The 144,179-nt window shown below is 44.0% G+C and overlaps 1 protein-coding gene and 1 long non-coding RNA gene across 2 annotated transcripts; both read left to right on the top strand.

The window, feature by feature from the left end:
* The first annotated feature begins 10,691 nt into the window (after positions 1–10,691).
* LOC309560981 lies at positions 10,692–29,779 on the top strand. Its single transcript, XR_014225542.1, has 3 exons — positions 10,692–10,886; positions 21,056–21,187; positions 29,080–29,779. It is a non-coding gene; the product is annotated as an uncharacterized lncRNA (long non-coding RNA).
* A 14,225-nt stretch (positions 29,780–44,004) lies between these two features.
* ABHD16A (abhydrolase domain containing 16A, phospholipase) lies at positions 44,005–98,784 on the top strand. The gene is made up of 20 exons (XM_082264003.1): positions 44,005–44,247; positions 54,309–54,365; positions 57,508–57,574; positions 57,761–57,847; positions 58,913–58,998; positions 61,639–61,709; positions 62,704–62,826; positions 62,949–63,063; positions 63,191–63,292; positions 68,339–68,402; positions 69,514–69,563; positions 71,805–71,928; positions 82,291–82,395; positions 82,501–82,564; positions 83,996–84,052; positions 84,126–84,188; positions 84,471–84,547; positions 90,408–90,506; positions 92,253–92,299; positions 98,477–98,784. The coding sequence occupies exons 1-20, from the start codon at positions 44,095–44,097 to the stop codon at positions 98,558–98,560; spliced, it is 1,695 nt and encodes a 564-aa protein (XP_082120129.1). The 5' UTR covers positions 44,005–44,094; the 3' UTR covers positions 98,561–98,784.
* Positions 98,785–144,179: the final 45,395 nt, after the last annotated feature.

Here is a 144,179-nt window from a genome sequence, read left to right as displayed (position 1 = left end):
AAATATGGGTAACTTTCCTTGTGTTAAAAGGAATGTATAAAAACATACTTTATTATTTGTTAAAAACAAATGTATAAAAACATCGATCTATGGCACATCCTGGTGACACCGGAAGTAAACACTTTCCTTCCTGTCCTACAACACACTGCTTTAGGAGCGTAGTGGGAAAGGAGTGACACCGGAAATATGTGTATAATAAAATGTATTGAACTATATTAAACCATATGCTCCAATACAAATTTAAAATAAATGTTAAAAGATAACTAAAATATAAAACCTGCCAAAATATATGTGGGGATCAACAGTTATTAATGTGTGCGTTTATGTCCCACTCTATGTTGAGTCCCCGGGGTCTGGAGCAGCCGAGCTCATATATCCAGAAGGTTTCCCTCCTGGATATAGACCTCCTCAGATTGCTCCCCCTCCAGTGTGGTGTATATTTCTCAATAACGATGATTTTTAACCTCTTGGGATTTTTTCTGTGACATTGGGCGAAGTGTTGGGATACACTATGCCCAGGAAAAGCTTTGTGTATGTTGGTCAGATGTTCTCCAATACGTATGGCGGCAGTACGTATGGTTCTTCCAACATACTGGTAATTGCACTCACACTGTAAAAGGTATACAACCCCTTTCGTATGGCAGGAAATAAAATTTCTAATGGGGTACTCTTTACCTGTCACAGTTGAATGAAATTTATTAGTCCTGATAGTTTGAGCTTCTTTACACACTCTGCAACTCCTGCAGGGAAAGAAGCCCTTCATATCAGGAAAAAATTTTGGGATGGTAGGAGGATCAATGGGATTGGGGGCTACCAGATCTCGTAAGTTCTGTGCCTTCCTGTAAATGATAGGTGGAACTTCTGGTAGCATGGGTCCTAAAATTTTATCTTTCTGTAGGACTCCCCAGTGTTTCCGGAATACATGATTTAGCCACTTGTAGTTTTGTGAGAATCTCGTAATGAAAGCAAATTCAAACTTGGAACTGGTTTTTCCTGGGTTCTGAACTTTCTTAGGTTGTATCAAACTTCTTTGCTCAACTAACTCCAGGGTCTGAATTTCTTTCTCTAGCACTTCTGGTTTGTAGCCTTTTTCCAGAAATTTTTCTTTCAGGACCATAGCTTGTTTCCGGAATACTTGGCTGTCGGTACAATTCCTTCTGACTCTTCTGAATTGTGATTTGGGTACAGATCTGAGCCAGGCTGGATGGTGACAGCTGTCCAGGGCTATAAAGCCGTTCCTATCAGTCGGCTTATAATAGGTATGGGTGGAAAAACTGGAACCTACCCTGGATATGACTAGGTCCAAGAAGTTCACTGAGGTCTTGCTAAATTCATAAGAAAACCTGATCCCCCAATTATTACAATTCAGATCTCTCATGAACCTTCTCAGTGAATCTTCTTCTCCCTGCCATATTAACAGCGTGTCATCTATGTACCTTCTCCACATAACCAGTTGCCTGGGTCTGTTGGAATAAATGTTTCTATCTTCCCACAGTGCCATAAATAAATTGGCTAAGCTGGGGGCAAACTTGGCCCCCATAGCTACGCCCATTTTCTGTAGGTAGAACTTTTCGCCATAATCGAAATAGTTGTGCTCCATGCCGAAAATGAGTAGATCCAGGATGAACTTCTTCTGGTCCATCGGTATTTCATAATCAGTGTCCAAGAAAGTGCATACCGCTTCATATCCTATCTGGTGGGGTATCACGGTATATAAAGACGTCACATCTGCCGTGACCAGCAGTACGTCTCCCTCCACCTCTAATTGTGTCACTTCCTGGATACATTGAGCCGTATCTTTAAGATATGAAGGGGTTTCTTGGACCAGGGGTTGCAGAAAGTGGTCCACATACCTTCCAATCCTGGAGGTAACGGAATCGATTCCGCTCACTATGGGCCTCCCAGGTGGTCTAGTGAGGCTTTTATGTACTTTGGGAAGATAATATATGGTCGGAATCCTGGGAGCCAAAGGTACCAAGAATTCCTTCTCTTTTTTGTTTATAATACCTTCCTCGTAACCTTTAGTCACTATTTTCTCCAACTGTTTCTTATATTTGAAGGTGGGGTCTTTTTTCAAAACTTCATAGGTGCCATTATCAGATAACAACCTCTCCATTTCTTCAGTGTATTGTTCCTTATTGAGAAGAACGATACCCCCACCTTTATCCGCCGGTCTTATCACAAGGTTTTTATTCTCGCAAAGGGATTTCACACCTTTTTTCAGATCTCTCTGCGGTTGTGATTTAAATTCCTTCTCTTCCAATTCCTTTAAAACTAGGTCCTTAAAAATGGTCACATGGTGACTCTGTACTCCTTGGGGGTTAAATAAGGAAGCATTCCTAAGACCTGTTGGAATGGAAGTGGTGGATGTATAAGAAACATGGTTTCTTTCATAAGCATTGGACAAAAAGTGCCGCTTGACATTCAATTTTCTCACATACTTGTGGATGTCAATAAAGGTTTCGAATTTATTCAATTGTTTTTTTGGAGCGTACTTGAGCCCTTTATTGAGGGTATGCTTTTCGGAGTTCGTCAATGTGATCCCACTGAGATTAAAAATTCCATTGGTTTCTACATTGAGCTTCCGATTGGATCCCCCTCTACAGCCCCTTTTCACTTTTTTCGGTTCCCTTTTTTGGGACCCTGGCCTAAAAAATTCTTCTTTTTGGCACTGATTGGAGTCTTCTGTGGAAGTGTTTCTCTCCGATCGTTTCTCTCCTCGTATCTCTCATGTCTAAGAGGCTCATACCTGTTATGAGAACCAGTAGGATAAGGTCTAGGTGTATGTGGAGTGTCCAAGTAGTTTCCCATGTAATCTACTTGCACTCTTCTTGGAGATCTCGATCTGGAACGTCTCCAAGTCCTTTCAAATGAAGGATGACGATTTCTTTGATCCCTTGATCTTGAACGTCTCCGCGTCCTATCAGATGAGGGATGACGATATTCGTATTCCCTCCTATAATCTTGTACTTTAGGACGTCCTTTTTCATTATCACCTTTCCCTTTATTTTTACTTTTTTTCTGGTTATTAGATACATTTTCTTTCAAAGGCTTGAGCTTTATATTCTCTTTCGGCTTTTCTTGAGAATTCTCACTTCTTTTAACTGGCCTACTAGGTTCTCTAGAAGTAGAGGCTATAGCTTCTGCTTCACTGGCTCCTTCCTCCATAGGGGCCAGTTCACCATTAAGGATCTCTCCTCCTTCTAGAGCATTTTGCCATTTAAATACTCTAGAGGTTTTATAGTCCTCAAGATCTCTAAAGAACTTTTTCCTCTTCTTGATCTTTTGTTCTTCTTCCTCCATCGCCATAATTTCTCTCAACTCGTGATTGTAAATTTTATACGCCTCCTCCTGCATGGAGGGCAATAATTTTTCTTTTATTTCCAAAATCTCCTTATTTAATTTCAGTACTTTTTTTCTCTTCTTGTCTATTAAAAAATTTAGGAGGCTCATGCCGGCCCCGTTGAAAAATTGTGACCACTCTAATAGGTCCGGGTCTCCTTGGTCTGGATAGACATTCCATCTCAGACTCCTTGGGACCATTTTTTCTTCCACGTATTTTTCTAAAAAGGCAATATCCCATGAGGCATGTAATTCCGCCACCATCACATTTTTTAACCTCATAAATACACCTCTTAGATCGGAAACTTCCGATGGTTTTTTATCAAAAACCTCTTCTATTGCAAGTTTGCGCTTGCTATGATACTCAAAGATATCCATCTTATACTATCTGCTGCAACTCAATAAGATATTAAAGAATGTTTTAAGGGGGGATGGGTGCGCTGATAGTGTGTTGAAGCTGCTCCCGGTATTCAGTGCTTTTGAATATAGATAAATGTATATGTGGTGTGGGGTGCGCTAAACAACAAATAAATAATGAATATATAACATATATCTATGTGTGAACCAAATCAACAAAAGTAAATATATATAACATATATCAATCTGTGAAGCCAATTAATAATGCAAATCAATTGGTGCATAAACATAAAAGTTCATAAGTGTCCATAAATATTTTGCAGGTGAGTAGAATTGTATTCTATCCGAATAATACGTGTATCCACCACCGAGTGAAATTCATCCTTACCAAACGGAAATAAATAAGGTGCAACTATATTTTCTTGTGCTGAAAAAATATCCAATCTCCTTGTGAACAAACACCACGTGTAAATCACCAAGAATTAGCCTCTTACCAGATGGTAATAGGTATGCACTTGTTCAGTGAAACCACCGCCTTGCTTCCTCTTTAAAATCCTGAAGTGGGATGTAGAACCGCTCTACCTTTCTTTCTCCACTAGATGGCAACGAGTACCAGCAAGAAACACAGCCTCATCCTTCTTTACAAGCTCACAAAACCACCGTGTATTAAAGGAAAAAAGAGGGCTAATAGTGTATTACCCTTGAGATTTATTCAAAAAACAGTTGATAATGCACTTACAATTAGATGTCTTGTATCCAGCATAAACATAGGCATACGAATTCCTGCAAAGGCTTGCGGTCGGGTGCAGCACGGACCGCAAGTTGTGTGTGACGTGTGCGCCTCCTAATCTGACCGGTTTCTTCCCATAGGACTTCTACTGAGACAGGAGTACTGGCGCATCGTCACTTCCGCTTTATTTATACAGGCGGAAGCAGATTGTCTAACTTCCGGTGTCTGCAGAGCAGGTAGTATAAAACATCGATCCATAGCACATCCTGGGGACACAGGAAGTAAACACTTCACTTCCTGTCTGCACAGGAAGCAAACACTTTACTTCCTGTCTGCAGAGCAAGTGTCTGCAGAGCAGGTATGCTCTGGAACTTCTGGCTGATAGCAATTTAAGGCAAATTACTTAAATATGGGTAACTTTCCTTGTGTTAAAAGGAATGTATAAAAACATACTTTATTATTTGTTAAAAACAAATGTATAAAAACATCGATCTATGGCACATCCTGGTGACACCGGAAGTAAACACTTTCCTTCCTGTCCGCCAACACACTGCTTTAGGAGCGTAGTGGGAAAGTGGTGACACTGGAAATATGTGTATAATAAAATGTATTGAACTATATTAAACCATATGCTCCAATACAAATTTAAAATAAATGTTAAAAGATAACTAAAATATAAAACCTGCCAAAATATATGTGGGGATCAACAGTTATTAATGTGTGCGTTTATGTCCCACTCTATGTTGAGTCCCCGGGGTCTGGAGCAGCCGAGCTCATATATCCAGAAGGTTTCCCTCCTGGATATAGACCTCCTCAGATTGCTCCCCCTCCAGTGTGGTGTATATTTCTCAATAACGATGATTTTTAACCTCTTGGGATTTTTTCTGTGACATTGGGCGAAGTGTTGGGATACACTATGCCCAGGAAAAGCTTTGTGTATGTTGGTCAGATGTTCTCCAATACGTATGGCGGCAGTAAGTATGGTTCTTCCAACATACTGGTAATTGCACTCACACTGTAAAAGGTATACAACCCCTTTCGTATGGCAGGAAATAAAATTTCTAATGGGGTACTCTTTACCTGTCACAGTTGAATGAAATTTATTAGTCCTGATAGTTTGAGCTTCTTTACACACTCTGCAACTCCTGCAGGGAAAGAAGCCCTTCATATCAGGAAAAAATTTTGGGATGGTAGGAGGATCAATGGGATTGGGGGCTACCAGATCTCGTAAGTTCTGTGCCTTCCTGTAAATGATAGGTGGAACTTCTGGTAGCATGGGTCCTAAAATTTTATCTTTCTGTAGGACTCCCCAGTGTTTCCGGAATACATGATTTAGCCACTTGTAGTTTTGTGAGAATCTCGTAATGAAAGCAAATTCAAACTTGGAACTGGTTTTTCCTGGGTTCTGAACTTTATTAGGTTGTATCAAACTTCTTTGGTCAACTAACTCCAGGGTCTGAATTTCTTTCTCTAGCACTTCTGGTTTGTAGCCTTTTTCCAGAAATTTTTCTTTCAGGACCATAGCTTGTTTCCGGAATACTTGGCTGTCGGTACAATTCCTTCTGACTCTTCTGAATTGTGATTTGGGTACAGATCTGAGCCAGGCTGGATGGTGACAGCTGTCCAGGGCTATAAAGCCGTTCCTATCAGTCGGCTTATAATAGGTATGGGTGGAAAAACTGGAACCTACCCTGGCTAGGTCCAAGAAGTTCACTGAGGTCTTGCTAAATTCATAAGAAAACCTGATCCCCCAATTATTACAATTCAGATCTCTCATGAACCTTCTCAGTGAATCTTCTTTTCCCTGCCATATTAACAGCGTGTCATCTATGTACCTTCTCCACATAACCAGTTGCCTGGGTCTGTTGGAATAAATGTTTCTATCTTCCCACAGTGCCATAAATAAATTGGCTAAGCTGGGGGCAAACTTGGCCCCCATAGCTACGCCCATTTTCTGTAGGTAGAACTTTTCGCCATAATAGAAATAGTTGTGCTCCATGCCGAAAATGAGTAGATCCAGGATGAACTTCTTCTGGTCCATCGGTATTTCATAATCAGTGTCCAAGAAAGTGCATACCGCTTCATATCCTATCTGGTGGGGTATCACGGTATATAAAGACGTCACGTCTGCCGTGACCAGCAGTACGTCTCCCTCCACCTCTAATTGTGTCACTTCCTGGATACATTGAGCCGTATCTTTAAGATATGAAGGGGTTTCTTGGACCAGGGGTTGCAGAAAGTGGTCCACATACCTTCCAATCCTGGAGGTAACGGAATCGATTCCGCTCACTATGGGCCTCCCAGGTGGTCTAGTGAGGCTTTTATGTACTTTGGGAAGATAATATATGGTCGGAATCCTGGGAGCCAAAGGTACCAAGAATTCCTTCTCTTTTTTGTTTATAATACCTTCCTCGTAACCTTTAGTCACTATTTTCTCCAACTGTTTCTTATATTTGAAGGTGGGGTCTTTTTTCAAAACTTCATAGGTGCCATTATCAGATAACAACCTCTCCATTTCTTCAGTGTATTGTTCCTTATTGAGAAGAACGATACCCCCACCTTTATCCGCCGGTCTTATCACGAGGTTTTTATTCTCGCAAAGGGATTTCACACCTTTTTTCAGATCTCTCTGCGGTTGTGATTTAAATTCCTTCTCTTCCAATTCCTTTAAAGCAAAGAAGTTTGATACAACCTAAGAAAGTTCAGAACCCAGGAAAAACCAGTTCCAAGTTTGAATTTGCTTTCATTACGAGATTCTCACAAAACACTGGGGAGTCCTACAGAAAGATAAAATTTTAGGACCCATGCTACCAGAAGTTCCACCTATCATTTACAGGAAGGCACAGAACTTACGAGATCTGGTAGCCCCCAATCCCATTGATCCTCCTACCATCCCAAAATTTTTTCCTGATATGAAGGGCTTCTTTCCCTGCAGGAGTTGCAGAGTGTGTAAAGAAGCTCAAACTATCAGGACTAATAAATTTCATTCAACTGTGACAGGTAAAGAGTACCCCATTAGAAATTTTATTTCCTGCCATACGAAAGGGGTTGTATACCTTTTACAGTGTGAGTGCAATTACCAGTATGTTGGAAGAACCATACTTACTGCCGCCATACGTATTGGAGAACATCTGACCAACATACACAAAGCTTTTCCTGGGCATAGTGTATCCCAACACTTCGCCCAATGTCACAGAAAAAATCCCAAGAGGTTAAAAATCATCGTTATTGAGAAATATACACCACACTGGAGGGGGAGCAATCTGAGGAGGTCTATATCCAGGAGGGAAACCTTCTGGATATATGAGCTCGGCTGCTCCAGACCCCGGGGACTCAACATAGAGTGGGACATAAACGCACACATTAATAACTGTTGATCCCCACATATATTTTGGCAGGTTTTATATTTTAGTTATCTTTTAACATTTATTTTAAATTTGTATTGGAGCATATGGTTTAATATAGTTCAATACATTTTATTATACACATATTTCCGGTGTCACCACTTTCCCACTACGCTCCTAAAGCAGTGTGTTGTAGGACAGGAAGGAAAGTGTTTACTTCCGGTGTCACCAGGATGTGCCATAGATCGATGTTTTTATACATTTGTTTTTAACAAATAATAAAGTATGTTTTTATACATTCCTTTTAACACAAGGAAAGTTACCCATATTTAAGTAATTTGCCTTAAATTGCTATCAGCCAGAAGTTCCAGAGCATACCTGCTCTGCAGACACTTGCTCTGCAGACAGGAAGTAAAGTGTTTGCTTCCTGTGCAGACAGGAAGGGAAGTGTTTACTTCCTGTGTCACCAGGATGTGCTATGGATCAATGTTTTATACTACCTGCTCTGCAGACACCGGAAGTTAGACAATCTGCTTCCACCTGTATAAATAAAGCGGAAGTGACGATGCGCCAGTACTCCTGTCTCAGTAGAAGTCCTATGGGAAGAAACCGGTCAGATTAGGAGGCGCACACGTCACACACAACTTGCGGTCCGTGCTGCAGCCAACCGCAAGCCTTTGCAGGAATTCGTATGCCTATGTTTATGCTGAATACAAGACATCTAATTGTAAGTGCATTATCAACTGTTTTTTGAATAAATCTCAAGGGTAATACACTATTAGCCCTCTTTTTTCCTTTAATACACGGTGGTTTTGTGAGCTTGTAAAGAAGGATGAGGCTGTGTTTCTTGCTGGTACTCGTTGCCATCTAGTGGAGAAAGAAAGGTAGAGCGGTTCTACATCCCACTTCAGGATTTTAAAGAGGAAGCAAGGCGGTGGTTTCACTGAACAAGTGCATACCTATTACCATCTGGTAAGAGGCTAATTCTTGGTGATTTACACGTGGTGTTTGTTCACAAGGAGATTGGATATTTTTTCAGCACAAGAAAATATAGTTGCACCTTATTTATTTCCGTTTGGTAAGGATGAATTTCACTCGGTGGTGGATACACGTATTATTCGGATAGAATACAATTCTACTCACCTGCAAAATATTTATGGACACTTATGAACTTTTATGTTTATGCACCAATTGATTTGCATTATTAATTGGCTTCACAGATTGATATATGTTATATATATTTACTTTTGTTGATTTGGTTCACACATAGATATATGTTATATATTCATTATTTATTTGTTGTTTAGCGCACCCCACACCACATATACATTTATCTATATTCAAAAGCACTGAATACCGGGAGCAGCTTCAACACACTATCAGCGCACCCATCCCCCCTTAAAACATGCATAATACAAATACCATTGGTAATTAAATTAACCTCTTGCCAACCCATCACAGTACATATACTGTGACAGGGTGGCAGCGACAGGTGTACGTCGCTACCGGTTTTTGGTGTATGCCCCTGTTCTATCTATTTTAAAAAATTTTGGGGGAAAAAGTCATTTTCGGTTTTCGGCCAAGGGCATCCTGCATTTTCGGTTTCGGTTTCGGCCCAGAATTTTCATTTCGGTGCATCCCTAGTGCATACTATGCTTTACATGCACATGCTTACATACCTTTAATTTAAAAAAATAAGCTTTACAATCACTTTAAATGTAAAGCTAAGTGTTAGGGGCAAGTTAAAATGGAAAGCTAATTTTGGGAATCAGGTTAAGTTCAGGTAGATTTTTTTTTTTTTTTGTTATACACTTGGAGCGATTTGTCATATTCCTGTTGTTTACATGAGTTTTCGTTACTCGGATATTGGCTTATATTTACAGATATTGATTTTAAATAGCTCCTGATGAGTGGACTACGAGCCACGAAACGCGTAGAGCCTATGAATAGAGGATAGAACATTTGGAGACGGACTACACGTTTATGATATACTATATTTATGATATAGTTATTTATCATTATGAAATGTATTTATATGTACTTATTTACCCTATGTCTCGTCCTCCATCTGTTTATGTCAATATTTATTACCCTTATCTGTATTTTATGCTCTTGCTGTCAATTATGATACATTTAATAAATTATTGATTATTCCATGATTTTTTTTTTTGTTTTTATACTTTTTCTATACCTAGTACAGTGACTGCCCTCACTCAAAAGTCCCACGACCATTACCTTCATTGCCTCTGCAAGTTCAGGTAGATGTTTTTGGGTGTGCTTGGCAGCCTATAGATTATAGTAAGGGAAACATAGGCAACACTCTTTTTTTTTTTTTTTTTTTTATCTATATTTTTATTGCAAATGTAGACAAAATACAGAAGTAAGAAATTCTGCATTATCTGGTTACAAACCAGGCAACACTCTTTGATTGTTATTTGTTTTTGCTACTGAAAGCCTGAGAACTACTGTGCCAGAAATCATAAACCAAAGAACTGCATTATATGTTCGGACTAGACAGAAGAATGTGATGGTTCCCAGGGGGTAATGATTCTAGCAATCTCTAGATACCTATTTTTACTGTTAAATGTCTTTAGGCCTACTGCCACTCTTGCTTTTTGCTATACCCCAGATTTGATACTATGTGATTTCTCTGTTATAGGGTTAGCAAGATAAAGAGAAATGTAAACACTTTATGATGAGGACAACCATCTAATCAACCATATAATGCAATAATATTCCACACCTCAACCCTCTGACCACAAATATCTCTCTCTCTCTAATTGCCAGTTATGTATATCATCAGTTATTTATATCATACAATCCACTCCTTTCATGTACCACTGAAACCATTGCCCCACCTTGAAACTCCCAGGAATGGTGAGGCCCCCACAGTACTCACCCTACATAACCCATTGTTCTAGCAGAAAAAAAACACACAGACTGGTCACCACCTTGGGGCTGGTAGCTGCCTTTAAGGACACAACAAATAGGCGTTTGCAGGCTAATACTTGGTTCTATCCACAGACCTGAGCTAAGAACCATTCATCTACCTGCAACAAAAATGTTCCACTACTTACTGCTGTGTCTCCTGGCTGCTTCTGTAATCCCACCTGGTAAGTACTTCTATAAATGGTATTTATAAAAATTTAAAGGCTCAGTCAACCCAAAACTGATATTTTGTTTCTTGGTTAGATGCTAGTGGGCAAATTCCCTTCTTGCTAATCTCAATTGAAGTAAAACCCGCAGTAATTATGATAGTTGTGTCCAATTAGAGAACATGGGAACTGCCAAAAAGAATTCTCACTATCACTGTCCTTAAGTGGTGTAAGAAGGCAATAGCTAAGACAGCCTACCAGAATCTTCTCAAAAGTTTATTTTAAAACTGGTAGTATTTAACTACTTATATATACAATATATATTTCTTTAAAATTACAAAATTTGTGGACCAATGACAAGAATAATGCACTTACAATTTTTAACTCATTTATAAAAATGCCTAATTTCCTATAACATATTACAAAGTAGATACATAATTCATACCCATACCTATCATGAAGGGTATACATTCTAATTCCCTTACCATACAGGTGCACGGTAGGGATAATTAACATGTTGGACTCATTTTGGATTAGGAAAGGAATCCAGAGCACCATTGGGAACCCTCACAATACAGGGAAAACATTCAGATGGGAATTAGTAGTGTTGGTTGGAGTTGAGTAAGGTAATGCAAGTGTGCTAATGACACAAAGTAGATGTAAACCCTAACTGGATGACATCTAGTTTGGTATAGTGCTGTGTATCATAAATAATTGCCATTATTGTTTTTTGGAAAACACCATCTACAATTTTTAAATCTTTTTTTGGCATCTGAGTGTTGCTGATCTCCTCCACCTTTCTTGCAACCACTTCATGTCTACTAGTGATGTGCTTAACAGAAAAATGTGTTTTGTTTTGATTCAGATGCATTCATTAAGGTAATCAATTTGTTTAGTCATATTTGTTATGTTAAAATGATTTATTTTTGGAACTCCTTTGGTATATTCGGATTGTTTCATATTTGTTGCTCCGAATCTATTTATGTTTCAGAAGCTTTTTCGGAAGATTAGCTAAATTCGTTTTAACGTGTTATTTTCTTATTTTGGGAGATTACTTATGCACTTTGGGATGGATGAAGGTGGCTTTATCGGGAATCTCTGAATCATAACATATCGAATGGAACAAAATTTGTTTCAGAGTAATTTGTTATGTTATGATTCAGAGATTCTGACCTTCATCCAACCCAAATGCAATGGGAGAGATTTACTAAACCTGGAGCACACAGAATCTGGTCCAGCTGTGCATAGTAACCAATCCGCTTCCAAGTTTTATTATCAAAGCTTAAGGCCCCTTTCCCACTAGCGGACTGTTCAGATCCGCCTGTCAGTTTTTCAGGCGGATCTGATTGGATGCTCCATGCATCTCTATGGGGCATCGGATGTAAGCGGAGACATGTCCGCTGACATCCAATCCGGTCCGTCAAATCTGGACAGATGGAAACCCTATTTTCCATCCGTCCAGCGGATCGGATCGGATCGGGTGAGAATGGACAGGCGGTCCGTTCTTATCCGATTCCCCCATAGGGAACAGCGGGGACCTGACAGCTCTGTCTCTGCACACAGAGCGAAGACAGAGCTGCCATCTGCCTGCTCAGCAGGGGATCGGCGGATCGATCCCCGCTGAGAAAAACGGAGTCCGCCGACGGACTCCTATGTGTGAAAGGGGCCTAACTGAGCAAGCTGAAGTTAGAAGCTGATTGATTGCTATACACAGTTGCACCGGATTCGGTGTGCATCAGTTTTAGTAAATCTACCCCAATAAGTTGGAGTCATCATCATTGTTCTCTTTTATACCTTACTGTATTTATTGCAAATTTTTCCTTTTCATATGTAGTGCATTTTTTATAATAATGAAAAATGTTAATGCAACATAAAAATGAAACGAATGTGAATCAATTCAGATCATTCGCTATGTTGTTACGCTATTTCAGATTTGAATGAAACAAATACATTTTTTTGTTTCATTATCATTTTTTTTGGATTCGTTGAAGTTCGTTACTATTGTGATTCGAAATTTCTATACATCCGAATCGCAAAAACATTGTGTCTGAATTTCGATTCGTAACTAAACAAATGTCTAGTATCTACATGCACTCTATATAGAGTAACATTTCTAAGTGTGTGTTTACTGGTAATGTCAATGCTTGTGTGATGGGTAAAGGCACAACTTCTCATTCTCTGCCAGAAAACAGAGCACCAGAGTGACAATGCAAGAGAGCAATTGTAAGGGCAGGGAAACAGCATTGTCACCCCATAGAAGAAAGTTTCTGAATAAGATCTTTATAGCAGAATTACCAGCTTTATTTTAATGAATGATACTGATCTAAATCATTAAAAATGACTTTGAAAATATCATCAACATGTAAAAATTTATGAGATTTTAGAAACTTTTACATCTAATTTAAAGCTCAATTCCTCTAAAATGTTATGTATCGTCTTAAAATAGAGCATATAAGGGTTAGAAATTCTTTCAGGTTTGTAGTGCCATCTGTGTCCTCATTGGGGAGATTTTGCCTCACTTCCTGGATGTGACAAGAGATTTGTCTAACAGTAAAAAAAACATTTTAGTAGAGTGGGAAACAGTTATAACAGGAAATTTGTCTATATTGCTGTTAGCACTGTCGGCAGTGCTTTAAGTGGGCCGGTATGCACTGGTACTCAGTACCGCCACTTCCAAATATGGCTCTTCAGCATACCGCCACCTCTCCGTGCGCCTTAGCGTACCAGTACGCTCATTTTGGACATCTGCGCCCTCAATTGCCCCCCCCCAAGAATATTTCCCACTCCAGAGCCAGACCAATCACCACCAGTGAGTCCCCCTGCTCCGGAGTCCCAGCCCAGGACAGGGGGGGTGCTCTGTGGGGACCCTGATGTGGGGTGGGGGGGGGGCGACAAAATGTATAGGCTATAATAGAGTACCGGCACCTCTTTTGGGCCACTTAAAGCACTGACTGTCATGTACTGGCGACAACTGTACCTTCACTTCTTGTTTCACAGGGACAGAAATTGAGAGCAGATCACCCCAGTGGTACTACAGACAGATCAAACCTTATAAAGACATTTAAATCTATCCAACACTAAAAAGCAGTTTAGCTAAAAAAAAATGGCTTTAGCCACTTTACACATATGAGGACCTATTGGGTTCATTTTAATAAATGAAGCCAACATTTGTCCTGGTCCCATAAAACAAAAAAAGTCAGCTGTCAGTAGTGCTAGAGATAACATGCTCAAGAAGATGCTTCAACCTGGTGCAATAAACAGGTCCTAACGAGCAGGTCCCGATCCTTCACTTTGGAGTAAAATAAAGTATCTGAATTACTGCATGTGCACAGTTGTCAGCACCGGACAAGAACTGTGTTAAGTCCAGGCTCTACCTTAACTTGTTCACGTATGGGGCAGATGTCACCCCATTCCCTTGTATTCTCAAAGGGATATCTAATTGTCCATGATCATCTTAACCCTCCTTCACAAATGTGATCATCAATACCCATCTGTTTCAAAATGACTCTAACAACAGTTAAGGCTTAACTCCAGGCACAACAATAAAATACCCGTGTAGTGAGTTAGTGTAAATCCAAAATTTTGATTTACCACCAGAACAAGTATAGAGGGGAATTCTTCCAATGGTGATGCTTGTTCCCCTGACAACTGTCTAAAGCCTCGTACACACGATCAGATTATCGGACCAATACTCATCCATTTTTTTGTTGCATTCTAGTCTCATATCGAAAGTGTAGAGGTTACTCAACTTACGAAAAATTTTCTACGACAGAATAAAACTTCAGAAGTGATGTAATGTGTTGAAATGTTTTGTATGCATTCTTTAGTTTCCGAACATGCGTAGTCTTGCTCTTACGGTTTTTTTCTGAAGAAAATTGTACTAATCAAACGAAAATCGGACTTGTGTTCATTTACGATAAAAATTTTATAGCCTGCGCCTTCAGTTTTTGATGTCCGAAAAGTCAGAATCGGCTGTCAAAAGCATTATACTAACGATCAGAAAATTGGCAGATCGTTCATCATACAAAATTTTACTTCCAATTCTCTTATCGTGTGTACGGGCCTTTAGAGGGGATTTTCCTCAAATTGGAATGAAATCCCTGTTGAATCTACAAGGTGCAAAATAAAGGCTATTCACCCAAATTACTGTAGATACAGGTGTCCAAAAAAGACTACTACTCTTACCTATCCATAATAGAAGAAAATAAAAAATGTCTTTCGATCTACTCTAAAATGTTATTTTCCTCCTTCTAAAAGCATATTTATACCAATCAACAGCAGAGATCTACACTCTTTATGCCTGTGGGCCTAAGTTATGGATTGTCCAGATCTCTAGATGTAACTCATCAGCACTGCATGTGGTTCTCACACTGTGACGTCTCTGTGGTCAGGGACAGTACACTATTCTCCAATTGTTGGAGAAGGTCCAGCATTGTGGTTTGACTTGTCATTGTCACACACAGTGTCCCATTCATCCATCTGATGTTCAGTATGTTCTAAATACTGGCACACCCAGGGCAAGGTATTCTCTGTGGTTGAAAAATTCCATAAATGAGAGTATTGGGTTTTGGGTGTCTGTGTTTATTGAGGTTACAAATGTTTGGTCCAGTAAGTTAGATGACTACTCCTAATTTACTACCCTAGTAAGGTAACCAAATCCAAGGACAATAAACAAAAGTGGCAACCTGGTTTATGTAAGAGAGCTTTTAATACGTTTTATCTGTATGTTATGCAAAAAAACAAGAACATGTATGACATGAATACATATTTAAAGTGGCCTGTACTTAAATAGGCCCCTGACATTTTCACCCCTACTCTACAGTATGCATATAGAAAACTATTGTGCTTTGGTAGCTCTCTGGTGCCCAGACACTGGTCACATGATCTTTCATGGTCAATGATCTCATTTGACTATGAAGAGTGCTCAGTCCTATGCAGACATTCATATCTACATGCTCATTGATTCAAAATATTGAAGCCATAGCATGACAATCATGAAACTGGCATTTTCGAAAGGATAGGTCGACAATGGCAGCCTACATTTATCACTCAGTATAGAAGTCCCTTTAAAGAATCTTTAAAGCCAGAAATATTTTTAAACCTTCACCTCCTGTCTGGTTGTGGGAACAGTTACAGATTTGATTTTCCATCACTTTTTGTCCCAGTGGCAATGGTCAGCAGAACAAACAGAGAGCGTAAATCAATCCAATGAGAGCACAGACATGACAGAAGATATATGACAGAAGATATAGCCCTTCAGCATCCTATGCAAAACTAAAAGTACATGTTAGATATAGTAACTTCACTTTGTTTTTTTTTTAACTTCCCCGGGGTGTAAAAAAAAATCTGTGGCTGCGATACTCACCTACAATCTGAAGCTTTGCTCTGCAGTACCTTTTCTTCACCACAAGGTGGACTAAGTCTTCTAGGTTTATTGATGCCAAACATCACTCTTCCTGAAAGCCTGTGCGTTCAGAGTGTCATGTCCCTGCCCCCTCCGGTGGTGTCACTATTGTGCCCTGTAGTCTTGGGCCTCATTCGCATTGGCACTGTCAGCCCTATGTTTAATTGCATTTAGGGGTATTTTGGGAATGAATGTGTGTAATGTGTTTAAGTGCGGTCTGTTTAGCTGTGTTTAAACATAATTTTGTGCATCCAGGGTCTGATTAGACACTCTAATTGTGACTAAACTCATGTAAAGGTGCCTAAACATGGCTAAGGCCTTACTGGCATTGGCACTGTCAAACCTGTATTTATATGCAGGGCCATCTTAAGATCATTAAAGGGCCCGGGTAATGCAGTGCACTGGGGCCCCGCCTACACAATCACCCATGAGAATAAAAATGCAAATTATCAATAAGGCGATATTTATTGGTACAGCAGTGCCAGGCTAATGACAGCTTCCAAGTTTGGCGGCTGGGTTCAGTGAACACACACGTGGACGGGAGTCAGATTCAACTGTCCTCTGTGTGTCTGTTCCCGTGGAAGCAGACAGGCATTCCTGCAGTTGTGGGTTCCCCCTCCATGGCCCAAGTGGCCTGAAAGCGCAGGGCCGACAGGCACTTGCCACCTGCTAAGTTCGGCGGCGGGATGCACACGGGAATTGGGACTAATGCTTGGCTGTGTCGCTGGGCAGGTGGGACCCCCTGGGCATGTGGGGCCCCTGGGCAACTGCACAGCATGCCCATTCCGTAAGATGGCCCTGCTTATATGCATTCAGAGGACATTTCTCAATGTGTATGAAGCATGTAATGAGTTTTTTAATAGTGCCTTTGACAATGTGCGTTTACCTATATTGAAGTGTGATCAGTTTAGAGAAAACAGCATTCTGTGCATCCAGGATTTGATTAGACTTTCTTAAAACAGCTAAAATAAATGTGCCTGAACATGGGCAAACCTGCTTTAAAGCTGGAACATCTAGACACAGGAAAAAGTGATCTGGGAAGCATTAAAGTTGTTTGTACTTTTCTTCTGCTACATTCTTAAAAGACAGTCAGAAGTGCCAGTGTGAATGAGGCTCTAATGTATCAATGCAGAGATTAGTACAGATGGCACCACACCAGCACCGCTCTCTGCATCATTGAGGACCACCCACCATGGGGGAGGACCAAAGAGGCAAAGGACCCAGTGAATCACATGAAAGGCCAGAAGACATCTCAAAAAGCTAAGCACAAACACAAGATGAAGCTGGGGGGATGCTTAACCACTTGCCTTCTGTGCACTTAAAGCGGAGTTCCGGCCTCAAATACCTTTTTTAACTAAAAATACCCCTATAATACTAATCCATCACCCTTTACAGAACCGCTATTCTCATACTTACAAGGTGTATAGTATTGGATTTTAGTCAAAATCCTACTTTTAAAAACGCTGTCTGGGCACGGCCATCTTAGACGTGGGCATCTGAAGCCGCAGTGTAATCTGCTGTCCTTCTTCCTGATTCCAGGGAGAGTTCTGGGAGTTCTTCCTGATTCCAGCCTCCAGGGAGTGATGACAAACAGCTCCCAGGATGCAATGCAAAGGCGGAAGTGATGTCGGTGGCCGTGGCCACAGAGGGGGGAGAAGGAGGAAGTACAATCAAAAATGCCCTGAAAATAATGTAAGGGACCCCCGAAAAAAATTGAAAATGCCCAATTGTTGATCAGCATAGCGAGCACTCCAGGAATCACTAAATTTGCAAAATAGGCCGGAACTCCACTTTAAACCCCCTTCCCATCCAGGCCAATTTTCAGCTTTCAGCGCTCTCACACTTTGAATGACAATTGCGCGGTCATGCTACACTGTACCCATATGAAATTTTTATCATTTTTTTCACACAAACAGAGCTTTCTTTTGGTGGTATGTAATCATCTCTGGGTTTTTTATTTTTTACAAAAAAAAAAAAAATAAGTTTTTCTTATTTTCTGCGAGTAAATTTTGAAAATAAATTTTTCTCCCTCACTGATGTGCGCTGATGAGGCGGCACTGATGGGCACTGATAGGCTGCACTTATGGGCACTGATAGGCTGCACTTATGGGCACTGATGAGGTGGCACTTATGGGCACTGATGAGGTGGCACTTATGGGCACTGATGAGGAGGTACTAATATGCCGCACTGATGAGCACTGATAGGCGGCATTGATAGGCGGCACTGATAGGCGGCACTGATAGGCGGCACTGCTGGGCACTGAGAGGTGGCACTGCTGGGTACTGAGAGGTGGCACTGCTGGGCACTGAGAGGTGGCACTGACGGGCGGCACTGATGGGCACTGATAGGCGGCACTGATGGACACTAACGGGTGGCACTGATGAGCACTGATGGGCGGCACTGATGAGCACTGATGGGCAGCACCATCAGTGCCCACACTCAGTGCCCATAGTGCTGCCAGTCAGTGCTCATCAGTGCCTAGATGAGCAGGCACTGATGGGCACTGACTGGCAGCACTATGGGCACTGATTGTGGGCATTGATGGGGGCACTGATGGCGGGCACTGTGGGCACTGATGGGGGGGCAATGTGTGTGGTTTTTTTACCTTCAGTAATCAGGGCACTGGTGATCAGTGCCCTGATTACATGTCTCTGTGTCCCCAGCGGCTGTCGGCTCTCCTCCTTCCTCACACTGCAGTGTCTGTGTGAGGAAGGAGCGCCGGCGATGAGAGAAGATCTCATATGTTTACATATGAGATCATCTCTCATTGGACGGCTTGATCACGTGGTGAATGGCCGCTGTGATTGGCCATTCACCACGATCTGTGATCGGCCGTGTCCAAGGGACACGGCCGACACAGATTCTCCCCGATGCGCGCTCGCAGGAGCGCACGGGGGGGGGGGCGTGTCACTGGAGGCCTCCCGAACATTCGAGTCCGCGTTGCAGCCGTATATAGGCTGTAGCGCGGATGGGAGGGGGTTAAAGTGTTACTAAACCCACAACAGTAAAATCAGTCTGTACATATATGCAGTAAAGCATGCTTGTTATACTCACTGGGAAACTTAAGGAGTTAATCCTGCACATTGTGTAAAAAGGCTGTTTAATTTAACTTTCTTCTCTAATCCTCCCCTTCTTTCACAGTCCCCAATCTATCTGTTGATAGAACAAAGCCCTTGGAGGCACTCTGCACATGCTCAGTTTGGTGTGTATTGCTAGAGAGTTTTTTTTTTTTCTGGGAGAGTGCATATGATCAGCACAGGGCCAATCAGCACTGTCCAGACAGAAAGTCAGGGGTCATGCAGCCTCATATGATAGTTGGAAGAGAATGAAATCTCCTCCTACAAGCTCCAATCAGTGCTCAGCAAGACACTGATAGAAGTCACAAGACTGCTATATACTGCTGATGAGAAAAGGTATTTAGCAGTTTATATTTACTAAAATAATTCCTTTTCCACGTTCTGTGGGGGATCAGATATATTGAATGCAGGGTCCTGGATTTATTAACACTTTAAGTGAGTGGTCTTCAGGAGGGGAGAGGGAGCATGTAGGCAAGAGGTATTAAACCCAAAACCAAAAATGTAATACCCTGTCTGGCCAAAAAAAAAAAAGTCACCACCTGGAATTAAAGCGGAGTTCCGGCCTCGGGGGTGAAATTTAGATAAAAATACCCCCGGGACAGTCAGGGTTAGTACATTCAATAATGGATAGCCTCTGAACTGTCCCGGGTCGCACTTACTTTTTAGAAGGTATACTTACCTTGAAAATATCTTCTCCAGCGCTGCCATCTCAGGTGTGGGCAGCTGAAGCCAGCGCATCCTCTTCTGCGTCCTCTTCCATGTCCTCTTTGTCCCAGAATGCCCTGCACCGGCCCCGCTTGTCACTTCCGGGGCAGGCGCGTCATCCCTGCACAGCTTCTGGGCATGCCCGGAAGCTATTTGGCAGGAAATGATGCGCCTGCACTGGAACTGACGAGCGGGGCCGGGGCAGGCGCATTGACTTCTGGGAGCGATGACTCCCAGGAGCCATCACAAAAAAGAAGAGACGGCGCGGGCGCGGGCCGAGGAAGTAGAAGGAAGGTAAGTATACTTTCTTCTATAACAAGGTAAGTAAAGAAAAAAAAATTTGGGAGCATCCATTTGTTTTTTAGGGCAATCTCAGCAAGCGGATGGGCCAAAGTTGTTTTTGAGCCCGGAACTCCGCTTTAACTAAGCAACTAACTAAACTAAGCATGCAGTAACAATCCTATTGGATAGTTACTGCATGTGCCCAAAGAATGAGGTCAGCTGACTACCTGAATATACTGAATGCCCAGGTTATTCCATCAATGGATTTTTTCTTCCCTGATGGCACGGGCATATTCCAAGATGACAATGCCAGGATTCATTGGGGTCAAATTGTTAGAGTGGTTCATGGAGCATGAGACATCATTTTCACACATGGATTGGCCACCACAGAGTCCAAAACTTAACCCCATCGAGAATCTTTGGGATGTGCTGGAAAAGGCTTTGCGCAGTGGTCTGACTTTCCCGTCGCCAATACTCCTAAAACAGGAGAGTGCAAAATCTGGTGCAGTTCTGTATAGTAACCAATCAGCTTCCAGATTTTTTTTCTTTTTTGTCAATGTTTAATTGAACAAGCTGAAGTTAGAAGCTGATTGGCTGCCATGCACAGCTGCACTAGATTTTGCTCTCTCCACTTTTGGTATCTCACCCCCTGTATAATATTTATGTATACCTATAGTTGTTGAAGATGCAATCATTTTCTGATCTGTTTGTTTTTCAGGCCAGACTCAGACGGCTGTCAAAACCTGTAATAACTGCAGACTTAAGATCTACTCCATGTGCTTCCTCACAACCGCCTACACTACGCAGTGCGAAACGGACAGCTCATGTGGGAGTGTCAAATATTCAATAGGTAAAATGACTTCTGGCCTCAGATTGCAATGACAATATTTTCAAGAGCATTTTGAAGTTCATTTCAGATTACTATCTATTTTTTTATAAATATATTCTGCACAGGCCATGCCAATGTAGACGCCAAATGTTTTCAAATGAGTACCTGGTGAGAGGTTCTGTAATCAGGGGGAACCTTTTTAAAGCCATGCATGACTGGTTCAACAAGCCTTTGACTGGTTGGCCATGCAGTTATAAAGCAATTTTGCCATTGATAAATCAAGTCCTATTTACTTCCCATCTGGAGTTTCCATTTCCAGGTCTCAGTAAAGTTATTATACAATTAATATGTTACAGATTATACCCTTGGTGGGTGACATAGGCTCACCAAGGTGCGGAGTTCAAGTAGCGCCTTCATCAGAGCCCCCTGTTCTGTTGAGTAGTGTATCCCATCTGATAATGCCACTGATGAGATCTGCGCATGCGCAGTACGTAACGTGGCGTGACGTCAACACTGCACATGCGCAGATCATCGGAAGCATTATCCGATGATCTGCAAAGCGCGGAGGGAGAATTTAAATGTCAGATTCTGCCTCCCTCTCTCTGCGTATGCACGAGACTTGAGTGACATTATAGGCGGAGTCAAAGGCAGAATACTATTGTTGTTGTGTGGATTTGGGTGTGTTGCAGGGTGGATTCCGTCGCTCAAATCTTGTGCATGCGCAGAGAGAGTGAGGCAGATTCTGACAATTAGATTCTCCCTCCTCGCTTTGGATCCCATTGGATAATTCCTCCGACGATCTGCATATGTGCAGTGTTGACATCAGGACAGCTGATCTACTGAGTGACGTTATGTACTGCGCATGCACAGATCTTTTGAGGCATTATCTGACGGGATGCCCAATTCGACAGAACACCCCCCACAAGGAGTATTGGGCCAGTGACAGCAGGAAAATGTAGTTAAAGCAGAACGTAATTCTAAAGGGAATGTTACGCTTTATGTCCTCCTTCCCCGTTTTTTGCCACAATTGGCACAATAAAAGGTTTTTTGGAGAGTGGGTACCTAGTTTTGATAGATACTAGTTTGGCCCCACCCGTTGTTTGCCCACAGCCTTTTGGGACATGTCACAGGTCCCAGAAGGCTGTGGGACCATTCACAAAACGCAGCAGCGTGGCTCACGCATGCACAGTGTGAAGCACAAGCAGTCACAGACAGCTTCCCATAGTAAACATGCCAGTGATGGGGACCAGAAGACGAGTGAAGGACTGAACATGGTGCTTAATCCCTGGACGGCTAAGTGTCCATTTATTAAAAGTCAGCAACTACAGTATTTGTAGCTACTGACTTTTAGCTTTTTCTTTCTAGGGTGAAGATTATTTTTAAAGTCCGGGCAGAGGTTGAGGCTGGCAGGAGGCAAGAGTAAACAGGAAGGAATGGATTTGGCAACAAAGGCAGAAGATAAGGGCAGAATCAAGTAATCCGGGTCAAGAGCGAGTAAGGCAGACCAACTGCAATCCCACAAACAAGTCAGTTGGCAAGAAGTCTCAACTATACACACAAAAGGCAATGGAGTTTAATTAGGACCAGACTTTTCTGGCACTTTTTGTACACATTTTTTTTTGCTAGAAAATTACTTAGAACCCCCAAACATTATATTTTTTTAAAGCAGAGGCCCTAGAGAATAAATTGGGTTTCATGTCACACGGTATTTGTGTAGTGGTTTTTCAAAAGCAATTTTTTTGGAAAGAATACACTTTTTTTATTTTAATGCAAAAAAACACAATACATAACCCAGTTTTTTATTTTTTGTAAAACATAAAATATGATGTTACACTGAGTAAATAGAAACCAAACATGTCATGTTTTAAAATTGTGCAATCCCTTGCAATGGCGACAAATGACATAATTTTACTATTTATAGGCGACGCTTCAAAAGCCTTTACAGGTTACCACTGTAGATTTACTGAGGAGGTCTGGCGCTAGAATTACTGCTCAGGATCTGACATTCGCGGTGATACCTCCCATGCGTGGGACAATGACTGTTTACACGTGTGTGGGACCGAAGCGCACTTTCGCCTTTGCGCAAAAAAAAAAAAAAAAACATTATAATTTTATTAAATTTCTTAATTTTCCAAAAAAAGTTGAAATGTTAAAAAACTCACCATACCTCTTATTTAGTGCCGGTTCACACTATTGAGATGCGGGAACACTGCGAATATTCTGCGTGTTCCCGCATCGCATCCGCAGCACAGGCAGTTCACACTGCCATATGCGATACGCTGCGGATGTCAATTCAAAGTTAACGATACCCCCAGATCAGATGGCATATCGCAGTGCGATCTGACAGCTCGCACAGAAATCGGATCGCACTGGTGTGAACCACCATGCGATCCGATTCTGCTGCAGACCAAAAAAAGGGTCCTGTGCGTGTTCACTGCAATTGCGGTGCGAATTCAGCCATACAAACTGTATGGCTGAACTCGCACCGCACAGATATCGCATGTGATTTTAAGAGCAGTGCGCTCCAAATCATATGCGATGTCTGACTCTGTGATCGCATTAAACACCTTGGGCTGTCTGCTTTCTAAATAGGGGTCATTTGGGGGGTATTTGTACTTTGCTGGCATTTTAGGGTCTCAAGAAATGAGATAGGCTGTCAATACATCAGAACTGACCAATTTTCAAATATATACTGTATATACCATAGTTTGTAGACTATAACATTCACACAGACTATATAATATACACCAGTTTGGGTTATTTTTTACCAAAGAAATGAAGCAGAACACATTCTGGCCTAAATTTATAAAGATTGTTTATTTGCAAACTTTTATAGCAGAAACCAAGAAAAACACGTTTTTTTTTCCAAACTTTTTGGCATTTTTTGATTTATATACAAAATTGGTGATTAAATACATCCAAAAGAAAGCTGTATTTGTGTCAAAAAAAGTATAAAAATGTAATTTGGGTAATGCTGCATGACCAAGCAAAATGCTAGTTAAGGTAGCACAGTGCTGAATAGCAAAAAATAAATAAAAAATGGTCTGTTCATGAAGGAGGTAAAACCTTCCGGAGGTCAAGTTGTTAAGTAATACTTATTTGTTTTGCATTCCTTTGTTATTCTGGTATAATAAAGAACCTTTTCACATGCTTTGATGCCATCTAGTGGCTTGGTTTTATTATTTCCCGATTTTCTCTTTTGACTTTTCTTGTTTTCAATATCTCTATTCTTTTTGTATTTATAACTTTATATTATGATATTTTTTTGTTTGTTACTATTTTATTCATTTTGTTGTTTACAAATTTTTCATGCAACTTTTTGCATAGGCTCTAGTATAACAGACTATGTGATAGACAGACAGACAGACAGATACCCCAACATCTTCTTTTTATAGCAAATGTAACCTTTTAACACAGTTTACAGTTCTTCTATGAATGATTTTAAGGCTTTGCTTACACCTGTGTTGCAAGAATACTCACAAAATCACGCACAAAACGCGTTGCCCGTTTGCAGACTCATGGGGGCGCTATTAACTCTTACCACAGTGCCTTTTACCATTGCGATTTTTAAAATGTGTCAACCCCTTTTTTATTTTTTATTTTTTTTTTTTTTAGGTTTCTTGCACATAGGGTAACCTATTGAAATTAACAGGCTGCCCCAAACACAATTGGGGGGATTTACTAGAACTGGAACAATCAGAATCTGGTTCAGCTATGCATGGTAACCAATCATATTCTAACTTCAACTTGTTCAGTTAGGCCCCTTTTACACGGCTCCGTTCCGTCGACGGAGCCGTGCTGCTCAGCGGGGAATCGATTCGCCGATCCCCCGCTGAGCAGGGGGATGACAGCTGTCCGTTCTCATCCGATCCCATCTGGTCCAATCCGCTAGACGAATAGAAAATAGGTCTGACATCCGCCGCCACTTAGAGATGCATGGGGCATCCGTTCACACCGCAAGTGTGAAAGGGGCCTTAAGCCCCGTACACACGCACCGATTGTTGGCCGTAAATGTTCGGCCAACGTCCGATCGGCCGATTATCGGCTTGTTAGTATGATGCTTCCGACAACCGACTGCGACTTTTCGGCTGAACAAAATCTGGTGTGCATGCTATAAAATTTTTGTTGGCCATCACCAGAACGGCCGATTGTTCGTCAGTCAGTACAGATTTCGGCCGACAAAAGTCAGATGAGCAAGACTGGGCATGCTCAGAGAAGAAAAAACACACGAAAAATAGACCAGCACATGACATCACTTCTGCAGTTGGTTTTTGTTGGCCGACAAAATTTGTGTGCAGTCTAGAGCACATTTCAACCAACACAACAACACTGGACAAAAGACAGCCGATCGTTCGGCCGATAATCGTTGCGTGTGAACGAGGCATTAGGCTTTGACAATAAAACCTGGAAGCTGATTGGTGTAAATGCACAGCTGTACCAGATTTTGCACTCTCCAGGTTAAGGAAATCTTCCCTAATGTATGGGATTGCACAGAAAATTGTGCACATTCAGTCACACTTCCGAAGTGTGAACAGAGTCTTACCTGTGGAAAGTAAAGGCCCTTTCACACTAATCCACGTTTGATGCGCCATTGACTTACAATGATGAAAGATGTCTTTTTGGTGCACTTTTGAAAAACGACATCAAAGATTGCAACATGCAGAACTTTGCAAATCGCAACTCACCTTGCTAGTACCGGGTTGGACCCCCGTTTTCCTTCAAAACTGCCTTAATTCTTCATAGCATAAATTCAACAAGGTGTTGGAATCATTCCTCTCAGATTTTGGTCCATATTGACATGATTGCATCACGCAGTTGCTGCAGATTTGTTGCCTGCTCATCCATGATGCGAATGTCCCATTCCACCACATCCCAAAGGTGCTCTATTGGATTGAGATCTGGAGAGTGTGGAGGCCATTGGAGTACAGTGACCTCATTGTCATGGTGAAGAAACCAGTGGTGAGATGATTTGAGCTTTGTGACCTGGTGCATTATCCTGCTGGAAGGAGCCATCAGAAGATGGGGACACTGTAGTCATAAAGGGATGGACATGGTTAGCAACAATACTCAGGTAGGCCGTGGCGTTTTAAAGATGCTCAATTAGTACTAAGGGGCCCAAAGTGTGCCATGGAAATATCCCCCACACCATTACACCACCACCACCAGCCTGAACAGTTGATACAAGGCAGGATGGATCCATGCTTTCCTCTGGTTTACCCCAAATTCTGACCCTACCATCTGAATGTCCCAGCTGAAATTGTGACTCATCAGACTAGACAACGTTTTCCAATCTTCTATTCATATTTTTGTGAGTCTGTGCAAATTGTAGCCTCAGTTTCCTGTTCTTAGTTGACAGAAGTGGCACCAGGTGTGGTCTTCTGCTGCTGTAGCCCATCTGTTTCAATGGTTCGATGTGTTGTGCATTCAGAGATGGTTTTCTGCATACCTTGGTTATAACAAGTGGTTATTTGAGTTACTGTTGCCTTTCTATCATCTCAAAGCAGTCTGCCCATTCTCCTCTGACATCAACAAGGCATTTTCATTAACACAACTGCCGCTCACTGGATATTTTCTCTTTTTCAGACCATTCTCTGTAAACCCTAGAGATGGTTGTGTGTGAAAATCCCAAAGCATCCTCTAATTGACTGAGTAAAAGAGGCAGGCTGATAAGATCATAACCTTTGACTCAGCCAATCAGAGAAGGCTTTGTATTCATTGCTAGAATACTTTGCTTGCTTGGAGCAGCGGTAGACTCTTCTGTGTTCCAAGTATGAGACAGGAAGTCTCGGCTTGCTCCTAGAAAACAGTGCGGTATGATGTATGTAACCGCAGCTACATATAGTTTATACCGCACATCCAGGGGCCTCACAGATTAGTGAGGGACACAGTTCATTTGGGCCAGCTTGGCCCAAACAAACTATGTAAAGTGTGTGGGAAGATGGAGTTTTTCTTTTAAGAAGAACTGTCAGACAAAAATAAGCATTTAAATGCTGCATACACAGAGTTAAGTGCAGGGAGGTATATGTCATCAACTGGAACTGAGAACATGGAACTACAGTCCTTATCTGCCAGTAGATTTAAAAAAAAATGCTTTTTAAATTTTAATTTTTTAAACTTTTTTTAATTTAAAAAATCTAAAGTTTTTTTATTATTAAAAAATCTGTTTCCTGGGGTTCTTCTTTAAAAATATAAAATATTTTATATCCCATTTTAATTTAAATGCTCTTCCCAAAACCTCCTGCTCTCTAGCTGTTTGTCTCCTCATCCTATTCTTATGTCCAGGACTTTTACAGAGCCTCTCCCATCCTCTGGAACCCCCTACTTCCACCTGTATGGCTATGTCTTACTCTGTCTAACTTTAGGTGACCCCAAACTCATTTCTTCAAGAAAGTCGGTCACACTTCTACCTAAAAACTGAAATTTTAATTTTCAAACAAATTATCTCTCACAGTTTGTAACGGAACTGCAACCCACACTGTACTTGTGGACTTCCGTCAGTATACGACTTCCTCCCAGTCGTGAACATAGACATCAGATTTTCCCAGCCGCCCCCATACAAAGCTAGACGACAACTTAGCTCTTACTCGAATCTCCTTTATTGAACAGTTTCACACTCAATTTATACACACATGAGCACATCCCCCTCCAGATTAGATTACCCCATCAAGTCAGGGGTTGCCTGATTACATTATCATATGCAGATGAAATTGTATACAGAAATATAATTAACATATCTAAAGAACAACAAACACAAACAGTATACTATTTCCACTCAGCAACTAACAGATGACAATTATTCAATCAACCTGAGCCAATTGACTAGCAGACGGCTGTTCTTGAGCTCCTGGAATACAATACACATTATCTCAATACACATCAAGGCATTGCTTTGATTATTTAGGTGTCACAGACTTCATGGTAACAGGCTATAGGTCTCACAGTGTAAAGTGGGATTAAATCTTCATATTTCTTGAGAGATATTGTTGATAAATATTACTCTCCCATTCAGGGATGCTGTTAGAAATCGCGGGGCCCTGTACAGATTACCTGGCAGGGCCCCCCCAAGAAAATATTAAAGATATATTTAGCTAAAATTACAACAAAATCACTATTAGCAGACACAAATATAACATAACTCACATAATTCCTAATTGAGATGAGAAAAATATCTGGGCTGGGCAGTTGGAGATCAGTGATCAGAGAGACAGAGGAAGAGAAAAAGTTACAAATAAACTCCTGAGCAGAGATAACATTAGAGCCAGTGCTGGGAAGGGGGCCCACACAGGGAGGGGGATTAGTGAGAGACGACTATCTCTTTCTCAGCAGATAAAAGCTGATAGCAGAGAGAGGGACAGAGATCAGATTCAGGTGCTGGAGGAAGATTTCTGTATTTGTTGTCCATCACTAATCCCCCTCCCTGTGTGGGCCCTCCTGTGTGCTCGGGCCCCCTACAAGAGGGCTGGTGGTCCCCCCCCCTATCAGCGGCCCTTTTCAATTGAGGTTATCCAATTTATAAAGTATCTGTCTTTCACTCCCAGTGACGGTGAGTACCGTCACACAGTTATTGTCTTTTGTATCACTTAGCCTTCCCTCTTAGATTGTAAGCTCTCACGAGCAGGACCTTCCTAACCGTATTGTCTTGAATTGTATTGCAACTCTTACTGTCTCCCTTTATTTTGTAAAGCACTGTCCAGACTGTTGCCTCTATATAAATCCTGTATAATAATAATGATAATAATAATAATATTAATTAATATAATCATAATCATAACCCATAAAAACCCATTTCACGGAATTGCATGCTATTGCTCGATTCCCTATTTCTCATATGTAAAAGTGCCTCTTGCAGACAATAACCTCCTACAGTTTCAGGAATGTTGGTATTAACACAGCTATTCATTTTTCCCAAACAGGATCTGACAGTATTTTTACTACAACTGGATGTGTAACAACATCAGAGTGCAACAGGACCGCCCAACTATCAGGAGTCATGAAATTGTTCACCTACAATGCTACATGCTGCATCTCCGACAACTGTAATGGGGGCTTTGCGGTTCAAGCTCCTCACATCACCATCCTGACATTACTTGGCATCTCTGTATTCTATATTATTACATTATGAGGACCGCAATAATGTTATATAAGATTGCTATAATCATTATAATGTTACACAAGATTCTTAGAAACACAGATTGTGATGTATATCCCATGTTACCATTTTCATTAATATCACAGAGCATTTACATTTACTGTTTTTAACTCATGATAATCAGCGTTTCATTCATTTGTCAATAAAAGATGACCAATACACAAATTATAACATGAAGCTATGTGAACAGTCTTGCTGAGATGGATAAATAAATCTCAGCTGCATTCGAGGATCCCAGTTTAGATTGGCTGATGTATTCCGCTGAGATCACATGACCAATTGCCAAGGCTTTCAGACATGTGACCAGCATTGAACTGAACACCTGTTTCTCCAGTAAATGTTGGCCCTTCATCCCTTCTTCTATTCTTTGTTTACCCATCCCAGCAAAACTGTTAGTGTTACGTAAACTATTGAGCATGGATCCACGTTAAAGGACAATTTTACCCAAAATCAATACTTTAGTTGTAGAGCAGGGGTCTCCAAACTTTGGTATGATTTAAAAAAAAAAAAAAATTCCCATACTTCTCTTTTAACATACATCTATCATTATGGATATAGTAAAGAAGCATTCAAACTGCTGTCAGTTTCCTCTTTTTTTTTTGATAGCCCATTTCCATCTCTTTTTTGAACTTGTAAGGCTGTCAACAACAGCAGCTGATGATAGGTATCACAAGCAAGAGCATTTTAAATGTATTCCACATACACTGTAAATGCACATCAGATGCCTTGCACTGTTTTTTTGCGTGCATGTGTGTATATGTGAATATATTTAAAGCATGCATTCTCATAGTTTTGCTTGCTTCAAAGGTCCTTATCCAAAATGTATGTCTATGTACACAAGGCCTTGAAGTGGTTTGAGTAATTAAAAACTCAAGAGCAGAAATCTTTCCTCCAGGGAGATACACTATAAGGCCCCTTTCACACATACGGTCCGTTTGTCCGTTTTTCATCCATCCGTTGACGGATGAAAAATGGACATCAATGCATCTCTATGAAAAAATGGATGACAACGGATTATCATCCGTTAACATCCGTTTTCATCCGCTTCCGTCAATGTCCATTTTTTTTGAACGGATAAATGTCCTATTTTTCATCCGTCAAAAAAATGGATCGGACTAAAAATGGATGTAAACGAATAGACGGTCCGTTTTTGGATGAAAATTGGATGAATTTCAAATGGATGAAATTATGGACGAAAAACGAACGACAAATGGATGAAAAACGGATGAAAAATGGATGAAAGAATGGTTGAAAAACGGATGAAAAACTGATACATTTTGACGTGACTGATGAACTGAACTGGTCGTATGTGTAAAAGGGGCCTTAGAAGCTGGGGTTGATTTTACCCATCCAAGTATTGACATAACAAAAAAATTTAAAATATGTTTTAGGTGTATTGAACGAAAATATCTTATTGGATCTTGTACATTGAGTTACCCTGCCTCTTTTAGGCAAATAACTATATAAATATATCTATAGTCTCTACCCTGTCTATTTCCCCCCTTCGTGGTTAATAACCACACCCATTAGCAATGAACGTCATTAACTTGGAAGAGTATGGGGATGGTGGGGGGTAAATACATATTTATTCTCTTGTTCCCAAAAAACTGTACAATGGCTCTTTTCTGTCTATCAATTATATAGTCTTGTTGGAGGGTACTGGAGATTATTTACTTGGGTTCTATATCAGTGTGGTAATCCAAGCTTTAAAGGGAGCCTTTTCCACATTTCCACAAATTTTATAATATTTTACAACCTATCAACACATGGATAAACAGGAGCCTCTGATTCACCAGCCAAATGTTTTTTTTTTAAATGGAGACACAATTATGTCCTTTATCAAGAATGTCAAAAATGCATGTTGTCTTGGAAATAATAAATCATAATTGCTCTAAATAGGCTTAACTTTTTTGCAACTTTTTCTATCACTTTTAGTGGTTTTCTTACCAGTGGAATTCACATGTCTTCACGTAGGTGTCAAATATATCCTAGCACTAAACCCTGAACATCCCTAAGAATGTGTATCTAAACTAAAACATGGGCCTTTCCTTTATAGCCTTTTTCTTCTAGCTTTGACCTTGTTGCAATAAAATGTCAAACCAAACCAAAGGTTTTGCGTTGTATATTCACAATCTAGAGCTAGATAACGTAGAGCCCATCTGTAGCGGAGAAGTAGTTTAATCTACAGGGTCTCCGCTGATAGACAGGAAAACAAGTAATAATCGAAATAGGCAGGTACAGCATGCAACAATCCAGGTAGCGTTATACCATCCTTCCCTCCCAAGAACTAGACGACACATAGGCTGGGAGTCAAAACTAGAATGCCTTGTTTATTGAAAACACAAGAGATCTACACTCTCCCAAAACCCCTCTCTCTTCGAGCCATTCCACACAAACACACATCCCATAATATGCTTACAAGGCAGACAGGAACAATAGGACAATGGAATGCAGGTATTCACAATAACAAACCCCACCTCACTGGCATGGGTCTATGAAACACTTCTACCATTTTCTAGCCATCTGCAATACATCCCCACACATCTCCTGAGGGACACTGCTCAGAAATATGATAGTCCCAAATGAAAGAGTTCTCACTCTCTCAACACAAACCACACTACAAACACTTGGTTCTTAACGGTATACACATGCAATAAACATAATGCATACCCGAAGGACAATATACAGTGGCTGTGTTTGCCACACCATCTCCAGCTAAAACAAATCTCCTGCCTCTGTCCTGAAAGGGTTGAATGGCTGTTTACATCTAGGGGATGCACTTTTACTTACCTGATGCTCACTTCCAGGCTACTGGTGCTCCCCTGCACTCCTGCAGTTACTGTGCCTTGGTATCCTCACGTTCAGAGCAGGGCCATGGGTGATGACTTCAGAAGACCTGCAACCAGTGGAAAATAGTGAGACATTAGAGAGTATTTACCACAGGCAGTGTGCATAAATCCCAACTATCCCTGATTTTGAGGGACTGTCCCTGATTTGGAACAATGTTCATCTGTCCCTCTTTCCTCCTAATTGTGCTAAACCTTTCATCCAATTTCTAAATTGCTGCATTTGTAAATTTCAAAACCCAATACAAAAGAATATTAGTGGTCACAGGTCCCAGAAGACTGCAGGACCACTCACAAAGTGCCGCACAGCTTGCATATACGCAGTGAGAAGCTACAAGGCTTTACAGTCAGTTTCCCTTAGTTTAGATGCCGGTGCCTGGACCCAAAGCCCATTGAAGAATCTGCTCTGGTGAGGCCAGCGCTGGATCAGGTAAGTGTCCTTGTATTAAAAGACAACAGCTACAGTGTTTGTAGCTGCTGACTTTTATTTTTTTGGGATGTAGACTGAAGCTCCTCTTTAAAGTGTATGCAAATCCAAAACTTTTATGTAGATAGAGAAGGAAAGGGTTATATTTAACTGTCTGTGTCCCCCTGGAGAGAGTTCCCTTCACTTCCTTCCATGGACACATAAAATGGGGGGAACCTCTCTCAAGTGCACATAATTCCCATATTCCAGCTGTCTCCCATTGGACAATTGTCCCCATTGGAGGATTTTCCCTGACCTTTTGCTCTGGGGACAACTCAAATATTTTGGATTTCCCCTCACTTTCTGTCTTGGTGATAATAGTCCCCAGTACAATCGTATACTGTAGTAAAACTCTCTAGTGGGGATACAGACATTAATAAAAACATATGTAGCACCCTCCTAGGTAGGTACTGGGCAGAGAAACTATAGTTGCTCTGTCTGCTTATCAGGAGAGCCTGATTAATAGTTAGGCCTGTTGCATGTGTCCAGGGTGTGATTCATCTAGGCTGAGGGAGTGTCCCCACTGCATCAAATAGGGGATCATGTTGGACAGTGGAGGAAACCCAGCCAGTGACAAACAGGTTTTTATAACTATCTCAGTGGGTTGGCACAAGCAGTGGTGCATTCTGGGATACGTTTTAAAAGCCAAGGGCACATGTGACAGGGGGTCTGTAACGGAACAGGGCACCCCTGACTGGGTACCTCCGTTGACAGATGCTCCTAGTGCTTCCCGAGGGGCTCCAAGCACTCCACCAGACACCGTAAGCACTTCAGACCCCACGAACCGCCGCAGCTTGGTTAGGGTCTTGCAATCTCCTACCCACCCTGGACCTACGACAAGGCTCCAGGTTCCCGTGGGTGAACCTCTCTTTCCCCAGAGAGTGCAGAAGAACAAGCTCTTACAAAAGCTCTTACAAGAGCTTAGTGATTATCCAAGGGAGTATGGAAGACCATAGCAATCCCTTGCAGCAGATTCCCCCAATAAGAGACAGAACTCTAGATTGAGGGTGAAGGAACTCTAGAACAACTTTATTGAACAAGACTTATATACAGTTTTCACCCACAAGGTTACCACCCAGATGGACCTTGTTGAAAACTGGACGTGATATTCACCATCCAATAGGAACAGAGTTTTACACTCTCATACAGTGTACAAAATATACAATGTGGGACAATCCCCCCTCCCCCTTAGCATCCACTCCACATATCGTTATACATCCCATCATACGTTTCTCTTAAGGCAGACAGACAGAACAATGGGAGGTCATTAGCACTTAACAATGAGACAGGGCAATCCACATTCCCTCCCAATACACAAACACAAGGAAAACCTTTCTGACATTGAAAGATATGTAATATACACAGCATTTAGGAATTACAGATTTCATGGCAAATGGGAATAAATCTTAATATTTCTATATGGAGATATTGCTGGCAAATATGAAGCAATCCAAACCATTACTTATCTGTCTTTAAATTCCAGTGACGGTGAATACTGTCACAGGGTCCTTGGGCAGGAAGCCAAGTCCCAGAAGGAGGATGACGGCTGTCTCCTCTTCTGAAGGTGAGGAAGGTGGTCACAGGCAGTCGGCCTAGTGGACCAGCGAAGTGTGGCTGAACCCAGGGGTCCAGTGAAGCTGACTGAGGAGGTGAAGGCAGAGCAACTCTGGAAAAACAGTGTCCCTGAGTACAGGGGAGCCTGCCAACGGGTCTGCCCAGGTAGGGGACCACACCAGTGGATAAAATCAGCGGACGGGTGTCAGCACACAGGCAGTGAGAGTAAAGGGGGTGCCAAGTAGTTAACCCTGAAGAGAATATTCAAACAAGAACAGTCAATTTATCTTCACTTTAGTGGCAGGGTGAAGCAGCAGCCTTGCCGCATTCTACAGTCAGTTGTCCTCAGAATTGTGCATAGTTACTAGTTGGAGTATCCCACTGATCCCTTCTCCCATCCCAGTTTTAAATAAAACACAAAAACAAAATTCCCTGGACTGATTATTGTCTGAGCCATGAACTTTTAATGCCGTGTATCTGCTGTCAGTTGCTAATGGTAACCCAGGGGAACCCAAGAAGTGTAATTCTCAGCAGCTCTCTAGGGGGCAGTGCTACACATATAAATCCAAAAATACTGCACCGCAGATAAATCTATAATAAAACCACCCCTGCAGCTCTTCCCACTATCTTGTGCAAAACGCACAAAGACGATGTATCTATTAAACCTAAATTGATGAGCGCTAGCTGTTGATATTATCCTCAAAAATCACATGAAAAATTGGTGAAACCTTCAATAAATGAAATCTCAATATAGTGTCACCACTAATAAAGTGTATTAGCATAAAAGTCCATCAAATTTCAATGAAAAGTAATCATGTAATCAATGAGCCAAAGTCAGTGTGTTTAAATACTCATTAAACATGCATGACCCCCTTTCAAGCTGTAACTCCCCAGACCCTTAGACCCAGGTTTTAAAAACGCTTTATTGGATTCCCAAACAAGATAGCGGTGTGGCCACCTCCCTTGCATCCCCTTTTACTGGCAACCCATTTATTCCACAAAACACCAGTAAAAAGATTAAAAATATTCCAATCCCATGTATGAGTGCCCGAGCCGGCACTAGCAGATTCCAGCAGTGTACTTTCTTCATTGGAATCACTAGTCAACTCTCCAGCAAGATGGAGGGCCGGCGTGATCTCCACTGTCCCAGAAACTCTGTCACCGGGCGTCACGTGCTGTGTCCCCACCTCAATGAGTTTCACTGTCCACAACGTCATCAGGAAGTAGACACCGCGGCCAATCTGAGCTTATTTATTAGCTCCTCCCCTAAGGATCTAATTGGATTTAACAATCATGATCAATGTTAGAAAGTCTAATGCCCTACACTGCTGGAGCCTGTTCCCAGATATAAACAGAAAAGAATCCATAGTTTCAGTATTTCATTAAACCCATCCGTTTCCCCAATACAATTTATGCAAGTTTAATACATAATAAATAAATGCTTAACATCCTATTCAAAAATGAAATAAAAAAATATACAGTATATATATATATATATATATATATATACAGTATATCTATATAATAAAAATAGAAAACGTGTATTATAAAAAAAATCATTTATGTGCAAGCACCTAAATGCACCCCAATCACTGCTATTTTTAAATCCAGCTCTTATGGTTACTAATCAAAAATGCACCTCAATAGAAATTTTTCCTTAGGATCAGTAACTGGTGGCACTGAAGGGCACTAATAGGTGGCACTGATAGGTGGCACTCATGGGCACTGGTAGGTGACACTGATGGGCAGAACTGATGATGGGGCACTAGGTGGCACTGATAGTTTCAGCGTGAGAAAAAAAAAAGCAGATTACCGGGAGCACCTGAGTCTCATGGAGCGCGCAGGCAGCTCATGCACGGGAGGACATAAATGGATGCCCTCCTGGAAATTTAGGCCCGCGCTGTAGCCGTCTTTCAGCTAAATAGCGTGGGCAGGAACATTAAATTAAGTTAAATACTATGGCTCCTCATGGATTCAATGAAGAATTTGAATTAAACACCATCATCTAAATCAGGCATGTCCAACCTGCGGCCCCGAACCGCAGGCAATGCGGCCCACCCAGGGCCAGCGCTACCGCTAGGCAGTGCACCTCGTCCTCTACCCGGCTGTCTAGGTGTCTGTGGGGGTGCAGCAGCAATCAGCACCGTGCGGGCAGCCTGAGAGCCTGGGACTCTCAGAAGTGGAGAGGAGAAGAGCTCCACTATGGCCTCCTTCTTGACCCCACCCCCTGAAGAGGTGAGAAGGAGCGGGCGCAGCGTACCCTGTGCTTGCAAGGCATGGACTGCTCCAACTTCCTCTTTGGGCTAACGTGAGGCCTGGAGCCGGAGGACAGGCCGACTGGGGGCACAAAGGTGTGACACAAGACGGGCAGGAGGGGCAGGCTACTGCGGGAGCCGCTGGAAGTGGAAGAAGATCAAGGAGACAGACTGGCATCATGGCATGGAAGGTACTGTCTGTAATCATACACAGACTTGGCCTGCAGATTGGCAAACAGACACTCTGGGACAATGGGGAGGGACTGTAGCTAGGGACAGGGCTAGGGGTCTCTCTCATCTCCCCCCTCACTCCCCTCTCTCAGCCCTCCCTCTCTCCCTAAGGACATGACATTTTCTGGCTGCCTATGTCATATGTGCTAGGGGTGCAACTAGCCCCCAGCACATAACTGTAAATATCCCAGCATGTGCAGTGTATCTGACTCCTACCACCATCACCACTTAAAATCACTATAGTGGTCATGGTGGTTAGAGTGTTCCTTTAATATCTCTCAGAAGAATTAAACCTCTGTATACTGATTCCATTTCATTTGATCATCCTCTAGTTGTGTTAAATTAGTGCTGGGGGGGTTATTACTTATATAACCCGTAACTATGGTATATATTTTATATGCGGCCCGAGAAATTTTCTCTACACTCAATGTGGCCCAGAGAAGCCAAAAGGTTGGACACTCATGATCTAAATGATTCTCTTTTTACCACATACTGGTTCCTTACATATACCCATGGTCATTCCTTTAAATCAACCCACAAAATGCAGGATCCAATTGGCCTACATGCACTTACACACAAGCCATATTGGACTTCATCTCCTTATCATAATACATCCCACCAATTTTTTTAACCATCATTTATATGTACTTGTACAGGCACATGTGTGGTGTTTTTTAACTATTTTAACTTATTTAATTTTTTTTTTCAATTTTTCATTTTCATTTTCTCTTTTATTATATTTTTTATTTTAGTTTTCAATTTTTATTTTTCCTTTTTTATTTTTTAATTGTTATTTTTTATTTTTCCTTTTTTATTATTTATTTTTATCCTTTATATTTTTTCTACTCGTTGTCCAATTTTCATTTCTTATTTTTATTCTTATTCCCACTTTTTTTCATTAATAAAGATTTTTTTCATTTATAAAGATCTCATTCTTTACCCCTCCCATTAAAGATTTTTATATTGATGTTACTCCATTAAAAACAATTCCACCACCAAACAGCCCAAGTCCCAATAAGCTGACTGAGCGGCTTTCACAATTCATAGAATGCCTCTTTTGACGCCTCTGGGAGTCACCACCCACATTAACTTCACCCAAGTCACCTATAAATCACGTCCATCCACACCTGCCCCTCTTCCTATTGGTTAAAAAAGGGACGGAGCCCTGAAACGCGTAACCACACCCCCCTCTACGTCCCTGCGTCATTCTTGTGGAGACCAAAATCTAGCTGGCCATCCCAGAGCAGCTGACAAGTCATGGATGCTGATAAACTGCAGGGCAGATGGCGCCCCTGCCTGACCTAGTAAGCAATCTGGCATGCTGCTGCATCTGACTACCTGACACGTTCCTAGATACAGCTCCAGCACCAGAGTGCACCACCAATCTTTCCCACCCTCCAACCTCTGAGCAGTCTGGCACTTACCACTGGAGCCATGGCTACCCTCCCCTCTGCCTGACACATAGCCGCTGTCATACTTCATCCCCCGATACATCTACACAGCCATCTGTAGCCGCTGACATCCATCTGAGCAGCCGGACCCCTAATCTGCATTCTTCATCTCATTGCATTAGCTGCCCTCCACAGACCTCAATCGAGATCCTCAGTCCCTTGGATGCCCGGTACCTTTTCCTTTCCAATAGTGATTTCACTTTTATTTCCCATTTGTATTCATTTTTTTAATGTGTCTTTATTTATATTTCTTTTTTTACCCCCAGCATGTTGGTGCCCATTCCCTCCATTTGTACTTTTCCCATATAGGTTTTCAGAACCTATTTTTTAGAGGTGCTGCCTTCACTTGTGCTTCATCTCCCGTCCACCCCTCCCTCCCCCCCACACAGTAACGCCATTGTGTCTTAATCTTTATCAGTAAATAGGAACACCATAAGGCTACATGTACACGGGACGTTTTAAAAAGTCCTTTGAATGCTGTAATTTTACAGCTATGTAAAGGACGTTTAAAACATCCGTTGTGTCTCGTTTGCAGCCGCGTTTAGCAGCATTTAGCGGGCGTTTGCGCTCAGATTCGTTTTTAGAGGTCAAAAATAATTCCCCTTTAAACAGGAAAAACGCAAGCGCTAAACGCGGGTGATCGCGTTTGGTCACATTTTGCGTTTGAAACGCCGGTAAACACACGTTCTAAACACCCTGAAAGCAAATAATTGCTTTCCAAAAAACGACACTGAACTCAACTGCCTGTAAATGACTGTAAACGACTCAGTGTACATGGACAAATAAGATAACATAGAGGAGGGTTCAGGGGCTTCTGAAAAAATGCCCAACTGCTCCTAAATGTCCGTTTACAAGTAGCAGTGTACATGAGGCCTTACAGTATAGTTAAGGCAGAGCAATAAACAATTTTAAACAACATTGTCAGAGTATCTTGCAGGGAGCTGCCTGCGGTTAAACCACAAAGGACGCCGGTTCTCTTGACTCCGGGTCATTTGGTAAAGGTTCAGCAGCAGGTAATGATTCAGGGGCCTAAAGGTGGCAAGGGACCAGATGTGTCTTCATTTTCTCTTCTCTTGAGAATTTGATTAACTCTTCAGACAGGTCGGTACAGTCTATGGTACTGGATGGGGTAGACGGGCCCTCCGGGCTGTCGCCAGTAAAGTCATTAAATTCTAAGTTCTGGTGAAGCCTGAGACTCGACTATGATTGTGGTAGGAACCACAGTTGGGGCTTCATGCATCTGGGGCAGTTCTGCAGCATTAAACGCCTCCTGGTCATCGGCAGGTCCCTCTGGGCAGTCACCCCCTAACACACAAGGTCTCAGCATATTCTAATGAAGTCTCTTTTTCATGGGGTCAGGCCCCTCCGAGACCAAGTCATAGACTGGGGTAGGTGGGAAAGGCTACACCACCCAGTATGGGGTGCGTTTCCACTTGGGCTCCAGCTTGCTTCCTTTGGTGTGTTTGGTGTTCTTTATCAAGCATATGTTTCATGTGTTCCTCAAATGTCTTGGAGAAGATGATAATATCATTGAGATAAACAAGCACAGTCTTGAAATTAAAATCCCCAAGACAAGTGGAGTGAGGAAGGGTTGGAAACATCTGTCCAGTTATTATTGCTGACAGTGGCAAACTGTCACAGTATACTCTTCTTCCTGCACTGGTACAGAAAGTGAAAAACATTTCCCAGCTGGGTCACAGATAAAAAAATTGAGTGGTCCCCAGTCTCTTAACAATAAATAGACACAGTTTGGGCAACATCAGACCTAAAGTGGAACGTTACACATAACAACTTGATAAAAAATAATGTTCTTTAGCAAGGAACATACATTTCACATTAATAATGATGCTACCAAAATGAGTGTGTGTTGTACATTAACTCCAGCATTGCTCCTATTTCTTCTTGCTGGAGGCTGCAATTTTTGCTGAAGCCCAGGACCCCATGAACAGCCATAAATCATAAAACAGAACTAAACCCATCAATTTAATGGTTTCTAAAAACAGTTACATTCCTGGAACGCCGGTGTTCTGCCGAAAACTCTAACTTGCAGATTTTGACGAGTTGGCTGTTTTGACAGAACACCTGCAGCGTATACACTACGGTACAGGACGAGTTGCCCGTTTTGATAGAACTCCGGTGTAACGTTAAAAAACCCTACCTCGTGAAAATTCCCTACCCTCGTCACTTCCTGTGCACCTACATCATGGAACAGCTGAGTAGATTTCCTCTGCGCATGCTCAGAGCTGCAGGGGGTAGGGCATTTTTACGGGGTAGTGTTTTGTAACGTTACACCGCATCAGCTGTTGCCGCAGTTACATTAAATCATCTCCGCTCTAACCCCTCTGACTTCCCTGATCTCGGCTCCAAAATGTAAAAGCGACGGCGGGTCTATGAAAATATAATTCACGGAGATCGCGGCTCCGTGATTTATATTTTCATAGACCCACCCGCTGCTTTTATATTTTGGAGCCGAGATCAGGGAAGTCAGAGGGGTTGGAGCGGAGATGATTTAATGTAACCGCGGCAACAGCTGATGCGGTGTAACATTAAAAAACACTAACCCGTGAAAGTTCCCTACCCTCCGGAGCTGTGAGCATGCGCAGTGGTAAGCTGCTCAGCTGTCCAATGACGTAGGTGCACAGGAAGTGACGAGGGTAGGGAATTTTCACGGGTAGGGTTTTTTCACGGAGCACCGGGTAAGGAGTAAAAAGGTTGTCGTCACCTTGGAGGCAGCCATTTTGTTGGTTATTAGCGGGCAGACTAACAATGTCCACTTATTATATCATGTACTGTAGTATATTTGCTGTTGGTGTTCTGTGAAAACAGCCAAGTTGTCAAAATCTGCAATCATTTCTGCTGTAGAGTCACCGTAAGTGACGTGGTTGGAGATTTTGGCGAGTTGGAGTTCTAGGCAGAACACTGGGATTGCTAAATGTCACATTTGCTTGTGTCCTCAACCAAACTGTCAACCCATCAAATGGATGGGGTCATAACTGGTCACATGTGCTGCACCATGGCAGCTACAGATCAAACAGAAGCAGCTTCCTTGGCTGTAAAGGATAGGAGGGTTAAAATTATGCTTTAAAGCGGTTGTATACTCAGTAAAAAAAAACAAAAAAACCTGAAGGACAAAGGCATAATGAGCTAGCATGCATCGCATAGTAGCTCATTATGAAATACTTTCCTTAAAACGAAGCCCCCGACACGGTCGTCTGGACAACGCTAAGGGCGCTGTCATGTTGCCTCGGCGTCTCTTCCTGGTTCGGCGGCTCCGGCGCTGTGGGTGGCCGGAGCCGCAATCATACCTCCCAACAATTGAACTTCGGGAATGAGGGGCACTGAAAGAGGAACAAAACCTGCGGCTAACAGTGGGTGTGGCTAATCGCTTAGCAGTGGGAGGGGCTTAAGGGATAGGGTAAACAAATCCCAGACTTCCTAGTACTCATAAAATATGCTTTGATTGCTCAGCCTACCTTAAAGAAGAACTTCATTAAAATAGTCAGAGACTGCATAGCAACCAGCAACTGTTGAGACAATGAAGACTTTGGTGAGAAGTATATAATGTACAGTATTGTGTATTTAGTGCAGGAGAGTGTAATGTACAAAATGCAGGAGACAGGAGCATGTAATGTACAGAATGCAGGAGACAGGGGCATGTAATGTACAGAATGCAGGAGACAGGAGTATGTAATGTACAGAATGCAGGGGTCGAACTCTGCACCATCCACCCCCCCCCCAGCTCTATACACCTCAAATGCCCACCCAGCTCCATCCACCCCAAATGCCCCCAGCAGCTCTATCCACCTCAAATGCCCACCCTAGCTCCATCCACCCCAAATGCCCACCCTAGCACTATCTATCCCAAAACCCCATCCAACCTCCAAACACTCCAAATGCCCACCCCAGCTCCATCCACCCCCCCCCATCCAGCTCCATTCACCCCATATGCCCACCCCAGCTCCATCCACCCCAAATGCCCCCCAGCTCCATCCAACCCAAATGCCCCCCCAGCTCCATTCACCCCAAAATGTCCACCCCAAATGCCCACCCCAGCTTCTTCCACCCCCCATCGACCCCAAATGCCCCCTGCAGCTCTATCCACCCCAAATGCTCCCCCAAGCTCCATCCAGCCCCTATGCTCCCCCCCAGCTCCATCTACCCCAAATGCCCCCCAGCTCCATCCACCCCCCAGCTCCATCCACCCCCAAATGCCCCTCCCCCAGATCCATCCAGCCCCCATGCCCCCCAGCTCCATCCACCCCCAAGCTCAATCCACCCCCCATGCTTCCCCCCAGCTCCATCCACCCCCAAATGTCCCCCCAGCTCCATCCACCCCCAAATGCCCCCCCCAGCTCTATCTGACCCTCATGCGCCCCCAGCTCCATTCACCCCAAATGCCCCCAAAGCTCAATTCACCCCAAAAGCCCCCCAGCTCCATCCACTGCCCATGCCCCCCCAGCTCCATCTACCCCCCTCAGCTCCATCTACCCCCCCCCCATGCCCCTCTCAGCTCCATCTACCCTCCCATGCCCCCCTCAGCTCCATCTAACCCCCTATGCCCCCTCTCAGCTCCATCTAACCCCCCATGCCCCCTCTCAGCTCCATCTACCTCTCCAGCTCCATCTACCCCCATGCCCCCCCTCAGCTCCATCTACCCCCCATGCCCCCCTCAGCTCCATCTACCCCCATGCCCCCCCCCCAGCCCTATCTAACCCCCCATGCCCCCTCTCAGCTCCATCTACTTCTCCAGCTCCATCTACCCCCCCCCCCCCCAGCAAGTAAGTATAGTAGTTAAAATCAGACCTCAGATCAGCCGCGTCTTGCAGAGTGGTGTGCTGCTCCCCGCCTCCTCCTCTGTGTACATGAAAACACAGGAAGGAGGAGGGGCGGGTTCAGTGCACTCCACTCTGCACTGTGTCAGAGGCAGCCAGGGACTGAGACCAGCTGACGTGTTGCTCGCGGCGTGCGGGAACCAAGCCACCCGTGCTGCCATGAGCATGCCGGGACTCTGCCCTGATTCGCCGGGATCGCGGGACACGGACCATTTTCCGGGACGATCCCGGCGAATCTGGGATGGTTGGGAGGTATGGCCGCGATGACGTTTTTTCTTTCCGGCAAGGAGCTCTGAAGGTCCTTCAGAGCGCATGCGTCGCTGACGTCAGCGGCTGCATGCAGGGCGAATATCTCCTAAACCGTGCTGATTTAGGAGATATTAATTGTACCTACAGGTAAGCCTTATTATAGGTTTACCTGTAGGTAAAAGTCAAATAGCAAAGTATACTACCGCTTTAAGGCTGTCAGCAGACTCAGCAGTGCCTAAAAATGGGAGAGCAACTGAGCATGTGCAGAACATGGCTAGACAGTGTATTACTGTATATTAAACAGTATAGACACTTATTTGTAATGTTTTAAATTGCTACGCCTGCAAAATTTTCTGACTAAAGTTCCACTTTAAGACACCGCAGGGAATATAAATACTGCATAGCGGTTCTTTATAACCACGCCCAGAGATCCTTCTCCAATCACCCCCTGTGTTTGCTGTCTGATCGACCAATGGGGAGACAAAACTGAGACCTGACTGCAACCAGAGGATGGCTTGTCAGTGACGCGCCGACTGATTGGCTACAGCACACGCCGATCATTGCTGAGCGCGGCTTCCAGTAAGGAAGTGAAAATGAACTTTAGCGATGATTGCCATGCCCTATACCCAATCACATGTGCTGGCTCGGCTCCACCGCGCCGTCCCTTAGCAAGGGGGCGTGCCACTACGCCGAACCTATTTTATCTCAACTCCGCCTATCCCGCCAGCCGCCCAATCACTATGTTGTGTAGGAAAAACGTGGCCGCCCTCTGTCACTAGGTACCCCGCCCACCTTGTGTTACCGGGCTGTGATTGGCCAGGTTGTGTGTTGGAAACGTCAGGGCCTCGCTGTTTCCCTCCGCTCTGCTCCGGTGCCGGGCGGCAGTAGCAGCAGCATGGCGGCCGGGAGAGAGAGCCTGTCACACCGCTGGATCCGGGGAGTGGGGCTGCTCTACCTGTGTATCCGTGGGCCGCGCCTCTATAGAGTCTACCGGCTCAACCATAGCCGAGGCCGGGCCCGGGAGGAGAGCGAGTCCGAGCCTTCCTGGGTGAGAGGACGGGGACATTGTCCTGGGGAGAGGGGGGGCTGGGCACTGCTATGATCTCTATGTATGTCAGTGTAAATATTCTTCATCATAGTACATGACAGCTGGGATGTTACCAATAGTAACCAGTGAGGCTCCACCTCTCAGGAGACAAGGATTCTGATTGGTTTCTATGAGCAACAGCTCTAGTACTTTTTCTTTATTATTAATCAGCCCACAACATGTGCTCCAGTCTCCATTATTTATATATTAACCCAGGATAGCGGACACCTATAGGATAAGCTGTGTGATCTACTCTGCCTTACAATACACAATCCAATAATGATCTATGCTAGAGCCCCGCAGCCACCCCTATGGCCCTTCACACCTGTGCTCTGCACATGCTCAGTTGCTCTCTATTTTTAGGCACTGCTGAGTTGGTAGAGGCCGATCTGCTGACCGCCTTAAAGCAGAATTAAACCCTCCTATCCCTTACAGCCAAGGAAGCTGCTTCTGTTTGATCTGCAACTGCCATGATGCTGCCCATGTGATCAGTCATGACAAAAGCCATTTAATGGTTCAGCAGTTTGGTTCAGGACACAAGCAAATGTGACCGTTAGCAATCCCGGCATTCCAGGAATGTGACTTTTTTGAAACCGTTATAACTATGAGTTTAGTTCCACCTTATGATTGCTGATCAGGAGCTCTGGGCTTGAGCAAAAATGTCCCAACAAGTAGAAACAGGAGCAATTCTGGAGGCAATTTACAGCACACACACATTTTGGTAGCATTATGACTGGAATGTATGTTCCTTGCTAAAGAACATTATTTCTTATCAAGTTGTTGTGGAGAAAGTTCCACCTTAAATTGTGGATGTAAACCTTCACATCTACCCATTGAAGTCAACAGTCTCATTTTGTTGTATTTCTATTAGAGCTGCACGCGATTAATTGTTAAATTTCGTTTCCCCCCCCCCAATCATAAAACTGCATTTCCTCAATTCATAGACATACAGAGCTGTTCTCTGCCCACTCACAGCTAGCCAAAAAAAAAAAAAGCCTCAACGTTTATCAACATTGTTAAAGAGGTTGTAAACCTCAGAATTTATTTTTTTAAAGTCCACCTGAAAGAGAAACACATAATGAGCTAGTATGCATCGCATACTAGCTCATTATCAAATACTTACCTTAGAACAAAGCGCCGACCGCTCACCTCTCTCATGGGTGACATGTTGTGTCACCCTTCTTCCGGGTTTTGCGGCATCTGGCCATCTGATTGGCTGGACCCGCGATTACGTCACTGCGCGCGGGAGCCGACGGTCACGGCACGGAGCTCTGAAGGAACGGCACCCTGTGGGTTCCCGCATCGCTTTCAACTCGCAGGCAGTTCACACTGTCATATGTGGATAGCCGGGGGTGTCAATACAAAGTTAGACACCCCCAGATCAGTTCGCATATCGCAGTGCAAACTGTCAGTGTAGACATGAATTAGATTGCATAGGCTTGAACACCCATGCGATCAGATTCTGGTGCGGACCCAAAAAAGGGTCCTGTGCGAATTGTGTCCAAATGCAGTGCGAATTCCGCCATACAATCTTTATGGCTGAATTCGCACCGCAGACATCGCATGTGATTTGCAGAGTAGTGCACTCCGAATCACATGCAGTGTCTGTCATTGCATATCTGTGAACCGGCTCTAAAGGAGGGCAGTTTGACCTCTTAAAGACTAAGCCTTCTTCTATGACTTGTTGCTTACAAGTTAAAATCTGCATTTTTTTGCTAGAAAATTACTTAGAACCCCCAAACATTTTTTATATATATTAGAGATCGACCGATTATCGGCAACACCGATATATCGGGGACCAATATGCACTTACCCTGATATATCGGAATCAGCCTTTTGATTTACCGATATTTCGGGAAAGTGCATGTACCGGAGAGATGCCAGCAGCTAGAGGCATCATCCCAGTACCGGTGTCCATAGCCGACGTTCGGCTGACTTGTAACGACAACCGATGCGGCTGTATATGTGTGTGTAATATATAATAAAAAAAAAAATATTTTTTTTTTTTGTCATCTAAATTCCTTTCACCTTCTGTTCAATAGCCAATCAGGAATTGAGAGGAAATCACTGCAAAGTGAGGGATCCCTGTGTAACGTTAGAATTACCTACCCCATGAGAAAAACCTACCCTCGTCCCTTCCGGCCAGGAACAGCTGAGCAGCGCAGCAGTGCGCATGCTCACAGCCCCGGATACCTAATGGGACAACTGAGGAGCTGACTAGTGCGCATGCTCACACCCCCGGATAAGTAATGTATCAGCTGAGGAGCTGACTAGTGCGCATGCGCACAAGGATGAAATTATTACTGTGTTCCGTGAAAAAAACCTACCCACGTGGCGGTTACATAAAACATCTCGGCTGCAATACGAGTCATCTCCGCTCCTGTCCCTGTGACTTCCCTCAACTCGGCTAGTAAATATAAAAGCGGCTGGCGGCTCCGTGATTTATCTTTTCATACACCCGCCGCCGCTTTTATATTTACTATCCGAGATCAGGGAAGTGACAGGAGTGGAGATCACTCATGTTGCAGCACAGCTGTTTTACTGTAAACGCCGCATTACACACACTGCCGTGCAACCGGAAGTGACGAGGGGTAGGTTTTTCTCACGGAACACCCTGGTTGTCATCAGAGCTAGTGTCCCTGATGGAAGATTTTTCTTCCTGCTCTGGTGACAACCCAAAATTTGTGATATTATTATATTTTTTTTTTTTATTATTTTTTTTAGTAAAAACGGCAGGACAAATAAGAGGGTAACTCTAACAGGGGCACAGAGTGCAATAAAAGCTGAGGTGTTCTAATCCCTCGCCACTCTATCCAAAAAAAAAAGTTTTGCTTTGAGTTATACTTTAACTACTTTGACCTTTATACTTTAACCCATATTGATATATATATATATGTGTGTGTGTGTGTGTGTGTGTATATATATATATATATATATATATATATATATATATATTAGTAAATGTCCTGAACTTCAAGGGGAGAAGGGTCAGTTCACACCAGAATGTGGTGTGCGGGAAACCCATGTCCCCTGCATGTTTCCCATACCATGTTGAAAATGCACTGCACTTGCGACCACGTGGTAAAACCACTGTCACTACAGGGACACAGGAAACAATGAAGTGTATGTTTTGTACACTTCAAATAAAGATAGTACAAAAAAAGGGAGCTGTATGATGTACTGAATCATGCACCACACTCCCCATTACTATGTGAATACAGCCAAAGGATAGGTTGACCTTTCAGAGCATGTAACATGTTTACACTCATAATTTGGGTATAGCATGTAACATACACCAGACCTGCTGCACCCCTCTGTGACATCAGGTGGGGGTTCTTCTCCCCACACCCACTGTCACATTTTGAAAATAGTGCAGCTGTGCGGGGCTCCACCCACAGGGCCGCATCATTTATTCACATTGATCTGTGAATGAGAGAACTACAAGTACCATCACTACTGCAGCTAACAGCTTGTAGTTTTTTTCAATGGACTGCAAGGTTACTGATGAGGGATCTCATAGTTAATTTACAAGGCCTGCTGCTTGTAAACAGTTAGCCTGTATTGAAAGTAAAGGCTGAAAGCTGCAGGGCTTGACTGCAGGATCTTGGCATTGCACCCCTGATCCACTGATACTTTGTAGGCTCTTCCTGCAAATATATGTTAGTTTATTATTTTTTTCCCAAGAGGTGATCTTATACTTTAAGGGGTAACTCCAGTTTTGTGGGGGGAAAAAAAAATAGAAAATAAAGAAAAAAACAATGTAGCGTATACAATTACGACACAAGTCCAGGGGTAGGGGAACCCTGGTCTAAGGGGTACAGAACAGGAGGAGTCCTTTAAAGAAGGACAGAAAAAATTAATAGTCATTTTTAGTAACAGAAAAGCCGTCCTAGTGAATAGGTTTCAGCATGGTCAAAGTTCAGATTTGAGTGGTCAAGGGAGGAGGCTGTTACAGTATACTGTATATATGTACGCCCAGGATAAAGACAGGTCAGGTAATTACTTAAAGGGTGACTCCAGTTTTGTGGGGGGAAAAAAAAAATCAAATAAAGAAAAAACATTATAGCATATACAATTGTGAAACAAATCATATTGTAATTGAATGTTATTAAAAACGACTTTTCCTTTTCAATCTGCAGCCGCTGTAATTTTCTGCAAATGCAATGCAATATGGCTACCTGGAGGTGTTCTGTACACAGAATGTATACTGACCACACCCCAGAAACATCATTTCCTGCTTGTGTGATTGGCTCACCAATTTCCCCAGAAGTCTGCCTAAGAGTCAAATTTCTGGCATCCCCTGTAACAAAAATGTCATTTTTGGTGAGATACTTCCAGTAGGAGCATGTCTAAAGGGATGCAGACCCAGCAGATGTCCTCATTAGAGCCCTGCAGCTGAAAAGCTGATAATTATGAAAGCACTCCCATTAGACCCACTCAGCACAAAGGAACAAACAATGATTTATTCAGAATAACAAAAGCTAGGAATCTGCCACAAAGCAATGTTAACAAACTTTGTGGCAGATTCCTACCTTCTGTTATTCTGAATAAGGGCTCTTTCACAGGGGCGATCCGATCAGATCCGCCTGTCAGTGTTTTTAGGCGGATCTGATCGGATCCTCCATGCAGATCTATGGGGCAGCGGATGTCAGCGGTGACACCCGCTGCCATCCGTGTCCGATCCTGTCCGTGAAATCTGGACGGATGGAAACCCTATTTTTCCATCCGTTCAGTAATCGGATCGGATGAGAGCGGACAGGCGGTCCGCTCTCATCCGATCCCCCATAGAGGGCAGCGGGGGCTGAGACACCTCCCTCTCCGCTCTGCAAGCGGAGACGGAGCTGTCATCCGCCGGCTCAGCGGGGATTGCGGATCGATCCCCGCTGAGCAGCACGGATCCGCCTACGGAGGCGGACCGTGTGAAAGAGGCCTAAATCATTGTTTGTTCCTCTGTGCTAAAATCCTTGTAATGTATATAGATCATCTAGAGGGGAATGGTTTTTTTTTTTCTCAACAAAAGTGAAGTTACAATTTAATGACACTCTAAACGCAGTGCGTTTTCTTGCACTGGATGGCATGATATAGTAGTACCATGCCATCCCATGATGTGCGTTTTTTAATGTAATGCATGCACTACTTTTTAATGTTACCCGCACTACACCTGGATCACGTATGAATTGTATAGGAATGCACAGTGTGATTCATGTTGTGAACTGGTCCTAAAACAAGCTGCAGCTGTTATTTGGCTGCATTCATTCTCTTTAGCCTTTCTTTCTTTTCCCTCATGGATGGTGGACGCAGTCTGTTGGCAGAGGTGGTACTAACTGTTGAGTCCTAGTTGGGGCAATAGTCAGGATTGACCAAAAGTAAAAAATAAAGATGCCACCTGATAGCAGAAGCCCAGTCCATGTGAGAGGAATTTTCTTTGTTATGGAGAATTGACTTTACATAATTTGGGGCCTAGGCTACACTTTTTAGTGCCCCCTGACCAATGAGAATGCCTTGTTGGCCAATACTGTCAGGGCTGTATAATGAAGTGTCAGTAATCTGAAACAGTAGTGAACAAGCACGTGAATTTGTGTGAAACAGGTCTACCGTATCCATTCTGCTGTGCCTTGTACCTGTATATGCACGAATAAAAGAACTTCTCTATCGAATTCCTGGTGGTGTGCGACCAACTCCACCATTCATTCTTGTTGTCCAATACTGTCAGGGCTGTATAATGAAGTGTCAGTAATGTGAAACGTGGTGGAAGGAGGAGACGTGAGAAGTCTGGTTGTGGTCGGCCCCTAGGCAGCACTTTTAGTTTCATTTAGTCGGTGCGCCTTCGCTTTATCAGATTGTATAGTGAAACCTGCAGCCGGTTTACTTTGATGGTGAAACAAATGAGCTGATTCTACCAGTGTGTGGGCTGGGGAGATCCGCTCTGCCAAGGGTTCAGTGAACTAAAACTGGGCCCAACTGTGTGCTTTTTTAATACCTGATAAATCAGTCTGTATCGTCCATTTGGAGGCTTTAATTAAAGCGTATATCAAGCTAAAAAAAAAAAATGCACATTTTACCCATGGTGTGTGTGTTTTTTTTTTTTTTTTTTTGGCCTCATGCTTATGCATATTAACTAGTGATCGCCCGATATCGGATTTTCGTTACCGATATTTTGGCCATTGAATATCGGTATTGGCTGATATTTTTTGTACATTTAAAAAATAAATTATTTTTACATATGACAGGCATTGCTGTGGAGGGATCTGGGGTCTAATGGCGCTTTTCCACTGCATGGAACCGTACCGGTTCGGCACCCTTTTGTGCTTTTCCACTGCATGGTACCGCATGGTATAGGGTCGGAACGGTTCGGTACGGTATAGGTTTGCTTTTCCACTGCATGGAACCGAACGGTACGGTACGGTACGGCCCTGAAAAAACAGTACCTACTCGATTGTGGTTCCAACAGGTACCAAACTGGTACCATATCCCACAATCCTTTGTATGCAGTCACTACTAGCCACTGATTGGTCAGAGAATCCCACCCACCCCGTTGTTATCCCACCCACTTAACTTTAGTACTGCTTTAGTGGAAAAGCAAACCTATACCGTACCGAACCGTTCCGACACTATACCATGCGGTACCAGCAGTGGAAAAGCAAACCAGGCCAAGCAGGGCCGAGTAGAGCCGAGCCGGTACTAGCCGGTACTTGCAGTGGAAAAGTGCCATAAAAGACCTCAAACCCCTCCTCTGCACTTAAAGGCATTCAAAACAGCCAAGTTTGGCTGTTTTGAATGCTGTCATTTTTTTTAAACTGGCGCGGAGGACCAGGAAGTGATGTCATGACATCACTTCGGGGTTTTTACATTGAGACCCGATCAGAGCCGAATGTGGCTTTGATTGGGTCTTTGGCGGTGTCCTGGCACTCGGCTCTGATTGCCTCAGTCTCTAGCCATCTGCCATCCAGCTCCACCTCACCAGCTGAACTTAATTCCGCCCCTCCAGCCTTCTGCACTGCAGCTCCTCCCATGCTCTCTCCGCTCCGTCTACAGTAAGACTACAGTACTTTATTTGATTGCCTGGGGAAACTGGTCCGGGTCTTGCGGTGGGAGGGGGGACGTCCCCTCCTGATCCTTGTAATGACAGCCGAGCGGCTTCTCTGCCGCATCAGTTGTCATTACAAGACAGCCAACCGCCGGCTATGGATGCCGGTACCGGGGTGATGCCTCTAGATGCAGGAATCACTCCGGTACAAGGACTTTTCCGAAATATCAGTAACCTCAGGGGCCGATTCCAATATATATCAGGGAAAGTGCATATAGGCCCCCGATATATCGGCTTTGCCGATAATCCGGTCGATCCCTAATATCAACACACGTATATACACTCCAGATTAAGCGTCTTCTATGCTGGACTTTTCTGCCAGCTCCTGGCATAAAGATCCAGCATAAATAGGATTATTTTATATGCCCACGTGCATTTGACTTTATGCTTCATGGACACGGCCATACTGGGGTGTACAGCGCGCAGAGCCTACGTTATTGACTTTTCCAGGACTTGCTGCTGATGCTCATTGAGATGAAATGAAAAAATATGGCTCTAGGCTATTATGTGCCTGGGGTTTCGTAAAGTACCTACACGCACGTGGGCGCATGCTCCAAACGCACATGCCTGTTCGCACGCGAGTACAGCAGCATCTTCTAAGTCCTCTCAGTGGGAGCCTCTATGCAGCAGCAGTGGGGGGATCCCAGGAGAGTAATTACACGGGCTCTGCATGCTCTATGGCCATGTGTGTGAAGCCTTACGCTTTTCCTGCTGCTGCTATAAGGTTTGCTTGGAATGTATGAAAAGCCTTTTGCTTTTTACTCGGCACTCTTCTGGTGACCATATAGAAGTGGATCACTTGAGTTCATAAACGATGATTGTGCAGCACAGATTCATATCCTCATTGTAGGAGGAATAATTTGGGGGCTATTATTTGTTGTTAATAGATTATTTAAAATGTAACCTTTACAAATTAATACTTGCCTGCTCTGTGCAGTGGTTTTGCACAGAGCAGCCCCAAACAACCTGTTCTGGGGTCCCCCGGCAGTGCTTCTAGCATCTCCTACGTCCCCGCCCCCCCCCCCCCCCCCGGCTGGGGCACTCAGAAGGGAGGAGCCAGGAGCACTGCCATTGGCTCCTTCTGCTGCTGCCAATGAAATCCTGTAGAGAAGAGAGCCTTTATGCCTTGTAAGGGGAGAGCGAAAGCAGCGCCAGATCAATATTGGGTTCAGGTAAGTATTTAAGGGGGGATGCAATCGGGTGAAAAACCTTCTGTCTTTACAGATTTTAAACCCCACCCGCTAGGGACAATTTTGGGTATCCTAGTATTCTCACCATTTCATATGCGCAAATCGTTTTTAAGTCTTTGTCTATTTGGGATTTATTTACTCTACTTGGCGTCATCTTTTACGATTGACAGAAAATTTGGAAATTGTGTGTGCATCAAAATCAATTTGGGGGGGCTTTGCTTTCAGAAAATGTATATAATGTTTTTTAAAGTGGAAAAAATCTGAATTTAAAAATGAATTGCGATTAACAATAAGTTACTTGTCCCTTGTCCTGTCCCTCCTGACGATGGGAAACCTGTGCCACCATAAACATAAAACCTTTTTCAAAAATTATCAGCTGCAGGCATCATCTTCTTTATCCTGTGCCTGGTCCACTGGCGATGGCTTGCCTGACCTCGCACATGTTCCCTACTAGGTCCGACGGCACAATACGGAGCTTGCTTTTATCTAGTACACGTGCTGCACAACATCTTGGACAGCTTGTAAAAAGCCCCACTAGATCTTGTACGGCACATGTGCAAGATCTCCTTGTAAAGTGTTAAAGCGGAGTTCCGGCCTCAAAATCGAAAAAATCGATTTTGGGCCATCCGCTTGCTGAGTGCAACCTGAAAAAGAAATGGATACTGCTGATTTTATTTATTTATTTATTTTTTTTGTCACTTACCTTATTATAGAAGAAAATATACTTACCTTCCTTCTTTCCACTTCCTCCCTCTGCGGCCGCGGCCCGCGCCGTCTCTTCCGGTTTGCGATGACTCCAGGGAGCTGAATGTCATCGCTCCCAGGAATCAATGCGCCTGCATCGGCCCCGCTCGTCACTTCCGGTGCAAGTGCGTCATTCCCTGCTATACAGCTTCTGGGCATGCCCAGAAGCTGTGCAGGGATGCTGCGCTTGCGCCGGAAGTGACGAACGGGGCCGGTGCAGTGCATTGTGAGACTCCGACGTCACGGAAGAGGACATGAAGAGAGACGCTGTGGCTTCAGCTGCCCACACCGGAGATGGCAGCGCTGGAGAAGAACTTTTCAAGGTAAGTATTTCTTCTTACAGGTAAGTGTGACCTGGGACAGTACAGAGACTATCCATTGTGGAATGTACTAGCCCTGACTGTCCTGGGGGTATTTTTAGGTAAAATATACCCCAGAGGCCGGAACTCCGCATTAAATAACATAATCTTCCCTGCGGGCAGATGTGTGGCCCTGACTACATCACCAGTGCCTCTAGAGACCAGGAAGTGAAAACGTATTCAATGCAAGTAATAGAAAAATGCATTTTTAACACACTGCACACCAGGATGATTTTATTTCGGCATGCAGAGCTACATGCACCACTCATTTTTATTGTTATGGATTTGGGGGGGCTGTTAACCTTTGAAATATAAAGAGTGCAGAAAAAGACCCGTTCATTTGCCAAAAATGCACTCCACTTTTAAGCCCTGTTTTGTGCTGACAATGCACTGCATTTTTGTGGATTGAATGGTGTCAGCCCTGCCTAGTAACATTTTGCTAAACTACTCAAGCTCTTCGATCTCTTCAACATAATGACTAGTTGTTCTGTAGTCCAGGATAAGAACTAGAAAGACTTTGGGATAACACAAGAAGTGTGTTATAACTTCAATGGTATATTTAAAAAGCAAAAGGGAGCAAAAAAAGATTCATTGTTGGGTTTTACATACAATGTAACAGTCTGTACTTTGTGTCTCCATCAGGAATCGTTCTATCAGCCCAGAGCACTGGAGAAACATACAGATAGCATCTTGGCTTGGGTGAGTTGTTTCCACATAAAGGGATTTATTTATTTTTTTTTTGGATTAAGGCTACGTTCACTCTTTTTTTTTTAAGTGCGCAGCTTTTTCTACGTAAAGCCTCTGCAGGCCTGTAAGACATTACATCCCCAATCAGCAGATCATGGGTGCGGCCCCGCAGTTCATTGAGAACTACAAACCATTGGCCACAAAAACTGACCATACTTGAAGTTCATTCGCTCACAAAACTTTGTGAATGAATGACATGGCCGCATCGGTGGAGCCCCATGCGGCCGCAATGTTTTTAAATTCTGACTGTAGGTGGGGGAGAATATCCCCTGCCCTCTGTCACATGGGGGGGGGGGGGGGGAAGAGGCAGGAGCTGGAACATATGTTACATGTTCCACCCTAAATACAGGTGGAACATGTCTCGAAGGTGAACTTTAATATGCCAGACCCAAACCATCACTGGTGCAGGCAATTATTTTCCTAAAGCTTGGTACACACTGTCCGCTCCAGTCGGAGCCGCTATACTCACTATGCAAAGTTAGTATAGTGATCTCCCCTGCTGAGCTGTTGTGTTCTGACACGGGGAAGGCCCCCCCCTCCCGCCAGAACACTCCGATCAGCACTCTCCACCATTGGCTGAGAGCACTGATTGGGAGACGGTCAACTGCTGGCTTTCCAGCATGCTCGTTCGAGAGAAGCTGGCCAAACGGCCGGCTTCTGATGGACAGGGTGGCATACACACGAGCCGAATGTCAGACGTTTTTTTATGGGCTAATGTCTTCCAACATTCGACCCGTGTGTACGGGGCTTAAGTCACATAATTTGTTAATTACCTGTGTGACCTTAATGCGTGTATATGGGTAACCTTAGACTAGCCTCTGTGGCTTCTGCTGCTGGTAAATATATTCCAGTTATCTATCAAGATTGCTGATTGCTGTGCCTGACATCCGTAACTACTAGAAGGGAAATCTCTACCTCTTTGTCTAGCGGTTTCCTTGGAGTGCCACTTTAAGGACTCATGTCTATGGGTCAACAATTTGCTGCATATTTATAATTTCTTCTGATCAGAATGAGGAAGTATTGTGTTCTATGGACCAATGCAGACTGCTTCATTTTGGTCTTCAGAATTTAAGTTACCCAAAACTATAAAAATTAGCAATAGCTGTCCTATGTATGAATTGTATTTTACACTGTACACAGGTAAACATTGTGTAACTTCCAGTGTACCTGGACTCTTATAGCCTCTCCCTGAAATGAGTCATTCTTGTAACGTAGGGGCAGAATGATCTCAGCCTTCCGTCATTCTGAATCAGCTGAGGGTAATTCTTGGCATGGGTTGCCATTTGAAAGACTTGTTCAGGGGAAGATGTGTGGCAATAGTGTGCCACTGGTTACACACATTTACAGGCGGTCTCTGAGCAGCGACTATGGCACCCAATACAGGCTATGCACACTGGACACATGTAAACATTGCAGAAACATAAATGTGTGCAGACCACTTTTATTTTGCTGGCAGCAAAATCCTGTGGAGACGTGACCATATACACTACGTGCATGGGCACTAAACCCACCAATTGCACTGTTTCCTAAAAGGAAGTTCAAATTAGATATGTCCAATATTTTGTAATTTATATCAATGTTGTTTTCTGCTGTGTTTTCTTTTACATTGTGCCTACTAGTGCAAGTGGGCACAATGTAAAAGAAAAAGGCTTTCAGCGCTGTTTGTAGAAAATTGTGCAGCAGTGTTGTCACCCTGTGGCCAGGATAGTCTTAGATGCTGCCTCTGTCGCAGTTGCCAGTGCCCATATATCTGCTCTCAGCCAAACTTCCAAGCCCCAAAGGGCTCGTGTTTTAGCTGATCTTGTGTGTAGCGCCATTGTAACTGCGGATCTAAATGAAGGTTAACATGTCTCCATTGTTGGCTGCAGGATAGAAGGGTGTAATTCTGCTTTTAATGTAGCATAGGGTTGTCAGCAACCTGAAAATAGTTTTGGCAAACTAAGGCATTTTATTACAAAAGTAACGGTATGGCTGCCACCACCCCCTTCCCATAGCATAGTTTTTTTTCCTGTTATTCCTGCCAGCAGTATCTGGTATTTTTCCACTTCCTTTAACAGGCTTTCAGCGCTGTTTGTGGAAAATTGTGCAGCAGCGTTGTCACCCTGTGGCCAGGATAGTCTTAGATGGACTGTAAGTAGCAAATAAATTACAGCTTTACTCTAGCTAATGGTTTGAAGTGGGGTTCCACTCATTTTTGTGTTTTTTTTTTTTTTTTTTAAAGTCAGCAGCTACAAAAAGTATAGCTGCTGACTTTTAATAAACACACACTTACCTGTCCCACGATCCGGTGCCGCCCTAAGCCTCGATCCTCACGGCCCTTTCCTCTTGGCGGCACCGGAATCTCTAGTGTGGGACAGCTTTCAGCATCACAGCCGGGTGTGCAATGCACATGCGCGAGTCGCGCTGCGTGTTGTGAATGGCCAGGCAATCTTCTGGGATCTGTGACGTGTCCCAGAAGATTGCAGGGTGGGGGAGAGGAGAACTTCCACTCGAGCCGCCTAGGCAGCCCGAGTGGAAGTGGGAGCAGATACCGGTCAAATCTAGGTACCCGCTCCCCCCCCCCTAAAAAACAAATAACATTCCAAATGTCAGGGTGTCAGCAGTATGTACTCTTGGGTGGAACTCCGCGTTAAGCAGTTGTAGCAACAGGCTTTTGTGTTTTTTTTTTTTTTTTTTTTTTTTTTTTAGAAAAGCCCAGAGACAATATTTATATTGTTTGTCCCAACTCTAGTAACTGTCACTTGCTGCTGGACAGCTTAATCTGCATGTAAAATAAAAAAACGAATTCTATGAAATAAAAAAAGGCACTTACTCTGAATACTGCCATTACAGGTTATCGCATACAGGGGGAGCTTTACAAAACCTGATTCATTCAGAATCTGGTCCAGCTGTGCATGGTAGCCAATCGGCTTCTAACTTGAGCTTGTTCAATTAAGCTTTGGCAATAAGACCTGGAAGCTGAATGGTTGGTTTCTATGCAGAGTAAATCATTTTTGCTATAGTGGCTGTTTTAATGGATGCGTGTACAAAGCTATTTTGTTTTCTTTTGTGACTGGTGTGTTTTTACATTTTTACTTCTCTTTCTCTATTGCAGGTGTCTGTCCTTTGGACCATTTCTTACTACTCATCCCCACTTGCTGCCTTTTACATGTACCGAAAGGGTAAGCCAGACCAGGGATGGGCTTTAATGCGCTCATAGGGGTGGAAAAATATTTGAACTCTGATTGGATGTTAAGGGTAGCACACCAGTCTACTTTTATACTGTTTAAAAATACAAATCCCATAGTGTAAGCAGTGTAGTTCAAAAACTGCAATATTTGTTGCTGATTATTTTCTGTTTGTTGTAGGACATATGACAGTCACCAGGCTGGTACTCCTAGGACAGTATGGCATGACGCTGCTTTTCCTGCTGGCGGGAGTGGCGTGTCTGAGAGGTGAGAGGCTTCAAAGTAGAAAAACTTATACATTTACTCTATTAAACACAACATGATAGCTGTATGGGGCCCTAGCAAGCAGATCTCCTTCTACACTGGATCGGCTTTGACAATCCCAGCTATGCTTTTTAGCTAAGCAGGTACAGACCTGTACACAGTTACATTGTCTGTGTTCCTGTGTAGAAGCCACCAGAAGTCAAGTGTCAGAACATATTTGGGTCATGGACCTCCCAGTGGTTTTTCCTCTGAAATTTATTGTAAGTTTGAAACCAAAACTTTTGCTGAAAAACTGAACGCTGTCACAACTAGAAGTGTGGATCTCCCCCCCTACAGATGAAAAGATTTAAAATAGGTGGACCCCGGGATTTGGTATTCTGATTTATTGGGTTGAAAACAGATTATTCATTTTGCCCTGGCATTTTCGTCTGCATTTTTCAGTGATTAGGTTTGGGAAATGTTATCCTTTATCCACCTTTCCACCTTACCAACTCCTCAGGGTCTGCCTCCCCTCTCTGCCAATCCCTACACTGGCTCCCGATTGCTCAGCAAATTAAATTCAAAATACTAACCACAACATACAAAGCCATTCACAACTGTGCCCCGAGTTACATTACCAAACTTCTCTCCACATATCACCCAAACCGTCCTCTCCGCTCCTCTCAAGACCTCCTACTCTCAAGCTCCCTTGTCTCCTCCTCCCATGCTCGTCTCCAGGATTTCTCCAGGGCCTCTCCCATCCTCTGGAACGCTCTACCTCAACCTGTACAGCTATTTCCTACTCTAGCTGCTTTCAGGCCATCCCTGAAAATGTATCTCTTCGGGAAAGCCTATCGCACCGCCAACTAATCTTCTATCAGCTCATTCCCTACTGTTACATCTTCTTGTAACGCCTGCCCCTCCCCTTTAGATTGTAAGCTCTTCTGAGCAGGGCCTTCTTAATCCTCTTGTATTTTATTGTATTGTAACTGTATTGTCTCCCTTTTTTATATTGTAAAGCGCTGCATAAACTGCTGGCGCTATATAAATCCTGAATAATAATAATATATACATTTCTTTTCTTTGCAGGTTTGGGCAGATGGACCAACCCTCAATATATTCAGTTTATAAGCCTCTTACAGAGCACCAGAATGGATAACTGTCCAGAAAACAAGGTGGTTTACCTGTTTTTACTGTATGTATGTAATAGTTGCAACAACAATTCTTATATATAAAATGTTACTCCCAACTGTGTGTAGTTTAATGAGCAGATCAGCATGGCTGTTGGTTTTTTTTTTTTTTGCTGTCTGTGCCCCCAGGGCTGCTGATAGAAATCACGGGGCCCTGTACAGACTACCAGAAAGAAAACATTAAAGCTATGTTTCAATAAAAATACAATAAAATCATTACTAGCAGACACAAATGCAACATAACTCACAGAATTCCTGCTAAATCTAAAAGATGAAACTGAGTTGATATCTCTTGTGTGTGAATGAGGTCTTGGGGCTCATTTACATGGGTGCTATGGTCTGTGAATCAGTGGTTCATTTATGTGGCTTGAGTCACCAGAAGCTATATGAACACAGCTGCAGGTCCTAATTTGACGGGAGGGTGTACAGCCCGAACACACAGTGTGCATTTGGGGGACTGTTCACCTGCACACCTGCCCAATTCGGGCCTGCGGCTGTGTTTGTTCAGGCGATGCATCCCCATAGAATGACAGACGGCTCCAGCCCAAACCCCTCCTTCATACAGCCAGAGTACCTGTGGGAATGAGCCCCTAACTATATTTCTCTAACCTAAAAAACAGATCCCTGCAGAGATGTGCTGTCATTACTAAGAGGGATTCCATCTTCATCTGGTCTTCTCTCTGGGTTCTTGGGCTCCAGTCGTTTGGCCAAACTGTGATGGTGTAACTCACGCATGCGCGCGTGGGTGTCATGGTCACAGCACAGCTCTCTCAATGGATGGTATGTCATCCATTTAGAGCGCAGTGCACGTGCGCTGGTGCTATCACTGGCTGCTACATTTAGGAGATTTTCACTGTACTTGTAAGCCCTATTATAGGCTTACCTGTGTGTATATATAAGGTAAAAAAAATGAGTTTACTACTGCCAGATCAGTTAGTAATTGGGTAAATAAAAGGAGCTGATACATGGATGCAGAGGGAACTGAATGTGAAGGGGAGAAGAAGCAAAGTTGTATAGATCAGGAAGCAATCTGAGGAAGAGGAATGGGAAGCCCAGCTACATAAAGCACACTAAACTGCAACTGGGACAAGATAACAGGCAGCTATGGAACCTGTGTAACTGTAAATTCTTCACCCCATGGGAATGCAGCTGGTCAGCTGTGACTGTCGGGAAGACAGAGCAAAGGGGGAGAAAGATGAAAAAAAATATACAGGCTTGGACAAGGAGTATAGGAAGAACTGCAGGCAGAGAAACAGTTACAGAGATAACAAACTCTGGAGCAGAGCTAACATTAGAGCCAGTGCTGGGAGGAGGGGGGCACACAGGGAGGGGGATTTGTGAGGGACAACTTTCTCTTTCTCAGCAGATAAAAGCTGGCAGCAGGGAGAGGGGGAGAGATCAGCTTTCAGCTGCTAGAGGAAGATTTCTGTAAATGTTGTTCATCACTAATCCCCCTGTGTGCTCGAGCCCCCTACAAGAGGACCAGTGGTTCCCCCCCCCCCCCCATCAGTGGCCCTGTGTGCCCCCATTGAGGAAATCCACCCTCTGTATTTGTCTTGCTTACCATTATCATTGAAGGTGAAAGTAAAAAATTCCCAAATTTTGGTTTGTGTAAATAAAAAACACTCGCGCCAATCACTGTGAGAAATGAAAATTTAGGATTGCTGCTGTGAATAACCCCTAGAGGTGAAAATGGAATGTATATGTAATATTGGATATTACTTCAACAGCGCATATCCTGAAGCAGGGTGGTGTGGAAAAGTGCTGTGTAGAAAATTAGTGTAAAAAACGGTTAGTGATACCACACAGCACTTTTCCACACCACCCTGCTTCAGGATATGCGCTGTTGAAGTAATATCCAATATTACATATACATTCCAAATTTTGGTTTGTCCTCAGAAAAGTAATAGAGGGGAAATCTTCCAATGGTGACCCTGGTTCTGGTGACCTGGGGGTCTCCAATGAATCAACTTAATTCCTCTTACTTCCTGTGTGGCTATGGGATAGAAATTCTCAGCAATTGGGACAATAATAGCAAAAAAAAAAATCTGAGGGATTATAACCCTCCCTTACTCTATTTCTAAATGGGGGGGGGGTTTCGCCCTTAGTTCTACTTTAAGTGTTAGCACATGGGCTGGTATCTATTTTACATGCATTTATTCAATTGCTTTTCAAAAGATCAAAACATACAAAATCAAGAGGAATTTGTTTTATTTTGGCCAAAATGTTAGGTCACCAACTGTGCCAAAGGGTTCTCATTTCTGATAAGTCCTACACTAGCACTTTACACAGTACAAACAATTGATGTCACAGTCGTAAACCACCCAATGCATTCATTTGTGGATGGGCAACGCTTTTAAGCCTATGTGATATGCATTTTAAACATGTTTTTATCTACTCCTCGCAAGGCAACACAAAATATGAGGTATTTGCATTTTGGCTGAAATATGTTAAGTCTTACATAAAGTCTCAGGTTTTTTTTACTCTTATATTATGAAGTTTTTTTATTTTTTTTTTTTTTTTTTTTCAGGTTTAAATTTTACTATGAAGCTCACTTGCATGTATATTCTAGGAGCCAGGAGCTTGGGTGACATGAACCTGACAATATTTCTATCTCATTCACAGAAACTTCTTTGCAATTACAACTTTGACTTTCGCAGTTGGCCAGTGGATTTCCGATGGGATGAGACAAGCAGGTAAGACACCCTGTCCAAGTATGTAGACAGATATATTTGTGGGGAAAAGCCAAATAAGTTTTGGCAGACACTACAGCCATTTGATAATTATAATGACTTCCATTTGTATTGTGTAGACAAGCGATAAAATATGCAATATGCTTTAAAAAATGCGTCTGTCTGTAGAATTGCGCCAAACTACGGTTCCCTCAAGTTCTCCATGGGCAACGCTTTAAACGCCTTTACAGGTTACTAGTTTAGAGATACACAGGAGGCCTGGTGCTAGAATTATTGCTCTCACTCTGATGTACTTCACAAGTGTGGTGTAATCACCTTTTACATATGCACGCGGGACTTACATATGCATTTGCATGAAAGCACGGTGGGCTTTAAAAAAAAATGTTTATTTTATCCAAAACTTTATTTCTATCACAAGGAATGAACAACAGCCTTTGTGACAGGTCCTCTTAATGGAGAGATCTGGGGTCTATTAGACCCCAAATCTCTCCTCTGGCCTCCAATGCAGCCGATCAGACATGGTTCAGTCTGATTGGCTTCTTTCCTGGCCGCTAATAGTGACAGCTTTCCGGTTTCTGTGGTCACAGAGGGGGAGAAACAGCGCCAGTTCCTCTCTCTCTGTAGTGTAGTCGTCGCCGGTCACATCACTTCCGGGCTCCGTGGGTTCTTCATTATGTGGCTCTCCCTGTTACAGCATAGTCTTTGACAAAAAGTCCTGACGGCCTCCAGTTTCTACTGCACATTTCCAGTGGGACCATTCATTCCTCAGGCTGACCTGTACTCATTACCATCCCCCAGCAATCCAGAGAGTGTGGCTTCAGCCATGGGTGCACCTAAAGTGGCAGGTGGCTATGACTTAAGAGATTGGCATCTTACCCAGAAACATTGTCACATCCACTTCTACCAGTTCTGAGTGTCTGCACGCCAGCGGGATATTTCTCTAACAATAATTGATTTACTTGCATTGATTATCATGTCTATCTCCCTGTCTCTGCAGTAAAGATGAGAAGACAGAAAAGTCATCAGGTAGGGTGTCATTGCTGAAACCAGAGCCTCGAACACGTGGAGCTGCTGACGGCATGTTACAGAGGGTGCAGAAGCTCCCATGTCAGATAACCAGGTAATGGATTTGTCATCCTTCTGCCTTAAAACGTTGCAGTCAGTAGTTTTGTGTTCATTAGTTTATAACTTTATATATGTTGTGCTGACATTTTGAAACTGAATGCTGCTGCTTCTTTGTAGCTATATTGTAGCTCACTCATTCGGCCGAAGGATGCTGTACCCAGGCTCTGTGTACCTCTTACAGAAGGCTCTCATGCCCATGTTATTACAGGGTCAGGCTCGTCTGGTGGAAGAGGTGAGACTGAAATGTGTAATATCTGTTTTATTCTTTTGGTGTTCTCTGTCCAATGGACTCTAACAGTATTACCACTGTTGCTCTACCTCTAGTTCAGGCAAAATTTGTTCTTTGTTTCCGATCACAGTATCATGGGAAGCGAGCGAAGTTGCTGGCATGTGATGGCAATGAAATAGACACCATATTTGTGGACCGCAGGAGCTCCGGGGGCAGCACAGGATCAAAGCTGGTAAGTGTAACATACAGGGTCAGTTTAACCATGCTCATTGGCTCCTTTAGTCTTGAACATGAAGTACAGGTTCACCGTGATAACTTTGCCTACATGTATTGCATTTGCTGTTGTCTTGGTAATTAGCAGTTACCTTTCTTCTATATTTTTTTTTCTTTGTCTTGTTAATTTTGGTCTCAATTATTCCTAAAAAAAAAAAAAAAAAGTGGTTGGGAAGTAATCGGTCACCCAGCAAATACAAGTCATCTCTAATATCTTAGTTTCTTACATTTAAACATCAATGTATATGAGAAGTGCATGCAAGGTTTCCTTTTTTTATATATGAAGCCTGCTCACATGACTGGCTCAAAGATAATGGCTATTGCTCAAACGTTTGTTACATAAATATGTAGATGTAGAAGATATGTCAAAAACCCACCCTGAGAAATACCATGTAGACAAGAAGTGGCAGTAAACGGGAGCTCAGTTGCAATAAAGACTGAAAAAAAAATGCAACTGTTTGATATAAAATGCTTTAGCCAACTAATGGTAATTCAGTTTACATCTACTTTAATCCTTTTACTCCCAGGTCCATACAGCGTAGACTGTAGCACAGTACTGCAGACTACACTGTACACTACAGCATTGCTTCAAGCTGGCCAGGTCCATACGCCATACGGACCTGCATTCCTCCTCTACTATAAGCTCATAGTCACTTTAGTGACCGTGAACTTATAGCAGAATTATAACTATGCTGCTGAACAAACTGATGGCTCAGATCAGTGGCTAATAAGCCACTGTTTAGAGCAATTTACCTAAAATTTTAACCCCCCCCCCCCCCCCTCCTGCTGCTGCTGCTTTCTACCATGCCTCCTGCTCCTCCACCCACCTATGCTGACATCTAAAATGCCCCCTACTCTAACTCTTCCTTACCTTGCCTGCTCTTATCTCTCCCCCTCCCAGCACCGATGTGTTTTTGTTTCCCCTTCGCAAACCCCATTCCCCTTGTAATACCCTATGTGAACGAAGCCTTAGTAGAAATTTGTCTGGATTTTTGTAAGTTATGTTGTGGTTTTGTGTGCAAATAAGTATTTAAGAGCCGGTTCACACTACCACGACCAGAAAGTCGCCCCATGAAGGAGCAAACTTTTAGCGAGACTTTGAAGAGACTTTGAAGAGACTTTGAAGAGACTTTGAAGAGACTTTGAAGAGACTTTGAAGAGACTCGACTGTCTGTGGGGAATGCCTGGGTAATCTTTTTCTTCTTGGAAAGTCTGATCAGTCGCTTGAAAATAGATAATGATCCGACTTAGAGGCAACTCCCATTAAAATCTATGTGCACAAGTCGGATAGAGGTCGTCTTGAAGTAGTACAGGAAACTTTTCTTAAGTCGGAGCGACTTCAGTAGTGCATATTAAGATGGCTCTCATTCATTTACATTGAATTTGTAATGACAAGCGACTTGGGGCGACTTAAGGTCGCACAAGTCGCGTCCCAAGTCAGAGTAGTGTGAACCGGGTCTTACTGTGTTTGGTTTTTTTTTTTGTTTTTGTTTTTTTTGTAAAAATAGTGTTTTGATAAACATTTGTGTTGCGCAACTATTGATGGGACCTAAAAAAAAAAAAAATCGGTAGCACCTTCGTTTATTCTGCTGATCATGTGCTATTAGAAAATATATGGTTTGGGGGCCTTTTTACAAACGCTGAAAGCTGTAAGTGAAAAATGAAATCCTCCCCAGATTTTGAGAAATGTTTGCGTAATTTAGATTTCACTATTATGCAAAAAACGTAAAATTTTACAAAAAAATTGTGGTTTATTAACTTAATACAGGTTAAGCTTTTATGTTTAGTAGCATAGCAGGAATTTTGTAAAATTTGCTGTTTGTATATGCTAATAATGATTTTAGTGTATTTTTAGCCTAAATTTCATGGGGCCTTTAAAAATGTGCTTGTAGAAAATATATGGTTTGTAGAGTCTTTTACAAACTCTGACAGTCGTAAGAGAAAAATGAAAACCTCCTTCAGATTTGTAGAGAAATTTTGGCTATTTACATTTTTTCGTACGTTTTTTGATTTTCACCATTTCAGAAGAAGGAGCAATTTAAAATTTATAAAAAAATGTGTTTTATTTTTTACAAGTTTAAACTTTTATGTTTAGGTATTTAGCAGGAATTTTGTAAAAATTTGCTGTGTTTGTATCTGCTTATAATAATTTTTGTATATTTTTAGTGAAAATATAATTTTGATAAACATTTGCACCAAATATCACGGGGCCTTTTAAAATCAGCAGCACCTTCTTTTTATTCTGCTGGTCATGTGCTTTCAGAAAATGTGGTTTGAAAGTGGAGCACAGTGCCAGCAAAATGATTAAATTACTTGACCTTCCTGAGGAAACCGCAGTTCAGAATTATTTCTGGCAAAGGTCACTATACATCATGCTGAAGAACAGGTGACCACAGCCATGAAGGGTTTAGGAGTGTTATAGGCAGAGCCTGATTTTAAATATACAGAATAATCTCAGCACATAAGAATGCTTTTTGCAATAATGTTTTATTTAGCATATAAGCCAAATTTAAACAATAGGTGCAAATATCCAAGTCTGTCATATTCCACCAAGCATAACACAGCAAGGGTATTTGTTCCATTGTTTAATTCCAATCCATAGTCAAAAAAATACATGCATGTACGTAGGTAAGGTACCACTTCAGAGGCGGCTCTAGGCTTTGTGAGGCCTTAGGCAAAACTTAGACATGAGGCCCCACTCATGCCCATAATGGAAAAATAATTCAAGCAATTAAATTGTATAATACATTGCACTGAACAGTGTACAATGAACTGATGACAATTCACCCATGGCCAGTCCAGCTTTGTCATTGGATCATATCACGCCAGGACATGCACTGCAACACAAGCTCCCTCTGTATAGTGATTGTGACTTACTTCCTATACCTGGGATGAGAGAGAGAGAGAGAGAGAGAGGGGGGATGGGAGGGGGATGGGAGAGGGATGGGAGGGAGAGAGGGATGAGAGAGAGAGAGAGGGATGAGAGAGAGAGAGGGGGATGAGAGAGAGAGAGAGGGATGAGAGAGAGAGAGAGGGATGAGAGAGAGGGATGGGAGGGAGAGAGGGATGGGAGGGAGAGAGGGATGGGAGGGAGAGAGGGATGGGAGGGAGAGAGGGATGGGAGGAAGAGAGGGAGACTTTTTGTTCTGCACTGTGTGTGATCAGGATAACATGTGATGTCTCAGGGTGTGTGGGCTCCAGGAGTCGGTCCGGTCACATATAAGAGGAGTTGTTTGCGGGCAGGGGCTTGCAATGGTCGGAGCAATCTTGTGTCAAGTGTGCAATAAAATCCTTTCTTAGACTCACCCCAATGCCGGGACTTGTCAGATCGCCGTCACACCTAGCATCTGTATTGCGGGGTGAAAGCACAACACACGTGGGGGGCGGGGCTTCACCTAACAGTTAACCCGGCAGCCTGCAGCTCATTGGTCCCTGGACCAGCTCTCTCTCCTGTCATGTGCAGAGCGGCCGAGGGGCAGTGACTCACCTCGGTTCTCCCTTCTTGCAGCTAAAGAGGGGGGGGGGGGCAGTCAAGTTGATGTTAGTGCAGAGTCCCGGCGTGAGGAGTTTGGTCCCGCACATCCACAGGCAGCGCCATTCTTCCCGATGCTGGTGTCTCCCCTTCCTCCTTCAGGCAAATCAGGCGGCTGCGAGGCCCCAATGAGCGCAAGGCCTTAAGCAACTGCCTATTTTGCCTAATTAAAGAGCCGCCTCTGTACCACTTAGTCTTTTATAGCAACTGATGATCAGATGTACGTACCGGAATTCAATACCCAGAATAGAATAATGAAAAAGAGAAAAGCAGAGCCAGACTGGTGAAAACATAGTTGCCAACATTTGAAAAGAAATTTCCAGGGACACTTTGCAACACAGCTATCAATTACCACACCCACTTCCATGAAGAGCCACCCACTCCGCATAATTAATCTCCGCCTACTTATCAGATTAGGTATACTCAATATAGAGAGAATTACAGGGAATTAAAAAGGAACTTCAAACTGAAGGCCAAAGTAGCCGAGTTGAAATAAGTCTCCCATTCAGCTGCACTACGTCTGCGTAACATTTATGGGCAGCCCGATTAACGGGCGCTACCAGGGACTATGTAAATTACCCGGAACAGGCTCCTATTTTGCCGGGACTGTCCCAGGAAAAAAGGGACAGTTGGCAAGTATGTGAAAAGAGGAGTGAAAAAAAGCCCCAACATTTCAGGGTGTAGGAAGGAACCCCCTTTCTCAGGAGAAGATGATCTGGCCAAAGTAAGCGGTACACCCCAGATTAGAATGCACCCTGGGTGCACGGAAGACTTGGAAAGCTGCAAAATATTTGATTTCGCTTACAGCTTCTAGCTTTTAAGTTACAATAATATTGAGAGTTCATGCAGGTAGCTGTTGTGACCGGTTTACTTTAAGGCCTCTTGCACATGATACTCCTGTTTTGAGCATCTCCTTTTTCAGCCATAAATTTGAGGCGTATTTGTCTTATTGAAATTAGCGCATTCGCATGCGTTTGTGCAAATTCACTTTTTTGCGCAAATGTATTCTCGCAAAATATGCAAACTAGCATTTTTCAGATCAACGATATGTTTGTATGCGTTCATTTGTTCGCAATCGCGCGTAAGGCATAAAATTGCTGTCCATAAAGGCAGATTTTTCTATTTTGTTCTTACTGAAGAATGCACGGCGCTCATTTACGCGCCTGTGTGCATAGGCACATTACAATGATAGGGCTGTATTTTAGCTCGGCAAAGAAAAAAAAAGCTGTACTGAGCTTTTTTTTTTTTTAAGCTGCAGTGTCAAGAGGCCTAAGCCCACATTTCATCATCTGTTCTGCTGGATCAGGACAGCAGATGTTGTATAATAGCAATGTGAGGTTTGAGAAGTCATTATGTTTGCTCTATGTATATCCTGATGTATTCCTGTTTCAGTGATATTGGCTTTCTTAAAATGTAAATTTCATCTTAATCCTCATGAAACTATTTAACCCTTTTCTTTCTCCCAATGGATAGGTTATCTGCTGTGAGGGAAATGCTGGCTTCTACGAGGTTGGCTGTGTCTCCACTCCACTGGAAGGTTAGAGAGTGTTTTATATCCGCCCAGCATATTCTGCTTGTTTATATGTTTAAAGCTGGTCAGTTTTTCCTGAAGGGTAGTACAGGCAGTTCAGACCTGCTGTATACTGTAGACAGTACTATCCGCAAGCTTAAAGCGGAGTTCCGGCCTCGGGGGTGAATTTTAGCTAAAAATACCCCCGGACAGTCAGAGCTAGTGCATTCCATAATGGATAGCCTCTGAACTGTCCCGGGTCTCACTTACCTTTTAGAAGAAATACTTGCCTTAAAAATTTCCTCAGCGCTGCCATCTCGGGTGTGGGCAGCTGAAGCCAGCGCGGCCTCTTCTGCCTCCTCTTTGACGTCGGAGTCCCAGAATGCCTTGCATCGGCCCCGCTCGTCACTCCTGGTGCAGGCGCATGCCCAGAAGCTGTTTAGCAGGGAATGCTAAAAAAATAAAAGAAAGCCAAGACGCTAGGTCTCAGCAGAGAAAGACCTAAAGCTCTGCTCATCAAGCTAGGCAGAATGAAACTGAAGTAATATCAGATTGGGTTCCTGGTAATGGCTGAGGGATGGCCCCCTAGTGGCGTGCTGAGGTACAAAAGTTTTTTTTGTATTAACCTGATAATTATCTGCCTAGCCTGCTCCTGCAGAGTGCGCCATTACCCATTAGTGAAGGCTAATACCATCGGGCGGCGACTGTCAGAGGACAGTAAGTTCTTACAAATTTCTATTTTTTTTTTTCGATTTTGAGGCCGGAACTCTGCTTTAAGGCTTATTTTGTCAATGACCACTTCAGTCTACACATTGATAACCATGCCATTAGTGATCAAATGATTTGAAAACATTCTAATTGGAGACTAGATCTGTCACTGACACTTGGGATAGAGCACCATCAGCCCCTTTAATGTGTCGGCTGGAGACTGTGAAAGTAAAGGCGTTTAATATTCTATCCCGAACATGGGCCCTCATGTTTGGTTGGTAGTGAATATACGGTTTGCAGGCAGGAAAGGGTTAATGACTCAACATATATGCAAGTTAAATATGCTATTCTAGATAGAGATCCACAGGAAAGTAACCTTTTAGGTTAAAATGTATGCACTTATGGATTTTTTTTTTTTTCCTTCTTTCAGCTGGTTATTCTGTCCTCGGTTGGAATCATCCTGGATTTGCAGGCAGTACAGTAAGTTGTAATCTTTGCTAAGGCAAGGGTTCTTTATTTCTGGTCCACACTAGTAATGCCCACTCCCAGACACGCTGCATGTATGAGGCATGCTCCTTGGGTATTTCGATCAGAACACCACATTATATGTTGGCTAGTCAAAGGGCTCTCTTGTAGTTGTCGGAACTATCAAAAACCTTTATTTTAGGTGTGGTTTGCCAGTTGCTGACATCCTATGATCTAACTGGCAGCTGTGGGAGGTTGTGGGCTCAGTCTTTTATCAGTACAAAGGGGAGTAAGTGGGGTGGGCAAACTATCCAAATACACAGCTCTGAAACGACTGCACAGATTTTAACAGGGTTACGTTCTCCTTGCATCGGGTCCCCTGGGAGATTTAACAAGCCTTTTTAAAGTGGTTGTAAAGACTAAAGGTCTTTTATCTTAATGCATTCTCTGCACTAAGGTAAAAAAAAAAAATCTTTTACGTGCAGCTACCTCCCTACTCCCTGAGCCTGATCTCAGTCCAGCGCTGTGCCTGATAGCTCTCTCGCTCTCCTTACTCAATGGACTCCCTGAGAACAGCAGGAACCATTGGCTCCTGCTGCTGTCATTTAAATCCATTGGCGAGGGAGCAGGGCTGAGCTGCACTGTGTGTGTCAATAGATGCATACAGAGCCAGCCGGAGATGGAGCCCACACAAGTACTTGAAGGCAGGTGGCGCCAGGAGAGCCAATGGGAGACCCAAGAAAAAGGGCTGGGGCTGCTCTGTGCAAAATCATTGCACAGGCCAGGTAAGTATAACATTTAAAAAAAAAATAACAATAAAATACAATCATTTGAGCAGTGTGGGGTCGTTGGCAGCATTCTCTGTTTTCAGTTTACTCCAAATTAATAATTTAACAACCCTATTTAGTATTAAGAAGATCTTCCCTTGGGTATTATAAAAAAAATGTTATGTAACCTGAAGTTCCCTGTTTAAAGAATACACCACATTTGCAAAAACAAGATATGTCCAATTGCTACAAAAGCCATTTTGTATTTTGTTGTTTTTCTGATCTTCAGCAGCTGTGATTTTCTGTAACTGCCAAAATTTCAAATGTTGCTTCCTTGCAATATGGAGTACTGAGAGCATTCTGGACACTGTTTTTTGTGTGCTTAAAGTTGATTTCCAGGCAAACCGCTAAATGCACATATGAAATGCATATAAGGGAGCGGTTTTACCTGCCATAGGATTTGTATTTTTCTATTTTTAGTCCTGAAATTCACACTGCATCTCTGTCTAGCAGGGCAGGAAACCTGATTCTTCTCTGCTGCAGCTAAGTAACATTTACAGATCCCTATAGCTTCCCTAGACTGTGACTGGACAGTGGAAGGAGAGGCAGCAGACTATTAAGCTCATGTCTCTGTCACTCTATCTGCCATGTTCCTGGTTAGTATATGAGCACTAAAACACAGCCGATTGGCTCCTTGTCCTTGTGCTAATCTCCCTCTCCAGTCAGAGCGTTGCTGTACAGGAGATGGCAAAAAGCTGAGACCAAGTGTCAAATTCAGGTACTTACATGAGTTGCAGTTAAAATACATTTGATGATGAATAAATGAATACAGATCTGCATTAACCAGGTAAGCCTCTGCAGCTACAGGCATCATCCCAGTGTTTTTTTTTTTTTATTTACTGGTGATGCACTTTAATGTAAAAAGCAATCTTTCTGCTGCCTTTCCGGGCTCCTCTGTCCCGCCAGCCAGCTGATTATGGAGATGACTGAGGACCAGAACATCCCAGATCATCTCTATGGTTTAAGAAACTGGAAACGAGTATTTAGTCACTTCTGGTCTCGCCAGGATGTAAACAAATTATCTTGGTTTGATCTAAAGCTTTTAAGGGCAGAGGAGAGATCTGGGGTCTAATAGACCCCAGATCTCTCAGAGTACCTGTCACTGCCTATGCTATCACAAGGGATGGAAAGAAATGCAATGCAATGAAAAAGGTTTTGCCTATAGTTCTACTTTAAGTTTTTTCATACAGAGATGTGGACAGTACTCCTTTTTCACATTCCAAACCTGAGATTGCACAGGTGGTGATAAGGGCAATCCTTCTCATGTAGTAGTCACTCTGATAAAGTACATGGTAAGCAAAACGTTGGTTTATTCAGACTAGAGAATGGTATGAATCTGCAATAGTTTGCAAAAATTGTGGCAAAGTATTTAGGAATCTTGTTTTATTTTACCTAAATGCTTTAACCTGAGGTTGTCTTTCTTCTGCAGGGTGTTCCTTTTCCTCAGAATGAAGCAAACGCAATGGACGTTGTTATCCAATATGCCTTGTATCGGCTCGGCTTCAAAATGCAAGACATCATTGTTTATGCCTGGTCTATCGGCGGCTTTACAGGTGTGAGGGGACGGGGGCTGCAGACTTTGCGACTAATTAGAAAAGGAAATTTACAGGGGGGAGGGGAGAAGACTGGTCTGAAGGCAGGAAATGTGATTTTCTTAGCAACCAGTCACTTCAATTTTTGTTTTGTTACAATATGTACATAAAAATCTTAATACTTGCTTTGCTTTAGAAAGCATTAACATGTAAATCCCTCGTGGCAGAGGAAATATTTTAAGGGAATGTAATGCCTTTTTATTGTCCTTTTTTAGATAATGTGTATAGGTAAGCTTCATGTAAAAAATGTTGTCGGTGTGTATTAATGTTTTTAAACCTAGTCCCTTTTTTAATGTTGCAATGATTTAAATACAATTTCCTTATTACATATGCAGGCACTGTTTTCTAGTTTTCAAACCATGCCTTTATGGGTGCTTTGCCAATGCTAATGTCAATTCACGTGATTCACTGAAAGCATTGGATATGCGGTTTTTGATGATCTCCCCAGTTATGAGAGCAATTGTGCTGTGCCACAGAAGGCTCTCCCAATTTTCTAATCTGTAAAATCTCTTAAAAGTATATTTCTCTTACGTCCTCCGACAGTCGCCGCCCACTCACAAGTCTTCACCAATGGGTATTGACCTTTGCTCCGTAGGAGTAGCTAGGCAACAAGAATTGTTAATACAAAAGCTTTTAGCATAGACACACCCCTAGGGGCTGTCCCCTCAGTCAATACCTCCCTGCACCAGCATTCCCAACTCAGTTTGATCTTGCCTAGCTTAGGGGTAGCTGGCTTTCCTGTGCTGGGGCTCAGTCTCAGCCTTCTACCCTTTTTATTTGATTTTATTTCAAGTGTTTTCTCTTTTCCTTGCTAGCTGTTATTTTGTCAGCCTTAGTTTAGGGATCTTCTGATGAAGAATCTTCATGCGGAGCTGGGTCTCGGACTGGTCGCCCTGGATCCCAGGGCTGAGAGCCAGATGGATCCCCAGCCTGCCATCGAGCGTTCAGCTTAGGTTTTATCCTGGCACATTGAACGACCCATCCCTGTTCGCTGCAGGGATGCTGCCTGTGAGGTGGCTACCTCACTGGACGCCATGACTGCGGTCCACGAGCGTCCTGGCTGCGGCACTCCCTATCTGCCCTGATAGCGGTTTGTCGCTGGAGACGGCTCCCCACGCCATCTGGTACGGTAAGCACCTTCTGTGTGGGGACCTTCTGTATGGGTATCAGTCTGTGGCTGTGTATTACCCTCCATGTCTGTGTAACTGCGGCTCCCTGTCAGATCCCTGTGTGGCTGCACTGCCTGTGGGCTGCGGGGGGGGGCATCCTGCTCTGCTGTTTATTATGCTCTGGGTGCAGTTTGTGTGCAGACGTGTGTGTGTGTGCGGCGGTCGCTGTGGCGATCCGTCATTTTTATTTGCCTGAATACTGTGACCGGCCCTGTCCCTATGCAGCGCCGTGTTTTGGCGCCATTCGCCGCCATTTTGGCGGGCGGTACTCGTCCATGCACATGGCGGCGCCATTTTATTGTAGCCTTCTCCCCCGGCCGAGGCGGCCATTTTGCTGGAGCCTTCAATAGGCTATATCAGTCAGCCAGCATTGCATCGCTTCCTCTTTCTCTGGGAACAGCGATCGGTGGCAGCAGTCCGGTGTGCTCTCTCCAGGTTTTCACCTTCTTGTCCTGTCATTCCTTGCTCAGTATTGTCTATCCCTGCGGGGTCAGTGCATACAGCAGTGTGCGGTGGGCTGCGCTCGCCGTGGTATTAAAGGGCCAGTACCTTTATACTTTTCTGTACTGGGGCATGGATTCTCAGGATAGCAAGTTTCCCCCCGCCCTGGTGGGAGACCAGGGGGCTGCTGCACCCCCCGAGGGGGCCGAACTGTCCACTGTAGTGGCTTCCTTAGTGTCTCAGGTGCAGTTGCTGCTGGCTGAACGATCCGCAAAAAGGGCCAGGTTATCCATTTCCTCTGATTCAGAGGGCGATGTGGCTGCTGTGGCTGGCGTGCCCCTCTCAGGGTCCCGCTCATCTTTGGACCTTGTGGGGTCTGAGGGGGAGCCTGAGGTGGAGGGGGTTGATGTTTCTCCCCCTGGCTCGCCTGAAGAGCTTGCACTCATGAATGAGCTGATTGCTTCCATAAAGGACACCTTGCACCTGGAGGATGAGCCTACTCCTCCTGCTAGGGTGTCTTCCTTTGGAACACAGAGGACTCGCAAATCAGCGCAGGTTTTTCCCTGCCCTGCTGAATTTCACCATGCGGTTAATGAACAGTGGCGCAATTTAAAGAAGACCTTTACTGTGCCAAACAAGTTTAAACTGCTTTATCCGTTTGCGCCTGCCACTGACGAGCGTTGGTGTGTGGCGCCTCCGGTGGATCACGCGGTAGCCGTTTTGAACAAAGCTACTGCGGTGCCTTCTGAGGATACCCCGGTTTTCCGGGACCCTACGGACAGGAGAATAGAGTCTCTTGCCCGTCATGCCTATATGGTGGCTGGTTCTATGCTGAAGCCTATTTTTGCTTCCATTATGGTGGCTCAGGCTGTTGCTGATTGGACCAAGATGCTCAGGCGCACCTTGGCGGCTGATTCCGCTTCGCCTACCACGTTGGCTATGGTGGACCAAATCCATCAGGGTGTCATGTACTTGTGCAATGCGGACTTGAATTTAGCTCCCTTGGCTGCGCGCCTGTCCAGCCTGGCGATTCTGAATCGTCGTCTGATTTGGCTGAAGAATTGGTCGGTCGACCAATCTTCTCGCAAGACGCTGGCGGATTTTTCCTACGCGGGGTCTCGCCTTTTTGGCGAGGCTTTGGATACCCTGATAAAAGGGGTTACGGGGGGCAAGAGTACTCTCCTGCCCCAGTCTTTCAAGCATAAGTCTTTCCGTGGAAAGCGGAATTCCTCGTCTAGGCCCTCTCAGGGGTCCTTTCGTGCCTTTCGGTCGCAGTCCAAGGGCAAGCCCTTCAAAGGCCAAGGCTCACAGAAGAAGCCGTGGGTGGGGAAGCAGAAGTCCGGTTCAACTTCCACACCACTTCAGCCTGAAGGGGCGCCCTCACCCGTTTCTGGGGTGGGGGGACGTCTGCGCGGTTTCCTACATCCTTGGCTGGCCCGCATTCGGGACAGATGGGTTCAGGAAATCGTTCGATCTGGTTACAAGATCGAATTTCTCTCTCGGCCGGCGGGCAGATTTTTTCCCTCAAATCTTCAGCTGTGTCCGGAGCGCTTGCAGGATTTGCACCTAGCGGTGCGGGACCTGCGGGCCCAGGGGGTAGTGGTCCCGGTGCCTCATCGGGACAGATTTCGGGGGTTTTACTCCAATCTGTTCACTGTGCCCAGAAAGGAGGGCAAGGTGCGTCCGATTCTGGACTTGAAGGCTCTGAACCGCTTTGTGCGGGTTCGCAAGTTTAGCATGGAATCCCTGCGCTCAGTGGTGGCTACCCTGAGTCCGGTGGAATTCATGGCCTCCATCGATCTGAAGGATGCGTACCTACACATCCCCATTTTCGAGGGTCACCAGAGGTACCTTCGATTCGCCATTGCAGAGGATCACTACCAATTTGTGGCGTTACCTTTCGGTCTCGCTTCAGCTCCGCGGGTTTTTACCAAGGTGCTGGCGCCGGTTCTGGCCCTGTTACGAGCACAGGGCATTGCTGTCTTGGGGTATCTGGACGATATCCTGATACGGTCGAACGCCAGTCAGAGCCTGGTGACCGACCTGTCCGCCACGATGCGGACTCTGCAGGAGTTCGGTTGGACTATCAACATTCCGAAGTCGACTCTGTGTCCTTCGGTTCGTCTTCCCTATCTGGGAATGATTCTGGACTCTGTCCAAGCGAAGGTCTTCCTGCCGGAGGACGAGGTCAGGTCCCTCAGGGACAACCGGCACTCGTCTCTCCGGACATGCATGAGATGACTAGGTTTAATGGTCTCGTCTTTCGAGGCGGTCCCTTTTGCCCAGTTTCACACGCGGGGTCTCCAAGCGGAGATTCTGGCCGAGTGGGACGGGCGGCCGCAATCCCTGGATCTGTGGATCTTGTTGAGCCACGACACCAGGAGGGATCTTCTGTGGTGGCTCCAGTCCCCGGCGGTGTTGGGGGGGGGGGGGGGCAAGTCTTTTCGTCCATTCTCATGGACGGTGCTCACCACGGATGCCAGCCTGTCGGGCTGGGGTGGTGTTCTGGGCGTTCTGTCCGCCCAGGGAACTTGGTCGGAGGAGGAGTCCTCCCTTCCGATCAACATTCTGGAATTGAGAGCGATAAAGCTTTGCCTTCTGAGATGGACGGACCGGCTTCGGGGCCGTCCAGTTCGGGTTAAGACGGACAATGCCACCGCGGTGGCCTACATCAACCACCAAGGGGGGCACCAGGAGTGCCCGAGCGGCTCGGGAAGTAGCCGACATTCTGTCTTGGGCCGAGACGCACGTCCCGGCGATTACGGCAGTTCACATTCCGGGGGTGGAGAACTGGCAGGCGGATTATCTGAGTCGCCAGACCCTGGACCAGGGAGAATGGTCCCTTCACCCGGATGTCTTCCAGTTGTTGTGCGCGAAGTGGGGTTCCCCGGATGTGGACCTGTTCGCGTCTCGTCTGAACAACAAGGTGGAAAGATTTGTGGCACGGACGCGCGATCCTCGGGCAGACGCCTCAGACGCGTTAGTGGTGCCCTGGCATCAGTATCGTCTGATGTATGCCTTTCCACCGATTCAACTGCTGTCCAGGCTTCTTCGCAGGTTAGCCTCGGAACTGCACACAGTGATTCTGGTGGCGCCGGACTGACCTCACCGGTCTTGGTACGCAGACCTCGTAAATCTGGCGGTCGACGCTCCGTGGCGTCTGCCACTTCGAGAAGATCTCCTGTCTCAAGGACCGATATTCCATCCTGCTTTACAGTCGCTGGCTTTAACGGCCTGGCTGTTGAAAGCCAGGTCCTGAAGGATAGGGGTCTCTCCCCTGAGGTCATTCCCACTTGATCAAGTACTACCGTACTTGGAAAGCGTATTTTGCCTGGTTTGAGTCCAGGGGGTATTCCCCTCGCTCATAATCGGTGTCGAGGGTGTTGGCTTTCCTTCAAACGGGCGTGGACCAGCGTTTGGCGTTGGCCACGATTAAGGGTCAGATTTCTGTGCTGGCCGTTCTCTTTCAACGCCCTGTGGCGTCTAATTCATTGGTTAGCACCTTTGTTCAGGGGGTGCGACATTTGGCCCCTCCTAGGAGGGACCCTTTACCTCCATGGGACTTGAATTTGGTTCTGTCCGTGTTGCAACAGGCTCCCTTTGAAAAGATCAGGGAGATCTCGTTGTCTCTGTTGTCCAAGAAGGTTGCCTTTTTGGTGGCAATCGCTTCGGCTCGCAGGGTGTCGGAGTTGGCGGCTTTGTCCTGCAATTCTCCCTACCTGGTGGTCCACAAGGATAAGGTGGTCCTGCGGCCTAACCCATCTTTTCTTCCGAAAAGGATCTCAGAATTTCACCTGAATGAAGACATTGTCTTGCCTTCGCTCTGCGCGAAGCCTAAGCATCCGAAGGAGGTTGCCTTACATTCCTTGGATGTTGTCCGGGCGATCAGGCTTTACCTGTAGTCCACTAAATCTTTTCGCAAGTCGGATTCCCTCTTTGTCCTTCCTGAGGGACCTCGGAAGGGCATGGCGGCGTCGGCTGCGACCATCGCCAAATGGATCAGACAGATCATTGAACAAGCCTATGCCTTGAAGGGGAAGGTTCCTCCCTTCCCTGTGAAGGCGCACTCTACCAGGTCTTTGAGTATGTCTTGGGCTTACCGTCATCAGGCTTCTGTGGCCCAGGTGTGTAAGGCGGCGACTTGGTCGTCCGTTCACACCTTCTCAAAGTTCTATAAGGTGGATGTTCAGGCATCGGCTGATGCCTCCTTTGGCCGTAAAGTTCTCAGTGCGGCAGTTTCCTAGGGACCCTTGTTTTTGTGGGCCCTTGGTTATTGGGGTGTTTTACCCCTGGGTTACTTGTTTTCCTGGGTTGTTGCTCCTGTTGAGCACGTTTTCCTGTTGCCCAGTTGGTTCTCTTACTGTGGTAAGGTTCCTATCTCTGATGTGGGTACTGCGTTGCCTTTCTACGGTTGCGTCTCCCACCCCTCATGTCACATAGTTGCATAGTTACATAGTAGGTGAGGTTGAATAAAGACAATAGTCCATCCAGTTCAACCTGTGTAGGCATGTGTGGCTGTAATCATCTCCCATACCCCTGAATGTTCTGATCCTTGAGATGTAAGTCTAAGAGTCTTTTGAAAGCCACCATACTACCCGCAGAAACCACCTCTTGTGGTAGAGAATTCCACAATCTTGTTGCCCTAACGGTAAAGAACCCCCCGCGTTGCCTGAGGTTAAAACGCTTCTCCTCTAATCGCATTGTATGCCCTCGAGTCCTCATGCAATCCCTTCGAATGAACAGCTTTTTTTCTAAGCTGGGATCCCCATTAAGATATTTATAAATTGCTATCATGTCCCCCCTCAGACGTCTCTTCTCCAGGGAGAATAAATCGAGCGATTGTAGACGCTCTTCATAGTCAAGGTCCTCCAATCCCCTAATTAGTTTAGTTGCCCTTCTCTGGACTCTCTCCAGCTCCAACACATCCCTCCTGAGGACTGGCGACCAGAACTGGACGGAATACTCCAGATGCGGTCGGACCAGAGTTTTATAAAGTGGAAGGATTATAGTCTTATCTCTGGAATGCATCCCTTTCTTTATGCATGCTAATATTCTGTTGGCTTTGGAAGCTGCTGCTTGACATTGCATGCTGTTTCCTAATCTATCATCAACCAATACTCCCAGATCCTTCTCCATTTTTGATTCCCCCAAGGGCTCCCCTCCTAACGTGTATTGTGATTTTATGTTTTTAGTCCCCAAGTGCAAAACCTTACACTTCTCCACGTTAAACCTCATTTGCCATGTCGTTGCCCACTCTGTTATTTTGTCCAGGTCATTCTGCAGGATATCTGCTTCATGTTGTGAAGTTATTGCCCTGCCCAATTTTGTGTCCTCTGCAAAAACTGATATCGAACTACTGATCCCGACCTCAATGTTGTTTATGAATAAATTGAACAAGGTTGGTCCCAGGACTGAGCCTTGGGGGACCCCGCTTACCACCTCAGACCAGTCTGAGTATGCGCTGTTTATTACTACCCTATGTCTACACTGCTTTGGAATATCCCATTGGTGAAGACTTGTGGGTGGGCGGCGACTGTCGGAGGATGTAAGAGAACTGAATTTTTGTAAAATCTTACCGTAAAATTCCTTTCTCTGAGTCCTCTGACAGTCGCCGCCCCTCTTTTGGGGTTTTTGTATACTCTTACTGCTATGCTACCAAACTGAGTTGGGAATGCTGATGCAGGGAGGTATTGACTGAGGGGACAGCCCCTAGGGGTGTGTCTATGCTAAAAGCTTTTGTATTAACAATTCTTGTTGCCTAGCTACTCCTACGGAGCAAAGGTCAATACCCATTGGTGAAGACTTGTGAGTGGGCGGCGACTGTCGGAGGACTCAGAGAAAGGAATTTACGGTAAGATTTTACAAAAATTCCGTTATCCAGCTAAACCTTCCTTTTTTTTTTTTCCCCTCTTGACTAAAGTGAGGAAGGGTTAGAACCCCTTTCAGGTTTGTACTGCCACTCACTACCAAACCTGGTGACCACCATTTTACCAAATGGGAAATGAGAATAAATCCCTAACAGCAAAGGAAACAGAAATAAAAGCCTTTTTCTTAATCGTACATCACAAGACCTGACCATTTGTCTTTGCTGCCTCCTTCAGGTGGATGGACACTTGCCAAAAAGGCAGGTTTTCCCACCCAGACATAAACATTGCCAGCACAGGGGGTTGCCTGGCACTGGTTGGCTACTCCCTTTCCAGATATAGAAGGCCTGTTAATCCTCAGCAAGTCTTGGCAAAGCAGGCAGATGGGTAGGGGGGGGACAATGGAGTGGGCTCCTTTTGTCAAGTGGGGGGGGGGGAGGGGACCCTTGCGCAGTACACCCTGCATTGGCTGACTTGTGGGTCAGCTTAGTTCTGAATTCCTGCTCTTTTCTGGCCCTTCTACCTTTCCAGAGGCACATTCCTCCAATTCCTTTGTATCAAGGTAGTCATTTTTGGCAACCATTTCCAGGCTGCATGAACAGTTTTCAGAGGTTCTTGCAGGTCTAGGGCACATAAAAGGGGCATGCTTCTTACCCTTCCCCCTAATGTTGAAAACTGTGGTGTCAGAGGAACATCCTTTGGATGAGAAGGAAGAGGATTCCGGTAAGGTTCCTGAGTCCTCTTTGGAAGTATCCTGTCAGGAAGAGGCTCGGGGTTCTTGGACTGTCACAGGCGCAGAGGACCACAGTTAGTTTTGGCAGATGCAGTCGGAATGATTCCAAAACTACTGCTTCCTGAATCCACTACTCTTAAAGTCACTGGATTTGGGTCATGCTGGCCACTGCAGAAACCCAAATCTTTTCCTGTGCACCCTCATTTACAGTAAGCGATGTGTGCTGATTGGGCTCTTCAGAGATGGTGTTTTTCCCACCATAGCAGTTTACCATTAGTACCCCATGCTGCGGGAGTTCTTGTGTGGGGTTCCTTAGCCTTAGACCTGGCCATTTCCTATCGGAGTTGGAAGATCAGGACCTCATCCACTGAGATTGTCAAATAAGCTACGTACTGTATATATATATATATATATATATATATATATATAAGGATTAAGGCCCTTTTTAAAGGCAGATGCTTCATTCAAAGAATCGGATCCTGCCTTTTGATCAATGCCTAGAGAATTTTCCTAGAGCTTTGATTTTGGTGGATTCCATTTGATAATCCTTGAGGTTTGGCGTTTTTTCCGTTCACATGAGAGGGTGCTGTGGCTCAAATGCTGGACAGTTGAAGAACCCTTAAAGAGGGGGGAAGGTCCCTGTGTCCTGTAATGTAGTCCAGGAAAAAGATTTTACAGGTAAACCAAAAATCCTACTTTTCATGTATTTTTCTCAGTAGATTAAGGGAAGGCTAGAATTGCCATCCTCTTTTTAACCTGCTGTCTGTTGCAGACTTAACTTCATTTCCTATTTGGTGAAAAGTTTATCACAGTTGACAGAATGTGAGGCAAAAATCTCTGTAACTTAGTCCTGGATAGGAAAAGAAACCTGATGGGGTCCCAATTTTTCCTGATCTATTCAAAATAAAAAAAGTAGCTGGCCAATTTACCAATAATTCACTATTTTATTAGGCTCTGTACTTTTAACAAAAATATGATCTAGTGTGTGTGCGCACAAGCACATGATAATGTATTTACTAAAAATACACTAAGTGGTTTGTTTTAGACCTCCCACGCCAAAATTAAGATAAAAAATAAAAATCCAAGGGTCTTCTGAGTCCCATGACTATGAATGGTCCTTCCTCTTCTGCAGCGGGGGCGGGTTCTTGCCTCCACAATAAACTTTGATCGCTAATGATATCGTCCTGAGCAGTAATACTCTTAAGCACAGGCTGTGAGATGACGTTGCCCTAGTGGGTGGATTTATGACATCCTAAGTTCAATGGAAGTGGGTTGCATGATACTGGGCCATTATTTAACCCGGAAGATTGAGGCTTTTTAGTCACAGAAAACAAGTACTGCAGCATATTGCTCTAAATTGTTTTAAAGCAAAATTAAAGGAGAAGTTCACTTTTTTTAGAAAAAAATTTATTTATTTTGGAGCTTGTAAAGCATTGAATTACCAATCAGCAGATCGCTGGTGCCATGCAGATCTGCCAGTGTATCAGTGTGCCCATACATTACATCTCGTACAGGCACACAGATACAATCTGACAGGAAGAGACCACACAGCGCTGTGGTAGTTCATTGAATATACAAGCCGACAGCAGCAAAGGCTGCCACACCTTGTACACCTTCCATTCACAGGACACTGAATGAGTGGCACGGCCGGGCAGAATACTCGCTAGCTGTCAGAATGAGGTGCGTGGGCCGGTCCATTCGTAACATGTTGTATGTTACACCCCTACGAAAGGTGAACTTATCCTTTTAAAGTCCACAAATGCTCACCTCTACCTTTCAGTGATGTGACCATTGGATCCCTCGCTGGCCATTTAATATCTTCTCTCGTGCCTGGTCTTTGGTCTTTTGATTTGTTGGTCAGGGATGATGTGACTCCTGTGCATGCACACAAGTCTTTCATTCCAGGACCAGCGCAGTATGCCAGGAATGTCAGCTCAGTGTACATTTTATTAGAGGATTGCAAACAGGCAGGTAAGATTTTTCTATTGCAGCCATGTAATGTCTGTTGTGCAATAAAGAGCTGCCTACTTGCAGAGTTTGTTTGAAGGTTTAGTTCGTCTTTAGAGAAGAAACCTGAAAGTACATCAGTCTTTTTTTTTTTTTTTTTTCTCTACAGCTACTTGGGCATGTATGTCCTATCCAGACATCAGTGCTCTTGTCCTTGATGCCTCCTTTGATGACCTGGTTCCTCTGGCCCTGAAAGTGATGCCGGAAAGTTGGCGTAAGTCATGTCCCTGTGATTCTCTTATTTCCACCTCTCTAGCTCTGTGATTGCATGTGTTCACTTTCTCTGTCTACTATTAATATTTGGCTTTCCTTCATACAGGAGGTCTGGTAACCAGAACAGTCCGGAAGTATCTAAATCTAAACAATGCAGAGCAGCTATGCAGGTACTAATGCTAAATGTGTTCCTAAAACTCAATGATTGCCTTGATTTCTTAAGTCGTTGCACATCCATCACACCCTTCATAGGTTCTCCTATATGCTACTGCTTTAAATTTAAAGTATTATTTAAAAGTTAGCAGGTCCTCGAAAGCCCCCTTTTCCATGTGGTGGGATAATGCATATTTGTAGAACAGTCTCTTGTAAGAAAGCCAGATCATGCACCCAGCTGGCTGCTGTCTGGGGCCTGTAGGTTCCAAATAATGAACCTTTGCTTAACCACTTCCCGCCCGCCCTATAGGCAATTGACGGTGGGAAAGTGGTTGTACTATCCTGACCCGCCGTCATATGACGGTGTGCAGGATAATGCGCTCTGTCACTTTGACACACTGCATCTCCGATGTCGGTAAAGAGCCTGCTGACGTAGTCTCTTTACCATGTGACCAGCTGTGTCCAATCACAGCTGGTCACATAGTAAATAGGAAGAGCCGTTGATCGGAATTTCCTCAGTTCGAGTCTGACGGGCATGAGTAGAGGAGAGCCGATCTGCGGCTCTCCTGATGGGGTGGGGGGGGGATCTGTGTTGGTAATTGGAGAATTGTTTACCAGTGCAGACTCTTGGGGGGGGGGGGGGGGGGGTGCCTTCAGGGATGGCAATCAGGGCTCAGGGAGCCTGCCAGTGTTGCCCTCCCCATCAGTGCTGCCCATCATAGCCATCTATCAGTGCCACCCACCAGTGCCCATTATTGCCCACCAGTGCCGCCTATCAGTGCCCTTCAATGCCACCTGTCAGTGCCCACCAGTGCTGCCTATCAGTGCCACCCCATCAGTGCCTGTCAGTGCGGCCTCATCAGTGCAGTAAAAAACTTATCTATTTACAAAATTTTATAACCTAAACAAAAAAAAAACTTTTTTTTTTTTAACTTTTCAGTCTTTTTTTTATTTGTGTAGCAAAAAAGAAAAAAACCTTGTGGATGATCAAATACCACCAAAAGAGAGCTCTATTTGTGGGGGGAAAAAATGGCATAAATTTAGGTACAGAGTTGCATGACCGCGCTATTGTCATTCAAAATTAACCACTTCAATACAGGGTGTAACTGCCCTGTATTGAAGTGGTTAACCCCCCCCCCAGCAAAATGTATATCCAGAAGTATTGGTGACTGGCCTATTGTTCTATGGCAAGTAAAAACAAAAACAAAAAAACTTAAGTCCTATTTCTAATTGGAGCTTACACTCCCCACCTTCAAGTGACAGCTCTGGGCCAATCACAGGAGGTGGGTCAAATAGTATTCTATACCCAGAAGTACCCAATGTTTTCTTAGATGCTGGCAGCTGAATAGTGACTTGGGAGCAAAGGGAAGAGTGGTTTTAAAGTGAGCTTGAGGCTTTTTTCCTGTATTGCTATTCTGCTTGTTACTGACCTGTTCTTTTTCTGCAAGGTTTCAGGGTCCCGTTCTGCTGATCAGGAGAACAAATGATGAAATTATCACAACTACGTAAGTATGACAGTTGTCAGCATGAGAGCAATTTCTACATGTGGCTGCCTTATTGACTCACTGTTCTTCACAGAACCCCAGAGGACATTGCATCGAATCGGGGAAACGACCTTCTTCTCGGTCTGCTGCAGAGCCGGTAAGGAAGACCAACCAGGCAAATGTACAGGGATACAGCAGAAATGTACTTGGCTGTGCTTGGCATCTATACCTGTTGAGTCAGTACCCTGGCAGGCTACGGGTTTGTTTCAAGCCTCCTGGACAGTACTGCTTATTGTATTATTGTCCAGTAAAGCTTGTACCAACCTTCCATTAAGGTCCCTGTACAATTTGATGCCAGTAAACTGTGAATTTAATCTTTCTGCATTGATTATTCTCATAATCAGCCTTTGTTTTTTCTGATGTGTCTTCATATCCTTAGTTATCCCAATGTGATGACAGAAGAGGGGCGGAGGGCGGTGAAGATGTGGCTTGGAGCCGCCACTCCAGAGCAAGAAGGTGAGCGTCCATCTTTTTATGTTCTCATTTTAAATGTAGCTGGTTCTGGATAGATAAGGAGATGGCTAATACTCTGCCAGAGTTTTACTGCCCATCCAGGTTCAAGTATATGAGAATATTTCTTCCTCCTAACCTGCACCGTTGCCTGGTGTCACCAAGACTCTAAGTGAGGGGAAATATGCCCAACAGGGACATAGCAATAAAACCCTAACCAGATTCTCTAAACTTTCCCCACTACATCCAGAAGCTAGAAAAAAAGGGCTTGTCTGGACTTCTTCTTTCAATAAGGCAATAGACAGACATATTTTTCAGTGGATAAGCAGTTGACCAAAAGGACAGATATCAGAGCGTGGGGTCTTTTTGATCCCAGTTCTCTCCCTAAAGAGGACCGGTCATCCCTTATTTCTATTACAAGGGGTGTTTACATTCCTTGTAATAGGGAAAAAAAGTGATTAAAAAAAAATGTATTAAAGGGACAGTGAAAAAATAAAAGTAAGATAAATTTAAAACGCAACCCCCCCTTATATACATCATGCACGCATATGTAAACAGTATTCGCTCCACACATGAGGTATCGCCACAAATGTTAAAGCGAGAGCAATAATTCTAGCACTAGAACTCCTCTGTAACACTAAACAGGTAACCTGTAACGGCGTTTAAAGCGTACCTATGGAGATTAAGTACCGCAATTTGTCGCCATTCCACGAGTATGCACAATTTTAAAGCGTGATATGTTTGGTATCTGTTTATTGATCATTGGGGTAAATATTGTGGGTTTTTTTTTTTTTTTTTTAATTATAAACAACTTCAGCTCCGGAAGGTTTACCCCAACCCTTCATGACCAGGCCATTATTTCCGATACGGCACTGCGTTATTTTAACTGACAATTGCGCGGTCATGAGACGCTGTACCCAAAAAAAACGATGTCCTTTTTTTCCCACAAATCTAGAGCTTTCTTTTGGTGGCATTTGATCATCTCTGTGTTTGTTTGTGTTTGTTTGTGTTTGTTTTGTTTTGTTTTTCTGCGCTATATACAAAAAAAGACTGATTAATTTAAAAAAAAAAAAACGTTTTTACTTTTTATGCTATAAAACATACTTGATAAAAAATCTAATTTCTTCAATTTAGGCCAAAAAGTATTCTGCTACATATTTTTGGTAAAAAAAAAAACTCCCAATAAGTGTATATTGATTGTAGACTCTATAACTGTTGCGCAAACCAAATTATGGGAATATATTTATGGAATTTTTATTTATTTTTATTTTTTAGTAGTAATGGCAATCAGTGACATTGTGGTGGACAAATCTGACACTAAATTAAACTTTTGATACTTTTGTTTGGGACCAGTGACACTAATACAGTGATCAGTGCTAAAAAAAAAACGCACTGCCACTGTACTTATGACACTGGCAGGGAAGGGGGTTAACATCAGGGGTGATCAAAGGATTAAATGTGTTCCCTGGGAGTGCTTTCTCTCTGTGTGGAGGGTGCTTGTACTGGGGAAAGACAGAGATCCGTGTTCCTGCTTAGCAGAATCACAAGATTTCCCCTTCCCCCCTCTCACAGAACGGTGGTCTGCCTTTGTTTACATAGACAGACCGCTGTTCTACCTCTCTCCTGAATGATTGTAAGGTGCCAGACCTGCTGATTGGCTCCCGCTGTGTCCAATAACAGCAGGTTGCTGGCGGTGCGCACCCCAGACTCATTGCACTAAATCACTTGCAGGTATGTGATTTTGTGCAGGAGGGCAGCGCTGCCGCAGTATATGTGTGGGGAGGTTAAAGTGTATTTTTTCCAAAAAAATTGCATTTGCAAAACCACTGCAATAATACTGTGTGATATAAAAAAAAATTGCAACGATCGCCATTTTATTCCCTAGGGCAGTGATGGTGAACCTTGGCACCCCAGATGTTTTGGAACTAGATTTCCCATGATGCTCAACTACACTGCAGAGTGCATGAGCATCATGGGAAATGTAGTTCCAAAACATCTGGGGGGCCAAGGTTCCCCATCACTGTCCTAGGGTCTCTGCAAAAAAAAAAAAATGTATGTGTTAGGGGTATAGAAGTAATTTTCTGGCAAAGAATACTGATTTAAACTTGTAAACAAAAAGTGCAATAAAAAACTTGGTCTTCAAGTGGTTAAACAGGGATTATTTGGAACAAAACAGTCACTAGTGTACTACAAGGCTCTACTAGGTCCTGTTCTATTTAAAATGTAAATGATGTGCAGTAACTGAAGACCTGGCGGGTAAAGGTACTGGAAGTCATTTTGCTGGTGTGCAATGAAGTGGATTTACCTGGAGGTGTTTGTAATGCTGGAAGATTGGTAAAAACAGTAGAAAGTGCAGTGTTGTTTTTTTTTTTTTTTTTTTTGGGTTTACAAAAGCAAAATAATGCACCTTAAGGCTCGGTTCACACTATTGCGATGCGGGAAGGCTGCGAATTCGCAGCCTGTTCCCGCATCGCACACGCACCCCCGGCAGTTCACACTGCCATATGCGATCCGCTGGGGGTGTCAATGTAATCTTAACGACACCCCCAGTTTGATCGCATATCGCAGTGCGATCGTGTAGTTCGCACAGGATCGGATCGCACAAGTGTGAACCGCTGTGCGATCCGATCCTGATGCGGCAGCAAAAATGCCTCCTGTGCGTCTTTGCTGCGGGTGCGGTGCGAATTTAGCCATACAAACTGTATGGCTAAACTCGCACCGCACAGCTGATCGCATGTCATGTCGGAGCAGTGCGCTCCGACATGACATGCGAACCCGGCACACGCAGAAGTGTGAACCGGGTCTAAGATAAATATTATTCTGATAGAGTACAGTGTTGACCAGAACTACAGATGAAAAAGATTTGGGGTTCTTATTCCATGATTGCAGAATGAGTAAACGGTGTGACCAGGCAGTGGGGAAAGCGAATAGAATTTTGGGGTATATCACTAGAGGGATCACCAGAAGAAGAAAGGAGGTCTGGATTCCCTTGTATAGATCTTTAGTTAGACCTTATTCAAAAAATTGTGTTTAGTTCTGTAGACCTCGCTTAACAAAAATACATTTATAAGAAGGGATCCAGAGATGGGCAACAAAACCGGTTTTATTCTTCCAGACTTTTTATTCCTGATCGGAGACACAACTGAAACCTTTAAATAGATAAATAATGTGGCTATTAAGGTTCAGTAGGACTGATTTTCAGTATGAAGATAAGGTTCAGTAGGACTGTATTTTCAGTATGAAGATAGGGTTCAGTAGGACTGATTCTCCGTATGAAGATAATGTTCAGTAGGACTGTATTTTCAGTATGAAGATAATGTTCAGTAGGACTGTATTTTCAGTATGAAGATAGGGTTCAGTAGGACTGTATTTTCAGTATGAAGCCAAGGTTCAGTAGGACTGATTTTCAGTATGAAGATAAGGTTCAGTAGGACTGTATTTTCAGTATGAAGATAGGGTTCAGTAGGACTGATTCTCCGTATGAAGATAATGTTCAGTAGGACTGTATTTTCAGTATGAAGATAATGTTCAGTAGGACTGTATTTTCAGTATGAAGATAGGGTTCAGTAGGACTGTATTTTCAGTATGAAGCCAAGGTTCAGTAGGACTGATTTTCAGTATGAGGATAAGGTTCAGTAGGACTGATTTTCAGTATGAAGATAAGGTTCAGTAGGACTGATTTTCAGTATGAAGATAAGGTTCAGTAGGACTGATTTTCAGTATGAAGATAAGGTTCAGTAGGACTGATTTTCAGTATGAGGATAAGGTTCAGTAGGACTGATTTTCAGTATGAAGATAAGGTTCAGTAGGACTGATTTTCAGTATGAAGCCAAGGTTCAGTAGGACTGATTTTCAGTATGAAGATAAGGTTCAGTAGGACGTATTTTCAGTATGAAGATAAGGTTCAGTAGGACGTATTTTCAGTATGAAGCCAAGGTTCAGTAGGACTGATTTTCAGTATGAAGATAAGGTTCAGTAGGACGTATTTTCAGTATGAAGATAAGGTTCAGTAGGACTGATTTTCAGTATGAAGATAAGGTTCAGTATGACTGATTTTCAGTATGAGGATAAGGTTCAGTAGGACTGATTTTCAGTATGAAGATGAGGTTCAGTAGGACTGATTTTCAGTATGAAGATGAGGTTCAGTAGGACTGATTTTCAGTATGAAGATGAGGTTCAGTAGGACTGATTTTCAGTATGAAGATAATGTTCAGTAGGACTGATTTTCAATATGAAGCCAAGATCAAGAACACGGGGGTCATGACCTCAAACTAACAGTAGGAAAGTTCAAAGTATTTAATAAAAGAGTAGCTGATTCTTTGAGCAAACCTCTAGGTAGTGAATCAATTAACTGTAATTCAGTAAAACAAAAAGGGTAGACTCAAGGAAAGTCTTGGGTCTTTTTTTGCTGCCATCCATCATCCATCTTTCTATGCAGCGTAGAAGGCACTCATCCAGGCAGAGCAGGTTGTTAAATGGCTGACATCCCTAGTTATGGCAACAATGAAACCCCCCCCCCCCCCCCCCTAAGGGAACGGGACTCTAAAGGCCAAAAGTAACACCACAAATGTTAATTTAAAAAAATGAATTTTATTAAAGCACATTAAAATCAACATGATCACATATACATGAAACATAATATTGGAATGTAAAAACTTGTCATGATGACATGATCACAAAAAAGATGGTAGAGCATTGGTTTCCAGTAGACACCCTAGGGCAGTGATGGCGAACCTTGGCACCCCAGATATTTTGGAACTACATTTACCATGGTGCTCCTGTACTCTGCAGTGTAGTTGAGCATCATGGTAAATGTAGTTCCAAAACATCTGGGGTGCCAAGGTTTGCCATCACTGCCCTAAAGTGTCGGGTGTCTTCTGGAAACCAATGCTCTACCATCTTTTTGTGATCATGACAAGTTTTTACATTCCAATATTATGTTTTATGTATATGTTATGTTGATTTTAATATGCTTTAATAAAATTCATTATTTTTAATTAACATTTGTGGTGTTACTTTTGGCCTTTAAAGTCCTGTTCCCTTAGGGGGGTTTTTCATTGTTCTCTTTCTATGCAGGGTGCAATAAATCAGTTACTGGACAGTGAGATCTCATTGTGCTGACTCCTGTACACATATGGAGGGAAATGTAGTAGTACCTTGTATATATTTATTGCTGTTAACCTTATTGAGCTTTGGTTCGCACTGCATGTGATATGTGATTTGCACAGGATTTGGGCCTATTCATTTTGGATTGCTCAAATCTCATCGCATCCATATGAAAAAGATGCGGGCAGCTTTTTTTTTTTTTTTTTTTTTTTTTTTATGTTCACACTGAAACTAGATAGCATGGGTGTGTACACCCATGCGATCCCGTTCAGATAGACACACTGCATTTTGCAACCTGTTTTTTGGGGTGGTGTTAACGTTTAAGTGACACCCGCAGCAGATCGCATGTACAGAGTGCAATTGCTATGCACACCGCATCAGTGTAAACGAGGGCTCATGGAAACACATAAGTGCTCTGGAGCCCCTGTTTTTGCATGAGTATCTGCTTCTTTGCAACTGTTCGTTTTTTTTTTTTTTTTTTAATCAAATAAACCAGCCATGACAGAAATACTGCATACTTGTTTCGGAAATGACTTTCTGTAGCTGTCAAGCTAACGTTTTGAGGTAGTAAATCCCTAACCCAGAGCAAATTGGCATTTAGGGTGACCTGCCTTTACTAGCTGAATACTAGTTATAGGTCACTGGCTTACAACGCAGTGGGACTAGATGATGGCTTTGACATCAGGTAAAAAATGTGTTGTCAGTGGCCCATGTTTATCATTTACAGATTTTTTACCCTTTTTTTTTTCTCTTCACACAGCCTCTGTATTCAGCCAGTATGGAGTAGAAGAGGACTGGTGTCTGTCTGTGCTTCAGTCTTATAAGTCAGAGAACTCAGGGCACTTTCCATGGTCTGTAGGTAAGTCCTGACAATAAGGCTTAAAGCAGAACTCCAGCCCTTGAACACACACACACGCCCAGGGTCTTCTGACTAGTCTGGTGACATCACAGGTTCTGAGTGCCTTTACTGCCGTTGTACTTTGGCCAGGCTTCATGATGACCTCTCACCAGTAAGTGGGTCCATGGCAGACAGGGTTTAGAGGAAGTAGACTGAATGATGCTGGGTTTCATTCAACCTGGAGGAGTGATCAGATCTAGTGATGAAGTATAGTACAGCTTTATATCGAATATTGCAGGAGGCAAACTTTTTTTCATTTTTTTTCCCCCTCTTAACTGAGGTTATAATTAAAAGAATCATTAAATAAAGGTGACCAAGGGGTGGTTAGATTGTTACTGTAACCCTGTAGGAGGAGTTTGAAGTGATTTGTAAAGGCTTGTTATTTAAAAAAAAAAAGAAAAAAAAAGTCACCTGCCTGCTCTGTGGAGTAGTTTTGCAGCCCTGATCTCTTCTCATCAGGTCTCCCGATGCTGCTCCTGCCGAGTGCCCCCAGAGAAAGCAGCTTGCTGTGGGGGCACCCCAAGTGCACTCACTCCTGAGCCACTGCTCTGCGGGTCTATTCATACACACACAACCACAGCTCAGGCCCACCCGCTCTCTCTCCTCATTGGCTGTGATTGACAGCAGTGGGACCCTTTTGGCTTCCGCTGCTCTCAGCCAATGGGGAGGGAGACTCCCCTGAAAACAAAGACTCTTGTGCACATTGCTGGATTGGGATAGAGCTTGGGTAAGTAGTAAGTATTAAGGGTAGGTTGCTGCACAGAGAAGGTTTTTATACTTTCCTGCATGGAATGCAGAAAGGTAAAAAACCTTGAGCCTTTAGAACTACTTTAAGAGGAAGCAGTGATTATTTTTAGAATTGGTAGAAGCTATTTTAAAGGATATTTTACTGAAGGTACCCCTAAAATCATCCATCATTATGGCATCAGAACCTTGCACAGCTAATGGGAAACAAAAACACTCATTTTGCTACCGATCAGATAACTGGTTACTGTGGGGAGCTTTGTGCTGGTTATGGCAAGACTGGTGGCAGTTAAGACCTCATCCTTCAGAAAGTCCTATGGGCCTCTAGCTGGATTGTGTGATAATTAACAACCCTCTAGAACAGGGGTCTTCAAACTATGGCCCTCCAGTTGTTCAGGAACTACAATTCCCATCATGCCTAGTCATGTCTGTGAACGAGTTTTACAATGCCTCATGGGATGTGTAGTTCCGCAACAGCTGGAGGGCCGTAGTTTGAGGACCCCTGCTCTAGAACATTTGTTTGTTTAACCCTTTACCATCAGCACCAAAAGAGCAAACTTATGTGCCACGTATACTAGGGTTACAATAACCCCCGTTCCCGGAAAAACAATACATTGTAAAACATTCCAAGCAGAGAAAATACCATGCGCTTCCCATAGTCATCAGAAAACACAGAAGGGTTCTGGCTTGTTGGAGGCGTGTCTTCCTTGCACAGCTCCAAGAGCCACTTAACTTGATGGGGCTATGATCATAAAGGTCACTTTAGTCCTCTTTAAAATGGTGGTAGAGAATCTAGATAATCCAGAGGTTCCATCACAGCCATTCCCCGCCAGATTTTAATCAAACAATGTATGTTTGAAACAGCAATATTTTTCCTATTTGTTAGATTTAAAGGGACCCTGTACCTATATCCACAATGGTGAGATATTACACAATTTATTGATTTGTCTTTGTTCTATTTAGGAGAAGAGATGAGCATAGAAGGAAGACAGCAGCTGGCTCTGTATCTTGTATGTATTATGTCACTATTTTTTTTTTTTTCTTACATTCCAGTATTCTACCTCTGGCTTCTAATAAAACTACAGTCTTATCTTTTCTATCTGTACTCAGTCAATAGTGCCCTGATGTCCATTTCCCTTTCCCTTAAGAGGCCATACAAGACTTGCTCTTCAGAAGCACACATTGGTCTGTTGCTGATTAATTACAAACCCAAGCACCTTTAAAACTAATGATTTTTAGTGTTGGCCACATGAAAGCATTCCTGAAATCCTTCACAATTTCTATAATAAACTGTGGTTAGTAAGTATTATGGACAATGTAATGTTGTAATGTAAATTGCTGCGTTGTTCAGTCGTGGACTGTTAATTGCAGACTTCCAAGGAGGTATATACTGAGATTTGCTGCTGTGGCTGGAAATGGACTATGCAGTTTGGGTCTAAGTAGGGATCGACCGATTATCGGCAAAGCCCATATATATCGGGGGCCGATATGCACTTTCCCTGATATATCTGAATCAGCCCCTGAGGTTACCGATATTGCCGATATTTAGGGAAAGTGCTTGTACCAAAATGATGACTGCAGCTAGAGGCATCACCCCAGTACTGGTGTCCATAGCCGACGGTCGGCTGTCTTGTAACGACAACCAGCTTTCATTACAAGGAGCAGGAGGGGATGTTGCACCTCAACCCCAACCCCCCCGCGCCACCTCTCGCGACTCGCCCGGGTCTCTCGTCCTACCGGGAGACCCGGACAACCAGCCTGCACAGCCACCGAAGAGAAGACCCGATCACAGCCGCATTTGGCCCTGTTGGGTCTCCATGTAAAAACCCGGAAATTATGTCATGACATCACTTCCGGGTACTCGGCACCAAATTCAAAAAAATTACAGCATTCAAAACAGCCAAACTTGGCATTTTTAATGCTTTTCATTGCTGAGGAGGGGTTTGGGGTCTTTTAGACACCCCCAGATACCTCCAGGAGAGTACCAGTCAAAAAAAAAAAAATGTTTTTTTTCTATAATGTACGAAAATATCAGCCGATATGCGATGACCAAAATATCGGTATCGGCAATAAAAAAAAAACGATATCGGTCGATCACTAGGTCCAAGTACATGACGGTGCAATTTCTATAAAGGAAATAAGATAAATAGACAGGCTGTCATTGCTGAATTCTCCTTTTGCAACATACTTGTTGCCTGGCTTCAATGCAAATTCTTTGGCTTTCTGAGCCTCGGACCCGGTACGAGTGCAGAGAGGTGGGATTCTGACACTTCGTTTGCTGCAGCATCACTCATGAACTCGTGCTCTCTTGTGGGCTTGTGTCTGTGGCATAGTTTGACATCAGTTTGGAGATGCTTCTGAGACCATTCAGAATTCATTGCCGAGTGCATTTGACTTCTTCATCTGACCTGCTTCAATTAGGTTAGCAGTCCCATAGACTTGTATAGCAATGCAAAACCCATCTGCTGTGAGCAAAAGCCAGTTGACAAAGGCCCTTATTGTCAAACATTTTCTGAAGGTATGCTATATAACTACCGGCACATAGGGGCTTTTGCAGGCTCGTCTTTGCCCCCCTTACTCATCTTGCAGCCTTTTTACAATCCCCAGAGAGCAGCTGTATAGCAAAAAATGTAAACCACTTTACCTTCAGAAGTCTAATTTTCATGAGGGCTGCCCATACAGACAATGACATTGATCCTCCTTTTCCAATTGGCTATACATATTTTTTTCTATTGACATTGCTTTCACTACTGATATACAGGTGCATCCCATAAAATGAGAATATCATTAAAAAGTTAATTTTCAGTAATTCAATTCAAAAAGTGAAACTCCTTATATTAAATAGATTCATTACTCACAAAGTGATATATTTCAAGCATTTCTTTCTTTTAATTTTGAGGATTATGGTTTACAGCTAGTGAAAACACAAAATTCAATATCTCAGAAAATTAGAATATTACAGAAGACCAATAAAAAAAAAAGGATTTTGAATACAAAAATGTTTGCTTACTGAAAAGTATGTCCATGTACAGTATAGTATGCACCCAATAACTGGTTGGGGCTTCTTTTGCATGAATTACTCCATCAATGCGTTGTGGCATGGAGGCGATCAGCCTGTGGCACTGCTGAGGTGGTATGATGGGGGCTTTCAGCTCATCTGTATTGTTGGGTCTAGTATCTCATCTTCCTCTTGACAATACCCAAGATTCTCTATGGGGTTTAGGTCAGGCGAGTTTGCTAGCCAGTCAAGCACAGTGATACCATGATCATTAAACCAGGTATTGGTACTTTTGGCAGTGTGGGCAGGTGCCAAGTCCTGCTGGAAAATGAAATCCGCATCTCCATAAAGGAGAGGGAAACATGAAGTGCTCGAGAATTTCCTAGTAGAGGGCTGTGCTAATGACAGTCCATGATGATTTGAGGAGCCAGGTCATCTGCTGGTGTTGGTCCACTGTGTTATATCAAGGCCAAAGTCAGTGCAGCCCTCTGACTTCTAGAGAACGTCATGCTTCATACACTGTATAGGCCAAAAGTTTGTGCACACTCATTTATGACACCAACATTGTATAGATAAAAGTATGCGGCCATCTCTCCAAAAGAGTGAGTTCTGGTGTCTTTCTTTAACAAGTAGAAAAGTTTTAATAAATAGTGCACAGAATGATGGTACAATGGCAGTCTGTACAGTACAAAACTGCACCCAGAAAAAGGCTTTCATTAGTAAGGCAGTTTCATTGGCACATCAGGCATTAGGTCCATTGTGAATACAGAATAAAGCACATGCAGTTACTACAGACATCCGTGTAAAATGAAACCGCTCTAACAGCACGAAGATATATATATAGGAGAGAGATTCTTTTTTTTTTTTTTTTTTTTTTTTATTGAATATTCAAGTTTACAACAAAAGGCAATGAATTGATATACTGTAGCTCTGCAATAAGACTTAGCAGGGTGCTTACCATTTGAGAGGGTGGCACGCATAGCAAGGGTGCTTCAACCTCCATTTTGGGAGGAGGAATTGCATACAGGGCCCTGTGTTCAGATGTATGATCGGGAAGCATTAATGCATTTGACACATTGGACAGGAGGGATAACAACAAATCTTCAAGCTTCCACCACAATAGAGGCTGACATCTGGGTAATTAAATGAGGGGCACCGTCACTCAAAGGGAGGTAACAACCCCCAGAGACTATATAATAAAAGGGGGTGCAGGACACCAGTAAAAGACCTTGGCACTAAGAAATTTAGTGGAGCTTTTGGAAGTATTTTATTGCAGCCCAATTTTCGCAGCTATGTCAACTACAGCATACTTATTACAGACTGGACTGGGTAACTTTAGAGGCCTAAGCATGTTCCCTGCTGCCCATAGACCTAGTGCTTTGGACCCCCTCCAGATATCGAAAGGCCATTTGGTGCCTCACGCTCTCCCATTCTCTTAATCTTTGGGACTTGCCTTTTAGATGATGGCCCCTTTTTGCTCCCCCCTAGGCATGTGATGGTATCAGATTTCCATGCTGGGAATAATTGATTAAGGTTTTGCCATGGTATACAGTATTATCATGGTATTCAATTGTATGATTTCAAGTGGCGGCGGCATAGTATACGTGGACCGCCCGGTAGGGATTTAGTCAGTATTCGCTCCAAAAGACGCACAGACATTTCCCCCCATTTTTTTTGGGGGGGTGGGGGGGTGCATGTTTTGGAGCGAAAAATACGTTGTTTTAAACTGCCCACAATAACAATAGCATGCTTATGCATTACCGCAATTTATCGCATTATCGAAAAACGGCACATCTCTACTCCAGCCCCCCCCACACACTCCCCAGTAGTGCCCTTTTTATTCAATAATCCACAATTTTCCTCCAGGTATGTCACCTGCTCATTTTCACTGGTGGACGAATAAGGGACTTTATCACATTGGAAACCTCCTTGACCATAGAGGGGTGTGCCCACCTTCGTATTTTGTGCAGGATTTCGAGATGCCCCCAGCTGAGAGCTTCCGCTTACAACAAAGACATAATTTTCTTTGCTCCTTGCGGAAGAAAAGTCCTGATCTGGTAGTTCAAACACATTTTGAAAACAGATGTATACAAGAGACTCTCCAGCGGGGCTGCATCTCTATGCTGTACAAATCTTTTGTCTCCTTTTCATCAAAACTCCCCTATCAAATTGCTTAGGAAAGGGACCTGGGCATGGCCCTTATGGTGGAGGATTGGCGATCCTGGACTGCACGCCTACACAAGGGCATTATGAATGTTCCTCTGATTGAGGCAGGGTACAACGTTTTTGCCAGAAGGCATTTTTTACCAGAATGCCTTGCTACGATGTATACCTGGATTCATCACCCTCCTGTTTGAGGCTTTGGCCAGGTAGGTTCTGTCCTCCATGTGTGGTGGACCTGCCCCAAGGTCCAACGTTTTTGGATACGGGTACACTCCTTAATCTACTCAGTCACTACAGTTAGCATTACAAAAGATCCTCTGATCGCACTACTTAACGAACCACTTACTAATATCCTGAGATTCACTCAGACTCTAATATACTACATGTTCTTGGCAGCAAAAATTGCCCTTGCGACTTCTTGGAAAAGCACTGTGATTGATTTAGCCCTCATGAAGGGAAAGCTTACCTGGATCATGTTACATGAAAAACTAGTCGGTGTCCTGGGGGACAAACAATCTCTATTTTAAAGTATATGGACCCTCTGGCTTCTTATCCAGATGACACCCAATTTGTTGGCTGGATGGGATTCTGGACAGACGTGCTCCCCCTCTTTTCTTTACTTTGCCTTGTTTTTCTCCTCTCCGTTTCTTTTTCCTTATTTCACTTTATATCTTTTTTTTTTTTTGCTTTTCTGATGTACAGTTGGCCCAACAGTTGGCCTTTATCCTCATTCTGAGGTTAATTGTAAGGTTTTTTGCTCATGACAAACTACCTCAGGAGACTTTTTTCCTTTTGATCTCTAGATTGAGACACCCCTGACTGGTACTATAGAGTTTACACTTGGTCGATCACATTACTGTAGTTCGTCACACCTACTTGTGAACTGTTTATGAGTTCTTAGCGAAACCCTTACCATTTTTATCTGCTATTGTATTATATGTGTAATGTATTTTTTTTTCTTTTCTTTTTATTATGTACGGTTTATGTTGTACTACGGTGTGCTTCCCAACTATGTCCTTTCTTGTTACTCTAAACTTTAATAAAAAGATTGAAACAAAAATTAAGGGAGAAAACCAAACAGTTCAACTTGGCAGAACTAGCCATTCAGTTGTGCCAGGCTACGCTAACACCCTTGTCTGCATAATAATTTGGAGACTGGTGCACAACTTCCAGCCAGCCCTGGGAGCATAACAAAGGGAAGAACAAGAGGATGGGGGACCGTGAGAAAGGGGGTAAAGGGGTCTGGGTAAAGGTAGAGAGTTCAGGTGTTTTAACCCCTTCCCTTACTTTGCCTGGAGGGTGTACATGGATGTCCTCCCATGATTGCACTTTGCATTTTCCCATGCGCCCCCTGTGGCGGGCGGTGGGCTCTGTGATCTCTGAGTCCTTCGGTGCTAATTGGTGCTGCCTATCGGTGCCCATCATTGCAGCCTTATCAGCGCACATCAATGAAGGAGAAAAAATACCTGTTTGCAAAATGTTATTTTAAATATTACCAAAAGATAAGTTCTATTTGTGAAAAAAAATGTATACAAATTTAAATTGGGTACAGTATTGCATGACCATGCAAGTGTCATTCAAAGTGCGACAGCACTGAAAGCTGAAAATTTGCCTGGGCAGAACGGGGGTGAAATTGCCCAGTAGGTAAGTGCTTAATGAAGGTCTCCAACCTTGTGACAACAGTTTGGTGAAGGCTCTTTTTTCCCAGTATGCCTTTGCCTTTGTGCATAAAGCCAACTCCATAAAGACATGGTTGTATGAGTTTAGTGTGGAGAAAATGGAGAGGTCTGCACAGAGCCCTGACCTTGGCCCTACTAAACAACTTTGGGCTGAACTAGAACACTGAATACGATGCAGGTTTTCTTATTTACATCAGTACTGTATCCATGCCCATGGTTTGGGAATAGGATGTCCCACAAGCATATGTAGGTGTGATGAACCGGTGTCTACAAACTTTTTAGCTTCGCTCACATATAAGCTCAATCTTATGTGTTTCTTTTAATAACCCACTTTGCTCTTTCTTTAGGCACAGAAACATCTGAGAAGCTTTGAAGCCACACACTGTACTCCCCTCCCCGCTAGCGCCTTCCACTTGCCCTGGACAGTATAATACCCTAGAAGCCTCAATATTATCCACACACTGATGTCTATGGATTACACCCAATCGCTGTCCTAATACCATTCTCCGCTCCTTGTGAACGGCAGCTAACACCAATGAATTAAAGATGGTCGCCTCTCCACCCAACTCTCATACCTCTTTGGATGTTTTTTTTTTTTTTTAATGGACTTTTGTTGAGCAGGAAAGGGTGTAATGTCACCCTGCGATAATATTTTTTGAAAGAAAACGCAATTAAAATGTGAATACTGCTTGTATAACTAGTTTGTCACTGTCAAGGCATGGAGTTAAACCACTGGCTGTTCATTAGCGTCTACATGGATGTCCCTGCCATGCCGACATTTTTAGTTTAATTCTAATTTTAGTTATTGAATACAGGCAAATGCTGCAATGAAATGCCAGTAATATGCACTAGGATCTGTTTTGTGTTCTTGTACTGTCATAGCTGCCTGTTTGTTTCCAGAAGCTGTGATTCAGCTCAAGTGGGTCTTGCAAGCTGTATGTAGGTTATTTTTAAAGATTTTTACTGTTTTTCTTGTAGCTGCATGACCAGTCAATGCTGTTATCAGAATGGATCAGAAAGATCTGGTTTAAACTGCAGCTCAACCAATGAGGCTAACCCTCTGCACAGCATGGTCACTCCCAAACACCATTGATTGGTGGAGGGATTGAGTGCACAAGATAGTTGAGCACTTACTGAAGGAAGAAACTCATGGAAGAATACAGACAGGGGAGGGGAAAAGGCCAAACGTAAAATGCACAAGTCACTGTTCTGCCCTGACAGCAGAGCTTGGCGTCTTGGAAGATTTTCCTGGCACAGCTCAGCTGTAGCATCATGAAACAATTTCTGTACAACATGGGCCCGATTTACTGAAGCGCACCTCTAAATATCCAATTGAAGAAGAAGATTGGGGAAAATGAGCTGCTTCTCTTGATTGGATGTTTGCAGGTTCATCTCACCTTCCTTTATATTTTAGTTAATCGGACCCAGGTTCACTTCACCTTCCTTTACTTAAAATCCGTTGCTCTAATTGGACAAACTTGTGAATTGCACAGTAGGCTATGATGCCATGTAAAACTACACATACCCGCTATTACAGAGTAAAGCGCATCGGAGAGAGGAGGTTGAGTGGGGAGTGGGTTGGGCGTTGGCTCTTAGACTCCGTTCACACTATGTCGGATCCGACTTCAGGGCGACCTGTGAAGTCGCATGCAGCGCGACTTCGGCACGACTTGCACGGACTTCATATAATGAATGTCTATGCAAGTCGCTCTAGGTCGCCCCGAAGTAGTATAGGAACCTTTTTCTAAGTCGGAGCGACTTGTGTCGCTCCTATTAGAACGGCTCCTGTAGCAGTCAATGGACCGCGACGGTGCACGACTTGTCAGGCTGACCAAGTCGCCTGACAAGTCGTGCTAGTGTGAATGGAGACTTAGGGCAGGTTCACACCAGTTGCAGTCCTGTGCATATGGACAGTAGATTATATAGGTTGCAATGGCCATGTTCACACCCAGTTCCGGTGCAGAAAAAAAAGTAGAACATACTGCATTTTTTACTGCACAGAACTGTACTGGAATGCAGCAAAATGCATCAATAACTTGTGTGCAGCACAGTGGTTATCACGTCTTCCTGGCAGCACTTGAGTTGTTGGTTCAAATCCCAACCTGTGGCACTACCTGCCTGGAGTTTGCATGTTCTCCCTGTGCCTGCGTGTGGTTTTCCCACACTCCAAAGACATGCTGGTAGGGTAATTGGATCCTGTCCAAATTGGCCCTAGTATGTGTATGTATGAATGCGAGTTAGAGGCCTTAGATTGTTAGCTCCTTGAGGGCAGGGACTGATGGGAATGTACAGTATATATGTAAAAGCGTTGTGTAAATTGACAGCAAAACCAAAAAAAATGCATCGAAAAGCATCAAAGTACCAGGACGCATCAAAAACACGCATGCAGAAACTCATCCAGACTGTTTCTGTGGTGTGAACTGGCCCATATTAAAGTTTTACATGGAATTGTAACCTGTTGTGAAGTTCATAAGCCATCTTCTGTCCCAGCGGAGCCCCTTTACATTCAGCATGCATAGTGATGACTGTGTTTTTTGGTTTTCAGTGTTGCTGCTCTTCAAAGGCCAGTATAGACATGAGGGTGAAACAAAGCAATGATGAGAAATGTCCAGTTCTGCACACAAGTTTGTCCTGTTTGTTTTTCAAGAGCAGCAGTGTGCATTAACCTATAGCAACCATTTTACCTTTCTATTAAATCAATGAAAAAGGAATTCTGATTGGTTGCTCTTGGTAGCTGCACTTTACTTTCAAGTGTCATCTTTATCATTTAACATTTGTCTGACATTCCATTATGTGATATGGGAGTTTTGGCTTTTACTCTCTCAGTAAACTCATGTGCATGTTGTCATCGTTTGGTGGTTATAGATTATTTTTAATAAATTCCTAGGTGTTCTTTCCAATACAAGCCTTGTGTGTGTTGCATATGGAAGAGTGAGGTACATCATGCAGGATCAATTATGTCACCATGTTTTGTCGGCAGTCGTGAGCTGGAATAGATTTTTATATCATACACCTAGAGAGAGACCAATGGGGGTATTTAATAAGGCAAAGAGCAGCCAATTAGAAATGATCTTCTGGTAGTATCATGAGTTCATTGCTTTGGGTTACTATGCATCCAAGATCGAAATGGAATTCCACATTCTAGATTACCTTGTGATGCACCGTATGGAGTCTGCAAGTACCGGTTATCCTTCAAAATGATTCCTGCATCCCTGTGGAGCACTTTGGGTCCTAGGCTATACATGGGGTCATGAATTCTGCCCAGGTTAGGATAAAGCCTCGGCTCTAAATTCTGCTCTTTCATTCAACTGACAAACGATTGTACCTGTGAATGTTCTGGCATTCGAGTGTAGAATGACGGAGGTTGGTTTAGTGTAGGCATAATCTGAACCTGGGTACAGTCAAGGTGTACTGCCTGGAATTTACAGGGGGGCCAACAAGAGAGCTTGATATGCAGGTTAGCGCCACATGGTTACTGAACTTCAGCGTTGTCACCTTAGAAAAGTTTAAGGTGTATTCAGACGTTCGTTGAAATCTCCCTCACCTCTGAAGCCCAATCACGCTCCCCAGGTTACTGATGGGCAATGAGAAGTGATTCAACGCCTCCTCACTGCCTGTTTTTACCCCATTTTTGCAGACAAATACGTCGCAACCATGTGCATTGCACACAGTTGTGGGGCATTTGTGATGCTTACCCTTTGACTTGGATTGGCTGCCCGCTAAATACTACAGGGCAGGTCAACTTTCCCACGGGTGTGACATGTAAACACTCCTGTCCACTGCTTATTGCAGCTTTTGGGGAGGCTGTTGGCTCCAATCAAAAGTTAAATGAGGCCTTAGGATTCCTTTACACTTCTGCATTGCAGTAACTTGTGTTGCAGTGCTGTTCCCTTTTGAATGGCACTCTCAACACGCCTATGTTGTATTGCACAGCAAAACAAAAAAGGGTCATGTCCTGTTTTGGGCAATTTGGTTAGTTGCCTTCAAAGAGTGATGTTTTTTTAGCTTAATGCATTTTATGCATGAAGCCCAAAAAAACCTGTGTGCAGCAGCCTCCCCTAACACTTACCTGAGGTTCCTCTCTGTCCAGCAATGTCAACTAGTGTCTTAGCCATCTGAGATTCTCCCTCCTGATTGGCTGAGACACAGCAGCGGTGCCATTGGCTGCTGTCAGCTAACCAATCAAGTGAGAGAGGGGGCTCCATGTCTGAATGGACACAGGGAGCTGTGGCTTGGCTCGGGTGCCCCCATAGCAAGCGGCTTGCTGTGAGGACACTGAACAGGAGGGAGGGGCCAGAATCACAGAAAAGGAGGATCCGGGCTGCTCTGTGTTAATCCACTGCAACAGAGCAGGCAAGTATAACAGGTTTGCTATTTTTATAGGAAAAAAAAAAAAAAACAAGACTTTACAATCGTAGTATGTAACTGAAACTGTTTATACAGCAGTGGCTGCAGCAATTCGTAAATTAGTTTCTTTTGGCCAGCTTGACCCAGACAAATGTGGAATTGGGCATTAATATTATTTACATTAATGCACCACAAAAATGTTCATGGGCCTTCAAGGCCAAGTCAGGATTACCTATTAAAAAATGTCACCTGCCTGGCTATGCAGCATGGCAGAAGTGTGTAAATATCAAGGCTGACTGTACAGAACTAAAATACTTTAACATGTAAACATGCATTTATTTTATGCCTAGATTTCTATATTCAACATGATAAAATCCTTCCAGAGAAGAGAACCAAATCTTTCCAAAAAGAGGACCTGTCTCGGCCCATGCTGTCTCACAAGGGATGTTGTTCATCACTTGTGATAACAATAAAGTTATTACAAAAAAAAGTAATATAAAGCCCCCCTGTCCCACTGTGCTTACGCATAAATGCGAATGCATACGTTACTCCTGTACACATACGTAAACAGTGCACCCATGTGAGGTATTGTCGTGAATGCCAGAGAAAAAATTCTAGCACAGACCTGCTGTGCCACTCTAAACTGGTAACCTATAAAGGTGTTAAAAGCGCCCCTATGGATAATTTTAAGCACCATAGTTTGCCACCATTCCACGGGCAGACACAAGTTTAAATTGTGACATGTTAGATATCTATTTATTCGGTGTAATGTAATCTTTCACGGTATACAAAAAATTGGGCCAATTTTGCGGTTTTGTTTTTTTTAAGTCATGAAAGTGTTTTTTTTTTTTTTTTTTTTAAATTGCGTTTGGAACCGCTGCGCAAATACCGTGTGAGATAAAAAAAATTCCAACACACCATTTTATTCTATAGGGTCTCTGCTAAAAACAAATATATAATGTTTTGGAGTTTCAACACCTTTATGACCACCTGCCGCACATTTACTGCGACAGGCTGCCTCTCCTGCGTGAATCAACGTAGCCCTACATCGGTCGCGCGCTTGGTGCTGGGCGGTGAGCACGCGCCGCTGCTGACGTGCTCCCACCCCCACTAGGCAGCAGGGAAGTTGATCCATGGGGCTAGCACCCTTGATTGCTCCCTGCTGAGAGAAGACGGTCAGCTGTTGTAAACACAGCCGACCGTTCTTCTCTCTGAAATGTATATAGAATCACAGGTCTCTGGTTATTTCACAAGCCCATCCCCCATACAGTTAGTAAACCCTCCCCTAGGCTCACACTTAACCCTTTGATCACCCCTAGGTTAACCCCTTCCCTGCCAATGTCCTTATTACAGTAACTGCATATTTTTAGCATTGATTACTGTAATAATGTCACTGGTCCCCCCAAAAATGTCAGGGGAAACTTTTGCACAAACCAATCAAAATATGCTTATTGTAATTTTTTTTTACCAAAAAAAGGCCTAAAAATGAAAATTTTTGTTTTTTTTTGGGGGGGGGGGAATATTATAGCAGAATGTGAAAAAAATATATATTTTTTTTTTCAGAATTATCGCTCTTCTTTTTTTTTTTTTTTTTTTTGTTTATAGCGCAAATAACAAAAATTAGACATGTGATCAAATACCACCAAAAGAAAGCTCTATTTCTGGGGAAAAAAAAGGACATCAGTATTATTTGGGTACAGCGTCGCACACCTGCATAATTCTGAGTTAAAGTAACAGAACCAAATCGCAAAAAATGGCCTGGTCATTAAGGGGGCAAATCCTTTCCGCTCCAGAAGTTAAGTAATTTTCTAGCACCAAAAAAATAGTTGATTTTAACATGTAGGAGCGAAGTATCAGCATAGGCTTGGAAAGGAGGTGGTAAAAACAAACAAATCTTTGATGTGCACTGAGCCTAATGAATTGCGTGAAGAGGTGGAGTGTGATATGAGTGTGTTTCCCATCTGCCTAGGAGAGCCCCTTTCACGTCCATGGTCCCAGAGTGAGGGTGTGACCAGCTGGAATTATGCCAGTCCCTGCCTACCAGGGATACCCAACATTGGGTGCAAGAGAAATCACAATTCACATTTTAGAATGCTCTAGATACTGTTAATGCCAAATGTTGGCATTTATAGGACTGGTTCTCCTAAAACACCATCTAAGGAGATTGGCGCTTTTCTGTGCACTTTCTTCAGCCTGTCGCTTATTGCAGAAAAATGATACCTGTTGTACCAGCATTGACCACATGGTGTCTTCAGTGAATATTTTACTCCCCGTGGGAATGTGTGAGTTGATTACTCAATCTGTAACCACATCAAGCCGGTCCTGGATATACTATCCACTTCTGGGAATGGGTGTGAGCTACAAACAACTTATTTAATAATGCAATTAAAGTTTATCTAAATCCAAGAACCAAAAAATGTAATATGCTGCAGCTTACCAGCTCTTAGATGTGGTGGCTGCATAGAAAGTGGATGTATGGCCTCAGATAATATGGAGTTCACACTTTACCCTGCGAATCCACTGCAGGTTCCCGCATCGCACTCAACTCGCAGGCAGTTCACACTGCCATATGCGAGTCGCTTGGGGTGTCAATACAAGGTTAACAACACCCCCAGATCAGTTCGCATATCACAGTGTGAACTGTCAGTTCGGACATGAATCGGATCGCATAGGTGTGAACACCCATGCGATCCAATTCTGGTGCGGACCCAAAAAAGGGTCCTGTGTGAGTTTGGTCTGAATGCGATGCAAATTCAGCCATATAATCTGTATGGCTGAATTCACATCGCACAGAGATCACTTGATTTGCAGAGCAGTGCGCTGTGAATCGCATATGTGTGAACCAGCTCTTGAGCTGGATACACACTATACAACTTTTGTTGTTAGATTTACCTTCAACTATGTAGTACAAGGGCCTGCCTGATTGCACACAAATTGAGAGTGTTTATGTCTGACCTCATATATGGTTTTAATAAATCTAAAGGAAAAAATCTAAAGACAATTGTATGGTGTGTATGGCCCATAGGTGTGCATTTTTCAGGCAGTGTGTGAATCTTTCTCAGTACTGCACAAAGTTTTCCAAACAATTGCAAATAATGCAAAGAAAGGCATTGAACAATGACATACAGCTGTATACAAAGCAAGATACTTCCTGAGCATCTTCTACAGCGGTGTAAACACACCGTAACAAAAAGTGCAAGACTTTAAATCGCATATCATGTGCCATGATGTTGTTTTGTTATGACAATATGAAATATTAGGGGCCTATTTAGATTTTTGCAGTTTGTTAATGCATTAAAGAGGTTGTAAACCTCCGAATTAAAAAAAAAAAAAAAAAAAACCTGAAAGACAAACGCATAATGAGCTAGTATGCATTGCATACTAGCTCACTATGAAATACCTAAGAACGAAGCCCCGAGGCGCTGACCGCTCACCTCTCTCGTGGGTGACATGTTCTGTCACCCTTCTTCTGGGTTCACGGCATCCGGCCATCTGATTGGCTGAACCCACGATGACGTCACTCCCGCGCGTGCGCCCGGGAGCCGACTGCCACGGCACGGGGGTCTGGAGGAACGGCACGAGCGGCCGTTCTTTCAGAGCACATGCGCCAGTGATGTCACTGGCTGCATTTAAGGCAAATATCTCCTAAACGGTACATGTTTAGTAGATATTTACAGTACCTATAGGTAAGCCTAGGATAAGGCTTACCTATAGGTACAAGTGTCAGAGGAGAGTTTACTTCCTCTTTAAGGCAGTCCATGAACAAGCTTCCAACGCACCCTATAGTGTCAAAAATCATATACGACACCTTTCAGTAACACACCACAAGGCACTACCATACGTCGGGTGCCATTTTAAAGGAAAAACTCAGCAAAGCAATAACGCATGTTGCATGCATTACTGTGCATTGCATTTCCATTTCACATTAGTGTAACTGGCCCCTTACCTGTTTGTGCTGTGTAAATACATGTGATGTCATGCGTTAATATGCTTTGTGTTAAGGCAGCCCATTAAAATTAAAGCAGCGTTCCGGCCTCAAAATCGACAAAATCTATTTTTCTTACGTCCTCCGACAGTCGCCGCCACCTCTAAGTCATCACTGTTGGGTATTGACTTCCGCTCCGCAGGAGTAGCTAGGCATAAAGACTTAGTCAAAAGAACAAAGGCATTTGCATATAAACACCCATGGGGGCTGTCCCATCTGGTCAATACCCCCCTGCAGTGACCACTCCCAACTCAGTTTCTTTCTGCCTAGCGTCAGGAGTAGTTAGGCTTCCCTGTGCTGGGGCTCCAGTCTCAGCCTTTCTAATCTTTTTTATTTGATTTTCTTTGAAAATGTCAGTTTTTTCTTTACTTTACTAGCTATTTATTTGGTCAGCTTTTAGTTTTTAGTCGACTCTTCGGAAGAAGATGGATCTTGCGGTGCTGGGATTCGGACTGACCGCCCTGGTTCTCCAGGGCAGAGGGTCAGATGGACTCCCAGCCCGCCATCGAGCGTTCAGCCGTGGTTCGTCCTGGCACTATGAATGACCAATCCCTGCTCGCAGCAGGGATACAGCCGTGAGGTGGCTACCTCACAGGACACATCTGCAATGCTGCAGTGTCATGTCCCTGGCTAATGGCATTCCCTGTCAGATGAGGACAGTGGCTTTCCATTCTGAGAGGCACCCCACGCCATATGGTACAGGTAAGTACTTCTGTGTGGGGCCTCTGTCTGGGGTGGCAGTCCTGTGTTGCTGTGTGTCCCCCATGTCTGTGCCTGTGTGACTCCCTCATGCGGTCCCTGCGGGGATCGCTTGTGCATGCGCTGCGGTGCTGTATGTTTTTGGGGGTCCCCTTCCCTGTGTCACTTTGGTGCTTGTTGGGGGTGCAGACTGTGTGTGTGGTGGCCGCAGCGGGGTAAAACCGCACGGTCCGCCATTTTAGGTATGGGCAGGCATGTTTGGCTTCACTATGGGCAATACTACATGCTGTTTTGGCGCCATCCGCCGCCATTTTGCGGTAGCAGAACGATCGTTCCGACCGCATGTTCGGCGGCCATTTTGCCGGAGCCTTCCATTCAGTCCTATGGGGCAGCCATTTTCCCTGAGTCATCCAGCTTATAGTTCAGCCTACTCTGACAGCACTTCCTTTTCCTCTGAAGCAGGACATTGGTGGTAACACTCTGCGGGGCTCTGCAGATTATCTCTCTCAATTACCTTCTGTATTGTCATTTCTGGCTCAGTTTTTCTTCTCCTGTTTGGGGGTCTTTGTCACTGTAGCTGTAGCGGTGGGCTGCGCACTCCGCAGCGGTCTTAAAGGGGCAGTATCAAATTTATTGCACTGTTGTTTTTTCATCTTGAGCAATGGATTCTCAGGACAGCAAATTCCCCCCAGCTCTGGTGGGGGACCCCGGTTCTCCTGTGGCCCCTCTGAGACCTGATTTGGCCGCTGCAGTGGCGACCTTCGTGTCCAATATGGAAATGCTGATGGCTGAACGTGCTGCTAGTAAGAGGCCCAGATTGTCTCTCTCTTCTGATTCAGATGGTGATATGGCTGCTGCAGCGAGCGTGCCCTTTTCAGGGTCTCACTCATCCTTAGACCCGCTGGGGTCTGAGGTGGAGTGGTAGATACCTCCTCCCCGGGGTCACCTGAAGAGCGAGTGACCATGCATGGATAGTTTCTGTAAAGGAAACCCTACATTTGGAGGATGAGCCCAGTCCTCCGTGCATTGTGTCCTCATTTGGGACACACAGGACCAGCAAGTCGGCGCAGGTTTTTCCCTGCCCCGCTGAGTTTCATTACACTGTTAATGAAATGTGGCGCACGTTAAAACGTCCATTCCTGGTGCCTAGTTGGTTCAAATTGCTTTATCCCTTTCCACCGGCTAGGGAATCACGATGGTGTGTGCCTCCACAGGTAGATCACTCTGTGGCCATGTTAAACAAGGCTACCTTGGTTCCTTCTGAGGATACCCGGGTTTTTCAGGATCCCACGGACTGGCGGTTGGATTCTCTAGCCCGCCATTCCTATACGGTGGCAGGCTCGTTGCTCAGACCCATTTTCGCGTCCGTTTTGGTGGCTCAGGCGGTGGCTGATTGGACTAAGGTGCTTAGGAGCAACCTCGTGTCTGATGCTGTTCCGCCTGCCCGGCTGGATATGGTGGATCAAATCCACCAAGGAATCATGTATCTGTGTGATGCGGCTTTAAATGAGGCTCCTTTAGTAGCACGCCTCTCTAGTGTCTCGGTACTTAACTGGCTACTGATATGGCTGAAGAGCTGGTCGGCTGACCAGTCCTCGCGGAAAACAGTTGCTGATTTTCCCTATGCTGGTTCTCACCTTTTTGGCGAGGCGTTGGATACCCTGCTGAAAGGCGTCACAGGGGGCAAGAGCACTTTGCTGCCCCAGAACCTCAAGAACAAGTCCTTTCGTGGCAAACGGGGTTCTGCGTCTCGATCCACTCAGGGGACCTTTCGTGCCTTTCGGAATCAATCCAAGGGCAAGCCCTTCAAGGCCCAGGGCAGCCAGAAGAATCCCTGGGCGGGCAAGCAGAAGTCAGGCAATGCCGGCTCGGCGGGTCAGTCTGCCTTTGCCTGAAGGGGCACCCTCACCCGTTTCAGGGGTGGTGGGACGTTTGCGTGGTTTCCTCCAACCTTGGCTGCTCCGGATTTCGGACAGGTGGGTTCAGGAAATCATTCGATCGGGGTACAAGATCGAATTCCTTTCCCGGCCGGCGGACAGATTCTTTCCCTCAAATCTTCATTTGCCTCCTGGGCGTCTGCAGGACCTGCGTCAAGCGGTGCAGGACCTGCGTCAAGCGGTACAGGACCTTCTTGCTCAGGGGGTGATTGTCCCGGTGCCTCATCGGGACAGGTTTCGGGGTTTTTATTCCAATCTGTTCACTGTGCCCAGAAAGGAGGGCAAAGTGCGTCCTATTCTGGACATGAAAGTGCTGAACCGCTTCGTGCACGTTCGAAAGTTCCGTATGGAGTCTCTCCGCTCGGTGGTGGCCTCCCTGAGTCCAGGGGAATTCCTGGCCTCGATAGATCTGAAAGATGCATACCTGCACATCCCCATTTTCGAGGGTCATCAGCGGTACCTTCGGTTTGCAGAGGACCACTATCAGTTTGTGGCGTTACCTTTCGGTCTCGCTTCGGCTCCAAGGGTTTATACCAAGGTGCTGGCGCCGGTTCTGGGCCTGCTAAGGGCACAGGGCATTGCGGTCTTGGGTTACCTGGACGATCTACTTCTGAGATCGAGTGTCAGCCAGGACCTAGTGTGCGATCTGTCCACCACGGTGCAGACGCTACAGGAGTTCGGATGTATGCGGGGCCTGGGGTTGATGGTGTCGGCCTTCGAGGCGATACCCTTTGCTCAGTTTCACACGCGGGTTCTCCAGACAGAGATCCTGGCCAGGTGGGACAGACTGCCTCAGTCTCTGGATCTGAGTGTCTCCTTGAGTCGTCAGACCAGATTGGCTCTTCTGTGGTGGCTCCAGTCCCCGACGGTGGCGGAAGGCAAGTCCTTCCGTCCGTTGTTGTGGACGGTGATTACCACGGATGCCAGCCTGTCGGGCTGGGGTGGAGTCCTGGGCAACCTGTCTGCCCAGGGCACTTGGTCGGAGGAGGAGTCCTCCCTCCCGATAAATGTGCTGGAATTGCAAGCGATAAAACTCTGTCTCTTCCAGTGGTCTGACCGACTTCGGGGCTGTCCTGTTCGGGTACAGACGGACAATGCTTCCGCGGTGGCTTACATCAACCACCAAGGGGGCACCAGGAGGGCCTGGGAGGTGACCGACATTCTGTCTTGGGCCGAGACTCATGTCCCGGCAATCTCAGCAGTTCACATTCCGAGTGTGGAGAACTGGCAGGCCGACTATCTGAGCCGCCAGACCCTGGACCAGGGGGAATTGTCCCTGCACCCGGAGGTCTTCCAAATGCTGTGTCCGAAGTGGGGATCCCCGGACGTGGATCTGTTCGCATCTTGGCTAAACCACAAGGTGGAAAGGTTCGGGGCAAGAACGCGTGATCCTCTGGCAGACGCCTCGGATGCGTTGGTGGCCCCTTGGCATCAGTATCGCCCGATGTATGCCTTTCCTCCGATTCAGTTGCTATCCGGGTTCCTCCGCAGGTTAGCCTCGGAACCGCACCTGGTGATTCTGGTGGCGCCGGACTGGCCACGCTGGTCCTGGTAGGCTGACGTTGTTCACCTGGCAGTGGCGCCTCCAGGGCGGCTGCCAATGTGGGAAGATCTCCTATCTCAGGGTCCAATCTTCCATCCTGCTTTACAGTCGCTGGCTTTAACGGCCTGGCTGTTGAGACCCAGGTCCTGAAGGACAGGGGTCTCTCCCCTGAGATCATCCCTACCCTTGTCAAGGCTAGGAAAACTTCCTCTGGTAAAATCTATTACCGTACTTGGAAGGCCTATTTCGCCTGGTGTGAGTCCAGGGGGTTCTCCCCTCACTCGTACTCGGTGTCGAGAGTGTTGGCCTTCCTCCAGTCGGGGGTGGACCAGCGCCTGGCGTCCGCACTGGCTATTCTTTTCCAGCGCCCTGTGGTGTCTCATTCCCTGATTCGCACCTTCATTCAAGGTGTACGACATTTGGCTCCTCCCAGGAAGGAGCCCTTGCCTCCGTGGGACTTGAACTTGGTTCTGTCCGTATTACATCGTGCTCCCTTTGAAAATATAAGGGAGATATCGTTGCCTCTGCTGTCTAAGAAGGTTGCCTTTTTGGTGGCGATCACTTCGGCTCGCAGGGTGTCTGAACTGGCAGCGTTATCTTGCCGTTCTCCGTACTTGGTGATTCACGAGGATAAGGTGGTTTTGCGTTCGCATTCCTCCTTCCTTCCTAAGGTGATCTCGGAGTTCCACATTAATGAGCACATTGTCCTGCCTTCGCTGTGTACGAAGCCTAAGCATCCTAAGGAGGTTGCTCTGCATTACTTGGATGTTGTCAGGGCGATCAGGGTTTACCTGTCGTCTACGGAACCTTTTCGGAAGACGGATTCCCTCTTTGTCCTTCCTGAGGGACCTCGGAAGGGCATGGCTGCATCCGCAGGGACTATTGCCAAATGGATCAGACAGACCATTGAACAGGCTTATGCTTTGAAGGAACGGGTTCCACCCTTCCCTGTTAAGGTGCACTCTACCAGATCTGTGAGTGCGTCCTGGGCCTATTGGCATCGGGCCTCGGTGGCCCAGGTGTGCAAGGCTGCGACTTGGTCGTCGGTGCACACTTTTTCCAAATTCTACAAAGTAGATGTTCTGGCATCAGCTGATGCCTCCTTTGGCCGCAAGGTTCTCAGTGCGGCACTGCCATGAAGGACCCTCGTTTTTTTTTTTTTTTTTTCATGGGTCCCTGGCTGTTGGTATTTGCTTTCCTGGGCTGTTGCTCCTGTTGAGCATTGTTTTCTGTTGCTCAGCAGGTTCTCTTACTGTGCATGTAAGGTTCCTTTCTCTGATGTGGGTACTGCGTTGCCTTTTCTACGGTTGCGTCTCCCACCCCTCATGTCTATACTGCTTTGGGACATCCCAACAGTGATGACTTAGAGGCGGCGGCGACTGTCGGAGGACGTAAGAGAAAATGGAATTTTTGTAAAATCTTACCTGTAAAATTCCTTTCTCTGAGTCCTCCGACAGTCCCCGCCCCTCTTTTGGGGTTGTGTTCTTATTACCTACTGCTATGCTACCAAACTGAGTTGGGAGTGGTCACTGCAGAGGGGTATTGACCAGATGGGACAGCCCCCATGGGTGTGTATATGCAAATACCTTTGTTCTTTTGACTAAGTCTTTATGCCTAGCTACTCCTGCGGAGCGGAAGTCAATACCCAACAGTGATGACTTAGAGGCGGCGGCGACTGTCGGAGGACTCAGAGAAAGGAATTTTACAGATAAGATTTTACAAAAATTCCGTTTTTGGGCCATCCGCTTGCTCTGGGTCACCTGAAAAATATTTTTACGATTTTTTTTTTTTTTTTTTTTTTGCTTACTTACCTTGATATTGAAAAAAATATACTCACCTTTCTCCCACTTCCTCCCTCTGCGGCCGCGGCCCGCGCCGTCACTTCCTCTTTGCATTGATTCCTGGGAGCTGAACGTCATCGCTCCCAGGAATCAATGCTCCTGCACCGGCCCCGCTTTTCACTTCTGGTGCAGGCGCGGCATTCCCTGCTAAACAGCTTCTGGGCATGCCCAAAAGCTGTGGAAGGATGCCGCGCCTGCACCGGATGAAGAGGACACGGAAGAGGATGCAGAAGAGGACACGCTGGCTTCAGCTGCCCACATCCGAGATGGCAGTGCTGGAGAAGAAATTTTCAAGGTAAGTATTTCTTCTAAAAGGTAAGTGTGACCCGGAACAGTTCAGAGGCTATCCATTGTGAAATGTACTAGCCCTGACTGTCCCGGGGGTATTTTTAGCTAAATTTCACCCCTGAGGCCGGAACTCCGCTTTAAAGTGTAAATAAAGACAAAACTTTTTTTTTCAGTTTTTTTAAGGAGTGGAGAGCGATTAGAACCCCTGCCAGTTTTATTTATTTATTTTTTTTGCTGTCTGTGCCACCGCTAGTGAGATTTACCCTCTCTATTTGTCATGTTTACCATTATCACTAAAAGTGAAAATAAAAGAAAATCCCAAATTTTGTGTTGACACCATAACAGTAATAGAGGGGAAATGTTCCAATGGGGACACTAGTTCTGGTAACCCTGGTGAAAGCTTGGGATTCCTTAAGGCTCAGTTCGCACCTATGCATGTTGCTTTTGAGCATTTCTGTAATGCTTTCTGCTGTGCTTTCTGCATTTTTTTTTTTTACCGTGATTTGCGTTTTGTTTTTTGTTTTTTTTTGGAAAATTTCTTTTGGGCAGATTTCAAATGCAAACTGCGGCAAAATAGCGCTACATGATTTTCTGCAGCTTCTCTATTGAACTAAAAAAGCAAAAAAAAAAAAGCACCGCTTTGCATTTAAAAAAGTCCCTGACCCTTTCCAAAAATGCAGAGGCACAAAAATGCATTAATGTGAACGTGTTCCATAGGAACCCATGTTAAAAAACTGTCCCACATTTCTCCAAAAAGCATGAAAAAACACATTGGTGTTCATGAAGCCTAAAGAGGAGCTCCAGTTATTATTGTAATAGGTCGGCGGCCACAAAACCTGCAGCCACCCACCTGTCCCAGGATCTAACATGCTCACCCAAGCCCTTTTCTCCACCTGTCTTCAGTCCCTGGCGTTGGCATCTGAACTGTGGGCACCTGGCTGTTACAGCTTGCAGTTTTCAGCAATGGAAAAGTTTTGCCTTTAGTTACACTTAAAAAAGGGATGCCAACACACCCCAAAGTGCCAAAAATTGGATGTGGCTCTTTTTTGTGTAAAGCACTACCAAGCACTGCAATGAAGTGTGGCAACCTGCAACCCAGGTATGAAAATGAATGGCACTGTAAGGCATGTTACCTTGGGTTGTTGGAATCTGGACATTACAATTGGGCTCTAAACTAGGAACATCCTTTAGGGGAATGAATAGTCATGTCTATGCTTTTTTTTTTTAGGAAGAGTCCAGCGGGCGATGGGAGAACCCCTAATAATGGGCACAATGAGTGTGCAGGCCTGGGAATCCAGTGCAGAGATCCTACCAATAGAGTTCCCAGGGAAATAATAATGCTGGTGAGATAAACTACAAGCTCCCACCGAACACTGGAATATCAGAATGGATCGTACCAGTGGACTGACCCACTAGGCCTCATTCACGTTGGTGTCCTGATCCATACACCCATGTGAAGGGCCATCTTCAGCCACCTGGGATGCACAGGTGTTTCATGCAGGAGTGTTCAGGGCAGCCTGTTCATATGATTGGCAGGTGGAGGTGGCCAGCTGCATAGATCGGAAAGCAGTCTGCCTGCATCCTGGCCAGTGGATCCTGGGCAGCTGAAGATCACTCTTCACTCCATTCTAAGGCTTCAATGTGTAAATGAAGCCTTAAAATTAAAGCTTTAAAAGCTGTACATCTTTGTATAGTATATATTTACATGATACACTCAATAAGGTACAAACCACTCCTGAACTTCTCCTAATAACTTACAAGGAGACCATTAACCACTTAAGCCCCGGAAGATTTTACCCCCTTCCTGACCAGGGCCTATTTTGCGATTCGGCACTGCGTTGCTTTAACGGACAATTGCGCGGTCGTGCGACGCTGTACCTAAACGAATTTCACGTCCTTTTTTTTCCCACAAACAGAGCTTTCTTTTGGTGGTATTTGATCACCTGTGCGATTTTTTGATCATGCGCTATAAACAAAAAAAATAGCGTAAATTTTGCAAAAATAATATTTTTCACATTTTTTATATGAAATTCCCAAAAAAAATGTAAAAATCTAATTTTTTTAACATTTTAGGCCAATTTGTTTTCTGCTACATATGTTTGGTAAAAAAAAAAGCAAAAAGCGTATTTTGATTGGTTTGCGCAAAAGTTATTGCGTTTAGGGAAAGATTTTTGTCATTTTTGTTGCTTTTTTTTTTTAACGAGTAATGGCGGCGATCTACGATTTTTTTGCGGGACTGCGACATTGCGGCGGACAGATCGGACCCTTGACTGACATTTTTGACACTTTTGGGGTTACCAGTGACATAAATACAGTAATCAGTGCTATACATATGCACTGTTACTGTAAAAATTACACTGGGAGGGAAGGGGTTAACTTTATTGGAGAGGGAGTGGTTAAGTGTGTCCCTAGGGGCGTGTTTCTAACTGTGATTGGCTGTGGCTACTGGTGTAAGAAGAGAGATCAACGGTCCTACATAGTAGAACCGTATTATCTCCATTCTTAAGCCCCGTACACACGTACCGATGGTCGGCTTACAAATGTTCCTCTTTTCTCCCCGGGATGTCGGTGTCTGCTGAAAAGTGCAAAGACAGCACAAGGACAGCACAAGAATTTTGTCCGCAGACTTCAGCTGACTGCAGAAGTGATGTCATGTAATGGTTAACTTTCCCTGTGTTTTCTATTTTCTGAGCATGCCCAGTCTTGCAAATCTGTCGGCCGAATTGTGTACTGACAGGCGAACAATCGTCCGTTCTGGTGTCGGCATACAAATATTTTCATGTTTGCACGAAAGACTTTTGTCCGCGGATTGTGCGCAGACATCTGTCGGAGGCACCATACTAACACGCGTACAATCGGCAGATCCTTCGTCCACCGACGTTTGTATGCCGACGATCGGTACGTGTGTACGGGCCTTTACACAGGGGAGAATGACAGGCGGCTTTGTTTACATTGGCTGCTTGCCTTTCTCCCGCTCCAACGGACGATCGCGAGTGCCCGGCGGACATCGGGTCCGCCGGGCACACGTGCGGGGGGGCCCGTGAGGGAGCGGGCGCGCGCCTCCGGCGGCGCGCGCTCGCTCCCTAGAGCCTCACAGGCTAGCAACGTAGACCTACGTCGCTTTGCCTGTTAGGGGCTGACCGCTCACGTAAATAGTCGTGCGGCGGTTGGCAAGTGGTTAAGGACCTGTTCCAACTATACTGTGTGCTGCTAGTGAATTGTGCATGGCCTTGTTTACACTTGTATTGCCCTCTGAACAGTTATTCACATTAGATCACTCTTCAGAGGGCATTTGACAGGCAGTGAGGAGAAGTTATATTTCCTCCTCCCTGCCCTCTTTAACCATTTAAATCCCACATCAGCATGCTGCAACTGTGTGCATTGTGATAGAGTTTGTAGCCTGCAAAGGAAAGGATTACACTCAGCTTATGATACTAAGAGGCCACATTATACCTGCAGTTCATTGTGTCCAAGTCATCCATTTTAAAGAATTTTGTCTTTTAGTATAAGAAAGACAAATGTAGCACTGTCCTCAGAGGGCTTGCTGTGTGATGACTTTTTTTTGGCCCCCTCTGATTACCAGCACACAGTCACTTAGGGACAGTTCACACATCCATCCTTACTCCCAATGGCTCGTCACATAACAGTGGCGGCTGGGGCTCAAAACTTTTGGGGGGGGGGGGCGCAAACAGAAAAATGTAATAGGCATTGCTTTGCAGCTAAAAACGCGGTAAAAAATTGCATGACTTTGAGGTCACAAAAGTGTGAAAGGGGCCTTTAGTAATCAAGGTATAGTGTGCCCCCTTCAATGCAGAGTGACCAGTGTGCCCCCTTCAATGTAGAGTGACCAGTGTGTCCCCTTCAATGCAGAGTGACCAGTGTGCCCCCATCAATGCAGAGTGACCAGTGATTAGTATGCCCCCTTCAATGCAGAGTGACCAGTGTGCCTCCTTCAATGCAGAGTGACCAGTGTGCCCCCATCAATGCAGAGTGACCAGTGATCAGTGTGCCCCCATCAATGCAGAGTGACCAGTGATCAGTGTGCCCCCATCAATGCAGAGTGATTAGTGTGCCCCCATCAATGCAGAGTGATCAGTGTGCCCCCATCAATGCAGAGTGACCAGCGTGCCCCCTTCAATGCAGAGAGACCAGCATGCCCCCTTCAATGTAGAGTGACCAGCGTGCCCCTTCAATGCAGAGTGACCAGCGTGCCCCCTTCAATGCAGAGTGACCAGCGTGCCCCCTTCAATGCAGAGTGACCAGCGTGCCCCCTTCAATGCAGAGAGACCAGCGTGCCCCCTTCAATGCAGAGTGACCAGCGTGCCCCTGTAATGTTCCGGTACCTATGGTACCCTTGTTCCTATATTTCTCCTCTCTTTGCGTCCCATCTTGTATATACAAAGGACGCATACACCTTTAAGACCGGATGACATCACTGCCGAGCGCCGCTATTTCAATCGCCGGTTTGCTCTCACTCATCGCTCGTTCAAACCCACATGTTCATTGCACCTACGCCTGAGAAGTCGGAGCTGCTGACATACCTTCCTTGCTGAACTAAGCCGGAAACCTCGCTGGTGATCCGTATCCCGCTACGGGATCACCCCTCTCCTCTGGACATTGTATTTCCTAACCTATCTAAGTGATAAGTACCCCGCAGGGGATTCTTACTAACCAATCTCCTACTGTCATCTACTGCAATTACCAAGACTATCTGTATCTATCTATTCACTATCATCTGCATAAGACTGTTAGCTCTTGGGACTACCTTGAACTATCCTTGCACTAGGTTACTCTGTCTAAAGTATACTCCATCTGTGTCCTCTTACCATCTGCACTATACTTGACATCAGAACCTATCTGCTTACCATCACCTGCAACTCTCCTATACTACTTCTAGTGCTCACCATACAATAGCCTGTCTCTCATCTATATATCCTCATATACTCTATCCCTCCATTAAAACATCTATTAATATATATAGTATATAACAGGCTGTACACGGTGATGAAGTCCTGAGAGTTGGATATGTTGTTCAACACATTCTCTACAAGGCTACTGAGTGTAATAATTCTGCAGCTGTATATCCATCCGCAAACAAAAACGCATGAACATTACAGCCCCCTTCAATGCAGAGTGACCAGTGCACTTACCTGATTTGCAGCGGCAGCTTCTCAGTCCCCCGCGTCTCCCCAAATCCTCCCACCTCCTCCTCCTCCTTGGCCAATGGCATGGGTTCGCCTTTCGGCCAATCAGAAAACAGGTCTAGGACCCGCTTCCTGATTGGCCAGGAGGAGGATCCGTTTGACAATAGCGAATTTTCATTCGCTATTGTCACACAAATGGGTGGGCTAGGGCGCAGTGCTCTGTGCCCCGGACCCACCCTTTTCTGAACCCTATTGGCTCTAATCAGGTGCTTCAGAAAAAAAAAACATTGAACTCCATGCGTCCGGCCCCCCGCATGTAGATTAGGGGGCCAGACACATGGATAGGGGGGCGGCGCCCCTGCGCCCCCAACGCACCAGCTGTCACATAATAAACAGTCCAGGGGTTTTGGTTTTAGATTTATTGTGGAACTTGGATGGGAGAAGGGAATAGTGGGATACTCCAATTTGAACTATGTACATTGGATGAGGACAACTCTCACTTGGCCTCACCAGGTTACTTGTGGAAGCATTAACACTGCTTTAACCATACTGCCATTTGTATGGAAGGGTTAAGTCTTCTTGCTCACTCTCCAGGAGCAGACTTGTTGCAACTACATTATCTTCAGGACACTCTCTAGCATACCCTCGACTGACACCCGTCCACTGACTCTTCTAGCAGAAGGGATGGCTCTCTCAGAACAGGCCAAAGACACAGATCTGTACTCACTGTAGCCAGAATCAGATCCTCTCCAGTGTCTCTCTTCAGTCAGCTCTGCAGGACCTCCGGGTTCAGCTCCTCTCTGACTCTCCGGCCCTTCAGTCGACCACCTGAGGCCGCATGGCAGCTTCTACAGAGGAGGGGCAGCTGTCCCCTCCCTCGGAGACCCCGCTATCCAACTGAAAGACCCCAAGCACATGTGCCCTTCACATTATACAGTATCTCAGCATGCACTGAGGCACTTTCCCCTGCCAATCACCAGGGCTGTAACAAATACCTGTGAACTCATTTGTCAGGTTTCCTCCCACTGCCCAATTTGCCTCCCTATTGGATCAGTGTGAAACACTTCAGACAAACTGAGCCGCACCTGAGGACCATGAGCAGACCTCACTAGCAGATCCTGCTCTCTGGCAGGCAGAGAACAATATAGATTTACCTGGCAATGTCTCCGGTAAGCAGAAAGACTCAAAAACGATACTCTCTCTTCTAGTACCTACCTAGGAGGATGCTACACAAATATTTACAGCTGTGGCCAAAAGTTTTGAGTGACACAATTATTAATTTTCACAAGTCTGCTGCCTCAGTGTTTTTAGGTCTTTTTGTCAGATGTTACTATGGTATACTGAAGTATACCATAGTAACACTGAGTAGTGAACAAGCACATAGCAGTCGTGTGAAATGCGTCTACTGTCCTACCCTGCTGTACCTTGTACCACTTATGAGAATAAAGGAACTTTTCTTCATTGGATTCCGTGGTGGTGTGCGACAATTTTCTTCTTTCATACTGAAGTATAATTACAAGGTGTCAAAGGTTTTTTTTGACAATTACATACATTTTTTGCAAAAAGTAAATATTTGCAGTGTTGACCCTTCTTTTGCAAGACCTCTGCAGCTTGCCATGCTGTCAATCAACTTCTGGGACACATTCTGACTAATGACAGCCCATTCTTGCATAATCAATGCTTGGAGTTGGCCAGAATTTGTGGGGGTTTTTGTTCACCCGCCACTTGAGGATTGACCACAAGTTGTTAAAGGAATTAAAGGTCTAGGGAATTTCCTGGCCATGTACCGAAAATGTCGATGTTTTGTTCCCCAAGCCACTTAGTTGTCACTTTTTCCTTATGGCAAGGTGCTCCATCATGCTGGCATTGTCCAACTGTTCTTGGATGGTTGGGAGAAGTTGCTCTCAGAGGATGTTTTTGTACCATTCTTTATTCATGGCTGTGTTTTTAGGAAAAATTCTAAATTAGCCCACTCCCTTGGCTGAGAAGCATCCCCACACATGAATGGTCTCAGGATGCTTTACTGTTGGCATGACATAGGACTGATGGTAGCGCTCATCTTTTCTAAGGATAAGTTTTTTTTCTGGATGCCCCCAACAATTGGAAAGGAGATTCATCAGAGAAAATGACTTTACCCCAGTCCTCAGCAGTCCAATCCCTGTACCTTTTGCAGAATATCAGTCTGTCCCTGATGTTTTTCATGGAGAGAAGTGGCTTCTTTGCTCCCCTTCTTGACACCAGGCCATCCTACAAAAGTCTTCACCTCACTGTGCATGGAGATGCATTCACACCTGGCTGCTGCCATTCCCGAGCAAGCTCTGCACTGGTGGTGCCCTGATCCCACAGCTGAATCAGCTGCAGGAGACGGTCCAGGCGCTTGCTGGACTTTCTTGAGCGCTCCGAAGCCTGCTTCCCAACAATTGAACCTCTCTCCTTGAAGTTCTTGATAATTCGATAAATTGTTGATTCAGGTGCAATCTTATTAGCAGCAATATCCTTGCCTGTGAATCCCTTTTTGTGCCAAGCAATGATGACTGCACGAGTTTCCTTTCAGGTAACCATGGTTAACAGAGGAAGAACAATGATTTCAAGCACCACCCTCCTTTTTAAAGCTTCCAGTCTGTTATTCAAACTCAGTTAGCATTACAGAGTGATTTCCAGCCTTGTCCTTGTCAACACTGACACCTATGTTAAAGAGAGAATCACTGACATAATGTCAGCTGGTCCTTTTGTGGCAGGGCTGACATGTAGTGAAAATGTTTTTTTTTTTTTTACGGGATTAAGTTCAATTTCATGGCAAAGAGAGACTTTGAAATTATTTGCAATTTATCTGATCACTCTTCATAACTGTAGCGCTACCCCCCGCAGTAGGCGCTGGTGAATGTTGGTTATCTCCCACCCTGCACAGCACAAGCATTTTCCAATCACTCCTGAGACAAGACGCAGTCCTTGCAGCTTTATTTGTTTTTTTATTTAGGGGAATTAAACTTGGATGGGGAAGGAATATTATGGGATGCCCATTTGATCAGTAAAAACTCTTCAGGGACATAAACTATATACATCTGGTAGAACTAGAACTTCCAGGACCAGCTAGCACTGATGGGATGGTCTGACAAGAGCGTGATCAGACCATAGCAAATGCCCTTTGCAGGCATGGATAATGGGCCCCTTTGGTAGTGCATCAAAAATACAAAAATAGAAGTCTTTGGTGCTTTTCCTATGACTACCTCAACCAGTACCACCTCTTCAGGCACTGCCAGCCCATCTGGCTGCGGCTGCCCCTTTCACTAACTCTCCTGGCTACTTCTCCACAGTCCTCCCAGACTGACTCTGCATCCATCCCAGACTGCTTGCACCTAGTCCCTTCAGGCATGCCTCTCAGTCCTCTGACTGTAAAGTCTCGTACACACGATCAGATTATCGAACGATCTTTCGTCAGATTTTTGTTGCATGCTAGTCTCATATGGAAAGTGAAGAGGTTATTCTCGTACGACAGAATTAAACTTCAGAAGTGATGTCATGTGTTGAATTGTTTTGTATGTGTTCTTTCGTTTCTAAAGCTGCCTGGTCTAACTGTTACGATTTTTTTTGGATGAAAACTGTACTAATTAAACGAAAATCAGACGTTGTGTTGAAGTACAATAAAAAATTTCATAGCCTGCACATCCAGATTTTGTCGTCCAAAAATTTGTTGTCGGCTGTCGAAAGCACCATACTAACAATCCGAAAATCGGCAGATCGTTCATCGGACGAAATTTTACTTCCGATTTTCGCATCGTGTGCACGGGCCTTAACACTCACCAGCCCTCTTGGCTATCTTTCTCCCTGGAGATTTTCCCAGCAGTGTCCTCTTGCAGTGTTCACATAAGTGCGATGACAGACATTGCATGTAATTCCCAGCGCACTGCTCTGCAAATCACATACGACGTCTGTGCGATGCAAATTCAGCCATACAGATTGTATGGCTGAATTCGCATTGCATTCGCACACAACTCGCACAGGACCCTTTTTTGAGTCCGCACTAGAATCGGATCGCACGGGTGTTCACATCTATGCAATCCGATTCATGTCTGAACTGACAGTTCGCACTGCGATATATATCTAACTGATTGACTGTATAGGTCCCGGTTCACACATACAGTGGGTACGGAAAGTATTCAGACCCCCTTAAATTTTTCACTCTTTGTTATATTGCAGCCATTTGCTAAAATAATTTAAGTTCATTCTTCTTCCTCATTAATGTACACATAGCACCCCATACTGACAGAAAAACACAGAATTGTTGACATTGTTGCAGATTTATTAAAAAAGAAAAACTGAAATATCACATGGTCCTAAGTATTCAGACCCTTTGCTGTGACACTCATATATTTAACTCAGGTGCTTTCCATTTCTTCTGATCATCCTTGAGATGGTTCTACACCTTCATTTGAGTCCAGCTGTGTTTGATTATACTGATTGGACTTGATTAGGAAAGCCACACACCTGTCTATATAAGACCTTCCAGATCACAATGCATGTCAGAGCAAATGAGAATCATGGAGGTCAAAGAAACTGCCTGAAGAGCTCAGAGACAGAATTGTGGCAAGGCACAGATCTGGCCAAGGTTACAAAAAGATTTCTGCTGCACTTAAGGTTCCTAAGAGCACAGTGGCCTCCATAATCCTCAAATGGAAGACATTTGGGACGACCAGAACCTTTCCTAGAGCTGGCCGTCCGGCCAAACTGAGCTATCGGGGGAGAAGAGCCTTGGTGAGAGAGGTAAAGAAGAACCCAAAGATCACTGTGGCTGAGCTCCAGAGATGCAGTCAGGAGATGGGAGAAAGTTGTAGAAAGTCAACCATCACTGCAGCCCTCCACCAGTCGGGGCTTTATGGCAGAGTGGCCCGACGGAAGCCTCTCCTCAGTGTAAGACACATGAAAGCCCGCATGGAGTTTGCTAAAAAACACCTGAAGGACTCCAAGATGGTGAGAAATAAGATTCTCTGGTCTGATGAGACCAAAATAGAACTTTTTGGCCTTAATTCTAAGCGGTATGTGTGGAGAAAACCAGGCACTGCTCATCACCTGTCCAATACAGTCCCAACAGTGAAGCATGGTGGTGGCAGCATCATGCTGTGGGGGTGTTTTTCAGCTGCAGGGACAGGACGACTGGTTGCAATCGAGGGAAAGATGAATGCGGCCAAGTACAGGGATATCCTGGACAAAAACCTTCTCCAGAGTGCTCTGGATCTCAGACTGGGCCGAAGGTTTACCTTCCAACAAGACAATGACCCTAAGCACACAGCTAAAATAACAAAGGAGTGGCTTCACAACAACTCCGTGACTGTTCTTGAATGGCCCAGCCAGAGCCCTGACTTAAACCCAATTGAGCATCTCTGGAGAGACCTAAACATGGCTGTCCACCAACGTTTACCATCCAACCTGACAGAACTGGAGAGGATCTGCAAGAAGGAATGGCAGAGGATCCCCAAATCCAGGTGTGAAAGACTTGTTGCATCTTTCCCAAAAAGACTCCTGGCTGTATTAGATCAAAAGGGGGCTTCTACTAAATACTGAGCAAAGGGTCTGAATACTTAGGACCATGTGATATTTCAGTTTTTCTTTTTTAATAAATCTGCAACAATGTCAACAATTCTGTGTTTTTCAGTCAGTATGGGGTGCTATGTGTACATTCATGAGGAAGAAGAATGAACCTAAATGATTTTAGCAAATGGCTGCAATATAACAAAGAGTGAAAAATTTAAGGGGGTCTGAATACTTTCCGTACCCACTGTATGCAATGCGAGAACCCTGCAAATCCACTGCGGGTTCCCGCATCGCATTCAACTCGCAGGCAGTTCACACTGCCATATGCAAATCCCTGGGGGTGTCAATACAAAGTTAACATCACCCCCAGGGTTTCGCATATGGCAGTGTGAACTGCCTGTGAGTTGAATGCGATGCGGGAACCCGCAGTGGATTCGCAGGGTTCCCGCATTGCATTTGTGTAAACCGGGACTTATACAGTCAATCAGTTCAATCAACATTTCCATCGCTGAAAACTGCAAAACTGGGTATCAACCTATAAATTGATTATGTTTGGGTAGTTTTAGTTAACCTTTTGTTGTGTTAGATAAATCTAATGTTCTGGTTGGTAGTTTTCATCCAGTGAAAAAAAAAAATAAGGAAAATATTGCTAAATATTATTAAACTGCGCTCTCAAACAATATTAATAAATAAACAAAATACAACAAAGGAATTGTCCATCAACACCAAAGTGCTCCAAATAGTGATGACGTGATCATAAGGCCTCATGCACGCAGGGCATTTTTGCAGCTGCTTTTAGGAGCATCAGATGTTTTTTTTTGCAGCTTAAAAATGCTTCTCCATGTTATTCTATGGCCTCATGCACATACAGATGTTTTGTAGCTGTAAGTGGCATAGGCTTTTTCAAGCTGCAAAAAAACCCCAGTGCCAGCGCGTTCTGAGGACCAGCCTTAGAGCTGTAAAAACATCTTCATGCTGCTAAAGGCTGCTATGCGTTCCAACATGGCCGCTATGCGTTCCAATAGGTTACCTAATGGGACAGAACACAAAGCAGCGGCAGACATCTTCTTACACCCACGCAAGTCTTGGATTTTACATTTATTTTAGCAGTAAACTCACCTTCTATACTGAAATAGACTATTTCACCGCGACTGAGTGAAATAGTCTATTTAAATATATAATCAGTTTGTCGCTGAGTAGTGCGGAGTGTACCAAGATGGCCGTTGCCACCTTCTACCTGCAGGTTTCTCGCTATATTTACTATATTACAATAATAATAGAAATGTAATACTGTGAGTGTGAGTTTGCTGCTAAAATAAATGTAAAATTCAAAACTTGCATGGGTGTAAGAAGATGTCTCCAGCTGCTTCATGTTCTGTCACGTTAGGAAACCTATTGGAAAGCATAGCGGCCATGTTGGAATGCATGGTGCATGCACAGTAAGTTGTTTTCATCCGACGTCAGTTCCGGTTGCAGAATCTGATAGGTCGAGGTACTCTGATAGAACACCTGCAATGGGGAAAAGCATCCTGTTGGGTGAATACAGAGTTGCACGTCACTTCCGCTAGTCTGGAACGCGGAACAGTGTCCCTGCTATACGAAAAATCTCCTGTAATCTTGTAAGCATTTTTATCATTATGCGCAAGCCATAAAACATTTGGAATGCTACACTATGAAGGGTTTCTTGTTTTTCCCTACATATATTTCTAAAATCTTGGAATCCAACTGGAGTGATATTGCTAGTGGGGATGATCTATTGGAATGAGGGATACCTTCCATTGATTGGATATGCGTTTTTAATTCTACTTCTGGTGAGTAGGTATTTCATCTGTTGGTGGTGGAAGAAAACACATATCACAACTCACAGTTCTTGGAAGAGTCAGAGAATCTTTTATGATCACGTCATCATTATTTGGAGCACTTTGGTGTTCATGGACAATTCCTTTGCTGTATTTTGTTTATTTATTTATTATTTTTATATATATATATATATATATATATATATATATATATTGAAATTTTTAACAATTACAAAATATAAGAAACATCTTATATATCAAGGTCCATACAACCATGAGTATCAAAGTAAAGCAATACCAAAATAAAATAATACCATAAAAGGCAAAAAGAAAGGCATATCTGTAGTTTCCTCGCGGAAAAGGCTAGGAGGAGAAAACCACATGAACCATAAGAGGTTGGAGTCTGGATGACTTTAATACTAACATAATGTAGATACTAAAGTAAAAGTCATTATAAATATCAAGTTATATAACCTAACATAAGCAACTCGACTGGGGCCAGTCCTATTAGTTCACTTCTGATTAGGTCAGCTTGAAATTGCCCAGTGTATTACTTAGATCAGCCTTGCAATACCATTTTGAATAACAAAAAGGGGTCATCAAGGAAGAAATTTCAGAACGTGTGAACACATGCTCCATATATGCTCTCCACTTGGCAAAAAAGCGCTCGGAAGTGTCACTTTCTTGAAGAATGGCGTCCAGTTTTTCCATGTAAAGCAGGTTTGTGAGGTCCTTTTTGACCATAGACAGGGTCGCAGGGTTTGTATCCGTCCACGACCTCATGATGGCTTTACGTGCAGCCATCAAGCATAAATGTGTCCAGTGTTTAAGAGGACTTCCCCTCTTATGTCCGGTGTCAGGTTCTGGCGGTGAGTAGCTGAAAATAAAGGTTAGAGGGACTTTCTGCAGTGTCTCCCCGGTAACGGCAGTTATAAATGAGACAATTTTATCCCAAAAAAGCGAAATCGGAGAACAGAGCCAAAGACGATGAAATAGTGACGGTTTTTCTTGGTTACAATGAGGACATTTAAGGTATAAAGGGTGTGCGGGATCTGAGCTGAAAAAGGGATAGAATGCTCTATGCACCAGTTTGAATTGTGTTTCCCTCAAGTTTTAATTTATCAGTAGCTTACTTATAGTACGAAGGCCTGTTAGAAGCTTTGTACCAAGGTCACTTTCCGGAATGTCTTTGCTCCAATTAGATTGGGTCCGGTATCCAGTGCTGGTGCTCTTGAGAAGAGATAGGTTGCCATATATAGCCGAGATAGAATAGTGTTTTTGAGATATCAGTTGGTCGATAAAAGATTCCTTAAATCTGACCTGACTATTAGGGCATGCAGAATGTACATAGGCAATGGCCTGGCTATAGCACAGAAAATAAGAGTCTGGTAAGCAAAACTTTGTGGCCACTACGTGGAAAGGATTGGCTTTCGATTTGTCCAAATCAAAGAGTGAGGCCATATAATGAAGGCCATTGAACCGCCATAAATCGAATGCCATGTAAGTAGAGAGAAAAGGTTCTCTGATTGAGAGAGCCTGTAATTCGCTTACCCTTCTAGCTGAAGTTATAGCTACTAAAAATAAAGTTTTTAGGGTGAGCAATTTTTCTGACAAATCTTCCAAGTGTTCAAATGGACTGGTTACCAAAACCTGAAGCACCAAGGATAGATTCCAAGCTGGACACGTTTTTATCACGGTCGGCTTTGTTCGGGCAATTGCCCTAAAAAAATTATTTACATTTGGGTCTTCTCTAAGGGAAAACTGAAGAAAGACACTAAGGGCGGCAGCCTGTACCTTCAAAGTTCCCAGGGAGAGACCTTTGTCGATGCCCTCTTGAAAGAATTCTAAGATAGTTGGTATATCTGGAGATTGTCTCTGATTCTCCGCCATCCAAAAATTGAATTTCTTCCATATTTTAGCATATATCTTTCTTGTGACTGGCTTTCAACAGCTGGTTAATGTTTTGATTACTCTGTCTGAGAACCCCTGAGAGCCTAGTATCTGTTCCTCAGATACCAGGCGGTCAGGTTTAGGGTTCTGAGATATGGATGGACCACCGGACCCTGTGTCAATAGGTCCTGTCTCCAGGGTAAGACCATTGGAGGTTTTGCAGCCAGAGCCTGAAGGCGTGCAAACTATGGCCTTTTGGGCCAGTAGGGGGCTATCAGGATCATCTCTGTGTCTTCCTGGATGAATTTCTGGAGGACCTGTGGGATTAATCTGACCGGAGGGAATGCATAACAGAGCTTGACTTTCCAGGGGTAGGCAAAGGCGTCAATGCCTAAGGCCTGATCCCCCTGAGTTATGGAGAAAAACTTTTCTGTTTTCCTGTTTGCCTGGGCAGCAAATAGGTCCACTACTGGAAGACCCCATGAGGTTGTGATATTTGCAAATACCTCTGGGTTTAGGGACCAATTGTCCTGATTCACCTGGTGGCGGCTGAGATGGTCTGCTAGACCGTTCTGCGTCCCCTTCAGGTGGATAGCCGAGATGGATGTTAGATTCAGCTCGGCCCAGACAAAGATCTTCTGTGCTATGGACTGTAGACCCTGACTCCGAGTACCTCCCTGTTTGTTCAGGTACGCCACAGTTGCTATATTGTCTGACCGAATTTGTAGATGACTTCCCTCTACATCTACCTGAAAAAACTCTAAGGCCTTTTGGACCGCCATAAGTTCCTTCTGGTTCGATGAGGTTTTTATCTGTGATGGGGACCATTTTCCCTGCGCCCATTTGTTCTGCAGATATGCTCCCCATCCGGAAGCGCTTGCATCCGTGGTGATCCTCTGTGACACTTGGATGGTCCAGCCTAGCCCTTTTGATAGGTGAAGAGAGGATCTCCACCACCAAAGAGTTCTTTTTATTTTGGTGGGAATCTTTACTTTTTGTTCCAAGGAACTTGGCCATCCGTCCCAACTCTTTAGTAAGAATTTTTGGAGGGGACGTTGCTGGAATCGTGCCCAGGGGACTGCTGGGAAACAGGAGGTCATCAAACCTATTACCTTTATGTCCCTCAAAGAGACCCATAAATTGGTCTGTAAGGAGGCTACCATCTGGTGCATCTTCCCAATCTTGGACTGAGGGAGAAAGATAATCTGATCCCGAGAGGAAATCTCGTATCCGAGGTACGTTACTCTCTGTGAGGGTATCAGGCAGGATTTTTGCCTGTTGATGATCCAGCCTAGTGAAGTCAGAAATTCCTGAACTACTAGGAGGTCTGCCTTCAGTTTCTGGTACGACTCTGCCACTACCAGGATGTCGTCCAAGTAGGGGGTGATCATGATGGATTTTAGTCTTAGCGGGGCTAGTGCCTCCCCCAGGACTTTGGTAAAGATCCGGGGGGCTGAGGATAACCCGAAGGGTAGTGCCTGGAATTGGAAGTGTTTGACTTCTAGTCCTATCCTCACTGCCAGTCTCAGGAACTTCTGGTAGGATTTGTGTATCGGGATGTGAAAATACGCATCTTTTAAATCCAGGGTTGCCATGTAACACCCTGGATACAATAGGTTCCCTATGGAGTATATTGATTCCATGCGAAAGTGTTTGTATGCTATTGAGAGGTTCAGATTGCGTAAATTCAGGATCAACCGATAACTTCCTGAAGGTTTCCGTATCACAAAGATGTGAGAATAAAACCCTGTTCCCTGTTCTTCCTTGGGGACTGGGATTATCACCTCTTGATCTAATAAGTCCCCTAATTGGAGACTCAGGGTGGCGGCCTTGGTTGGATCCCTGGGCAAACATGTAATCAAGGTTCTTTCTGGAGGCTGGAGACAAAATTCCAACTCGTGCCCTCTGCCTACCAGGTCCAGAATAAAGAGGCTGGAAGTAATTCCCCTCCACTGTGGGAGGAAGGCCCTTAATCTCCCTCCCACTCTGAGAAGGGAGTCATTGGGGTTTGTTGGGGCGTTGAGGAGGGTTAAACAAGATGTTACCCCTCCCCCTACCTTTATGCCCAGTCCAGTGCTTCTTGAAAGTTTGCTGAGGTTCCCTAGATCTCTGCTGTTTGCCCCTGCCACGAAAATTCTTTTGGGCATAGGGGTACTTTTTCTTTTCTGGGAATCCCTTCTTTTTATCTGCTGTGCGTTCCAGAGCCTCTGTTAGGCCTGGGCCAAAAAGGTGGTCGCCTGTGAAGGGAAGACCACAGAGGCGTGATTTAGAAGTGAGGTCCCCTGACCATGCCTTGAGCCATAGGCTTCGTCTGGCTGTGTTAGCCAAGGCTGAGGTTTTCGCTGCCATTCTTACAGCCTCGGCTGAAGAATCCGCTAAAAACCCTACTGCTTGGAACAAGAGTGGAAACGACTTTACTATCTGTTCCCTTGGTGTTCCGGCAGATAAATGCATTTGGATCTGAGATAACCATAACTCTAGGTGTCTGGCTATACAGGTGGATGCCAGGGCAGGTTTTAAACTCATAATAGAGGCTTCCCAAACTCTACATAACGTGGTGTCAGTTTTCTTATCCATAGGGTCTTTTAGTGAGCCTGAGTCCTCAAATGCCAAGTCTGTTCCCTTGGATATTCTAGCAAGAGGGGCATCCAACTTGGGGATTTTGTTCCAAGGCTGCTCCTTACTGTCGTCAAATGGATACCTTCTTTTCAAGTTTCTGGGAAAAAAAGGTTTCTTGTCAGGTGAATTCCATTCCTGTTTGATTGTATCCAACAGGGAGCTATGCACAGGGAACACTCTAGCTTGTCTCTTATGGCTGGCGTACATAAGGTCATGTTTAGAGAGCTGCACCTTCTCCTCCTCAATTTCTAAAGTGACATATACTGCTTTGAGTAGATCATCCACATCCTCCAAGCTCAGTTTGAAATTGGAGTTACCATAAGAATTCCTTTCTTTGGGTTCCTCCCCTGACCCGGATTCCTCCACAGAGGAGTGGGAAGACTCTGATTCCTCCTCCTCAAAGCCTTGTGTTGGCTTGGTCAGAGATGTAGGGATCTGAACTTGGGTGGGAATCTGGGTTGGTGCCTGCATCTTTTCTATGAGAGTTCTAAATGAACTGAAAGTATTTGTCAGTTCATCTCTCACTGAGGACAGCATCCTCTGGGTAGAGACCGTGGGGTCATCCCTGACTAAATTCTCTATGCATGTACGGCACACTGTTTTGTTCCAAGTGGAACTTAATTTTGCTCCGCATACTGCACATTTATTTTTGGGGGGCTGTGGTTGGATTTTGTCCTGTGCCTTGATCTAAAGATAGGAAACAAAAACACATTTTTAACTTAGGAAATTTGTGCCTCCCCCCCCCCTTTTTCAAAAGGAAATAGTGCTCTCTTTTAACCGACCCCTAACAGAGAAAATAGAGGAAGGGAAAGAAAACGGAGTCCCTAACAGGTATCTGCAAATAGGGTGTACATATCCCCCTTGCTTACCTGAGAGGTGCCGATGCCAGAGCCGACTTCTACCGCCTGTGCGGTTGCTGCTGTGGGGTCCATCGCTCTGTATGGTGGTCCCAGCGTGTGCTGTTTCACCTAACATCGGTCGCCCATTTGTCTTCTCTGTTCGCGCCTCCGGAAACTGGAACGAGGGTTTCCTGGCGCCCGCGGATGTCGTCACTGCGCCGGAAGCAACGTCTGTCACTTCCTGTGAGGCCAGAGTGGAAGCGCTTGAGTTCCGCCCACTCCGTTTTGGCGCCAACTTCAAATTTCTTCGAAGTCGACGGGTCACGGGTACACAGCAACTGCTGCTCCAAGGACCCCGCCAGAAACGGAGCGGACTCCCCAGTGTTCCACCAGACAACATCTGCGGTCCTGCCGGTGTGGCCAAGAGAACAGGAGACAGCGGTCAGCCCCTATTGCGGCACTTAAGGGGTACCGCTATGGGCAGGAGAAGATGCATCCTTTTCCAAGTCTTTCCATGGACAGTCCAGGAGACCGGGAGCTTCAGTTCCAGGAACATGTTACCCCCTGTCCGGAGGAAACACTAAATACTGAAGGTGAGGACTAAAGGGAACGCCTTTTATTTAAATTTTGGAATGTGTTTCCTGTCCCTTGGGGAGGAGCCCTAAGGTCTCATGGGCTGTCCTGGAAGACGTTTCTGAGGAAAGAAGGCCTCAGGCCCATTGTAGGCATAGAAACAAAAGCAGAACAAACATGCCGGGCCTGCAGAGCATATTAATAGGCGCCCCTTATTCAGGGCTCAAAGCAAACTTTTTTAGTAGAGCTTGTGCGGGGACTGTTCTGAGACTTGCGAGTCAAAGAAGCTTTTCTCTCGGTAGGAGATTCATCTGTAGGCTGCAATTGGGAGGACTGAAGATAGCGTTCTGCCTCGGTTTCCCTTCAGGGGTAGTGAGGTGGAGGATTGCAGAGTAGGCTAGAGTGAATTTGATTTGATTTTTATACAAAGTGTAGCATATTTGAGAAAAGGCTTTGCGCTTGTTGGCGACATCCTGAGAATAGTCCGCAAACACTAGCAGCCTATGGCCTTCCACAAGAAGCTGATGTTGTTGGCGGAATTTCTGTTATATCATGTGCTTGTCAGCATAGTTGAGATAGCGAACGATAATAGGTCTGGGAGACTTACGGTTTTCTGCGTGGGCATTGAGCCTGTGAGCACGTTCCACTATGCATGGTGTGTGGATGCCAAGTGCAGCTGGTATCTGTGTGGAACAAAGGTCAGAGAGATCATTAGGAGAGAATGTTTCAGGCAGGCCCACTATCCTAAGATAGTTCAGTTTGGACCTATTCTCTAAATCAGATATCTTGTACTGGAACATTTGTAGGGCAGAGTCATATGTTTGTAATGTAGATGAAGTATACTGCATATCTTCCTCAAGGGATGCAATTTTTGATTCTGCCTCCTGAATCCTTTGCGTTTGAGCCCCCATGTCCTTCCTCAGTTGCGCTATGCCATCAACCACTGCTTTTTCAACCGCAGCATTTATGGTGGGCTTAAGTAGAGAGGCTACAGCCTCAGCAATGCGCATATGCGCCATTTCCTCTGAAGGTGCAGGGATATTTTGTGTAGGAGCCGCTCCGCTCCCCGCCGCTCTCTGTGGTAGCGCGGCCTCCGCCATATTGGAAGCCGCGGCTTTGGGAGGCTCGATCTGCGGCTGTGGGGCGGAGGAATGTGAAGGACGTGGCCATTCACGGAACCTCTCCATGTGAGGGGGAGCAGGTAAATGTGCGTATCGCACTAAATTGGGAGGGCCTGAGCCGCGTTTGGAGCTGAATTTCGCTCCAAATATCGCTTCTATATAGGATTGCAGGTCTCTATGGTCATTTCACAAGCCACACACCCCCACCCCCCCCCCCCCCCCACAGTTAGAAACACTCCCCTAGGTATACATTTAACCTCTTGATCTCTTGATCACCTACACTGTTAACCCCTTCCCTGCGAATGTTGTTATTACAGTAACAGTGCATATTTTTAGCACTGATTACTGTAGTAATGTCACTGGTACCCCCAAAAGTGTAAAAAAAAAGTCAGTTAGGGGTCCAATCTGTCCGCTGCAATGTCGCAGTCCTGCAAAAAATCGCAGATTGCCGCCATTACTAGTAAAAAAAAAAAAGAACAATAAAAATGACATAAATCTTTCCCGTAGTTAGTAGACGCAATAATGTTTGCGCAAACCAATCGAAATACACTTATTGTGATTTTTTTTTTACCAAAAATATGTATAAATTTGCCTACAATGTTAAAAAATTTTGATTTTTAAATTTTTTTTTTGGGAATGTTATATAGCAGAAAGTGAAATATATATACAGTGCCTTGTGAAAGTATTCGCCCCCCTTGAACTTTGCGACCTTTTGCCACATTTCAGGCTTCAAACATAAAGATATAAAACTGTAATTTTTTGTGAAGAATCAACAACAAGTGGGACACAATCATAAAGTGGAACGAAATTTATTGGATATTTCAAACTTTTTTTACAAATAAAAAACTGAAAAATTGGGTGTGCAAAATTATTCAGCCCCTTTACTTTCAGTGCAGCAAACTCTCTCCAGAAGTTCAGTGAGGATCTCTGAATGATCCAATGTTGACCTAAATGACTAATGATGATAAATAGAATTTACCTGTGTGTAATCAAGTCTCCGTATAAATGCACCTGCAATGTGATAGTCTCAGAGGTCCGTTTAAAGCGCAGAGAGCATCATGAAGAACAAGGAACACACCAGGCAGGTCCGAGATACTGTTGTGGAGAAGTTTAAAGCCGGATTTGGATACAAAAAGATTTCCCAAGCTTTAAACATCCCAAGGAGCACTGTGCAAGCGATAATATTGAAATGGAAGGAGTATCAGACCACTGCAAATCTACGAAGACCTGGCCGTCCCTCTAAACTTTCAGCTCATACAAGGAGAAGACTGATCAGAGATGCAGCCAAGAGGCCCATGATCACTCTGGATGAACTGCAGTGATCTACAGCTGAGGTGGGAGACTCTGTCCATAGGACAACAATCAGTCGTATACTGCACAAATATGGCCTTTATGGAAGAGTAAAATAGAAAAAATGCAAAAAAGTTGGACCCGGCGCTACCACTTTAAATCGTGCATGTGCAAATTAGAAAAGTGCATATAGTGCTACAGTGCACCCAATAAAATATAAAATATAAAATATATGTATAGTATATAAAGTGCTATGTGCTATTTATGGGCTGTGCTTAGTGTGTCACATTGTAAACATCATATGTTGTACATATAAAGTGCCGAGTGCTGATAAAGCCAAGAACCACGTGTAGTGATTAAGGAGACAAATAAACAAGCAAAGTTATGGCGTTGGTGGATGCCCCACCAAAAACACCGCTGCTTACCGCACACTCTCGGCCAATGCCTCGACACTTCCTGGTCACTAGAATAAAGGATAAGCCTCCATTGCGTAGCATATGTTATGTCAACCAAAATAACGTAGCATCCACTCACAGTTAGGGAGTTCACTTTCAGCTTGAGAGGTGTTCGCCGGACCGCTTCCGCGTTCCACCGGCTCAAACCACCGTTCCCGGAAGTGACGTATTGACGTACACAAACCACGCCCTACGCGTTTCGTCATACGACGTCATCTGGAGCGTGCCATCCATCACTCCTCCCGGTCTTTTTATAGGCTGGGATGCCGCCATCTTGGTGTACCAAGTTTGAGGCCGAACACGGCGGCCATCTTGGTGCACCTATCCCGTAGCCTAATGATCTTTATTCATCATGTGAACTCCCTTCATGCTGTGTTTGCCGTACATATAAAACCATAAACTTTATTAAAACAACAAGTACGACTAAACTTAAATGCCGATTGGTAATTAAAATGGGATGAAAATTATAAAAATATAAAAAAGAGATGTGCTAAAGGTGATGTGTCTGGCTTAATCGGTAGTGAGCCGATGTCCAGTAGTGCCGTGATATAAATAAAAAGAATACTCATTAGATATTTTTATTGAGTGACAATGTGATCTAGTGATGTGTGTGGGTTACACTTAGTAAGTACGTGGGCCGATGTGTCTACGCAGATGGTGCTAGACTATAAAGAAGAAAGTGCCCATACATGTACCAATCTAATCGGTGAGATAGAAATCGTGCTGAAAAAGAATTTTCGTGCTGAAAAAATTCCCTTTTCTGTTGTTTTAAAACAAGAACAAAAACAGGTTCTTCCATGAGTCCATCCGCTGAAATGTAGGTCCATGTTTTTGTGAACTTCCAAAAAAATAGTAAAAAATATTAAAATTAAAATAGGTGAATATACCAATCTCTTATACATCCAGGCTTCTCCGGAGGACCCAAATAATGTTATGCGGGAAAAAAAACATATAGATTATAAATGCTCCAAGGTAGGTAAAAAATATATATATATATTACCTAAAGATATGTGGAAAAATATATATAAAAAATATATATATATAAAAATATATATATAAAATTTAGAAATTGTATCTTTAAAAACAAGTTTCTTTAAAACCAAGGAGCTGTGATACAAGTGAGAGAGGACTGAATTCCTTAAAAACCTAAAAACCTAAAAAACCCAAAAAACCCTCAATGAGGGCCTATAGGGAGGTTAAAAAGGATTAAAGGAGAATCAAAAGGAGAATCAAACCAGGGGGGGCACAAGCCTTAAAAGATTAAAAATCAGTAATAAAACAGTTCAGATCTATGTCAATGTTCAAGCCTTTCGGTTGAAGGGTCTGCATCTGATATATCCACTTCGTTTCGTTCCTTGATACATCTCTTTTCTTGTTACTTCCTCTCCAGTTGTTTTTTATTTTATCAATAGCGTAAAATACCATTACGGTGGGGTCTTGGGAATGGTGAAACTTGAAGTGTCGTGACAGACTATGCTTGTCAAACCCTTTTCTGATATTCTTTACGTGCTCCCTGATGCGGACAAATAGGGGTCTGGTGGTGCGGCCTACATACTGTAATTTACAGGGACATTCCACCACATAGGTGACATGAGTGCTTGTACATGTGATGGTTTCCTTTATTTCATATGTTTTTCCTGTACTATGTGCCATAAAGGAAGTTGTTTTTCTTCTCTTTTCCTTAGATGTTCTACATGGGAGACATTTTCCGCACCTAAAGAAGCCCTTTAGGCTGGTTGGAAGGTTTATTTGCTTAGGAGGATCAACAACATTGTGCACCAGCCGGTTCCTAAGGTTTGGTGCTTTTCTATATATGAAAGTTGGTTTTGCAGGGAGGATGTCTCTAAGTGTTGCATCTCCCTGTAGGATAGGCCAATGTTTTCTCACAATTTTCTCTAAGGCCTTATGTTGGGTATTGTATCCCGTTAGAAATGCAAACTCGGTGTTTTTGTTATTCCCGTTACCTTTATTTGGCGCATCCTTGATCAGATCTTCTCTGTTCATTTTCTCTACAATTTTCTTGATGTTAGTTAACTCATTCCTTTTATACCCTTTCTCCACAAACCTGTCAATTAATAATTCTGCTTGTGTTTCGAAGTCTCTAATATCGCTGCAATTCCTTCTGATTCTCATCAGTTGCCCTTTGGGGATGTTTCCCAGCCACTTCGGATGATGGCAGCTGCTTTTAGGAATGTATCCATTTCGATCGGTTTTTTTAAAAAACGTTTTACTGCTTAGTCTTCCATCCTTTTTTGTTAATTCCAGATCCAGAAATGCAATATGTTCATGGTGAAAGGTTCCTGAAAAAGTGATGCCATATATATTCATATTGATTTCATCAAAGAATTCCCGCAGGGATTGCTCACTTCCCTTCCACACAATGATGATATCATCGATATATCGACGGTAATACTTCAGATTATTCCTTGGTATACTGAAAACTTGTTCCTCCTCCCATTTTTGCATAAACACATTTGCTACGCTGGGGGCATACTTAGCCCCCATAGCTACTCCTTTTTTCTGGACAAAGTAATTACCCTTATACCAGAAATAGTTTGATTCCATCGCTGTTTTTAATCCTTCCAGTATATATCCAATCTGCGTCTCCTTCATGTCTGTGTGGGCATGCAGGGCCCAATCTACCGCTTGTAAACCATCTTTTTGTTTGATATTAGTATAGAGGGAGTTTACATCTATTGTGACCAAGATGTCACTTTCCTCTATTTCTAGATCTTTTATTTCTGCTAGCAATTGTTTGCTGTCCCTCAGATAGGACTTTCCTACTGGGACCAAAGGCTGTAGGAACTGGTCCAAATATTCCCCTAGCCTTGAATGCACTGAGTTAATTCCGCTTACGATGGGGCGGCCTGGTGGCTTCTTGTCATCTTTATGTATCTTCGGAATGTAGTAAATAACTGGGGTTTTTGGTTTTTCCAGGCAAATATACCTAGCTTCTTTCTTATTTAAGATTCCCAAGTCTTTTCCTTTTTCCACGTATTTATGTAAAGTTTTTTCAAATCCTTGTTTTGGGTTTCCTTTAAGCTTGATGTAGGTGTCTTTTATATTGAGGAGATTTTCCATCTCCTCTTCATAATCTTTTTTGTTTAGGATTACGAGTCCTCCTCCCTTGTCTGCTGGCCTTATTATTACTCCTTTTCTTTTTTCCAATTTCTTGATAGTATCCCATGTATTTTTCTCTTTTCTGTTTTGAATCCTTAATGCTCTTATGTCTGCTTCCACCATTCGTTTAAATACCTCCAAATTCTCATTCTGAGGATTTTTGGGGTTGGTGGGATGCGATGGAATCAAAACTATTGGGGCGATGGAATCAAACTATTTCTGGTATAAGGGTAATTACTTTGTCCAGAAAAAAGGAGTAGCTATGGGGGCTAAGTATGCCCCCAGCGTAGCAAATGTGTTTATGCAAAAATGGGAGGAGGAACAAGTTTTCAGTATACCAAGGAATAATCTGAAGTATTACCGTCGATATATCGATGATATCATCATTGTGTGGAAGGGAAGTGAGCAATCCCTGCGGGAATTCTTTGATGAAATCAATATGAATATATATGGCATCACTTTTTCAGGAACCTTTCACCATGAACATATTGCATTTCTGGATCTGGAATTAACAAAAAAGGATGGAAGACTAAGCAGTAAAACGTTTTTTAAAAAAAACGATCGAAATGGATACATTCCTAAAAGCAGCTGCCATCATCCGAAGTGGCTGGGAAACATCCCCAAAGGGCAACTGATGAGAATCAGAAGGAATTGCAGCGATATTAGAGACTTCGAAACACAAGCAGAATTATTAATTGACAGGTTTGTGGAGAAAGGGTATAAAAGGAATGAGTTAACTAACATCAAGAAAATTGTAGAGAAAATGAACAGAGAAGATCTGATCAAGGATGCGCCAAATAAAGGTAACGGGAATAACAAAAACACCGAGTTTGCATTTCTAACGGGATACAATACCCAACATAAGGCCTTAGAGAAAATTGTGAGAAAACATTGGCCTATCCTACAGGGAGATGCAACACTTAGAGACATCCTCCCTGCAAAACCAACTTTCATATATAGAAAAGCACCAAACCTTAGGAACCGGCTGGTGCACAATGTTGTTGATCCTCCTAAGCAAATAAACCTTCCAACCAGCCTAAAGGGCTTCTTTAGGTGCGGAAAATGTCTCCCATGTAGAACATCTAAGGAAAAGAGAAGAAAAACAACTTCCTTTATGGCACATAGTACAGGAAAAACATATGAAATAAAGGAAACCATCACATGTACAAGCACTCATGTCACCTATGTGGTGGAATGTCCCTGTAAATTACAGTATGTAGGCCGCACCACCAGACCCCTATTTGTCTGCATCAGGGAGCACGTAAAGAATATCAGAAAAGGGTTTGACAAGCATAGTCTGTCACGACACTTCAAGTTTCACCATTCCCAAGACCCCACCGTAATGGTATTTTACGCTATTGATAAAATAAAAAACAACTGGAGAGGAAGTAACAAGAAAATAGATGTATCAAGGAACGAAACGAAGTGGATATATCAGATGCAGACCCTTCAACCGAAAGGCTTGAACATTGACATAGATCTGAACTGTTTTATTACTGATTTTTAATCTTTTAAGGCTTGTGCCCCCCCTGGTTTGATTCTCCTTTTGATTCTCCTTTAATCCTTTTTAACCTCCCTATAGGCCCTCATTGAGGGTTTTTTGGGTTTTTTAGGTTTTTAGGTTTTTAAGGAATTCAGTCCTCTCTCACTTGTATCACAGCTCCTTGGTTTTAAAGAAACTTGTTTTTAAAGATACAATTTCTAAATTTTATATATATATTTTTATATATATATATTTTTTATATATATTTTTCCACATATCTTTAGGTAATATATATATATATTTTTTACCTACCTTGGAGCATTTATAATCTATATGTTTTTTTTCCCGCATAACATTATTTGGGTCCTCCGGAGAAGCCTGGATGTATAAGAGATTGGTATATTCACCTATTTTAATTTTAATATTTTTTACTATTTTTTTGGAAGTTCACAAAAACATGGACCTACATTTCAGCGGATGGACTCATGGAAGAACCTGTTTTTGTTCTTGTTTTAAAACAACAGAAAAAGGAATTTTTTCAGCACGAAAATTCTTTTTCAGCACGATTTCTATCTCACCGATTAGATTGGTACATGTATGGGCACTTTCTTCTTTATAGTCTAGCACCATCTGCGTAGACACATCGGCCCACGTACTTACTAAGTGTAACCCACACACATCACTAGATCACATTGTCACTCAATAAAAATATCTAATGAGTATTCTTTTTATTTATATCACGGCACTACTGGACATCGGCTCACTACCGATTAAGCCAGACACATCACCTTTAGCACATCTCTTTTTTATATTTTTATAATTTTCATCCCATTTTAATTACCAATCGGCATTTAAGTTTAGTCGTACTTGTTGTTTTAATAAAGTTTATGGTTTTATATGTACGGCAAACACAGCATGAAGGGAGTTCACATGATGAATAAAGATCATTAGGCTACGGGATAGGTGCACCAAGATGGCCGCCGTGTTCGGCCTCAAACTTGGTACACCAAGATGGCGGCATCCCAGCCTATAAAAAGACCGGGAGGAGTGATGGATGGCACGCTCCAGATGACGTCGTATGACGAAACGCGTAGGGCGTGGTTTGTGTACGTCAATACGTCACTTCCGGGAACGGTGGTTTGAGCCGGTGGAACGCGGAAGCGGTCCGGCGAACACCTCTCAAGCTGAAAGTGAACTCCCTAACTGTGAGTGGATGCTACGTTATTTTGGTTGACATAACATATGCTACGCAATGGAGGCTTATCCTTTATTCTAGTGACCAGGAAGTGTCGAGGCATTGGCCGAGAGTGTGCGGTAAGCAGCGGTGTTTTTGGTGGGGCATCCACCAACGCCATAACTTTGCTTGTTTATTTGTCTCCTTAATCACTACACGTGGTTCTTGGCTTTATCAGCACTCGGCACTTTATATGTACAACATATGATGTTTACAATGTGACACACTAAGCACAGCCCATAAATAGCACGTAGCACTTTATATACTATACATATATTTTATATTTTATATTTTATTGGGTGCACTGTAGCACTATATGCACTTTTCTAATTTGCACATGCACGATTTAAAGTGGTAGCGCCGGGTCCAACTTTTTTGCATTTTTTCTATTTTACTGCCTCAGAGGTAGGTTGGAGGCAGCTTACACCACCATTTGAGCCTGATTCAGTACAACTCCATAGCGCTGGTATACAATCCCTTTTATTTATGGAAGAGTGGCAAGAAGAAAGCCATTTCCTAAAGATATCCATAAAAAGTGTCGTTTAAAGTTTGCCACAAGCCATCTGGGAGACACACCAAACATGTGGAAGAAGGTGCTGTGGTCAGATGAAACCAAAATCAAACTTTTTGGCAACAATGCAATACGTTATATTTGGCATAAAAGCAACACAGCTCATCACCCTGAACACACCATCCCCACTGTCTAACATGGTGATGGCAGCATCATGGTTTGGGTCTGCTTTTCTTCAGCAGGGACAGGGAAGATGGTTAAAATTGATGGAAAGATGACTGGAGCCAAATGCAGGACCATTCTGGAAGAAAACCTGATGGAGTCTGCAAAAGACCTGAGACTGGGACGGAGATTTGTTTTCCAACAAGACAATGATCCCAAACATAAAGCAAATCTACAATGGAATGGTTCACAAATAAACATATCCAGGTGTTAGAATGGCCAAGTCAAAGTCCAGACCTGAATCCAATCGAGAATCTGTGGAAAGAACTGAAAACTGCTGTTCACAAACGCTCTCCATCCATCCTCACTGGGCTCAAGCTGTTTTGCAAGGAGGAATGGGCAAAAATGTCAGTCTCTCGATGTGCAAAACTGATAGAGACATACCCCAAGCGACTTACAGCTGTAATCGCAGCAAAAGGTGGCGCTACAAAGTATTAACTTAAGGAGGCTGAATAATTTTGCACGCCCAATTTTTCAGTTTTTTATTTGTTAAAAAAGTTTGAAATATCCAATAAATTTTGTTTCACTTCATGATTGTGTCCCATTTGTTGTTGATTCTTCACAAAAAATTACAGTTTTATATCTTTATGTTTGAAGCCTGAAACGTGGCAAAAGGTCGAAAAGTTCAAGGGGGCCGAATACTTTCACAAAGCACTGTATATATATATATATATATATATATATATATATATATATATATATATATATATATTTTTTTTTTTTTTTTTAAGAATTGTCACTCTTTTTTTGTTTATAGCGCAAAAAATAAAAATTGCACAGGTGATCAAATACCACCAAAAGAAAGCTCTATTTGTGGATAAAAAGGACATCAATTTTATTAAGGTACTACACAACCACGCAATTGTCCGTTAAAGTAACGCAGTGCCGAATCGCAAAATATGGCCTGGTCATTAAGGGGGAAAATCCTTCCGGTCCACAAGTGGTTAAGTTTCACGGTGATTTATTAAATGTTTTAATTGAAATCAAATCCAGGGTGTGCAGGTAGAGGGTACTTGGTTTACACTTTTATTTAGTTTTCACCCAGTAACAACCTAAATTGGCTACAACCATGTCCAGTCCTTAAAAGCTAGAAGAGCCATTATTCTCAGAACCATTCTGCCCCTTAATAAATAAATGCCGCATTCACATGGAAATAAGTATCTAGAGAAGATCTAATGTCCAGCCTGGACAGTAACAAGAAGCATATGCTTTGCCTATGTACTAAAAGTTGTTGGAAGGTATGTTATACATTTCCTTTGTAGCATAACATGTACTTTCTGAATAATATTATTAGCATAATATTGTGCAGTCATATTATTTTTAAGTTGCAAATTGATGTCATGATCAGTGGCGGCCGGTCGATAGGGGGCCCCCAATCATAAAAAAAATTAAAAAAAAAATCATCTTCAAATAAAAAAATAAAAAAAATTCCATGTAGTCCACTATGGGGCGCCGGATTAATTGCTGGCTATGGGGGGGGTTTGGAATCCCACGTGGGCCCAGGCAGAGGCGCCGATTGGCAGCCGTTCTGGGTGTCACCGGGGGGCACAGAGCAATGCGCCCCGACAGTCCCCACTAGTCCTGTCCTGGCTATGATTGGTCCAGACTCCAGCCTGGACCAATCATGATTCAGGACATCCCTGCAGACGTCGTTGGGGGCGGTGCCGGTGCGTGCGTGCGTCATTTACCGTCACCGCACGATCTCCATCACTTCCCGCCGGTTCCCGAACGAAGAGGACTCGAGGCTCAGCGCTCACCTTCCCGCCGGTTCCCGAATCCCGCCGCCGTCAGCCGACTCAGCCTCAGAACAAAGAAGAGGAGGAGAGGAGCAGCGCTCACCTTCCCGCCGCCGTCAGCCGACTCAGCCCGCCGTCAGAAGAACGAAGAGGAGGAGTCCAGGAGAGGAGCAGCGCTCACTATCCCGCCGCCGTCAGCCGACTCAGCCCGCCGTCAGAAGAACGAAGAGGAGGAGTCCAGGAGAGGAGCAGCGCTCACCATCCCGCCGCCGTCAGCCGACTCAGCCTCAGAAGAACGAAGAGGAGGAGAGGAGCAAGGCTCACCTTCCCACCGCCGTCAGCTGACTCAGCCCGCCGTCAGAAGAATAAAGAGGAGGAGTCCAGGAGAGGAGCAGCGCTCACCATCCCACCGCCGTCAGCCGACTCAGCCATCAGAAGAACGAAGAGGAGGAGAGGAGAGAGAGGAGCAGTGTCACGGTCGAGCCAGCCCAGTAGAGCAGGTAAGTGATTGAAGCCGCTGCAGCGCGATGACATGACCTGTGACCTGACCTGTGACATCACTGTGACATGACTGTGACATGACCTGTGACCTGAACTGTGACCTGACCTGTGACATGACTTGTGACATAACTGTGACCTGACTGTGACATGACCTGTGACATGACTGTGACATGATCTGTGACATGACTGTGACCTGACCTGTGACATGACCTGTGACATGACCTGTGACATGACCTGTGACATGACCTGTGACATGATTGTGACATGACCTGTGACATGACTTGTGACATGACCTGTGACATGCCTGTGACATGACCCGTGACATGACTGTGACATGACCTGTGACATGACTGTGACATGGCCTGTGACATGACCTGTGACATGCCTGTACCATCACCTGTGCCATGCCTATACCATCATCTGTGCCATGCCTATACCATCTCCTGTACCATGACCTGTGCCATGCCTGTACCATAACCATGCCTGTACCATGACCTCAAAGTCACGCAATTTTTTACCGCGTTTTTTGACGCGAAGCAATACCTATTACATTTTTCTTTTTGCGCCCCCCCCCCCCCCCTCCCAAAAAAAAAGTTTGAGCACCAGCCGCCACTGGTCAAGATGGAATTGAGCTTTTCTCATGTCATCCTGTAACAAGCAGCATTATAAGGCAAAGTTTACACTTGTGGCAGTAAAAACAGGCAGCTGACCTATGGTTTTATTGCCCCAGATTACCCAACTGCAAGCTAACATGGCTACCAGCCATATTAGTACCCACTGATGCAGTTGAGGTGCTTTTGAAAATTATACCCAATGTCACCTTCAAATGGCAGTACCGCCTGCCAAAGCGACCCATTCAAAGAAATGGGGCAGTGCCACAACCTCAAGCCAAACATTTAGCTCGCTCGCGGCTGCAGTATGGTTTTCCCATTCAAAATCCCTGTTCAACAGAAAGTCATCTCCTGAACTTCTGATAGCTGTAGGGATACATTTAAGGCCCGTACACACGATACGAAAATCGGAAGTAAAATTTCGTCCGACGAACGATCTGCCGATTTTCTGATTGTTAGTATGGTGCTTTCGACAGCCAATTACGAATTTTTGGATGACAAAAACTGGATGTGCAGGCATTAATATTTTTATCGTACGTCAACACAACATCTGATTTTTGTATAATTAGTACAGTTTTTGTTAAAAAAAAATCATAAGAGCAAGACTAGGCATGCTTAGAAATGAAAGAACACATAAAACACAATTCAACACATGGCATCACTTCTGGAGTTGAATTCTGTCGTACGGGTATTTTCGTATGAAAGTAACCTCTTCACTTTCCATATGGGACTA

Source organism: Pelophylax lessonae, assembly GCF_965119305.1.
Source record: "Pelophylax lessonae genome assembly, chromosome: 7".
Classification (NCBI taxonomy): domain Eukaryota; kingdom Metazoa; phylum Chordata; class Amphibia; order Anura; family Ranidae; genus Pelophylax; species Pelophylax lessonae.
This window is presented reverse-complemented; position numbering and strand designations above follow the sequence as displayed.

Excerpts from the sequence above, each read along its gene's own strand:
- ABHD16A (XM_082264003.1), top strand. The coding sequence starts at position 44,095 with ATGGCGGCCGGGAGAGAGAGCCTGTCACACCGCTGGATCCGGGGAGTG. Across the intron at positions 57,848-58,912 it reads GGGAGTGGCGTGTCTGAGAG|GTTTGGGCAGATGGACCAAC; the intron begins GTGAGAGGCTTC and ends TTTTCTTTGCAG. Across the intron at positions 61,710-62,703 it reads CGATGGGATGAGACAAGCAG|TAAAGATGAGAAGACAGAAA; the intron begins GTAAGACACCCT and ends CTGTCTCTGCAG.